Genomic DNA, 144,179 nt, shown 5'->3' on the forward strand with positions numbered 1-144,179 from the left:
CCTCCTGTGGCAGCCTATCTAGCTTGTGGTTATCACATGATGAACACAGTGGATTAATTTTGCTCCTCATGTTCTTCTGTCATGCTTAACCTCCCTGACTATGAACAGTTAAGTGTCCAGGTGTCTTGTACAGTGGGGTAAATACCTGCTTCGAGGTGTGTGATTACTGGCCAACCTGTGTGTGTCTGTGTATCCCAGTCCGTATGACTGATCTCCCACTGGTGTAATACCTGAGGAAGCACAAGGTACTAACAAATAAGGAGGGAAACAGAGCTGCCTGGCTGTACTGTACTCCTTGGGACAGAGGACACCAGAACCAGCATTCATCATCTTTACATGCCAACATGTTCACCTTAGTAAAATGATCCTACTGAAACACAGGATACTATCAAGCACCATGTGACTGTGATGACTAATTTAAAAGACAGCTCACTATAAAACGAGCATGTCTCATAATTTACACTTCACATCATACATTGTCATGAAGAGAATTATGTGTTATCCTAGACTTGTAACAGTGGGCTAAGCAAACAGTTGTTGGGCTATAACGGCAACACACATACTGAGCATTTAATTCAAAATACATCTCCACCTGCTTATTCAGTAGTTATCTAATGAGCCAATCATGCGGCAGCAATTTAATGTGTAATTTCCTGTAGCTCCAGGTGAGGAGATTTGGTTAATGAGGACAGATGTGACTCACTGACTGACTGTGACATGATTGTTGCTGTGCCGAGTTTCTGAAGCTGCTGGATTTTCACTCACAACAGTTTTTACTTAGAATGAAGAGAGCAGCAACTCTGTCTTAACCAGATGACTGAGGTCAGAGGAGATTGGACAGACTTGTTTGAACTCACAGGAAGACTACAGTCAGATAACCAGAAGTCTGTACCACTACGCTGGGGACGTAAGCTTCAACACATCCAATCTTTGAGTGGATTCACTTCAACAGAGACCACGTCAGGTTCCACTTCTCATCACCAAAACCAGAAACCTGAGGCAACAGTGGAAACGCGATGACCAAACCAGGACAGTTGAAGATACGGTTTGATGAATCTAGATTTCTGCTGAGACAGCAGATAAAGTCAGAAGTTCAGAGTCTGGTTCCATGGACCCAACCTTCTTGAGTCTTGAGTCAAAAGTCCAGACTGGTGGTAGTGTGGTGGTTTGGAGGATGTTTTCTTGGCTCACTTGGCGTCTCAATACCAAATGGTCCTGGTGATTATCCCGGTGACTGTTATTGTTGACCATGTTCACCCTTCATTGTCACACTTTAAGTCAAAGAGCAATGGTCATCATCATCAAATCAATGGTTTCAACATCTGGTCCAGGATCCAGAACAAAACGAACCGAGGAACTGCCTACAGTTAGTGTGCAGTTCCTAATAAAGACCTGACTGAGTCTCCAATGTTTTGAATGCCATACAAATATCACCAAACAGTACTGTTAAATGGAGTTGACATAATAATAATAATAATAATAATAATAATAATAATAATAATAATAATAATAATAATTAGTAGTATCTCATCATCTGATAGCTGTTTAATATGCAACCACTTCAGCACTGGCCCTATCAGGATTAGTTTTAAAATAATAAGTGCTTACAAATTAGAGCCAGATAAATAGCAGTGAGGAATGAGAGGGGATGTGTATCCCACACTCACAGGTTCTTTTTAAAAACCAATATAATGTGTAATCCATGAGGAATGAAACATGTGAGAATGAAGACCGAAGATGGTTTGGAAATAAATGTACCCAGATAAGCCATAATATGACCACCTGACTACTGTTGGGTAGGTGAGATTGGAGGAATCTGGAGGCAATTCAACATTCCTGAATCATTGTTGCAGTGGATACCCTGACTGGTATGCAGCTACACAGCCACTTACAAAACAAACTGTGATACTTTGTGTGTTCTGGCTCCTTTCTGTCAGAACCAGCATGAACATCTTCAACAGTTTGAGCTACAGCATTCCCTCTGTTGGATCAGACCACACAGTCAGATCTTCACTCTCCATAATTATGACTAATCAGTGCAAGTTGGCAACCTGGGTCACACGACTCCAGACTCTGCGGGAACTCAAGGTTTTTGTCAAGGTTAGTGTCTGCCAGCATATAGGCAAAAATTATTTTCAAACTCAGATCAGTGTCACCTCACCTGGCAGGTGTGCATCCAGTTCCACAGCTCTGCTGTCCAGATGCCGACTGTACAGGCAGCGTCTGGCAACTAGACCCTGTTGACTACCAGCAAGTAGGATGAGAAATAAACAGAAAAAATACAGAGAAGAGGAAAAAGGAAGAGAGGACGGCAGTGCGTGAGGGATGGACGTGCACGCCAGAAGACAGTTAGATGAGAAAAGCAGGAACAAAAGAAAAAAAAAAAAGCACATTATTATGAAACACAAAGAAAAACAAAACAGAAAGAATTTTACAGTGTGTTTCAATCAAATCAAACATGGCAAATAAAAAGCCAAATAATGGAGATAAGGTGCAGCCTTATCTTAACCCAAACTGTTTTGTTTGGTTAACGGTACTGTTTCTGCATGACATTCATGACAAAAGGAAGTCTTATATCTACAGTTTTGTATCACATATTTTAATGAATTCTTAAAAAAAAAAAAAAAAAGGCAAGCAGATAATACAGAGCTGTTGTCTTTTAAGCCTCTATTAAGCTCAGACACCACCCAGTCCTTTAATGTAAGAGTCAATGATGCCAGTTTGATGCCAGTTTGAGGCCTGTCAAGGGAAGCCTTGCTGAGCTCTATTGAGGGAACTACGTGGGCATTTGGTGTTAATAGTGAAATGAGGAGACAGAGAAATCATAACAGGAAGAGAGAAAGATCAATGGGGTGAACAGGTGAACAAAAATTGAAAGACAGTAAGAAAGAGAGAGAAAAGGAGAGAAGTGGTGCTTAGAAAGCTGTGGCTAAGCAGGACAAATAAGCAGAGACAAATAAGCGACTGATGAGAGGAACGTAGCATTCATCTGCCATATGGAGCGGACTTAATGCTGAGGACAGCCCTCTGCTATGCTGTGTGACCACTCGCCTCACTTAACGACCAATGTTAATGTGCCTGAACATGCACGCACGCACGCACGCCAGGGGCAATTAAGAGGCTACCACTGGGTGAATTAATTTGTTTGTCCCTCTAAACCCTGAACCTTCTGACTTCACCTGACTGCAATGGCTCAACAATGAGAACAGCACTGAGAAAGCACTTTGTGACATTTGACTTTGATGCAGCGGCAGGTTTGACACTTTTCATTTTTGCATGTTGCATTCCCTCCCTTTACACGTTTGTACATGTTGGATGAGAAATGATGAAAGCGGATTTTGAATTTATCATGGCATCAGACAAATAAGACACTTGTGGATGTAAATCTTCTAATATGCATGTATATTAGAGGCTTTTCATTATCCATACCGCTTATACATGTAGGGCTGCAGGAGGGTTGGAACCATTCCCTGCTGACATTGAGCAAGGGCAAGATGCATCCGGACAGGTGGACATAGACTTTGCATGCTCAGGATTTGATTCAGCCTTGGATAATGTAGGTAACTGTAAGATAGGTTTATGTCTTACAGCCAGAAGTAATTGTGCAGAATACTATGATGTCACACTTGCAATTTGATCATCTATTTAACCAAAAAAAAAATAAAAAAATAAAAAAATCACTCAAAATACATTAATTCTGGTACATTTTCATAATCAGAATAATCATTCATAGCTTCACAAATGACTTCAAAATGTCTAAGTCACGAACCGAGGAGCAATGTTTGGCTCTTTTAACCCTCTGTCGCAAGGCCAATTATTGTGTGATGTGGTTCAGTTTGATTTTTTGCCACAGTTGATTTACTTTAGAGCTTTATAGATGATTTTCCCATCATTACTGCTCAAAAGAATGAGCAGATCATGATAGAAACGTCAAATCAGCTCGAGAGCAACCCAAATACATGTGTGGAACTTTCTGTGTTCAACTTTTCTTTGGTTACCATGGTTTTCATTTATGTTCTACTGCTCATCTGTTTCTGGGTCATAGAGATGCTGGAGCCAATCCCAGCTCACATTGGGCAAGGGCAAGGTACACCCCACCACAAAGACAAGCACAAGGAAAACATGCAAACTTCACACAGGAACCAAACCTTCAACCTTCTTGCTGTGAGGCAACAGTCCTAATGACTATGCTGCCGTGCTACAGTTTTTTAGTGTTTTATTGAGAAAAATTCTATATCACATTTTTTTTCCTGTTGCTTTTTGCTAGTTTCCCATATTACAGTGAGAAGTCTTCACGGAGGTTCAGTCGATTCTGAATATGTGGAGATTTGATGACATTTTTAAAATAAAACATTTATAAAGGATAAACAAAGAGCTATACAGAAACAAAACATGTGGCTCTCAAGAGGTTAAATCATAAATATTTCACATAAGGGCACCATAAATGTTGCAAATAATAATTAGCATCACTTCATGTATAAAAGAGGAGAAAATAAACTAAACAACATCAATTGACTAAAGAATAGGGGGTTGAAGAAAAAGAGGAGGAAGTCCTCAGCTTGACCTTTATATGTTAAGTGTGAGAAGAGACATTCCACATTCCATGCGAACATGGATTATTATTATTATTTATTTAAGGTCATTTGACTGGTTTAACAAAAAAAAAAAAAAAAAACAACAACAATCCAGAAACAGATATGCAGTAGAAGATGAACAGAGGAATGAATGCGTCTTCTCTCTTAGCACAAATTAAACTGATTTAAGTATTTAATATTATACATGCCACATTTCCATAATTATTGTATTAATATTGTGAGCCTCAATTATTTTGGCTCAGGACAATCCTGACATGAAATTTAAAATCAATGTCAATTTTATCAGTGCTTTTTCTTGGAATCAAAAGTTCAACATTTGACCTTTAACAAAAAAAAAAAAAAAAAAAGCAAAGAAAGAAGAAGAAGGAACTCATCATTCAACCAGATACCCTAAGAAAACACCTTGTTCTCTCATCCCCTTCATCAGGTTCTATACACTGTTTCTCAACATGTAGAAACTTGCTTTGCCTTCCCCTCTTCACACAAAACAACACACAGAGCTTACCTCCATCTCACAAACACACCCAGAAGAATTTAACTGAGAGTGTGATACTAAAGAAGAACACTCTGCAGTACTTCGCCTACCTGATTTAAACCTTTTATATATGGCTAACAACTTGATGTTTGACATCAACATTTGCTCGGGCCATGAATCAAATCTTATTTTCAATTATGATTTTGTCCATTTCAAAACAAATTACATCCCCCTTAACATGTTTATGGCGTATGTTAGAATCATACCTAAGAGTGTGTCATCTTGATTAGAACACAGAGCGTACCACTGATGAATCTGTGAGGCTTGTCTGGACTCCGGCTTCAATGCTTTTAACGAAGGTTAGCATTATATACTTGGGCTCAAAGATCAAAACCTGACAATGATGTAATCCACTCACTCTCTTTGTCTGTAGCTGTTATTTAGACACTCCTTTAGCAATGCAAACACATGGAGACTATCATACACCCAAAACCAAAAAACAAACTGACGGATCCCAGACTTGCATGAGACTAATCACAGTGTGACCCCCTGGAGCCAGAAATACTGGATGTGACCTGGTTCCTACCTGGTGCGTCTTGCCCTGCAGCGCTCCGCGAGAGTGGACTGCGGGCTCTTGTCCCTGTTGTCCCTGAGGGCTCGAAGTGGTGCCCCGCTGGGGGATGAGCCCACACTCAAGGAGTGGGAGCACTGGGAGGATACCGACCGCTGGGGGGTGTGAGGAGGAGCAAATGGCCAGGGAAGGGCCCTCTGCTCCTGGCGTATCACTGCAGAGTAAACACACACATATTTAGTAACGGAATACATTCATCTGTCAAATTACACCCTGTATTATGAATAGATTTTTCCAGGCACTGAGCTGTTAATTTATGTCTCATTAAGACTCCACATAACTGACAAAATAGATAAAAGCCTGGATAATGTTACTGAGAAAAGAGTACTTCCTCTGGTAAAAGTACCTGACTTATGTCTGTTTGTGCAGCTCTTTACCTTCTCTCTCCATTAAAGAATAAGGTTTGATCTCTCCGTCTTGCTTTTTTAGGGGAACCTTTCTCAGCTGGGCAGCTGTGGAGGAGAACAAATTCAGCGCAGAACACAGACATAGAACTTTTCCTACACACTGTTTTCTACAAATAATATGTGAACATTATTTTGTCTGCATCATCTAGTGGTGAAGGCTAGAACCTGTGGTAAAGTTAAAACACCATTCACATAATAGTCTTTAAGGTCTTTAACAGCTCAGAGCAGATCTGTGAAACGATATCTCCTAGACCAGACCAGCTCCTGGTGTTTCAACCGGTTTTTAACCTATGGTTCAGATGGAGGTGTTTGAACCATAGACTGAAATAAAGATGGATGTAGCCTCCATTAAGTCATCCATAGGTTTAGGGTGGGCAGTTTGGCAGTGCCTGACTCCATCTATAACCTTCAGGTAATACAAAATTGGGGAAACAGAAATGGCACAGATGGGTGGAATTCACATTCTGACTTTTTACAACCCCTTAATGTCATTCACCCTGGTACCTAAATGAATTTGGGGTTAAAATGATTGGCAGCCACAGTCTCACACCAGCCATGTGTCATACATTTCCAACATGTCTCAAGCATTCGCCATTTTATGTTACACCCCATTTTATAATCTGTAATCTACCTCTGCACCTATCCAATTTAACATTCCTAGAGAATATCCAGATATCCATAAGCACCAATGGTATAGGAGGCCCTCACCAAGTACAGCAGCATGAAGTCACCTACAATGGAACCAAAGGGCCAATAAAAAGAGCAAGGAAAAAAACCCTCTAAGAGTTATTATTTGGGGATAGTGTAAATGTAAAAAAAAAAAAAAAAAGAAAGAAAGATTCACTACAGTGAGTCACTACATTGAAGTGAGTCAGTCCCCATAGAGTTATAGAAGAAATAATCGTGATTACAAGTCACAGCTCCACATGCCTAACATCTATGTCCATTTCGCATTCGCTTGGACCTGGTAGATTCAGACACTGAATGAAAGTGAAGGTGGCTGAACAGGTTGAACCAGTTCAAAAGATGAGACCAGTCTCAGGACTGCAGCTGGGGCAAAAATGGTTGTAACAATACTAGGAGAGATAGCGACAAACAAGAGGTGGTGGTTACCTCTGGCCTTGGACTGGCTCTGTTACAATTTCCTGACCAGTCTAATAGGGCTCTGTAGTCAATCCCAGCTGACATTAGAGGGTGGGAATGAAATGAAGAGGGCTTTCTTCTGGCCTTGGACTGGCTGTGTTCTGACAGATGCTGTGCGCTCTCCCTATTACCTGCAATCCAATTAAATGGATTGCAGCAAACACTGGTATAGAGGCTACCAATCTTCTTAACAATGGTTTTACTATGTAGAATGATTACAGCGATGTGGTTCACTGATGACAGAATGTCATACAAAGCACTTTTAATTGACTGTTAACAAAGTGACAGACATTTGGATGCAGTAGGGGTCAGGAAACAGGTACAGGCAGGTATTATCCTTCCTGTCAGGTGATAGGGGTTTTAGGTGGTCTAGAAGGTATGCCTTAATGTAGATATTCTGTCAGCTGGGATATTAAGTTTGAATATGTGATATGATGATGCATGGTACATATTTTATCTATATAGGTAGATAAATACATGTGATGGGACAGAGGAATTGAAACTGGCTGGAAAATTGTGAGAAGGAAAATAAGTGCATCATACATAGACCTAGTCATAGGGGAAAAGGAAGGGGTTCAAGATGCTGGGGTCATACGAGATATAAAAAGAGAAGAGTCCTTACAAATAGCTGCACATCCCCTGATCCATCAGAGGAGAGGAGGGCGAGCCTGGGAAAGTTTGGTGAAGAAAAGAATTTGGAATTGGAGTAAAAGCAGATCAGTACTGTTGGGTCAGCTCCCCTTCCTTTCGACTTATATCTGTCTAATGACGATGGTTTGATTGCCTCCACAACAAAAAGATGAATTTGTCATGATGAGATCTCTTTGAAACTGGGTCATGTAAAGCATATCACATCACTGATATAAGTACATATTTGCACATAAGTATATAGACTTGCTCTGGAAAACCAAAGTATGCAGCAGATAAACCAGATTTAGGGATGATGCAGTAACACTAAGGATATTGACCAATCACAGGTTCAGGAACCCACCAACCCACATCTATATCTCATGTAATCACAGAGAAGAAAATCATAGAAGCAGCAACAGAGTTGTGAAAAAGTTACCTGTTCTGTTTGGGAAGAAACCCTCGAACACTACAAAATTGTTGACCTGGTGAGAGTGCAATCAAAAGCAGGATGGAATTAATCAAAAGGTTTGTTAAAAAAGTTCAGTTCAACTGCATGTAATGTTATAGCATTGCCCAAAGTTCTGCCTTTTACCCATCTGCAGCAAACTTGAAACTTCATGCAGTTACTCTTAATGAGTTAATCATTTCCACTTAGGTAACAAAGATGTGATTTTCATGAACAGAATGAAAAACTGTCTTGATTTTATGGCTATTTAAAGATCAATAACTATTGTCCTTCCCAGTATGTTTACATGCTTCTCCTGATTGAACTGAATTTGTTTATTGGCCCTAAAAGCAGAAATGATCCATTTACATTGCATTCAGACCAAACTGACTTTTTTTTTTTAACTTATTACAAAGTTTTAACTAAAATTGCATATTGACAGAAGCATTTAAACACTCTTGAAGTTTAGCTCAGCTTACCCTGTATCACCTCTGATGTGTATACACCTGGGCTGGTTCATTAACAGCTCAAGAACTCAGTGACCTCCATCATTCTGACAAGGAATCTGGATCAATTAGACTGGTTTAGTCCTATCTGAACTAGGACTAACGAAGACATCAGGGAGAAGACTCTTTGTGAACTAAGAGACCAAAACTCTGATTGTCCCTGAGCTCCAGAGAGCTTGTGTGGAGATGTAGAATCTTTCACTTGTCAGTTTTTCATGGCAGCAAGATCACACCAATTGTTAGCCCACTGGTTTGGGAGCTGCTGTTTTGAAATCTACAGTTTGTGATTTGTCAGCCACTTTGAATTTTTGAAACCAGAAGAAACAATGTTTGGAAGAAAATGCTCACTGAGGTAATAAATCAAATGATAACAAGGGCAATTTCCATATAGCGTCAATACAATCTAATTTCATTTTACAAACAGAGTCACTCTGGGCCTCTCCTCACTTTCTTTCATATCTACTGTGCAGGTAATGTTGATATGTACATCTTGATGATTTAATCTTAAACACCCTATTAAAGAGCTATTTCCGAAATCAGACTCAATCAGAAGGAGGCCGTTGTGCCTAAATATAACTGGAATAAGTGGAGCAGTCCCACTTGACAATCACATGGAAGACCGTTTTCACTTAATAGATTAAAACATGCGTCGTTTTCTCTATGTCACCTTAGGAAAAGTCAAGACTTGTACCTGTGGGACACTTTGTGTCAAGCAGTAGTGCTTCGCCAGGAAAGAAAGGAATTTGATTGAGGGTCTGTCATAAGCCATCAGCACAGGCTCCAAGTTCTTGTGCTAAGATGGAGAGAGAGAGAGAGAAATAATGATAAGGATGGCAGGCTGTACACTACTGCTGCATGTTTCAGCAATTAAACTGTGAAATCCATTGTTGCAGACAAGCACGTTTCATGAAACCTCCATGCCTGTTCAGCATGGAGGTCAAAGATAACAGCTATCTCACCATCCAAGATTGGTGGGACATGACACTTGAGATGAAATATCACTAAAAAAGATTGTAACTTTCACAATTTCTCACAGTTGGTGAATTGCTGTGTGAATAGGTTTCATTGTTGCTAAAAGGATGGCCTAATTGATTCAAATTCAAGGCATGGGGCCTTTCTGTGTGGAGTTTGCATATTGTACCTGTATGGGTTACCTCCAGGTGCTTCCCCCTCCATCTTCTCCCACATTTCAATTACTTACACATCAGATTAAATGGTGACTCAATACTGCCTCTAGGTGTGAATGTTTGAGTCTCAGCCCTGTAATGAACTCGTCACCTGTCTAGGAAGTACTCCTCCCTCATTTAATGTCAGCTGTGACTGACAGATCTTACAGAGCCTTATTAAGAGTGGTCATGAAATTGTGGCTGACTGGCTTTCTTAAATGTTGTTTCAGCATTGGTCTCTACTAATTTGCGCCTGAGAGAAGAATGACTCACCTGCAACATGAAATCAAACAGCTCCAATCCGTAGCCATGCCGCTGCACGTTCTCTGCTATGTAGAAATCCAAAACACACAGTGGCTCTGCCTCTATGTGCACACCCTGCCGGTCCTGTGGAGGAAACACAAGGGCACCTGTACAGCTGATAAAAGAAGGTCAAACAGATATGACATCCGTGAAGCAAGTGGAATTACAACTGGCCTGAAAAAAGAAAATGTTAAAAAAAGAGAGAAGAGCATTATAAAATAGGTGACTCACAAGCAGAAATAACTTCTTGCAGCCAACCTTTAGAAATCCCACAACCACACCGTGTCCCCTGTATGTAAGAAAGAGAGGGTGAGGCAGAGGGTTTGGTTGGGATGGAGAGAGGTACAAAATAAATTACAGAGAGTAAGACTCTGTTCTCTGTGTGACTCATAATGAGTCATAAGCATTAAACACAGCATCTTAAATCTCTCAACACTACAGTACAGACACAACATTGGTGAGCCAAGCAGGTCAGTTCAAAACAAACAATGGGAAGTTTTGTGTGTGTGTCAGTATAATGAGTAAAAACTAAGAGAAGATTTTTATATGTACCCATTTCTCTCTCCATCCTTAAGCAGGTAGACCTGATGCCTCTGGGACTGCAGTTTGGAGGCACTGGTTATAGGTGCTGTGAGCTGTTGGGCCTGTGGAGAACAAGTTACCACACTGCTGATGACTAAGTAGGTTGAAAACAGTGCTACCACAGTTGGGGGTTACAATTGGGCATGGTTGAAACATTTCCAATACAAGGACAGTTACCAAAACAGTGTCTAATCAACACCATAATTAAACATCATTCTTTGTTGTCACTTTAGCAATTTAACAATTCACGAAATGTGAGAGATTTAAGAGACCTGAACTGTCTTTCCTTATGTGGGATTTTGATGTTGGTTGCGCTAAGGGATATTGACTGTGAAGCTTATCAGACCCTTTGAGACCTGTTGATGGAGGCATGTCAACCAGGAAGAGGCGCCTCCCATTAAAATAATGGCATATCATCACTCAGGACAACAGAGCCATTGGACTGCTTCACTGTAGAGGTCCAGCATCATTCTCCTGACCTTATCCACATCACCGCTTCTCCTTTCTGTGGTCACTGACTCAGTTATTAGAAACATTATATACACACAAGATCAGATAAACAAACCTCCAGCGAGACCTGCAGATACCCACCTTAGCTGAGGCTCTTCCGATTTCATCAATAACTGTGGTTATGAGGGCTTGAAGATCTGGCCTGCAAAGATGGAGCCAAACAGAAAGAAAAAAAGGAGTGGCTGAATTAGGCACCACTGTCAAAGAGAAGGGGCCAGAATATGGGAACACACACCCAGCAGAGGTTTCATCACAACAAAATGTAATTAGCATTTTGCCTTGTGTACATTTACATGGCAGTACTGTCTTCAATGCGCAAATATTTAAATGGAGTTTACCGTTTACTCTAAAAAGGGGATCCAGACAAGGTACTTTATGCTAATTGTTTCAATCTGACATTGCTAACAACACTAGCAGAAGGAATCTGATCTTTTTCCTTACCTCCCTGCTGATTTACGTCCTGCAACAAGAGTGTGGTCTAAAATGGTGACCCTCTCGGAGAACAACTGGTTAATATCAAAAGGGAACTCCATAGTAGCCGATCAGCTAAATGGCTACACGCTAATGTCCACGGGGCAAACCCAGCTGCAGGGCTTGAGCAAGTGCTCAAGGCAGCTAGTCGGCTTACTCTTTTGAGCTCAGCAGTTAGCGCAGAAACAACAGTTAGCTCGTTACTAACAGCCCGAAGACGACAACAACCCTACTGGACGAATCACAACAATGGACACCCGCTATCTACACTAGCACTGCGGCTTCATTGTGCCTAGTTGGATGTTTCATTCCCTGACAACACAAACCGTAATATATGATACAGCGGCACCAACACCACCGTTGCACCTACAATAATATTCATATATAATAATATTCAATTAATTATTCAATTGAAAGCCTTCCTAAAAAATTACCTGAAGTGAACAGTATTGGACAATAATCACGCCGCCAGCCAAAATTTCCTTCCTTATATGATAACTTTACATGAGTCGTTCGTGAGCATTTTATAGTAGTTTTACGGTAAAATTAATGCACTCAGTAAGAGGTTTAATGTTCAATTTTGTCAGGTGATTTAAACAATAAACTGCTAACATTCATCTAACTTCTGTTGTATTTCTATTTATTTACATTATATATGTCAAGATGAGTCAATAGAAAACTGTGTTGCATTTTATTATAGAATACAGGTGTACTGCTTTGGAGCATCAGTTGCCAATTGTTGTTGTTACCACATGATGGTGCTGAAGGTGAATATATGCTGACCCTTGACACTACGAAAGAGTTTCTTTCATATCATGGGACCCTGAAAGTGAAGAGTAATTTATATATTTTTAAAAGGCACAACAGCTCAGGTTGGTGTGAACTCCATAGGCTAGTCATAATCTCAATCCAACTAATCCAATGAAGTTTTAAGAGGTACATGTTAGACAATGGACTCCATTATCATCATCATCATCAGCAGCAGCAGTACACCAAGTTAGAGAATGTTTTCTGGAAGTAAAGTATGGGTCTCCATCCCTCCTATAGTGTTTCACCTAACTGCATGAGATGATGACAAAAATGGCTTAATGTATACTAGATATTAAGAATCTCAGTAACACACTTAAAGTTTACATGTCCTCTCATTTGTCTTCCATCTCATATTTTAATAGAAGCAGAGGCAAGCTCAGAGGCAGAACTAGCACTACAACTTATTAGGTTTGGCTCTTAATGCGCAATATAATTTTTAGTGCTTTGTTTTACGCTCAGACGCCAATGATAAAATATACAAGAAGAAGGTAAATGAATACCTGAGTTTTTTCTTTTTGGGTCTGAATCAACATTTCATTCATTTCATTCAACATGTTCATTCTGACTTATGATTTTGGTCTTGATGCCCATTAAGTTGGCAGGGTCAGAACTTGTGAGGTCAATGCCACAGAAAAACAATTTACTATTTCAGATGTACATCAGTTATCAAGAAGATTGGTTCAACCTCTTCTAAAAGGGGGCTGAATTGTTATGGTGGGACTGTGCTGCTGTAACAAAATGAGCCCAGTTATTGACCTGTCATTAGTTTTAGCACTAAGTTTTGTTAAGGAAGTAAATAGATTACCAAGTTAACCAAGCCACAGTTGATTTACATGAACAGTAACATTTAGTCTTTCATTTTAATTTTGTTTATAAAATGTTAACACAACTATCAAATAAAAAATTGTTTTCATGTTGGTGAAGCACCCAGAGTTACATTAGAGGTCACAGTTTTTCTCATAGGATTTATTCATTTTTTTATGTTTTTAGCTTTCTACTAAAAACCAACAATGTCATCCAATCATTCATTTTAGCAGTGACCTAATAAACACAAGGCAGATTACTGTGATGGGCCTCCCCTACCTTAATGTCGAAATTGTTTGAGTGTTGCAATGAACCTCATAACAGGAGAGAAACTCTTTGAGAAAAAGAAAAAGTTTCCTGTCCCCTTTTCTAAAAGGGGACAGGAAACCACTTGTTAGACAGTTTCATAACTCTTGCTATCTGATTTAATCTGTCTTTATAAGCTTCCACACCTTTCCTCTCTGTCATAAATCGTTCCTCCCTACTGATTTGTCCTGAGTAGTCACCAATCTATTCCAGTTCACAGGGAATCCTACACTGAATAAGTATTCAGCTGATGTTGCATTACCTTTCTGTAAAAAATATGCCACATTACCCCAAATTCATTTGGTCCCTGGTCACCATGTGACTGAAATAATTACTACTCCTCTAGCTTAGGCTTTATTCTGAAAAAATCAGCAGGCTCATTGCTTCAGTTTGGTTCAGGTCACTTCATCGTTACAGCTACAAGAAGAGTGAGAAATAAGGCTCAAGTCAATTAAAATCAAATTAATTAATATAGCCCAAAATCATAACAAAGTTACATCAAGGCACTTTACACATAGAGCAGGCCTACACCAAACTCTTTATGGAATTGCTAACAGACCCAACATGTCTGCAAGCACTTGACGAAAGTAGCAAAGAAAAACTTCCTTTAAGATGCAGAAACCTCAGGCAGAACCAGGCTCAAGGGGAGCAGCCATCTGCCTCGACCAGTTGGGTTGAGAGAGGGAGAAATATGGGGGGAAAAGGAAGTGAAGGAGAGACACAGTGTGAGCAAACATGAAAGCGAGGAGGGGGGGACTTGGTAGAGGGATGGAGACAACAAGAACAGGGGAGAAGAGGCCATGGAAAATACAGACAAAACATATAGTGATTGCAGCCTGGTAATTCTAAATGTGCACTGGTAAAAATTAGCAGTAGGGGAAAAGAAGAGGTTACAATAGAAAGTTAGTAGTAATGTGTAATGATAACTAAAGATAACTCTTGCAACAGCATGTACTGAGCAGGAACATGGAGCAGAGATGATTCAGTACCTTTAGGATGGGGACAGGAAGAGAAAGGACAGGAGGGACAAAGTTAGTGACATTATTTTAAAGACTTGATTTTTATCAAAACACTTAAATTACATGTTTCTCAAACATTCAGTGGCTTTCAAATAAAGTGCTTGTGCAAATCACACAAAAATAAATTATATAGCTAAAAATTGCACAAAATGCAGTTGATTGTTTTGAACACAGCAGATTATGTTCTTGCTGCACCGAATGGTTTTTTTAACCCTCTAAATCTCCTGCTTGTTTATAAAACCTGAATTGTTAAAAAATACTGGCCCTGAGATTTACCTGTAACACTGTCTCGGGCTGAATCAGGTGTATTGGAGCAGGAAACATCTAAAACATGCAGGACAGTGGCCCTCCAGGACCGGATTGGACACCTCTGATCAATGGTGTTGAATGCAGCACTAAGATCTAAGGGGAGAAGTATCGAGGTTGATCCATTGTATGAAACCATTAGACTGTTATTGGAGACTTTAACCAGCGCTGTTTCTGTGCTGTAATGGGCTCTAAATCCTGACTGAAACTCTTCAAGCAAGCCGTTCCTACGCAGATGGTCATGTAATTGGTTTGCTACTACTTTTTCAATGATTTTTGAAATTAACAGAAGGTTCGATAGGGGTCTATAATTAGCCAAAACATCTGGATCAAGATTTAGCTTTTTAAGCTGGGGTTTGATGACTGCAGTCTTGAGAGTCTGAGGTACATAACCCAAAGATAATGCCAAATTAATCAGATGATCAGATGAATCAGATAAATGAACAACTCAATTAAGTTGAAAATCTCTTTAAAGAGGCTAGACGGCACTGGGTCTAAAAGACGGTCTGGATGATGGGACTATAAAAGCTTGCTCTGGGAGATTAAGAGATGAGAATGATTCCAGATGTACAATAGGTGTTGCAGTTGATTCAGGAGTTGCTGTATTCAGTAGAAGATTATTGTGAGCTGATCAATTTGTTCTCTGTGAGAATTCTATCTGTAAAAAAGTCCATAAAATCGTTGCTGCTGAGAGCTGAGGGGATCACTGGTTCAACTGAACTATGACTCTCTGTCAGTCTGGCTGCAGTGCTGCAACCTGGGGTTGTTAGGGTTAGGGTTGTTTTCTTCTATTAGTGCTGAGTAATATGAGTTTATAGCACAGCTATGCTCCACGCCCACAGGCCCGACACTTCCACAGAACATCTGAAAGTGTACAACACCACACAGGAACATTACTGCAGGGTTGCTACATTGCCCCCCCCCACTAAGTCCCTCGCCCCAAGGGTTGCATAAAAAGTCCCTGAGATGGCCCAGGGTCTTGGAAGATCCTGCCAAAGAACAGGGGATGAGTTTGGGAGTGGGGAAGGGTGTGGGGAGTCAGTAGTGGATTACTGTATGACTGTACTTCACAAGAGCCCACCCATTGACAGTCAAACTTAAGGCATCGTCCCTTCTTCCTTCTTGGACTATGCACCTATACTAGGTCCGCAGCCTTGAAGTCCTTCCCTCTAGCCCTCATGTCATAGTTTCTTTTCTGTCTCATGCCTGCCTTCCGAAGCGGGCAAAGGCATGTGCTGACTCCATTCGATCCTGGAGTTTCCTGGTGTATTCCGGTCCCACTAGAACCGCCAGTGTGTCTGGGGGTCTACCAAAAGCCATTTCTGCCAGCGTCCACAGCTCTCGCCCCAACATGAACAAGGCCGGTGTGCATGAGGTGGAATCCTGCACAGCTGGCCGCTAAGCCCATTGGATGAGATGGAAGTGTGTGTCCCAATCACGCTGATGTTCCGCAGTGAGGATAGCAAGTTGTTTCGCTAGAGTCCTGTTGAACCGTTCCACTAGTCCGTCACTCTGTGGATGCAAAGGAGTAGTTCGCATCTTTTGCATGGCCAGCCGGTCACATATAGTAGCGAATAGTAGCAAAGATTCTTCCTTGGTCACTGTGGATGACCTCAGCCGCTTCAAATCTGGCAAACATGCCCTCCACCAGAGCATCTGCAATGGACACCGCCTCCTGGTCTGGTATGGCATACGCTTCCAGCCATTTTGTAAAATAGTCCATGGAGGCCAAAACTTCTCTATGCGTGGGAATGGGCCCATTATGTCCACTCCCACCCTCTCCATCTGGGCACCCACCACTAGTTGCTGAAGCTGGGCGCACAACTGATCAGTGGGGCCTTTGTGCGCTATACAGAGGTCACAGCGGGGGCGTCCCTCCTGAACTGACCCCAGTAAAAGCTCTAGCGGAGTTGATGCAAGGTTCAGCCTTGTTGAAGGTCTTGCTGAAATACGCCACCACCTTCTCCCCCTCTGGCCTCACCTGGCTCAACACCGCCCCCATCCCCATCCCCGCCTGTAGTAGGACGCCAGTCCAATGAAGCTCTTCAGCTCATGCAGATTGGTGGGGGCTGGCCAGTCCTTAACTGCCCGCATCTTCTCCTCCAACTTGCTGATGCCTTCTCCCCAACTCTGTGCCCCAGGAACTCCAACTCTCTCCTCATGAAGCAGTACATGTCGGGGTGGAGCTTCAGCCCCACTGCCGCTATCCTCTGTAGAATCTGCCACAAGACTCTCAAGGCCACCTGGAAGGAGCTCCCGTGGAGCTCCAGGTAGACCAGGCACTCCTGTCAGGGAATGCCAGCCAGCACTTTTTCCATCAGCCGTTTGAACGTGGCCGGGGCATTACACAGGCCAAAGCAGGGGACTCTAAACTGCCACAACCCTTTTCCGGTGCAAAAGCCTATCTTTGTTCTGGCTTTAGGACAAAGGGGCACCTGCCAATACCCGCTGCGCAGGTCTAAAATGGAGAACCAGGATGAACCAGACACAAATGATGCGGGGCAGTGGGTATGAGTCCTTCTTGGTCACACTGTTCAGCAGCCCATAATCCACACAGAACCTCACCTTTGGACTTCTTTTCTTATTGATCATCACAACCCCAAGGCCCAGGGGCTGTCAGAGGGCTCAATGATGCCAGCCGTCAATATCTCATAAATAGCACTGTCTGCAGCTGTCTGATGGGCCAGGGGAAGGCAGCAGGGGCTGTGTCTTTGTCTTTGGGGATAGCATTGGGGTTGGGGGGGGTGGTTGCGGGGGGCGGACTTGGAGCAGAGGGTGTGCTTCAGCCACTTTCGAGGTAGGTGGGTGTGGTGTCGTGGGTAGCATGGGGTGCACTATTTCAACTGTGGGACCCCCTGGAAAGGCTAGTGTGTTCCTCCCCAGGTCAAGCACACAGCGGGCAGCCCGCAGGAAGTCCAGTCCTAATATACAGGGGTCCTGTACTGCTGCAACCCACACCCTAGAGGTCACTGACAGCCCTCCCACTCGTATATCCACAACCCCTCTCCCAAGCATAGGGGTTGGCTCAGTCACTGTTTGCAGTTTCACAAGAGTGGGTGTCAACCGTGTCCCCGCTGGGACAACATCTGATCTCATCAGCGTTGCTGTTGAACCGGTGTCAACAAGGGCTTTACATGGGGGCCCTGCCATGGGGATATGGCAGAAATCCCCCACATGGGTCCAACCCACCACCCTCACAGACTCAGCGAAGTTGTCTGCTTCTGGGGGGAATAGAGCCCCGCTCCCCTGTCCGTGCGGCCGGGCTTCATCCACAGGAGATAAGGCAGGGACACAGGGGTGGGGGTATTTCCCTTAACACCAGCATGTTTGGGGCACCTCATGCAAATATGGCCATCCTGACTACACAGCCAACACCTGGGTCTTCCTGTATCATAGGAGATACATGTGGGCGTATGCCCATTGTGGCTCTTTGTGGCTCAACCAGCTGTCTCCCCCTGCTCGGCAGCTCTGAACGTAGCACACCAGGCTTGCTGCATTGCATCTTTGTATACATCCAGCACTGCGTCCATACCGGTGGAAGTTCCCTCGCTGGCACGTCCCTGTGCGCTCAGCGAGTCGAAGTCAGCAGCAGCTAGCTCTCTGGCTGTCTGTTTTAGGCAAGATAAACACTATGGAGCATGGTGAAGTTCACGCCAGACACTGTCCATCACCTCTTCCTTGACTTTCGGACGAGCTCTGAGCCGGTCCCGCTGTGCAGCCATCACGTTTACAAGCGACGAAGTGGAGTTAGCAGAGTCAGGATTAGCCCGAAAAACTCAGTTGTTTAACTTCTGACAGCAAATGTAATGTCCACCAGGACGTGTCGGAGGGACGAGAGAAGCGTTAACCAGTTTAACAGTTTATTACTGTTTGCGCATGTCAGCGCCACTGTTTGTTTCTGAAACTGGTTAATGTTGACAAATAATGTTAGCTGGCCCATAATTGTCTTTACTTACAGCAAGCTTTACTTACCTTAGCATACAAATATCAGTAGCAGCTGTCTGGAGTGGACTACTTTAATTGGACTTTGCATTAGCAAACTCAGTTCACCTTTTGGAAAGAAGCAGTCAACAGCTGCTTCCCCTCATTCTGCCTTCTTTCTTTCTCTTTCCCCTCTCTCTTTTTCTGCTCCCCCAATTTATGTATTTTGGGCAGCAATGATGATGATTAAAGTATAAGTGATGTTGAGGATGAGAAACCGAATATTCGCAAGACAGAAAAAGTATTGTGTCAACAGGAGAACTGAAGCTTTTTCATGTGTGCCATTGGGAGGGCTGTGGCAAATGTTTGGTGAGGCCACCAAAAAAGTTACCAAAAGTGGATTTGGGCTCAGGATGTGCACAGATTGCATTGATGGTCATGATTATATATGGAATTCTCAGCCTGTAGTTAGAGGGATGATGGAATGCAATGTTTCTGTCCCTGCTGCTGTATTTGTCACCGGAAATGAGTGCCATGATGATGCAAGACTATCCACGCAAAACATGGTCCAGTGAGGTCTCCTGACAGAAGATGGACTCTGGCGGCTCCCCAATGTCTTCCTCCTGTTCTACCAGTTGGTTAACTTGACATATGGGCTCAAACACATAAGCAATAGGACAGGGGGACTCCAAATGCCTGTCCAGCTCGTTGTCATTCATTTCCGAAAATGTTTTCTTTAAAACACATGCCTCCTTTGTGGTTCAGACTGACCTCGACATACAACCACAAACCAACCAACCAACCAACCCGGTGACATAACTTCTTACGTCACTCCAACATGACGACTCACATGCTAAATAACCAAGCTAAACTTAAAAAATACGTCTAAAATATCTAAGGTTTTACAGCTTTTTGAGAGCAAATTTTTTTCAGGTTTTTTTTTTTTTTTTTAATATAGCTGAGCACCAGCATTGCCAAGATTGTGCACGTTTCACTTCCCCTTTAAAACAGTGGCTGGTGCTAAAAATTTTTAGGAATGGGGATGCAATGTACCTTGGCATACATAGGGGTGTAACGGTACACAGAAGTCGCGATTCGGTACGAGCTTAGAACAATGGGTAAAAAAAGGTAGAAGGTAGAAAATAATATTTTGGTCCTTTTATTTTGAAAAATGTGAGCATCCAACTCACTCATTGGTCATAACTTTTAGTGAAGCAGTTCACTTATGCTGTAAATAACTGTTCATAAAGTCGGAGTGTAACATTTTAATAATACTGTTCGTTTATATTGTTTTTTTTTTTTTCTTCCTGGTTTGGGTTCAGTTTGTTTTACACATTAGAAGGAAGAATAACATGAACATTTCCATTGTTCCGTCTGAAATTTATATTATTTTCAAAGATAACGTTCCTTCTCCTCATATATTTCATAATATACAAAATCTGGGAATGAATTGTTGAATCACATTAGATAAAAAAAAAAAAAAAAAAAAAACACGGCACGATACTAATCGCTGATGCGTTTCGTGAAGAATCTAATTCAAACCAATTAAAAGAGAGTCTCAGGTCACAAGCTTATCACATGTTCGAGGGCTTACACAGGATTCTTTTTTACCAGCATCATTCACTTCAGAACGTCAATAAAATAAAATAAAAACCATTTTAGAGCGAAATAACTACACCATCGTTTAATATTTATTTGCATTTACAGCATATTTGTATTTTCGTTTGACTTTCGTTGCGAGTCGCCGGGGGTGGTGCCATTGTGCCCTCCACTGGTTTAAAAGCCCTAGAGAAGAGGAAGCCCACTCCTCCAAATACTGTGACTTAAAATGGCTTCCCCTTCCCACTCCATCCTCCATTCTGCCTCATCTGTAAAAGCACTGTTTCTTGTAAAAGAAAGACATTGCTCTGTTTTTTTAGCTGTTTCAAATATAAAAGCTATTTTTCTTGCTTCTCTCACTCCATTTACATTTTAAGAACCCATTTTAAAAACATCCATGATATGAGGGATGTGGAAAACTACAGAAAAAAATTATAATTTAATTAAAACACATATAGCTGCCTGTGGCAACGCATTATGTAATAACACCGCATTTTGTAAGAAGTTGTTACATATTGCGTTATTACAAAAAGCGGGTGATGCACTTTTTTTTATGAAGAAAATGTTATAATTTGGTGTATTATGTAATAAACCACCAAAATAGATGATTAGAAAAAAACTTAAACCATCAGAACAACACTGATTTTAAGCATACCAGCACGAATCATAAATAAGAATTAATAAAAAAAATTAGTAGGATGTTTCATTGGTCAAATCTAAATCAAATATAACATTATTCATTATAATACAGGAAACTCATAGAGACAAAAAACAACACAAAATGAGTGTTATTGAGATGAACATGGACATGCAATCTGGATTATGTTGTGCAAATAACTAACTATGAACTAACTATGTACAGACACTTCTAGACTGTCAGCCTGTCTTTCTTGTCACAATGATGTGCTATTTCTTCCAAAAACAGTCCTTTACAGCAAGATTTCCACAGCCCATGTGCCTCAAAACAACCCAAGCACTCATCCAATTGCTATTTTTCCCAAATAGCTCCTTAAGTCTCAGTGAGAGACCACTCCCACGCCCAACTAATTTGTATAGGCTCAATACTCATGACACTGTCGATGCGATGTTATAGCCAAAGGCTTAAGATTCCCTTATGTAAATTTGAGGGAAAAAATTAGATGTAAGGTTTCCGAAAAGACTTTGAAACCCTGTTAAAAAACCCCAAGCATTGATATGTTTGCATCTAACGTTAATTGGACATTGAAAATCTCAGCTACCCTTTCAAGTGTTATATGATCGCCATAGGTCCCACATTGTGACATGCTATCCAAGTATGCATCCCAGTCATTTCCATCAACATAGTGAGACAAAGGTGTTCCATTTATTGGAAAGGAGTTAGACCTGAGATTTTGGACTATTTCATCCCCAAATGGAGACATCCAGCTTAACACTTCCTTTGGGTCTTCATTTAGTACTCGGGAATATGATGGAAAATGTTTAACCCAATTAACACCTTTCCTCTGGCAATTCAAAAGGTCATACATTATCTTTTTCCTTAGTACTCTGTGGGTCCTCTCTACCTTTCCTTGGCTTTGGGGATGGTAGGGTGAACTCTCAATAATTCTCACGTTCATCCATTACATCAGCTTTCGTACTCCTCCTCTAAACTCTTTTCCTTGATCATGCTGCAGAACTCAGGGTGGCCCATGTTCAGTGCAGATATCACAAAGATGTTTTGCAATCTCTGAGCTATCTTTACTTTTTAATGGTTGTGTGGTGCCATGTGTATCAACTGAAGACATCAACTACCGTGAGGATATATTGATAGGTGAAACGACCATGTTTGAACTTCCACTTTCCCCTATCAGGGAGATCAATCTGATGCTGATCCTGTACTTCTTTAGCCTTGATGGGCCTCAGAGTGGGTATCTTTCCAAATCTGGCCTTGTGGAATTGGTAGTGTCTGGTGCTGTCCAGGGTTCTTTGAACCTTTCACTAATTCCAGAGTATTGCTCATTTAGTTGCTTGTGCAGCTTCCTTGCACCTGAACCCCTTGTGTCATCCAGACATCTTTTCACAATGCTGCCAAATTTAGACTTCAGAACCACTGGCTTCCAGTAAGCAAGCCAGTGGTTCTCCATCCTCACTCAGAGAGTAGAGATTTCTATTCCTCCACAGCCTCACCAGGCTGCCTCGGTTTGTTGTACTTTTGTACGTTCATTGACAGGAACATTGAACTCTCCCTTTAAATCTGTTCTTTGTCAATACCTTTCCACATGTTGCCTTTCAATTATCTTCCATCTGAAGAGTAGGCTACAGAGTACAACAACAAATGTTCCCCAAAACCAAAGCTAAAATGTTTAAATCTTCCCCTAGTGGCTGGCTGTGGTACATGCATACATTCTGCCAGGGCTCTAAATTACGGTTACACCGGCCAACTGGGTAGTTTGGCTGGTGATGAATGATGCAAATCCTATTATAATGCTAGCCGTATTCAGGAATCTAAATGTTTAATTTTAATTGTTAGTACAAAATTCGTTTATTACACAATGCACCAAATGTTTATGTTTTCATTATAAAATTTTTTGAAAGAACAACATACAATTATTCAAAGATGGAATTTAGTTTTTTTTTTTTTCTGTTCCATATTTGCTTTTGTCTGCTTTCTATCACGTATAATATTTGCACAACATAATCCAGATTGCTTGTCCGTGTTCATGGCAGTAACACTCATTTAGTACCGTTTTTGTCTCTATGAGCTTCCTGTATTATAATGAATAATGTTATATTTAGATTTGACCAATGGAACATCTTACTGGTTTTTGAAATGAATTCTTATTTATGATTTGTGCTGGTATGCTTAAAATCAATGTTGTTCTGATGGTTTAAGGTTTTTCCTAATTAAGACATCTATTTTGGTGGTTTATTACATGATGCACCAAATTATAACATTTTCTTCATAAAGAGTACGTCACCTGCATTTTGTAATAACTGACGCAATATGTAACAATTTATTATATTATTACAGATTATTACAAAATGTGGTGTTATTACATAATGAGATGAAAATGTATTACATTATTACATAATGTGTTGCTACACTGCCTTTCCCATCATTGCTCATTAGGTTTTGATATTTGCTTTAAGCTCAAGTTTCTTTAATCTAAACACCTCCTGATCTGTGAGTCCAGCCTCCTCCTTCTGACTCGTGAACTTTGGCTGAAGGATTAAAAAAACTTGAGTCTGGAAACTTTTTCCACCATGTTGGTTTTTTGTCCATTGTAAAGTCTTGTTTGCCACTGTTGTTGGATAGACACTCATCGCTGTCACTGTCTTGTGTTCACTTTACTTTCTTTCTCAGCCACTCTGCTGGTTTTTACATTACTTGTTTTGTTGGCTTTTCTCCTGCGCTTTGTGGCTACCTTTGGTTTCACAAACATTTCTGTTTCCCCCTCCACTTGCTCACTCCATGACACATTTTTGAACTGTTTCATCTTTCTTTTTCACTGTTGCCTCCTACTTCCTCTACCTGCCTGCATTTCCTCCTCCATCTGTTCTCTAGTTCAATCTTTTTCATTCACTTGTTCACTCACACCACTTTCAACTCCTTTTTTTGACCCTTCCTTTTTCCACCTCATTTTCTCCTTCTTTCCCACCATTCACACACCTAGTATATTTACAGTACTCACCCAGTGCTTGCAGCCTTCACTGGGCCAGGTGGAGCCGAGTCACTCCGTCTTGGACAGGACTTCAATGTGTGCCCCCCCTCCACAACTGAAGCACTTCATCACCAATGAAGTGGAAAAAAATCATTTAGCTCTAAGGGTTAGATACTACTAGTACTAATAGTCTAGAGGTAACAAATGCATGGAATAGTTTTTCTGCATCCTCTTGAGACAGGATGTTTCAGATCTTTGGAAAATTGCATTGGTGAAAGAAGCCTGTCCTAGAGATTTGTTTTATATGAGGGACAAAGGACATATCCTGATCAAAAATTACTCGATTGCAACTAGTGGAACTGGAGGCCAAAATAATGTCATCCAGAGTGGTTACATGATCAGATAATGCTTCTCTGAGGTGCTTAGGGCCAAGTACAATGACTTCAGTTTTGTCTGAGTTCAGAAGTAAAACATTTCAGGTCATCCAGGCCTGAGGTCTGATTAGCTGATTTGTTTCATTTGGCTATATTAATGGCCAATTAGTTGGTCTGCAATATGTATGAGACTGAGACATCAATTGAAGAACTTACAGACAAATGTGATTTTCATTGACTGATATTTTTTGGTGACATGATTTTCACTTTTCTGTGGTTAGAAACGGAATCATACCAAAGCGTTAGCGGGGAAACCCCATAGCTTCCCCTGCTTAATTATCCTTTAACGTCACTGAATCACCCACCTGAAGCCATCCTCCATAACCACCTTTTTATGTATGCGGCTGAGTGTGGTGTATGAATCATGTACATTAGTCGAATACTTTATTGCTGTAAAATGGAAATACAGCTCCTGTTCAAACTATTATGACCACAGCATTTTTTTCATTCATTAAGAAAAAAAAACAAAAAACAATATAAACAACATTCCCAGACTGACAACGGATTGACCACCAGGATTGATTGATCAAAGTTATCAATTAAAAAAACCCAAAAAAGCTGACAGTGCAAAAGTTTTTACATTTTGAAAAGCAAAATTGGAACCTACCCGTATCTGATGAAAACAGGCAAAAGTGAGAAAGTTGTTTAAAGCTTGTGAAAGATGTATGAAATCAGTGAACTTCAGAAAATTGTTCGACTCTACACTGTAAAAATAAAATAATAATAATAATGAAAAAAATAATAATTAAAAGCAGCAAAGTTTCCAAACGGATATACCACAAAATTACAGTAATTTTAGAACTACATACAATAACTGTAAAAATACAGAGCATATTTTTACAGTTAAAACCAATTAAAATACAGTATACTATAGTTGATAAATTTCCATTATACTGCAAAATAACATTCATATTATATAAAAAAACATTAAAATCAGATACCTTTCACATTAATCACAGTATACATTATTTATTTTAGGAAAGAACTAAGTCTATCTACAGTAATTTCATGTTAAAATACTTTTAATAACAAACTACATTCATAAAATTAAAAATAACAGAGTCATCCTCTATGTAAACCGCCTCCACTTTATGTCTCTGTTGTGTCCCAAGTTGGAAAGGAGATGCAGGACTGGATCTCTACCAGTCCTGAATCTTGACAACTGTGGCAACAGACAGACAGAAACACACAGAAACTGTGAGTTGTGTGTGAGCTAGAAAAGGCTTAACGTATGCAAATGTTACAATTAAATTGTTAATTTAGCACGGTAAAACTAAATTACAAAAAATAACAAAAATTCGTGCATTAAACAGGTATGCTTTCATTGCTTCCGTGTTTAAAGTTCAACAGGAAAAATAAATTACATGAGTAATTCTGTTTTTTTTTTTAATAAATTAAATAAGTAGGTTACCAAACTTAATATGGTAACCATAAAATGCATTTCACTACCTCAGGTTAACATTTAAATCCAAATGGACTAATACCACATTCAGAAGCCATCTCTATCATTTAGCAGCAACAACATGTACAGAGCAAATAGACCCAGAGGTTAACACGCAAAACCTCAAACAAACAAACAAACAAACATCAAAACGATAGCTATCTGCTAACAATAGCTTACGTGAGGCTAGCCATTTATCAGAGGGATGCTAACTGGAGGTGTGTAAATTAACTAGAAAATTCCTTGGCAGAAATTTCAAGAGTGACTCAGGGTGTGTGCTGTTGGGACTTTGACTTGGCGCAATTCCAGAAGTGTGTGCGCGTGTTTTATGTCTGTTTATGTCTCTTCTTGTGTTTCTGTGTGTAAATTTGTGTCAGTGGTTGTTGGTATATTTTTGTGTGTGTGTGTGCGTCTGCAAATTTGTCTGTGTGTGAGTCACTGTCTCCATGTGTCTCTCTGTATATGCGTGTGTTTGTGTCTGTGTATGTCTGTATGTACTTATGTATAGGGCTCTTTGTATATTTGTGTCTCTTTGCATGTGCCTGGCTGTTTTTTGTGTTGCGCAGGATAACAACAGTGACTCTGGGCGGAGCCCATGTCACTAATAATAATTAAAAAAGTGTTCAAATCAAATCCATTTTAAGCATCAGAAAAACACAGAAAGAAAAGCAACACTGGAGAAAAATTACAATTCCTCTTTAATTGCTCGCATACAAAAAGTTCACATTTTAGATTCATTGGACATACAGTGTGTGATTACATTGTGAATAATGTAATGTAACTTTGGAGCATGTAGGCACTGATAATAGGTTTTAATTTGTTATCTCATTTGAAGCACTTAATAGGGTCGTCGAGAGTCTTGTTGAACTGTACATTAGACAGCTCAACTTCTCCACCATGACAGGGGAGGTTCTGAAAAACACGGAGGTGAACATAGTCATCTCCTCCCACATGGACCTGCAAACAATTAAAGTACAGGTTAGGTTAGGGCCAATCTTATGAATGCCATTTCAAATAATCACTGTCCTTCTTCTAACTCTGTTTCTCCAACAACTCCTTATAAAAACAGATTGGAACCATCAAGTGGGTTTATGGACTTTGTTTATTTTGAAAGAGCTGCCTGCTGCATCCAAAATGTGTTTCCATTCAGCTGTTGTTTACATGCAAAAGGGTTGTGTATCAATAAGTGCAATCGCACCAGATTAGTGACTTCCTACTCTTTGAAAACACCAATCCATTTAGTTATTTATATTGTTTGATTTCAATGTGTGTTTGATATAATTAGATTTTCTTGTTTATGTTGCTTTTTTATTTGTCAGTGTTTGAAATAAACCTTTCAATCAATTCAATATGTCTTGTCAAGTCATGTCACGATTAAATGTCACCTCATATTGAAATATGAGTAACCGAAATATGACGACGTGTCAAACAGCAGGTCGAAAAAATATACACTTTCACGTACTGATATTTCAATTACTTTTTTTCTTCAAATTATTTAAAAAGGGGATCCCCATGCATCCTTAGAAAAGACTGTTTTTGTTTGCAAAACAACTCAAAAGTGATCACCTTTTAGCATTTCTAAGTCCAATAAATAACAATCACCTTTATGAAGTAGTTGGTTCCAGCCACAACCTGCGTCCTGTAGCTCTTGGCAGTGAACACATCGTAGGTCTTCCTTGTTTTTCTTTCGACATCAGGCTTCACCTGAGCAACAAAGAGGCGACAGGAACATCAACAAATTAATTACAGGCTTCATACATTGAAAGAGAACATGAATGGTGGCGAAGGGACAAGTCCAACCGATCCTTTTGCAGACTACTCACAATGTCGCAGATCTTCTGAACTTCCTCAGTTTAGTCCTCAACTTTAGTCTCACTGAGTCCTCCGCATTTCGTCTTGTCCATTTTCCGTGGATGGGACCAGATTAGTGACCCAAAACAGCGGATGTCCGTCTTTATAACACAGTAAGTGTGAGTCAGAGAAGCATGTGTCTGTTTGGCGCGAACCATCAACGGGGAAGAAGGGGTTTGGGGCAGTGTCTTTAAAACATGCTACAGTTCCATTTAAGCGTCTGGTTTTAGATAACCTTCCAAAAAGTATATTTTAAAATCTGTAACAAATGTTTAACGTAAAGTTAAGTACATCACTGTACAACAGTAAACTTTGAGAAAAATGGGAATATCGACTCGTGAGAACTTACACTATTCCCGATCGAGCCGCACGTTTTGATATAAATATTTTTGGGCTTTGCTCAACGCTGCGGCCCGCATCAATTGCCGAAAAATTGACGGAATAAGTAGTGCCTCGTGCTCTGCACAGAGTGCCTCTGAGCTAAAGCCCGTGACACTAAATAATAAACGCGCAGGATAACAATAGTGACTCTGGGCTCTGCCTCTATGGCTATAGAGGCAACAGTGACTCTGTGCGGAGCCCGAGTCACTAATTAAAATATCGTTCACATGCGTTATCTGGGACACTCACTGTTTGGTTGACATATCCGTTGTGGCTGTCTCATACATCCTCCTTGAAGATCATGAGTCCATGAGGGCACTTCTGTCCCCTGCATGACTGACTGGACGGATACTAGCTAATCTCAACTAACTCTCATTCTTCAGACTCAGTCGGTATGTCTTCGTTTTCATGGCCAGCAATCTCTAAATTAATACATCACATTCAATGTAAAGTTGCATTTGAATATGAAAACAATTTGTAAAATTACCTTTAAAAAACGAATGATATTGTAATATTATGTTATGGTTAATCACTTATAAATGATATTGTGATGTTCAAAAGGCATTTGTGAACTTGATAAAAGCTGTTCATTACTGCAGTTATCAGTAAGAGATTCTAGGTACCAACGTAATGGAGGCTGAGAAGAAAGAAGAAAGAAATTTGGTTGTTATTTTTTTTTTTTAAAGCAAGAGAAACCATATTTGGAGGAGAATGTGGAGCTGAGGAGGAGTGACGTCACGATCTGACCTGTTCAGTATCCCACCCTGATTGTTTGGCACAATTACTCGCATTTTCCTCTAAATGGGACCACCTCTTAAAAAAAAAAAGAACATAATTTGTATTGAACAAGACTTGAAACTAAGGACTGAAACTAGAAACTCATTAGGAAAACATTTACTGAGCTAATAAATCAAGAGCAAAATAGAATTGTTTTAGTGTATAATTTAATAAAATGACTGGTTTCACTGGCTGAGTCTGAGTGGGTACACCAATTTACACCAATGAAAAAAGGATCTGTAAAATGAAATCATTATGCTTCCTCAACTGGGGAAAATCTGATGGAAACTCATCTTCTGAAGGATTTCTCTTGTCTCTCCTATTGTTTTCTGATTTCAGCAGGCTTGCCCTTAAGTGAGCCAAATTCCCTAGAAATGTTATTTTAGAACCAATGGGGAATGAGATTGCCAATCAGTGCTTTTACACGTATTTATTTTCTTGGAGGCAGTGTTTTTAAGTTGAGCCGATGATCTCCCTCAGGCACGGCACATGGGAGTTTGATTGCGCTATTAACTTGAGATGAGGAAGCAGAATAGTTGCAAGTGATCTACAAAAACCCACTGTGTGTTTCTGTTGCGGTTCTGGGGAAAGTATCAAATCTATTTTTAGATGAAGGGAGTTTGTTTCTTGTGACAGATGAAGAGCAGATGATATAGCACAACGCAGAGGGGAATTTGTACAGATATTTTTTTTGTAAATGCAAAATTATATATAAAAGTGTAAGCGTACTCATGAGTGTGAAAACAGACTGTAGAACACAAAAGAGGTAATCTCTGGAAAAAAAAACCTTACATCCTGTTTTGTTGAAGGTGTGTATAATCCCCTTCTACTGAAGACTCCTTCATTGGAAAAACAAGTTTCGTCATTTTCACTGAATGATGTGTCAAGTTACAGCTAATAATACAGTAAACAAATTCCTCATTCATTTCATCTTCACTCTGTGAGTGATAAATTCTTTGATCCTTCTTCACATATACACGGTGACTTAAGAGGAGCTACACCCAGTACAGATATGTCATACACAGGATATCTCCTAGAAAGGCTTATGCTATTATCGCATGTACAGCTCCGGAGAAATTTAAGAAACCACTACAAGATTTTAGTGGTTAGTGCTATTGCACATGATTGGGGGTTCAATTCCTTTCTGTGTGGAATCTGCATGTTCACCCTATGCATGCATGGGTTTCCTCCCAGAATCCAAAGACATTCATGTTTAGGTTGATTGGTGACTCTAAAATGCTAGTTAGTCTGAGTGTGAGTGTGAGTGGCTGTCATGTCCTGACAGTGTTGTCTCATCTTTTCCTGTTTTATTTTGCAATTGTTTCTCTCCTCATGATTCAGCCTGATTGTCTTTCCCTGCCCTGATTGGGTTCAACTGTTCCCCAATACCTTGTGTATATATAGACGGCGTCTTCCTTTTTTGTCGTGCCATGCTGTAGAACACCACCATCACAGTTGAGTCTATGTCCTGTGCCTTTTCTAGTTTTTTTTTCCAAGCATTTGCTTGTGTCTTTTGTTGCTACTTTTGCTATTCATTTTGTAACAGTTTGTTTCCCTCAGGGGTGATTTTGAGTTCAATTTTGTAAATAAACATTTATTCATTTGTTACTTTGTCTCACGAGTTGTGCATTTTGGTTCAGATTTGTACCGTTCTGTCAGGGTGTACCCCATCCTCACCCAATGTTAGCTAGGATTGGTTCAAACAGCACCCTCCCAAGACCCAGAAATGGAAAAGGGGTAGAAGATGAGTATTTGCATCTCTACATGTATGACATGTATGCCATTCCATTCCAGTGTCTGTTGAATTCCAACACAGGCACACCTCATTCTACTTAATGAGGTACTAATTAGGTGATCACCTTAACCAAGGTTGTGTTGTTGTGGTGGCATTGAAAACAATAAAAGATGCAAAAGGCGCAAAAAAAAAAAAAAACAAAAACAAGAAAAAGTACAAACATCACTGCTGTGGTCATAAGTATCCTCTTTGCAGTAGGACCACCTGCATGACAATTACAGTGCTAGTAATACATGGAATAAAAGTAAGTGGAATCAAAAAATAACTGTCTATGCCAAAAAAGGAAGGATATCAATTTTTGCTTTACTGGCAGAGGGATACAATCAGCATTAGGGGTTGCACAGACTAGTCGACTCGTCGACTATACTGCTCCACAATGACGTCTTGAACTTGACGGCAACTAGTCGCTGATCACGTGATTTTGGTAGTACACAATATGGACACCTCAGAGAGAGCAGCAGGTGAGGAGGTTGGTACTAGCAGTGGCAAACAATCAAGTGTGTGGAAAAATTTCAGCAAAGATGAGACCACTAGTACAGTTGCTTGCAAAATGTGCAAATCTGTCCTCAACTACAACAAAAGTACAAGTGCTATGCACACCAATTTGAAAAGGCACCCGCTAACAGTACCTGAGGAACGGCCTAAATCATCGCAGTAGCAGCAGTCAATTAGTGACTTTGATGGTGAATTTGTGCATTCAACATTATCTGGCTGTCTAAGCCACCAACACACCGAGCGAGGGGATCTTTCCCTGGCTGGAAATACCAGCAGGCGACTCTTCATCCAGCCCACGTTGATGCCCTTGTGTTTTTACATGCAAACTATGACCAAAAACAAAAACTGTGAGCTCTCTGAGCAAGACTGTGATAATGAATAGGCTTACAGGCCCTTGCTGTGTGTTTGTTTCCTCCCTAATTGTTTAACTGACATTTCAGTTTTCTTTTGCACTTATATGGGAGATGAAGCCAAAGGTGTAACAGCTGACTTACAGCCTGTTGTTCATAAGCTCTGTTCTGTGTAATGTCTGTGTATAATAAGCTTACTGTTGTCAGTGAATAGACATTGTTGCAATGCAAAGCATTCCCTCCTCCTCCCATTAGTTTTTTTTATGACGGAAAAATATGAATGACGTCATCAGCGACTAGTTGACGCGACTTTCATCACATTAGGGTCAACTTTAAAAAATCTGAAGTCATGCAACCCCTAGTCAGCATCAGGTTGCTTCCATCCTTAAAAGTGGTTTATACGAACAGGGTCATGCAGCAGACATTGGGTTAAACAAAGCTACAGACTGGCAGAGGGCGGAAATGAGTTTCCTCAGAGGGGGGATGGCAGTCAACTCATTTGAATGTCACTTGGTAACTGTAGGATGACATCAAGTGACAGTACAGTAACAACAAATGGCAAGTAGCAGCTGGGAGAAATTGCGAGTACAGTTCAAAAGAGGTTCCTAGACACAGGGGTCAAGTCATGTAAAGCTAGAAAAGAGCCCTTTATCAATGAGAAGCAAAGAATCGCCAGGTTGAAGTTTGTAAAAGACCATAAGAGTTGGACCATAGAAGTCAAGAAGAGGGGGTCATCTTCTGAGTCCAGTTTTCAGCTTTGCTCAACACTGGGTCATCTAATAGTTATACCCAGACCTGGAAGGCCTACAAACTAGTGTCTCACACCCACTGTGAAATTTGGTGGAGGATCAGTGATCTGTGGATGCTTCAGCAAAGCTAAAATCAGGCAGATTTGTCTTTCAGAGTAATGTATGAATCATGCCAATATAAGGTCGTCCTGGGAGAAGACTTGCTTCCTTCTGCTCTGACAATGTTCCTCAACTCTGAGGATTTGTTTTCCCAGCAGGACAATAATACATTCACAACAGCTAAATCAATCAAGGTATGGCTAAAGGACCACCAGATCTTTTTACTCAAACACGTACCACACTATAAATAGTAAAATCGGAAAAACTGAAAATTTTGCAGTAGTCTCTTAATTTGGGCGGCATAGGTTAGTGTCTTACCTCACAACAAAGAGGTCGTTGATTAGGTTCCCGGGCCTGCGGCCTTTCTGTGTGGAGTCATGTTACATGCTCCCTGTATTTGCCTGGGTACTCCCATTTCCTCCTGCCGTTCAAAGGCATGCATGTTTAGGTTAACTGGTGATTATAAATTGGTCTGGGACTGCGGATGTTCTCTGGTGGTCCCTGTGTATTGTTTCTAAGACGGACTGGCAACCTGTCCAGGGTTGCCCAGTGTGAGCTGGGAATGGTTCCAGCACCACCTGCAACCTTGAAATAGATAAATGGTAGAGGATGAATGAATTACTGAATAGTCTCTTAATTTTTTCAAGAGCTGTAGTATATGAGTTCTTCAACATATATGAAGGTATAGTTTCAAACCATGCCTGAAATACCCCAAGTAAAAACATAGAAATGTATTCATAGTTTATAGGCTGCATTTATAGGCTTGGTAATTGTTTTCCTTTTTTGGTCTTGTTTGGATTTATAGTATTACTTTTATGGGAGGATATTTTGCTTCAATTATTAAGTATTTGTAGGGGGTGTTTGTGTACATTTAAATATTTTTATTCAGAAGAATAATCTGTTCAACAGTACTTGGACTGAAACTGTTTCTTCTCATGTTCAAAGTTTATTCTCTCACAAGGCATTGATATGGTTGGAATGGGGATATATGTCTTGGCAAGCTGGAACAGATGAGGGAATATAGCATTTTGTTGGTTCCAGTAATGTATTGAATTCTAAATGTATGTCACTACATTTAAAAGTACAACAATATGGCTTCTTTTACTGATGAACTGCATAATTTTGTCTTATTGTAAATAATAATAATTGTGTAAACTCACATGTGTACTAAAATACAATGAATAAATACCATGAACACAATGCTGGCTTTGGCTTGATTCAGCCCTCGGTTTTGTTGTGCTAGGAAGGCAGATGTGAGGATGTTTTGCCCCTAAGTGTCTCCACATCATTATACTGTTATTACAAAAGTGATCTGGGACGCTTTCTAACCCCATCCATTTCAATATGGTCTCAGACCCAAAAGCATACTCAGTATAAGAAACTTGCGAGAGAGGTAGGACTTTGCAAACAAACTGCTCCTGACGAGAGCTTTAAATTGTTTTCTGCATGTAGGCTGATAAATCAGCAGCCAATCAGGCAAGGATACTAGAAATTATATATATATATATATATATATATATATAATAATAATTTCTAGTAATTAGTAACTAGAAATTATATATATATATATATATATATATATATAATAATAATTTCTAGTATCCTTATACGTATATAACAACTGTAATGTCTCAAAACAGTTGGTGATGTAATGAAATGCAAAATGGAACATAGCATCTTCCTTTTGATACAGATGTCAGAACAATGCTTCAAAGCAAAAGTTCCACCAACATTTCACTAAGTACGGAAGCAGTGTTTTGCCATCTCTACTGATGGTTGATTTCAAAACGTAAGCTACAAAATGCCATTTTTTCAAACAAACGAGTGAAGTCACAAAGGGTTGAGAATTATGAGAAACAAATCAGGTAAATTCAAAGAGTCCTGGAGAATTGCTACCACTGATGAAAGCAGGGCAGTTTCTATAAATACACTTTGTCATATCTTTACATCCTCTGTTTATGTGAAGATGCAGGTTGATAACCTGAATTTTTAAAGATTGTAAATTTACAATTTTAAATATAATTTTAGTGTTTGTATGTTTTTTTTTTGTACAGTGTAACATGTAGCAACCACATGTTTTAAATAGGATACAATATGTATAAGAAGGGATCACATTTCTCCTATGTTAGCTGCTCTTCATTGGCTGTCAGCAAAATTCTGAATAGAATTTAAAATCCTTCTTTTAACATTGAAACTCTTAATGGCCAAGCTCTATCATAGCTCATAGTTCCTTACTGTCCCAGTAGGCCACTCCGCTTTCTGTATGGAGGTTCACTTGTGGTTTCCAGAGTCTCCAAGAGTAAATCGGGAGGCAGATCTTTCAGTTATCAGGCTCCTCTTCTATGGAACCAACTTCCAGTATTGGTCCAGGGGGCGGACTCCTGAACAATTTTCAAGACCAAGCTAAAACTTTTCTGTATGACAGAGCTTATAGTTAAAAAGTCAAAGTTCATTTACTCCTTTGCTATGCTGCTATAGGCCTAGGCTGCTGGGGGAAGGTCTCTCCCAGGTCCTGTCCTCATGCTACAGGTACAGGTGAATCATCGCTACCCTGTGTTCCTCCAACACCTCCTGTTCCCATATATCTATGAACTTCATACAGCATCATATGTTCCTGCTTGCAGCTGTGTTATATCCCCTCTTCCTGCTTTCATTCTCCCACTACTCTCCCCAACCGGTCGAGGCAGATGGCCGCCCCCCTAAGCCTGGTTCTGCCCTATGTTTTTGCCTCTTAAAGGAAGTTTTTCTTGCCACTGTCATCAAGTGCTTGCTCATCGGGGGATCTGTTTGGTCTCTTTAAATAATTTTATAAAGAGTTTGGTCTAGACCTGCTCCATATGTAAAGTGCCTTGATGTAACTTTGTTATGATAAATCTGATTTCATTTTCTTTGATTTATATGAGATAAATCATATATAATTATAAAAAATTTCTGTACATGCTGTTTTATTAAATCAACATACATTTAATATTTTATTTACCTTTATATCTTGACATCCTAGGAAATTGAGCTCCCTAGCCTACTGTATAGAGTACAGTAGGGGAGGGAGTGAGTTGAAGACAACTGGATGTCTTTCGGGAGGGTGTTTCACCTCTCATTCAAAAGGCTTATGAACTGAAGAAGCTTTCAGATGAGAGGCAAAATATTTAACAGAACATAAAATGAGTCCAGTTGCCTTCAACTCAAGCACTTCACAATGACTGAGAACCTGCAGACCGACTGTGTAATATCAGGTATACTGTACATACATTACATTTGTGCATGCTGTGCATGAAATGAAATGAAAAAAGTTACAGCTGAGTTACCACTGATAGTATTTTTGGTCATCATTAATATCACCATCATCATTAACTTCAACATATTCAGCTACTGTGTCAGTTTCCTCATGTTAATGAGTTTACAGTCACACTCCCAGCTGTGTGTGACTGTGTCATGTATTGTATAAGACCTTGCTCTTCCTCCTCATTCAACTGGCCTTCGACATCCAAATATTGTGTATGAAAGGAGGCAATAACATCTTAACTTAATGTCTTAATCAAAATTGGACTGATTTTTTTTTTTTTTTCATTATATTCACCTTTACAGATGGCAGCAGTGTGGCTGACAGCCAACAGGTGATGCAATGGCATCTGATAGGTGTGAGCGTGGACTGTTCTCTTGTAAGTCTGACCATCATAACCACTGTTTGTGTGGGATAAATTCAGCAATGTGACCAAACTGTAGTATCATTATTAGTCTTATCACACTGAAACAGCTGACAATGGCAATGCTGATGGTGACAATGATGATAATGATCTGCAGGAGTAGATCCTTTGACTATGGTGGAGAGTGACCACATGACCAAAGCAGCTGATGATAAAAATTCCAGCTGATCCTGTTTTATGATCAGGAGTTTCAGCAATATTTCCATTGCTGAGGTTTTACCCTGAACACACTGGGGGTTTTGGCTGTGTCTTCACTGTTTTCAGAGGCAAAGGTTAAAGGTTTTAGCTGCTAAAATAACAGGAAATAGTGGTTAGTAGTATGTAGGTCTTGCTGGTGTTACAAAATCGCTCAAGCATAATCAGGCCTAAGCACCTGGTATGAAATATGGCAGTGGCTATTACGAATATCAAATCACATTTCAGTCAAATTTCAAATGAATATAGCGCCAAATTGTAACAAAGTTACTTCAAGGCATATAGAGCAGGTCTAGATAAAATTCTTTCTCCAATTATTTAAAAAGAGCCAACATTAGCAAGTTTTTTTTGACAGTGGAAGAAAAAGCTTCCTTTAAGTAGCAGTAACTTCAGACAGAACCAGACCCAGCATGGTTGGACACATCTGCCTCCACTGATTGGGCTGAAAGAGAGAGAGAGAGAGAAAGAGAGAATGTTGATGCAAAAGTCCATTGACTAATAAAAGTACTTATACTTATTAATAAAAGTACTTTAGTAAATATCAACAGTAAGTTAAAATGAGAGAGGATGTCATAATTAGTACTGATAGATAGATACATAGATACTTTATTTATCCTGTCGGAAATTCAACATTCATCTGTTGCACACATACATACAACATTCACACAACACAAAAACAATATCAAAGTCTACAAGCATGAAAGGGCCACACCTTTGTTGCCTTTCAATTGGGACACAGCTTATTGTGTAGTGACTGACTGACCATTTTGTAGTAAATGCAGCTGAAGTCACAGTTGGGTCTTCCTTTTGAACCAGTGTGTCCACTGTTGTGAGATGTCATCCTGGTCATAAAATCAGGATTTTAGCCGTCTGAAGTCATGACTGATTATCATGTTTTATGAACGGAATGCAGATGGGTAATGGTTTCAAACAACTCTCATATTAGGAAGCTTCATTTGGAGGCAGTAACATCAGATCTAATGTGAAGTAGTTTTTTGAAGACAGTTTTTCTGCTGAATATTATCAGATAATTTGGGTCTATTTCACTTCACCTCTCCAAATACAATGGCTTTCTCTGGTTAACTTAAATACTTCACACAGATTACCTGACAGCTTTTATTTTGTCCTCGTGGACTTTTCTTGTCCAGGATTCATAGCCAACAAAATAAAGAACTGCTGAAGATAAGGTTACCTGACTAGGCAAACTCTGACCAATGAGCACTTGTTACACTGGCTTGGGCTCATCAGTTCTGTGATCTCATTCAGCAGCTTATACTTCCTCCTAATTATGAAAGAGTCACCCATTCATTAATTCATCTTCCACCACTTATCCGTTTCTGGGTCACAGGGGGTGCTGGAGCCAATCCCAGCTCACATTGGGCGAAGGCAAGGTACACCCTGGGCGGGTTGCCAGTCCATCAGGGGGGCCCCAGCATATATGTGGCTGAAATGAATTTGGTCTGAGGCTTGTATTAAACAACCTAAACTTCAGGAAATGAGACAATGAAACAGAATCATAATCTTGTTTTCTTGTTTGGTTTTCAGCCTTGCTTTGGGAGAGAAAAAAAAAAGAAATATGGCAGACCAGGGACCAGAGAAAGCCTTGGGTGCTGATCCAGATCTAGGATTTCTTCAAGCGATTACTATTTGTTACCTTCGTCATCCACCTGAAGTAGTTAAGAGAGAATAACCTGGCACTGTGTGTTTGTGTCATTAGGAGGTCTATCTCATTTCAGACTTAAGAGTTGACTTCAGTGTGACAATCAGTCTTTGTTGTGTGTTTGGTTTGTTTAACACAGTTTATGACAACAACTGTGGGAGTATGTTCCTGTTTCCAGGCTATGGGCTACCTGTGACAGTGGAAAGACCAGTTAGTTTCCTGTCAGATCCCATTAAAGGCATAAAATGCCCAAAAGGAAATTGTTAGTGTACATTCATTCATGTCCTAACAATCAGGGGAAAAAAAAACAAACAACAACAAAAAAAAAACAAAAACATTTGAACGTTTACAAGGAACATCTTGGAAAAAGTCCAGCTGTGTGCAAATGCCAGAGACGAGGCTGAAAGCTCAATAGAAATTACAGTGGACTATTTGTCAGAGTCCGAAACAGAAAAATATCACACATGAGCATTAAAACGAAACAACTCCATCTATTTTTAAACAAAAAGGAAGTGATACAACTGGTGTTATGGTGCATTTTTACTCTCAACTAGATGCGCCAGGGTGCACAGGGTGATATCCTGTACACTTTTCTTGTAATGTGGGTGAGCTGATGAATAACTGAGTGATGTGTCTGTGGCTTGTTACTCCATACTTGATGCTGCTTCTATTCATTTGACTCACATAGAGATGACCTGTGCATCACAATTCAAACAAACATAACATCTGAAATGATGTGGCAAAAATTTTAGCTTTACAATGGTGGACCAGGTGGCAGTCTGTAGTTTTTCTTTACAGCAGGATGTAAATGCGTGTGTGTCATTCCATGTGTATTCCTATCACTATATGGATTTTTGTATGTACCTGTGGATGTGTGTACACAGGTATAACAGGGGTTTCTACAACTGGGATATCATAGTTATGTGGCGGCTATGTGTGGGAGTCTGTGTTGGGTCTTTCTTCCTCATCAGATCTGACATCACTGGAGTTTCCCTCCAGGAGGAATGGCTTTTAAAGAGAGCTGGTCTCTGTGTCTCATTCACCAAACTGAAGAAGGCAGCAAAAGAAGAGAGTTCTCAGCTGAGCGTGACCTGAAGTGACAGAAGTAATTCAAAACGATGGAGGGTGAATGCAAAGTGCAGATGGATGTCACTGTCAACAGGGAGGCCAAAAAACCAGCCACGCAGAGTGTCAAGCCCAGCTCAAGGCTAACCACAGCCCTGCTGGCGTTCACACTCTGCCTGGCTGCAACTGCCGCAGCCATTCTCACCTTCAAAACAAACTTCAAGGTGGGAACAGATGCCTTACACTGTGAATGTATTAAGTGTCTCTCTCAGCCAGAGGCCTGATTCACCTGATTAGAGCCATTTTTAAAATCTTTTTATTCCTCTCCTTTTGTAACAGGGTCCAGGACAAGATGAACACAACTTTGGTGAGAACCTTGCCCTTAATTTTAGCTCCACAATGAATTCTAGTTTCGAGTCTGCTGGAGCATGATGATTAGTTCATTTAAACTCTTGTTGAGACTCTTATTTTTTGTACAATTATACCAGAAAGACATTGTGGGGCTGCTGGGGTCTGAATTGCTATCTTCTTTTCTTTCCAGCGCTTCATCACTCACTACGTCAAACTTCCAGTCTGAGAATTAGGAGGGCAGCCATTCATTTAGAAGGTAAAACTGGGAAATATGTTCAGTATCAAAGAATAAAACGGTCCTGTGAGTGTGTAAAACACAGTGCAATATAAGGAGAGTGATTGAAAATATATTTTCCGTTAAAGATAAAAGTTGGTTTTCTCACTGTAGTAGCTTTGCACCAAAGGTCTTTGAGGCAGTTAGGATCAGTTTTAGAGGTCCTTGAGTTCTAGGGGTTATTGCAGACATTGAAGACAGTCTCTTGGGTGGGTGCTATAAATGCTTGATGCAGTTGAAGGTAAATCTATCCTTGTCCAGTTGTCTAAAATTCATCCATTTTATCACCTTTCTCATCATCTTTTTGTACTGTTTACCAGGCAAATACAACAAGGCTATGAATACCTCAGTGGAATGGAAGAATAACGTGGACCAGTCCCATTCTCAAGATCTGAGACTTGAAAACAATGAGATACTGATTCCTGAGAGCGGCATCTACTTTGTTTATAGCCAGGCATCTTTCCAGGTCAACTGTGCGAGCAGTGACATCGACGGCGCTGCTTCGAGCCCTTTGGTCCATGTGAGCCACACTGTGAAACGCAAGTCCAAGTCGTATGGTAGTGACACCGAAGAAAGGACCATCCTGCACTCTGTCCGCACCACTTGCCAAAAGACAGTGGGTGATTACAGAAGTAACCAGGAGAACTGGTACACTGCTGTATATATGGGGGCTGTGTTCAACCTGAAGAAAGGGGACCGCCTGAAGACAGTGATGGAGAAGAAGATGCTGCTCAACCTAGAGGATGATTCAGGGAAGACATTCTTTGGGGTGTTTGCCTTGTAAAGGGGGCCAGGGCTTGCAGGTAAACTTGGACCTGCGGGCCTGGGTGCATCATACTGTTAAATATAATGATGAACGTATATACGTTGCACTAAAGAGTCAATGCAACTTTCAGCATAGACCAAAACCTATGTTTTATGTATATGTTAAATTATTATATATTCAAGTTTGTCACTTAACTAAATTATGTTAACTATAGAAATGGCTGTGAAATGGCACTGGCTGTGAAAAGATATATCATCACAGAGAAAACTGTGGCTTTGTAAAGTTATGTACTAAGTACAATCACCACATGGTCTTTACAGCACTCTAATGCTCATGAATATCTGTAATTTTATACATGATATAGTGTGATATGTTTATATCTATTAATTTCTTGTGTCACTACCGGTGGACAGGAGAGGATATATTTAATCCATATGATTTATTTATTTATTTATTTATTTATTATTTATAGGTATTTCTAATGAATATTTATTACTAATTTATTTGTTATTTATTGTCACAGACAATCAGTCTGATCCGCTCGTTGTGTTTGTGGTGGTCTGGCCCTGGGTGCTAAAGTTCGTGAATAAAAAAATCATTTTGAAAATAAAAAAGTAGCACTTTCATTCACTGTGGATATTATGTGACACCTCAAATGTTGACCCCCCTCCCAAAAAAAAGCTGAAAAAAACCAGACAATTGTGAAACTGAGCAGATCAAGGATATAATGATCTGCAGAAGGACAGACTCTCATACACAAACCTGATGCATCAGGTTGACTGAGGCCTGAGCAAAGGACACAGTGAGCATGAAGCTGGGTTCAATTTATTCAGTCCAAGTTTGAGTATTTGTGATATCCTCGAGATAAAAAGTGACCTGACCCTTTATCAGTTGAATATGTCAACTATGGTCAACTGAGACATGTAATGACCCTGTAATTTAGTTTTCCGCCACCTGTGTTTCAGCTTTTTGACACTCTTTTTTCAGTTTTAACTCTTGTGGCATTTGTCCATGGTGGTTAATTTCTAGTAGAGATCACCTTCACCTTGGTTGGGGCCCTAGCATCAACAATCCTAATAACTTTACCATTGATTTTATCCAACAGCTCATCAACTGAAGATGAAGGGAGGAAGGGTGATGAATGGAAGAACTGGATGAACATTTCACCAGTATTGCCACCTTTGTACCGATTCTTAATGACCCCTTCCCGGAGGCTTCTGTCGAGAATGATAGCACTCTCAAAGAAAACACAAAATTGGTCAGAGCAACATCAGCCACCATTACATTGGAGCTGTTCAGACCTTTGGACATAACTACGTCCCGACAGTGTCCTGCATTGTGTGTTTTTTTCCATCACATATTAAGTCATTTCAAAATTATTGAGAACAATACCCAGTTCTTTGGCCCATATGTCCTGATGGTTATCAACATGAATCACCAATCACCTGCGGTCCCGGAAAAACTTTTAATTGTCGACATAACAGAAAGTGTATGTGGTGCATACATTTGACAGCCTTTGACAGTCAGCTGAATCTCTGAAGGGCCACTAATAAACACTGCAGCATCCAAACAACGAATTGTGTTCACACTATCATTTGAGCCTACATGTAATATAAGGCTTTTCACAGTTGGATGGGCGGCCAAAATTTATGTGATCTTGTTTCTCACATTATATACCACATAATTGGGAAAGCACATTATTTTTGTATGTTTACCACACGTCTTAGATCTTCCACAGCACCATCACCAACAATCAGAGTTTCAGGCCCAGCCATTAGCTTTCCTTGTAGCTTTTTACTTTCTCAGTTTGCCCCCCCCCCCCAGTTTTATCTTGCTGTGTGAAGAGGCTTTATCCAGATCATCAGATGGAGATCCAGAGGCCTTTTGAATTGGTGCCAATTTGTTCTGTTGTGGCATGTTTGTTTGTTGAGGAGGAGGCTTGTTCTGGGGTTTTCCTTTGACAGTTGTCCACTTTGATGTCCTGCTAGTTTACCTAATATGATTGATTCTGCTGGCCTCATGTGCAAAGAGATGTGGACCACTATTGTGACCAAGGTGTGTAGCTGCCTAAAATGGAAGTGTCTGAACAAGGCAACTAGAGCACTGCTGGTTAATGTAGTAACCACATACCCCTTTGAGATGGTTTCAATAGACTTTCTCCATCTGGAAAGCTGTAAAGGAGGATAGGCATACATCCTGGTTGTGATATATTATTTCACATGCTTTATACAGGCATATGAACGTACCAATGAGTTAGCAAAAACTGCCACTGAAAAGATCTTTGGAGACTTTGTACTCAAGTTTGGGTTTCCAGCCAAATTGCATCAAGGCAAAGAATTAAACAATAAGCTGTTTTTCAAGCTGGAAGAATATGCACACATGCACAAAACCCTATCAGGCAGCTGGAAATGGTCAAGCCAAGAGATGCGAACACCCCTTTCCATGCTGGGAAACCTGACAGCGGAAGCCAAAGCAGTTTGGAAGGGCTCCTTGGCCAAGGTTTTACTTGCATATAACTGTACACACTTTGAAGCAACAGGTTATGCCCCGTATTAACTTCTCTATGGGAGAAACCCCCGGTTACATGTCGACATTATGTTAGGTTTGACCCCTAACAACGACCAGAGCACTTCTCACAGTGTGTATGCTGGTAAGTGGAGAAGGTGAATGATGCTAGCATAGAGGCTAGCACAGGAACCTGGTGCTGCCCTGTGACTTCCTGCTTGTTGACAAGAATAAGCCATCCAACCAAGTCACAAGCTAGCTGAGAGTGGAAGTAGAGGAATTCCAGCCACAAGCAGCTGACAGAGAGCTGGAGCCAAGTGGCAAGAAAGAACAGTGTCTGGAGGAGGACAGGGAAGGTATGATGGAGCCAGAGATGGAGAGCAGGGAGATGGCAGAAGCAGAGCAGGAGACGTCATCAGATTAGGCAGATGAGAGGGACCCTGAGCCACAGTCACTGCCCACAAGAAATTATCCTTTGAGATAAAGGAATCCACCCAGGCACACACAATATTTTACATCTGTGTTGTGCTGCACCAATCGTGTATTTCTTGCTCTTCGTTGCTTTTGTTTTGTTTTCCATGTCTCCTCAAGCTTGTGTGTTTGTTTCTGACATTTTGGTTCTTTGTATGTTTTTGGACTCTCTGTAACCCTGACTTGGACTGTAGTTCACCTGAGTTCAAATGCAGGTAAGCCTTTTTTGTGTGTGCATTTTATTTTATTATTATTATTATTATTATTGCAGATAAAAAATGGTTAAACATGAGAGGAGTGAAGCCATTCATTAGTATTTAATAATCTAGTACCACTGAGTACAGAAGTAATGATACATATAAAAACAAACAAACAAAACAAAAAACAATCAAATGCACCATTAATGATGACAGCTCAACATCCTGAAGATTTGCTTCTGATGGCCCTGACCCTGACAGATACTTGCGCCAATGGAGGTGTTTGTTGTTGTTGTTTAACTCAAATGGCCTGTAGGCCCCTCCTGAGAGCACATCATCAGTTACACCAGATCATTAAAGTCCCTGCATTGCATAAAATACCATGACTCTGTACGCCTACTCATCCACAGTCTACTTCAGATAAGGTAGTGAGAAAGTTTTCGACAGAGTAACAGTTCCTCAATAGCTATGCTGAGGGAAAGGAAGAAGGGGAAGTCCCTGGTAATATGGTAATCCCATTGTTTCCTCCCTCAGAATTGTGTGAGCGGCACCAAACTCCTGAAGAGTAAAGTGTCATCAACACAATGTTTATATTTTAAAACAGATTACTTCAATAGTGCATAATACCAAGACCTTGTTCAAGAGCTGATCTCCATTACACCTAGTTGTGAACATTTCTATTATGTGTAAGATGAGAGATGGGTATTTTAATTAATGTTCAGTGTTTGTGCTTATTTTTCTATGGCATTAAAAACATCACGAGAAGAAAAGAAGAGGAACATATAAAATCTTAAAAAAAAAAACCCCAAAATCAAACAGAGGAAGTAGACAAAAAAAAAAAAAAAGGATGGGGGGATGGGGGGGGGACTATTATGGTTAACACAGAGATAAAACCGTAGTAGAAACACTACACAAATGAAACAGTAACCCTAACCGTAGAGACAGTATAGATTATTTTGGGTTCATTTTAAAAATGTGTATGGGTGAACATGTGCTTTTAAAGCACTTATCATTACAAATAAAGTAATTAAATTTTTATGAGAAAAGCTGTCTCTCGTGTTATCTCAGATCTTTGCACTTTGTCTGGAGCTGAAACATTTTGAATTCACTGCACCAGAGTTTTTCACAGTACCTCAACAACGAATATTAAAAGAATCAGCACAAATTGGGAAGAATAATACTAAAGCCTGGTTTGTGGTCCTGTGTTAAATCAGCGCTGTACCTATGCTATTGCCGTGACGCTGTCGTGAACTTCTCCAATCACACCATTTCGTAGCAGTGCAATTCACCGCCACAGCAGGACGGGGCTGCACTCCTATCCTGAATGGTGGTCATCTCTAGTTGATTCTTTGTTTAGCTTCTGACTTGAGGAGTTGTAAAGGTGCTCATATTTTCTGACTTCCTCAATGAGTCGCTCTTGGACCTGATCCATGCTCCATCTGTGTAACAACAACAAGATTAAAAATGGCGGGGATGGCGCAATCTGGAAATACAGAACTGGAAATATGTTGCTACCAAGCAAACCAATCACAGCCCTCTTGGTCTGTGCTGGGTCTGCCTCACCTCGACATGTAGTTAAATTTTTTGGGAGGTGCACGTCAGGCTACGGTGAGCCTCCCTACCCTGTGATGTAGTCCCTGGCATTGATTTAACGCAGGACCATAAACCAGGCTTAACACTCCATCCAATATCACACCTTTATCTCACACCTTTTCAGAAGCTTAACTGGTATGCAGTGGAAAAACGAACATTTGTAAGATGCTGTTCACTTAAAGTGTTAGAATCAAGTAGTCCAGAGACCATGGAAAGAGGTGTATGTTGACCTAGGTATATTTTGTTCTTTTTTATTTAAACTGTATTGGCTTTTCTTGCTGTTCTTGTTCAGTTTTCTTTTGTGTGTCCGCTAGTGTTACTCTAGAGCACCACAACAGAAATAAGGCTCTATTGTTGTATGTCATCTCCTTTGAATCTTAATCTGAACTAATTAAGTTTAGTTCAATTTTATAGTACATCATGCAATTTTCTAATCATCCGATTCATTTATTTATCCGTGAAAGCTAACAAGCCAGTAAGATGGGATGGAAATTAATAACTAATCAAAGGTGGAAATACAAAATATATAAAGTGTGAAATACCTGAGCAGGGTGCTTGGCCTGTGGCCAGATGAATGTCTGCTCACCTCAGCTTCCTCACAGTAAGAGTGGGGCTCTCACAGGGAACCTATAAGACGGCCGATGCAAAAAACAATCCCAAAAAACCCAGTTCACTGAACAATATAAACCAAAGGAGAAACAATTGAAGAAAAGTAATTTGTGAATCCAAAGAAACAAACAAACAAAAAAGCAAATCAAAACAAAACAAACAGGAGTGAAATGGGGGATGGCACACAAGTGCACTTATATCATTACAAGTGAGACTTATGTCTCGTTGAGCTCCTCTGTTTTTTGTGTGTTTTGTCTTTAGTCTGTTTTTGGATTCTTTTTAATCCTGATTTGCACTGCAAATTTAAAAAGGATGAAAAATCAGTAGTCAGCTTTACCTGCAGTTCAACCACAGACAAGGCCAGACCCTGGAAGGAGCCACCCACCAGCTAGGAGGTCATGGCTAGGCAGTGGGATCTAACTAGGGTCCTGGACCAGAACCAAATCAAAATAAATGAAATAGACAAACAAATGAATAACTTCACAAGTTACAGCAGCACTGAGGCTCAGCAGCGACAGCAGCCTCCTATCAATGATGCAACTCAAATCCAAATAACAGATAACACTACACAGGGACAGTTCAGCAAAGTAAGCCGGACTCCTGGCAATCAGCTGCACTGAACGAATGGCCTCCTGCCAGGAGCACAACAGAACACAACAAAAATAAAATATTGAATTCACATGTAGGACACAATGATACACACAACCCAATCAATCGGTAACACACAAATCACATAACCTAACACATTCAATCATATATAACACAAGTCCGAGGTCAAGTGCTAAGTCGGTGATGCAAGTGGCCTATGATAAGGCTGGCGGTGAGACACCTGATTTGGTTGATAAATTCATTGTTTGCCATGTGAATGTATGTTCATGCTGGTAAAATGGACAAACTTATGTTTGAAAAGCTCCTGAATTCTAAAACAATATGGATGCTATCCGGTGGGCGTTTCAGAGGAGCAGAACTATGTCATTCACAGGCACTTCGCCTGTTTCCACATAAATGGTAAGCAATAGTAACATTATATGTCAAAAATAATGCCATAAATTTCTTAGTCTAGCACACTAACCAGTAAACCAGCAGCCCATTTCGAATCAAATAACTATTGTAAGTGATCCAGCAGTGACATTTACTTAACGTAGGCTACTCTCGGACAGGTAGGCTAGCAGGCATCCATTTACACAAAGATTGACAATGAATGGTCTAATAAATAAATTTTCCATTTATTGTTTTAAAGTAATCAGATCAAATCAAATCAAATCAGATTTATGATAACAAAGTTACATCAAGGCACTTTACATATAGAGCAGGCCTAGACCAAACTCTTTATAAAATTATTTAAAGAGACCCAACAGATCCCCCGAAATGTATGTATGTATGTATGTATGTGTAGGTTACTGATATATATTATAAATAACATATCAGTAACCTACGTATTGGTTTATCTCATTTCGCTTTCCTTACACCCAGCTGTGTTTCTATTTGTGTTTCTTCTTTAAGTACTATGGTAACATAGCTACTATGTACGGCTCATTCTTTAAATCAGCATAAGGGGGAACAGGAACTGATGGAACTGATATGTCTGACTAAGGTTGGAAGTACTGATTACATATAGCATGGAAATATTTCACTAGTTGAATATGGCCTATTGCTGGAAGTGGATTAAAAAATTGTCACTATTGTCAGTGAGATGCATTGTCTCTAGACATGAATGTCTGAACCGAAAACAGGAGTGGTAATAGGACAGTGAGAATGCGATGGAGTGATCTGCATTCAACATGAAGTAAATTTTGAGAAAAACAACACGTTTATTTTCATTCTGAAATCATCTCTGATGTCAACATTATAGAATGTAGAAATATAGTTTGATCACTGTACCACATGAAATACAGCCTGCAAATGTAAAACTGAATATCATCATTATTTACATCATTATTTACAGTTTGTGTATGCACTATCAGCATCACTGACATCTTGACTCTTCAGACTCAAAGGTTTCAATACGTTATGACTGACAGAACTACAGCAGATATTTATACATGGTCACAATGTTCACAGTTAATACATCTGTGTCTCACAATGTAGATATTGGTCAGGAAGTCAGGAAACACTGCTACCACACAGAGAGAACATAAGAGTTAAGACTGACTCGATATTTCAGCTGCAGAACACAATAATAATGTGTGATGGGTTTCAGATGGTGGGAACGGTACCTCTGAGCATGGATCATTGAGAAACATGACATGACTGAACCCTGAATGAAAACAGAGAGAAGCAGTCTTTTGTTAGTGCAGAGACACACTTGACACAGATCTTGTGCTGTTAATATCAGCTCACAAAACTACGCATGTAAACTCAGTGCTGCGTGTCGCTTACAGCTCAGACCTACTTGCACAGATCTAAGACTGAAATTTTTGCTTAGTCATGTAGAACAGTGACATTGTGGAGGGGAAAACCTTTAAAAGGATCAGCCCTCCACCCAAATCACAAAGATATTCTTTTTTTGATCTCTAGTTTTTATGACTATTCTCATAGGAAACAATTTTTTCACCCCATTGATTTTTCATGTTCTTTTCCACCAAAAAATTATGAAGTCACTTTGGTGAGCGAGTGAGTGATTACTGAACATGTCAGGACTATGTGGTATTTAAAGAGACTACAGCTTGTTTCCGGTTTCCTACTGAGTCAGATACTGTTTTCTTAAACTGTTGATGAACCAAACTGAAGTGAAGCAGACACATCGCTGAACACTAATATTTTTGTGATGGTAACAATCTCAATCTCTCTGATTTCCATCTTGGGTAATGTGGTGATACCATTGGTTGCCATTGGCACAAGCAAAACTATTAACTGAACAAATAAACACTTAAGAGGCTACATTGCCAAAACAGCAGGTGGTAGATCTGTTTACACAGCAGAAACATTAAGTTTAATGTGAAAGAACAGCAGAAGGAAATGTGGAGTTTGAAGAAGCAGAAACTTCATGATATGGTTGGAGAAGAATTTACACTGAAATTGCTTAAATCCATTACTTCTTGTCCATCTGAAACTCGTAGAGGTGTGGCGGGCTTCACTACTTCAGTGTACTATATGTGGTGCACTGTTGAACTTGACTGCTGGTTAACCTGGAGTAAAAAAATATGTCAAAACAAAAAGAAAGCAGTAGGTGGAAGGGAGGGATTGGGCCAGCTTTCATAATCCTGAAGGTTCAGGTGAATTGGATCAGGCTTGAAGAGGCGTGTATCAGAAAAACTTTATGACTAAAGCACTCTTGTCTGGAAGGACCAAGGCTGCAGTCAAACTCTCTCACTTAAGAAGGTGCCACTAGGCGAAATGACTTCCAATCCTCCTCCTTAAGCACATGATATATTGGATGATGTAATGCTGGCCCACAATTCCTTGCAGCATTTTTCATTGGTGGGTGCACTCGTAGAGCAGTAGGATTCACTTTGAACTGCTACTGTTGTTTCTTAAGTCCTTTTGAATTCTCTTTGACACTTAACCTCATGCTGTTTTTCATTGAGTTTTGGGAAAATTGTTTAGGAAGGGCCTTTGGATGCAATATTATTTTAATATTCTCTCTGTTTTCATTTTTTGTTATTTGACTGCAGCCTGAATTGCAATAACACTTCTTCCATCTGAGCAGTATTAAACACAAGATAAAGTACGCATGATTTACATGATACTCAGAAATCAAAAGTCCCATGATATTTTGTCTGTATGCACATTATTATTAGGTAAAAAGAAGTGTGGTTTCACTCTCAACCACAATCTTATTAAAATTGAATCAAGGCCTCTTCCAATTTGTCCACAAAATTTCCATGAAAAGCGCAGAAGAGAAGTGAAACAGTGCAGATGCAGAGTTTGGTTTTGATGTGGAGGAAAAGTGTGATGTGTTGGTACAAACTGAGCCTGTAAATTGAGTAATTTTGTTGGACATCAAGTAGGTATGGGCACAAATACCAAAAAACAGCATTTCAGATTGAGGGTCCCCGCCTGTGGGTCCATACATGGCTGCCTAAAAATGTACCCAAATATAGTCATAGATCATGTTTCCTCTCACTAACTATGGTCAGCTCTTGACTTCCTTTAATGAATGGATGTACTTGAAAAATCTCTTAAACAGACAGAGGCTGTGATGGTTCAGATTTGGAAACTGTAGTTTGAATTAGTGTGACTTTGTTTCACATTAGCTCCAAAAAATACTGCCACAGAAACAGAGGAAATGGATTTCAGATGTAAAACAGATATGTGAACCAACTCCTCAATCCAATCAATCTACATAAAAACATACTGAGCATAACCCATTTTCAAAACCTTACATGTAAATAGGAACTTAATTGAATTTAAAGTTTATGTATCAGCAAACTGCTCTGTACTGGAATGTTCTCTTTGTTCTTACAGTTTCAAATCCTTCTTGCACATGCAGTTTTGTGTGCTGATAATTTTGTACCATTATTAATTTAGACATAAAAATGCTTTTGAAAAGCAACTTCAGGACAAACCAACTAATTCTAAGCTTCATCATCTGACAACTGGACCACTGTATTGACATCTGCTGTTTATCTGTGTTGACCAGAGGAAAACTAGATATCCAGACATGATATATATAATGGTGATTCAATTAATGCCTTTAGCTATGTATAATTCACAGTCAATACCTGATGGATGACAGCAACTTATTTTTATCTTCAGCCCTGAATCCAAAGGACTGGGCTTTTCCACAGTGAGGAGATTTATTATTAACACGCACAACTATGTACAATGACCCTGCAGTCCCTTTGAACGGAGACCAGTAACAATGTAAAAACCACCATTAACAACTTGAGTACAGGACAAAGTCTATCATATGATGGGTACAGCCAGTTGGTAAATCATCAAACACTTGAGGAAATCTATTTGACTGTCCAGTCACTTAAAAACTAACTATTGTACTTGTTGTACAAGTACCAATACAAGAATTTAAATGCTGCCATAATATCTTATTCTCCAATGAGCCTTTGCTGATTGAAACAACGGGCCTTTGATTTCATTTTTGAGAAATCAAAATCAGCTTCTCACTTCTAGTTTATTTTAACAGTAAAAATGTGGCTAAGAGTGCAGATAATTAACACTGACACAGTGCTGATAGGCATTGGAGTTTTTCAATCTTTAATCTGCACTTGAAGGCTACATACATCATACTAAAAGATGAAAGCTAAAGATATGTAGAAATACTGTCTTGTTCATGTGTAGGAACTGGGAAGGGGTGTTATAGGATATTGGATGCACTTTGCTCTGTATTTTAAAAAATCCACATTGGGCGATTTTTATTATAATGAAGCTATGGGGCTCTGACCACTGCTGCTAGCTCTCTGGATGAATGGATGTAAAATACTCAGCCTTTATGTCCATATCTTCAACATGGATCCTTAGTTGCCGTGGATACTGTATCATGTGTGATGTAGCTCGAGGGTTTTCTAACATTATCAAGCACAGTATGTAGTCGTCTTGTGAATATCAAAGATCTTGGTCTAACTAACTCATGGATGGATGTTTAATATTGATCTGGTTAGGAAATAAATCATAGTAAATTTTGAGTACAGCAGCCAACAAAGCTTTGTTTGTCTTCTGTCGAAAAGTAAAGACTTTTTTGACCACAGACTCAGATAGTAAGCCTGCCACTATTGCAATAGAAAAGTTGACATCTTATACTCGTAGATAACCAAACAGCTGATTCTGAGCCATTTCCTTCTTTCACACTTTAAATGGCACATGATAAACCACTGGCTGATGACATTTGCAACATTTTCTAATAAACAAGATTATACAAATTTTTCGCTGAGAGAAAAGTAAAGTGGCATGGATCAAATCAGAAAGCCGGAAAGAGTTGGAGATGTAAACTCTAAATCATCCTCCAGCCTCTGGATCGGAATGAGTTTTGGAGTCAGCTCCTCTGTCAGAAAATGATCTGTTCTTCAAACTGGGCTGTGAATTTCATTTTCTCAATAATAATTGTTATTACTGTTCCCATCTCACTTATACAGCAGCTGTAGCCGACTAGTGTGGCAATTATTCCGGCTAATCTTGCTGTCTGGCTGGTAAAGACTGGACGAGTTGGCAAAGGATGGAGGGGCAGGATTGGACTCAGAGGTGGAGACGGGGTATCCTGGAGGGGGGGCCAGGGACCTGGAGTCGCTGTGGGGGATGACAATAGATGGAGGGCTGTGGGTCTGATTGGTGACAGTGGATGCTCGTCTCCTTGATCGCAGGGCCTGTCGCTCCGATAGCTGGTTTCTCAGCTCGGACACTCGCTCTTCTTTCTAATGAGAGAAAGGAAAGGAATGACTCATTGATCTCTTGGAATGGGTCATCTTTTACTTCATCTGATAGTTGACAGAAGCTGTCTAGAAATACTAAACTGTGAGGATGAATAAGAGCCCAGTCTTATGTGAGGTTAAACACTGCTCCACTGTATAAGTGTATTTGTCCCTAAGATAGCATAATTGAATCCAACCTTATACCATTTCTAGGGCAGTCAAGTGATAAAAATTTTTAATCAAAGAAAATTATTTTATGAACTTGATCTTTGAGATTTATAAAATATTAAAATAAAATATTAAAATTCTGCTTCACTGCTTTACTTGTATAATGAACCATGTTATAGTTTTGCACTATACTATAGTATAGCACTTGACGCCTTTGTTGGGTCTCCATCACAAGGTCAGACAAAGAAAGGCCTACGTGTAAACTCTGAGGCCTGACCACGAGGGCACCTCTGTCCCTTTGTTCTCTGGAGACAAAAGAATCCATCCACAGACTCCATTTCCCTTCATCAGCTGCAGTTCTCATCCAGATGTGAACTCCACAGGAGGTGGCAGGCTCTTGTCTCTGGTTGGCAGAGAGTGAACTACAATGCAGGGATCGAGACGTCACTCCCTCTTTAAATAACTTAACTTATCTCGTTCTCTTTCTGGTATTCTTGCTCAGGAGAATGTTTGCCTTTTTGACCAGCCAACGAAAGTGACCTATACACGCGTGCTTATTCCCCCTTTTGGAGTTTCACCCTTGCTGGACTAGAGGAGACCCCATCCGTATCTGCGAGAGTCAGCTGCTTGCAACCCACTGACCTCTCAACTATTACCTGCAGAAGGAAAAATTTGTTTCTTCACGGAGACGCGGATAACTTCTACTCCCAGTGTCCCAGTCTCCAGTAAGAAGGAAAATGCACCAGAGGACCCGCTACTGGAGCACACTGACAGACTTATACACATACCAGTTCGCTCAGGAGAGCTATACCAGTAAGAGGTTGTCTGGGCAGAGATGTTAGATTTGTGTGTTTCATGTGCTTAGTGCTCAGTTATTGCTGTGTCTTAATGGACCGCCGGGTCCGCATTCTGATGAGTAATTTTAAGTTGCTGCCTGTTCAGTTTGTGTTCACCACGCTAAACTGTTTTGTATTAACCCATTCGGGATATTTATTCATTTGTGTTTGTGCCACCGTGAGTGAAAGGCAAGTTGCTTTGTCAGTCTACAACCAGACAGCAGGCTACAGACTACCGTCCACACTCTCGCTCTCTGTAGTCAAGGCAACTGCTGCTCTCCTCTCATGGTCGCGGGAACGAGAGTCGGTCTCCCTTATTCTTGATTTCCTGTCTCTCTCTTACTAACACACACCTATTCAATCGCGCACGGTTCGGACCGCACATCAGACCGACTTATCCCTTCATTATCTACCATCGAATTTGTCCGTGTGCAGAAACGCATCCGGCCACCGGTTGGCGCTGTCTGCCATTGTTAACCGGAACCTTGCGGCAGCTCCGCGGGTTGTTTACGTGAGACGCAACTTCCCTCGGAAGACGCGCCATCTTGGACCATGTGGCTCGCCACGTGATCCAGGCCAGCCATCTTGACACACACACTGTATAATACCTGTTTTGTCTTTACACCGCTGCTATCATTATGTGTTTTGCTTAGCATGAGTAGAAAGTATAGTATTTATTAATTTAAGTAATTGTTGGCTTTGTTAATTACTGTTTAAGATAATAAATGCTTTGTTTTAAAGAAAAGTCCTCTCTTCATTGTTGTGCATATTTTATTGTGATAGGTAGCTGATTGAGAGTGTTAGAGCTCAGATTTCACACCTTCACCATTCACCTAGTGCTGCTGATATTTCAGATACTGGCTCCTCTAATTGAACTGTTTATGAAACAACGTTTGGTTATTGGTCCCGGTTTCCGGGTGGTGCCCCACATTATTAACTGAATTGACTAATTTCTGATTTTATAATCCCTAATTATCTCTGATAATTAGAAATATCTATCTAATATCTGATGACCAAAGACACCCTTTTCAAACCCAACACCTTTGTGGTCTGGTGTCTCTCAGAATATAAAACAGGGCTGACCTCCTGGATGATCTTCTGCAGCTCCTTATTCTCTCTCTCCAGCTGTCTGGACTTCTCCTCGTCATTGTTGTTGGTAGATGAGCCAGTCTTCATGGTCTCCTGGGCGTCTGACTGCCACTCGCCTCGAGTGATCAAACGTCGCATCTGTGGATCACAAACATGTTGGCCTCACAGCACTACCATAATACTAATTTTGAATTTTCCTGTCACAGTTTCACATATGTAACAGCATACATGCACACAGACACACACACACAAACGCACATACTGACTGGCTGACTGTCAATGATGTGCTGCTTGCTGTATGTAGGGGCTGAATTGTCATGAACTGTTTCTTTTTACAAGTAGTGAGTACGTAAAGTTCAGCCTGTGCTGAAGAGGCTTAAACTGGTATTCTACCTAATAACAATCAGAGGGTGACTGCAATGTAAAAAGGAACTAGAAAATTCCTTGGCAGAAATTTCGAGAGTGACTCAGGGGGGCTGCTGCCGGGACAGGGACTTTGACCTGGAGAAATTCCAGAAGCATGTGCGCCAGACTCGTCGGACCGAGGCTTTGGGAAAGGCGATGAAGCCTTTTGGATAAGAGACAAAACATCTTTGACAAAAGTCCTGAGTTCAGTTGCCTTCGATTCAATTATTGGCTGGATATTACTATGACTTGTGTGAATGAGAATATACACAGACAGAAGCATGTTTTTAGACACACGCCAATTTATTTCAGATTTCTATTTCACACATACACCCTGTGACACTCTTGTAAAAACTGACAAGTGCTGTCTGTCTGTTTTGTATGTGTGTGTCTGTGTCTGCGTGTGTATCTGTGTCTGTGTTTTCTTTTATGCGTGTGTGTGTCTGTATATCTGTTTCTGTATGTATGTATATATGTGCCTATGTATAGGGCTGTCTGTCAGTATATATGAGTCGCTTTGTATGTGTCCGGCTACGTTTTTGTGTGACTGTCTCTCTATATGTGTGTGTCTGTGTCTGTGTGTGTGCATATGCGTGTGTATATCTGTCTCTGTGTGTGTTCTGTAGTCTAACAGAAATGTCAGTAGTAACAGTTGATCAGCTGCTCTCATATCAGAGGAGTCAGAGATGAGTACATGGATTTGTCTGTCGCAGAAGAAATCATTCAAACTGATGGACGTAGTAATAGTGTTCGTCGCCTGTGTGTTTGTGTCTGTCTTTTTTTTGTGTGTCTGTATGTGCTTGTGTGTGTGCCAGCTGTGTGTGTTTGTGTATCTGTTTGGGTTTGTGTATCTCTTTGTGAAGAAATCATTCAAACTGATGGCCATAGTCATACCATACACCAGCTGTGTGTTTGTGTCTCTTTGTATCTGTATATGTGTTTCTGTATGCATGTGTTATGAATAGGGCTGTATAGTTCTGTCTTTCTGTATATTTGTGTGTCTGTATCTTTGAGTCTGTGTTCTTAAGTAAGTGTGTGTGTGTCTGTATATTTGTCTGGCTGTGTTGCTGCGTGCCCATCTGTCTGCATGTGTGTGTCTCTGTGTGTGTGTCTGTGTATGTCAGCATGTGTGTGTATGTATGTAGGTGAGTGAGTGCGTCTGTATATCAGTCTCTGTGTGTGTCCTGTAGTCTAACACAAATGTCAGTAGTAATAGTTGATCAGCTGCTCTCATATCAGAGGAGTCTGATGACATCATTGACTGCAGCTGTGTGTCTGAGCTTGGATTGCATCGTTCTTCTCAGAAAGCCCATTAGAAAACAGGCAAATTTCTTTTGGCGAGCCTCTCACTCTGAGGCAATTTGTGACAAAACGGTAACTCCTATCTGAAAACGGACGATGCTGAGCGCCACAAGAAGTCTCTGAAGCTATGTGTGTATTTTGGTGTTTTTAGGATGTAAAATGTGGACACGGGAGTAACTTAAAAACATATGAAAATGTGAACTCCTCTCCTTCCTGCCAGAGAAAAATACATGGGGAGAAATAGCAGAGACGAGGGGTGAGCATGTCCTTTAGAGGGGCACAGTTCAAATTTGGTTTATCTGACTATTAAAGTCAACACATTTTTCAAGAGAGGACAAAGATTTCTACAACTTTGGAGAAAACAACGTGTGTAACTCAAACTATGTGCCCATGAGGGTGATTTACAATTTTTTTTTCGATAATCATCACCTTTGTGTATTTGTCTATAAGTGTGTGTGTGTATCTGTATATGTCTGCAAATGCGTGTCTGTCTGTCTTGATGTGTATGCATCTGTATATCTGTCTCTGTGTGTGTTCTACAGTCTAACACAAATGTCAGTAGTAACGGTTGATCAGCTGCTCTCATATCAGTGGAGTCTGATGACATCATTGATTTGTCAGAGTTGGAGAAGAAATCATTCAAACCATAGTCATACCGTACATCAGCTGTGTGTTTGTGTCTCTGTTTGGGTTAGTGTGTGTCTCTTTGTGTCTGTAAATGTGATTCTGTATGTATGTGTGTTTTTATGAATAGGGCTATATAGTTCTGTCTTTCTTATATTTGTGTGTGTGTGTGTGTGTGTGTGTCTGTATATTTGTCTGTGTGTTTTTGTGTGCCCGTCTGTCTATGTATGTGTGTCTGTGTGTGTCAACTTGTCTGTATATTAGTCTCTGTGTCTGTATATGTGTGAGTGTGTCTGTGCGTGTCTGTCTATGTGTGTCAGTGCGTCTGTATATTTGTCTCTGTGTGTGTGTCTGTATATGTGTGAAAGAGCGACTTTATATCAGACTCTGTGTGTGTTGTGCAGTCTAACGCAAATGTCAGTAGTAGCAGCAGTTGATCAGCTGCTCTCATATCAGAGGAGTCTGGAATGAGTACGTTGATTTGTCAGTCGGAGAAAAAATCATTCAAACTGTTGGTCGTCATCGCGTTCGTCAGCTGTGTGTTTGTGTCTCTGTTTTGTGTCTGTGTGTTTATATGTGTGTGTTTGTGTACCTCTTTGGGTTTGTGTGTCATTTTGTGTCTGTATATATCTGCGACTGTATATACTACTTTATACTACTACTTTGGAGAAAATGACGCGTGTACCTCAAACTATGTGCCCGTGAGGGCGATTTTTTTTTGAGAATCATCAGCTCACCGACACACACTAACTGAAGATTCCTCCGCTCTAAGCCACCAACATTCCATGCAATACGCAAACATGGGAAACTGAAATTTGCAGCAGAAATGAGGTGAGACGAGCAGGACACTTTAACTTTGATTGTGTAATAAGCGTAGTAGTTATCATACAGCCTGTTGTCACCAACAGAGTTCAAAGTCTTGTGGCCCGTTTTAACTTTGAACCGCGTTTCTGTGACAAAGTATGACGAGTGTGGCTCCAAAGAGGGGTGGGTTTGATCCATGTCCAACAGCTTCACACAGAGCTGAGCTAAGGGACCTGTGGTCGCCATGGTGATTTGAGAACTGTTCTGTTCAGCGGTCAAACTCTCCCCAAAAGTCTCCCGAAAGTGGCTTCTGACCAGGTCCCGCTCTACTGCAAATTGTGAGCAAACTATAGCTCCTGTCTGAAAAGCAAAAACACTGCAGATTCTGACAGTCTTTATTTGAATCAAAACCTTAAAAGGAGCGAGTACATGCAGTGCGAAGACGGAATGGGATTGTTTTGAAAAAATCCTTGGATTACATTATGTTCAATTGGGACAGAAACAGGTGTTGCTGTCCATCTGGGCCCCCCATTTAAATTTTGTGAGGAGCTCACCTCTCAAATCACATTTTATGAATCCCAACACCTACGTCTACATTTTGCCAAAAAATAATTTGTCTCCTTTGTACGGTTTGGCCGTGAGCTTGAGTATGAAATGAAAATGATTGTAATTTTTTCATGCTTCTCTCACTCTAGTTAACGAGCAGCCCCACTCTAGCTTTGAGGAAAAAGTGATTTGGACTGCTCCTTGGAACGCTCGTAGTTTGAAAAGTTTACTTTTTATGAGAAAATGGTTTGGTGTTTTGGGAAAAGCACAAGTTTTCCTCCATTTTAAAGTTTGAATGACTTTTCTACGTGCAGGTATGAGGTGCCTGAGAAAAAAGGTGAATTTTTGTGGGGATTTTTTTTAGTTCCAATTAATTTACTAGGGAAAATTTTGGCCGTTTTTTTTGGGAATATCTTTGGGAAAAATCGGAATCGCAACACGAAAAGGCACACTATTCCCAATCGATCCGCACCTTTTGATATATGTATTGTTTGGCTTTTCTCTACGCTGCGGGCCGCATTAATTGCCGAAAAAGTGACGGAAAAAAAAGATTAAGTAGTGCCTCGTGCTTTGCACAGAGGCACTACTTCTACAGCTAGATGGTGGGGTTTGGGGGTGAATTCAAAGCCCTCCAACAAAATTTTTATGGAAGAGGAACAATAAGAAAAAGTAAGGGTAATAAACACACCGAGTCACTAATTAGAAAATTAAAATGTATGTGAAAATGTGCCTTATTCTCCCTTAATTCATTAGCTCAGCAAACATTTTTCTAATGGGTTTATGGTCTCAGTCTGTAGTTTAAAGTCTTCACTACAGCTAAATGTTCATTTTTAAATGATGAAATCATTTAGAAGAAAACAGACCATGAATCAGGGTGTGCATTATGATGAGACAGACGATACCACAGCTGTCAGACAATCACAGCATACATCACAGAGCTGGTTAGAGCCATCTCTTACTTCCTCTCAGCTCCACCATCTCAAATTCCAAACTGGAGGCTTCAAAACTGTAGTTTACAAACCAATATGTGACTTAACATACAGTACGTCACTTAGTTCAGTTTCTTATCTGCTGCTTTTTATGTTGTAAATAAAAACTTTTTGCCAGTCAGACAAAGATTGAGTCATAAACAGCTGTTTCTGAGTACTATCATTGAGACACACACACATCATAACTGCTATTGGTAATTTCACAGGGTGACAGCAAACTGTGGACATGACTGCCCAATGCATTGACTGATGGGAAATTTGATCCATTTACAGTAAACTGATTCAGCTGAGCTTTCCATCTCAATGAATACCATGAAACATTCAGAACTTAATTGATTAATTGATTACTAGAATTGTTCTGTTTCTCTGTTTCATATGACAGAGGAGAGATTCTCTGAACTCTTCTTATTGTTAATTATCTATCATCTTTGATTCTCCAGGCTGTAGCATGAATGTGATGAATCTGACTGAGATCATTTATGATGTGGTTGAGCAGTCACATAAAAATACCCTATCATATCTGGTCTGAGGTAAATAGTCTGGCTTCGTCCAAAGGTCAAAGGTTTAAAGTTTTGTAAGGTTTATAAATTATAAGCTGAAATGCTATCAGTAATCCAGACCGGATCAGTCCTGGTCTGGCTCCGGAGAAACAATGGATGTATAGTCTCTGTGTGGTGGCTGAGGAACATCTTAGTTTTCATTTCACATTAACAGATTGGAGCAGTCACACTGCCTGTGAGATATTTGGCATCCTGTCCATTTACTATGTGTGACAACACATACTTACTAGTTGCGTCTATATTACTATATTGATGATAAATTGTGACAGAGTAAAGATTAAGACTGAGACTGCTAATGTTGTTTTGAGATTGTACTACTGGCATTATATAAAACTACCACTGTCCACCATTGTCTATGCTAAAACTGATCTATGTGACTGACATGACAAAAGCGTGAATAAATATATTTTTAATCTTATTATTAGCTGCATGTGGTGACAGCCATGTTTTGGAGATGTTAACTGTAATATAAAACAAAGAGATATAGCAACAGCAACAACTATGGCTACAACAACAACTGCAGCTACACATGTCTATTGTGTCTCCTTAATTTGGCTGTTGACGCTGAATGAGACCTAAGCCCTGAATGGAGGCTTCAAAAATGTTTTTGTTTCAGAGTCTAAAACAAGAGAGTGAGAGAGTGAAGGCTGTCATAGCACTGCATCATTAACTGTAACCCTAAGTCTAAGAGTGTCCACATAATTTTGGCAAAGAATACTTCTCTCTGCAAAATATTAAACAATCAAGATGGTTTCAAAAGGAATGGATCAATATACACAGACACACACTCCAGTGCTGACAGAGCAGAACAGCCCTTTGAAAACCTGAGCAGAGATTAATGCTGACACAGCAGGGTACAGCCAATCTATAGGCTATTACACCAGCCTAGATGACTTAGATCACTGACGAAAGCCAATCCATTCCATCTGACACTTAAACTGCTGTTGTAATCTTCAGGAATTACATGAAGAGAGGAGCACAGTGCTCTAGCTTTACCTTGGGTACGAACAGAACCACCAGTGTGATGTAGACCGAAAAGACAATGGCCAGGGAGGCGAAGGCGAAGGAGGCATCCTGCTGGGAGGACAGGATCATGGTGACTGGGGCTGTGATCATACAAAGCACCTGAGGGAAATAGTGGACACAAAAGTTTGACTCCAGACCGAAAATTCACACAGGCCAAATCCATGAACCCCAGTAGACTTAAATCCAAGTGCGACAGGCAGCTGTCAAATACCGGAGTTTCTTGTTGTATTAGCGAACAACAGTTTGTTTATTCAGTGAGCTTTAGGTGGAAATGAAAAGTATTTGTGTCAGACAAAGAAGCTCTGTATGAGCCCCCTCTGTGTGACAGGTAGAGATACATGTATTTCGCACATTTTACCTCTCTCTTTATTCTTTCACTCTATATTTTTCTGTTCTCTGTTTCTCACTTTACCTCTCTGTCATTTTAACTCTGTCTCTAGTCTCTCTCTCTTTATTAGTTTCACTGTCCCTCTTATTGTGTCTATCATTATTACTGTTAATTGCTGCTGCTATCGTTGATGAAAATATTCCACCAGAATGTTTTATTGTCAGTATAATTATTAACAAGTGAGACACTGATAACAAAAGTTTATTGAGCTGGCTTCCTGGTCTCTCCCGCGCTCTCTCCTCATATAATGTCTGTAAAGAGGTTGTGATATATAAAGTTGGATTCTGTAATTTTAGGTTTCTGGTTAAGCTGAATATCTTTTGAGACTTGTGATGGGTTTGATCCAACTATTCATGGACCCGGAGAAAATAATGAGGTTGACTCAACAGTGATGAGTTGCTGATATCTGATCATTTGGCTGCTCCTGTGTGTTGACCTGACAAACATTATATGAAAGAGGTTACTGTGTCTTCCTTAAGTGAGAAAGCTAACAACCAAAACATTAACAGAATATCCCAGGATTTGGTTATTTGACATTAAAGTTTCAGATAAAATCATCTGTGAAACCAAATATCACTGTGACCTTCATCTGAATCATGCTGCCCCCTGGGGGTTCTTCTGGATGGGTCTAATTAACCATGGAACCAGTTCATATGTCCAGGTTTTCAAACATCTGAGATTTCTAAGTGTTAGAAGAGGCTAATGACATAGTCACAGAAACAAACAAGCAAACAAAAAAACAACAACAACAACATCAAATTCATTTGAATAGTATCCAGTATCAACCATCCAGGGAATAAAGTCACTGTTGACAGAAGTCAGTGAGACAGAACTGAAGGCCAGTCAGTCTCTGCTCTAGGTGCTGACTGAAACACTCAGCATCCTCTACACTGAGCTCACATTGAGGAGGGCATTTGACTTAATGAATTTAACAAAAAATTCAGCAGTGCATGTTTTTGGACTGCAACAGAAGAGTTAGCCCTATAACCACTCACTCACTGTGACCAACATACTCTGACTGAGTGATGGTCATTTTTCTCAGCTGCTATAGTGTCCTGGCTGCTCAGGAACTGCTGGGAAGGAAAACAGTGCTTCCCCTATACACTGAGCTATGCCTCCACTACAGCAAATAAACTACTTTTATTATTTGTACCTTTACTAATAAAGGAGGCCCATCTGACAAATCGAGCATGAGAAAGAGAAGGAGAGGGAAAGAGAAAGAGAGAGAAATCATTCATTCTAACTTTGTCTCTGAATAATGATTTTATTAATAAATAAAGGCCAAGCAGAAATCACAACTCAGCCTTTGTGGTTTCAAAGTCAGGACGTGACCATAAGTGATCCAGACATGCACTACGTTAGGAGGACCTAGTCTTGTTAATCATGTAGCTGAAACTAAACTTGTAGCAAAGTTCAATTTTTGACGTATATAGTAAAAGTGGACTAACAGGAGATTAAGTGGCATTGGTCAGACAAGAGGAAGAAGAAGTGAGGGAGATGATGCAGGGAGGATATGAATTAGATAGGGAGTCAGAGGATGGAGGAGTGAGGGACTGAGCATCAGATGAAACAGGAGAGAGGTGGAAGTGAAGACGGAAATTGATATACATTGATCGACAGTTGTCATCTCTGTGCAGAAACTGAAAAGTCTCAACCCTACTGGGAGGTAGAAACAGCAGCGTAGCTTGCGCTCTGTTGTGTCATTACTTACACACAGCGATGCCCAAAAAATCCTGTCACACACACAACCCCTCTAATTCATTTCAGCCACCTCAGTGGAACAAATTGCATTTTTGTGCACAGGGCTCTCCTGGGGGAGGGTGAATCACTGTCATTCAGCCAGAGACAGACTTTCCACACCACTGTTCATTTCATGAAGACATAAAAGAAAAAATTAACAATATTTTTCGCACTAAAAGCACATAAGCAGCCTGGAAAAATGAGGATTGTGATAAAATGTATTCAATTTTTCATCAACAAATTTTAATGAAACAATCATTAGCAAAACACTTTTTTCTGGTGTTCAGAAGACTTTAGTTGTTTGACCTGCTGCTTTGAACAGTGATCTACAATCCACTGAAACATTCAGGCCAGTGGGGGAGATCTGAATATTACCCTCAGTCAGAGAGAAAATTCTGGATTAATCTGTGTGCATCTAAACCATGGTTACCAGCCGTTTCTAGCTCATGGCCCGTAATTGGTCCCATTACAATGCAGAGGGCATGCCTTCTCCAAGCACTATTAATTTTAAGCATAACAATGACAGGCAGAGTGAGTGGAAAAGTACTGAATGGGAGCTGGGCAACAGAACCCCCCTCAAGAGACGGTTCCTGACTTCCCAAAAAGCTAACCAAGCAGATACACTTGGGTGCCAGTCCTCTCAGTCTGGCCAGTGGACTGGGTTGGTACCTGGAGGACAGGCTTGCTGAGGCCCCAATGACTGTACAGAATTCCCTCCATAACAAAGATGAGAATTGGAATACCTGATCAGATAACCATGTCAATGGGAAGATCATGAGGCAAAACACATGTTGGAGGACCAGTGTGGCTGTCTCTTTCACAGAGGGGAGCTCCATCAATAGAATAAAGTGAGCCATCTTGCCGAACTGGTCGACAACAGTCAGGATGGTAGTATGGCCCCGAAATGGTGGTAGGCCAGTGGGGATGTCTAGGGAGGTGTGGGACCAAGGCCTATAGGGCATCAGGAGAGGTTGCAGAGTCCAGCACAGTCTCGACCCTCTCCAGACTGTGTTGATGCTGTGTGCACTGAGTCCATGTTGTGGCCAGATTGTACTGTAACAGGCTTGTTTAAGAAACTAAGTGCAACACAAACAGCAATGGACAGTTGGTAATGACCTTTATTAGTGGCCACAGCAGATAAACAGGATAAGCAGGATCAGAAGGTCTTGGGGAATGCTCAGAGTTCATGGGGGAGTACAGAAGTCCGTTGATTAGGGGTGTAACCAGGGCAGGGGAGCAGAACAGAACAATAGATGCTGCCTTGAACTCAGTGGAGGGGAGGAGAAGGTAAAGTGTCCTCAGGAGCAGCCCACCAAGCAGTTCCACGAAGAAAGGTTCCAGAGACTCAGTTGCTGAAGTCATGGTTGGCAACAGGGAGCCAGTCCAGAAGTGAGTGCTGGAGAGTCACACATGAAAAGGCGAAGAACAGTCCGGCAAAGGAGTGATGTGGAGCTGGTGAATATATGCTGGACTGATAGCAGTAGATGAAGAGCAGCTGTGCTCACAGATGAGTACAGTTGGCTTAATGAGGGGCTGTGGCTTGGCAGGCAGAGCGAGTGGAAAAGTACTGAATGGGAGCTGGGTAACAGAACTGTGACAACAGCATTTCAAATCTTGTTATTAACTTGAGGGCCTGTTGAAAAATCTGAGGCTCAAATGTATTTACTTTGAGATTTCAACCAATTCAAGTCTGACAGCAGCAGGTGTCTGTGAATTTTGCATAGCAGTAGGCAGCAGCCCCCGGTTCACCACCAACCAGTTCACGTTTCCAACAGGTTCTCCCCATTAAGCAACACACCGACTCTAGTTATTGGTGAGGAATGTGAAGTTAGCGACACCAGCCGCCATAGTTTAGTGCATCCCAGGGGCCAGAGCGGGCGACATCCAGTCTTAAATGAAACTGCTGGCTAAGGACAAGTGCAAATTTGGTAAAGTGGTTTCATGTCAGTGTCAATTCATGTTAGCAGTAACGACACAAGACTACACCAGTCAGAGGTCACAAAGAATAATGTGAAGTTGGTGCGTAAGTCGGCTGGCAACACCTTAAAGATGTGATATAAGAAAACAGCCCAGTCCTGTGATAATTTTGGGTTAAAATTGGATATAAATACCATAATAAATTGTAGTTGTTCTGCTGGATCCACACTACCTCAATCTCCAGTTGTCTTTTTAAAATGAGCCTAAAAGTACAAAATTAGTGGGACAACTGCAAAACAGGAAAAGGAAAAAACAGAAAACCTGTGATTTTCAGTAATGAAAAATCAACCTTATGATGTGTTTGAAATGTCTGTCAGTATGGTTGTCTTAAGTTGTAATTAAGATATAAACTCCACTCATTTGGATAGATGAATGCTGGTGCTCTATCCATATTAGACTCCTGTGTCATAATCTGCACAACCCTATGCTGCTCCACCACACTGGAGCATGTAGAGCGTATAGTACACCTTTTTTTTTATGTCTGTTATGAGTGTGTGCTGGGGGAGGTTCTACTATGTTTGCAACTCATGCAGTCTGTTGTTGGCTTTGCTTGAGCGATGAATATGGCCAGAAATGCTCCTGGCTTTGGTGAGAAGGGATGTCACAGTCCTGTCCTGCCACGGTGCTTTGGTCATCACCAAGTGAAACGTATGGGACACGCATTGAATGTGCCCATATTCAGTCAAAGCGTTCACCATGTTGGCTGCATTATATGAAACAACAAACGTGATTGTAACAGACTTTCCAACAGACTCTTTCCATTCTCAAATTTTTTCCCTAAGGCAGCACAGAATGTTGTGTGATGTGTGCTCAATGTCCAGCACACTGACATTTAGCAGCCCTTTGTTCCTCTGTACTGAAGATTCCCCAACACATTCACACCAGTGCCAAATAAAACAGAGATACAGATAGGCGTTGTGGTTGCTGGTCCAGAAATCAGAAGTGAGGTTATTGATACCTCCCTCAGCTGGCTTAAGTGAGTGGACCAACTCCCCTCTTGTTGCCTCATACAGTTCAGGTGCTACAGTTCGGCTGAAATAGTGCCTCAATTGGATCTTATACTTGGGCTCTAAAAAGGCAACAAGTGAGTAAAACCTCTCCTCTCCACCACAGAGTAAGGCTCAAGATCAGTGCAGATAATTTTGTCAATCATCTCTGTCATTTGTTTAGGATGGTAGGCTGGTAATGGCTGCTTTGTTGCAAATGCAGCGAGTATTGGTGACAGTGAGCCTTTAGCAGCACCCAGCTGAACACCAGTGTTCTGGGAAGTGTAGCCAGAAGAAGTGGAGGTGGTGGCTGATTCAGTGCACTTTCTCATGTGATGAACATATATGAAATGGTTTTGTAGCGATGTTGTATTGTAATGCCTTGAATCCCTACCTATGCTGATTTTGGACTTGTAAAGCTTACAAATGGCTTTGGTGGGATTGTTTACACTGATCGTAAATGAGTCCCATACTGCAGAGGACTGGTCTTTTTTGGTGGAGGTTCTCCATGAACAGATGCAATATTGGGCAGAAGGTGAGTGCTGCTGCCACTGTTGTTTTTACTACTGTTTTTATCCTCATTGCCCTGTGAAGTACTCCCAGTCCTTATATCACTCATTGCCTCACTAAAAGACAGAGAGAGAAAAAGAGAGCAGAATGTGTCTGCGTGAGGGAGTGAGTGTGGGTGTGTGCACACTGCGCAGTTACATGTTGGTTATTTAAAGCCTAAAAAGCCTCAATATAAGGTAAGAACAGCGAAGTAGGAGCATGCTGAAGAAAACCTACAAGATATCAAAAAATACTTGTGTCGGAGAAAATGCAGACAGGCTGTCTGTGTGTTGTGTGGGGCTGCAGGGGGGCGCGATCTGTGACAAGCCTATCAGACACACACACGCACAACTCCCTGAGGAGGATTTTTCTTCAGTCTGAGCATGGATATTGACTCTTGTTACGAGTTGTGGTACTTGTAGTCGTCAAAATTGCTCTATCCGCATCTGCATCTTATACTCGTGTCATCTGAGTATCCAGCTCACTCCTAATAACGTTTCTGTATTCTTACGTGACTAGTGCATTGTTTCACGTCATGTTCTGTAGTGCATCCCTCAGGACCCAAATTTGGGGGCAAAGCAAGTTGTCTGCATATTATGGGACAAGTTTTTCAGAATCTATGGATTGCCAAAACTAAGCCACTCTGATCAATGTGCTAACTTTGAGTACAAGCTCATCAAGGATGTTTTTGAGTTGGCAGGTTCGCACAAGTCCCATACAACTCCATATCACCTCATGATAAGAACTATCCCCCCAAAGTACAAGTCTAAGTGGCAGCAGATGCTCCAAATGTTCGCCTTCTGATATAATTGCACAGTGCACGAGACCATGGGCTTTGCACCATTTTACTTGACGTTTGGACTTATCCCACGCTTGCCCACCAAAATCATGTTCCATCATGTCCAAGAGAATGATGGCATTGTCAGCTGCCATGAATTTGTGAACCACCTGAGGAAGGATCTCTCTGAGGCCACACATACTGCTCTGCAGCATGCCTATGGCGAGCAGAGTCGTCACGCCAAAATCTATAATCCCAAAGTCAAAGGGTTGCCGTTGATGGTCGGAGACCGTGTGCTGCTAGCCAATCAGGGTGAGAAAAGCAAGAAAAAGGTTGCATGCTGCTGGGATTCAACCACTTTCGATGTGGTGTCTGTGAGGTCTGGCATTAACGTGTACAGGATCCAAGACGGTGTTATGGGAAAGGAGACGGTTGTGCACAGAAACATACTGCTCCCAGTCAACTTTCTGATGTTCCCTGAGCAAGCTGGGTCCCAAGCAGTCTCTGGAGGGTCGCAGTCAGCTGTGTCATGTGGAGGTGGCCATAGCTCTGTCCTGGGTAATCAGGAGGATGCTCAATCTCCCACAGTGAATGGGCTCATGCAGTCATCTGTACAGCCTGAAGCTGGGAGTGAATGTATTTCAGAAGGGAGTAGCCTCAGTGACACCCCACTTGTGCTTGACTCTGAAATAGGCCAGTTAGAGAGGCTGCTGCACTGTGCTCCTGAGGACTTTGAGCTTGTCCACAGCTCTCATGCGCACCCTTACTCACCAGACTCAGTGCATGGCACAGAAGACTTTCCTGCTGATGCTCCTGTTGTCTTAAGCAACTCTCTCACTCCAGATGAGGTAGAGTTGGAAGAAGTGCATTGCACAAAACCGCAAACCACACAGGCCTCTTCAGTTTTCTAACGGTGTGGGAGAACCATTAGGCAACCGAATAGGCTTATTTGTGAAATGTTGGGCCAGAGATTGGTGGAGGATAACGAACCTATGTTGGGGTCTGTGTTTGGTGCCATTACAGCAAATATGAACATGCCAATTTGTGTGTAGAGCAACCAATGTGATTTTCATGACAAGAGGTAACTTGTTTTATGTTCTTTCATTTTACTGGTTTAGTTTGGCTTCTAAATTGAGTACATGCAATGCTCCATACCAATAGAGCAAAGACATGTACAAATTTATGAGATATAAATGGCATCTCTGTTGTCTGAATAGGTTTTGGTACCAACCTGTCCTTACACACTTATTAAGGAAGGATTTGTGACATTGACTTTTTCATGCATCAAATCAAATCATATCAAATCATAACAAAGTTACATCAAGGCACTTCACGTATAGAGCAGGTCTAGACCAAACTCTTTATAAAATGATTTAAAGAGATCCAACAGATCCCCCCATGAGCAAGCACTTGGCGACATTGGCAAGGAAAAACTTCCTTTATGAGGCAGAAATCCTGGGCAGAACCAGGCTTGGGGGGGGGCAGCCATCTGCCTTGACCGATTGGGGAGAGAACAAGAGAGAGAGAGAGACACAGCATCACTGCTCGAGATCCACAATTTAGTGGACGCTGCAGTGATTTTAGTCCAACATTTAAATTTTTTAATTTTTAATCCAGCAAGCTAAGGGAGCGGATGTGCAGGAGAGAAAGGGACCAGAAGTCAATTCACACCGATAACTGTCTTCTGTAGGTATGTTATTGTCTTTCAATATACAGTGTCAGTGTCTTTCATTCTTTTCCACAAGGTGAGATTGTTTATCTGTATATTGTGTTTCATAGTTAAATTCAAAAGTTTGAAAGAAAAATGTTTCCTGCATTTTAGTAGTTTTTGCTCAGGGATGTATTACCTGTTTAAATACTGTAATGTCAAATGAATGTACTGGCAAATAATTATGCACTCTACCAACTGGCACCGCTGAGGGGAGCGAATGTGCAGGACAGAAAGAGACCAGAAGTCAATTCATGTCGATAATTGTCTTCTGAAGGATGTCACTCTAAAATCTCCTAATCCTCCTGGTTGTAACTGTGGTCAGTGGAAGCAGCAGTAGCGTGGAACTGCCTTGGCAGTGATCTGTCACATATATATTTATTGTTCCCCTATAATTCATGCCTGAAGTGCTCCAAGTAAAATTAGACAGGAAAAAGACCTGCTGATGTTATACAGACTTCATATCACCAAAATTACATAAAACTGACACCTTTGACATCTCATAGTCATTTCCTCCTGTAGTTTCTTCCACCAAGAACAAAAAAAATGGTTATGCTCTATGTGAGTTACCATGATGAATGAAGAAAGGCACTCAAATGTGTTTTTGCTAAATATTATGATGTCAAAGTGAAGTTGATATATGACCCATTTGACTAAATGCCCTCACTTAATTTACATCTTTATCTGTTTACAGAATTATTTAAGGTGTCCCGTAATTAGTGTATAAATTGACCATGGCCAAACGCATGTTTTGTGAGGTCACAGTGACCTCTGACCTTTGACCAACATTCTTCAGATTTGACGAATTTCTTCTTTAAGGTGTTGCTGAGGTAAACATCATACATTGGACCCTGACTGTTTAGAGACATCTTCTGTCCAAAATAATAAAGGGAAATCACACATCCCAGCAGCTGTTGCTGAAGTACAATGTCAAGACAGAGGTGAGAGTAGCACAGATGGAGCTGCCACACGTACCACTCATACAGTGTGTAATGTGTAAGGTCTCCCTCAAGGCACAAGATGACTTCGCCTCCATCTGGAACAACCTCAGAGTCCTTAACTTTACATAAACTTAATGCTGTTAGTATCGATTATCAGTTTGGCATTGTTCTGGCATTTCTTCGTATGGTTCGTCAACCTTATCTTCACCTTTTGGGGCAATGATGTGGTCATAGGTATAGGACATCTAAGGTTTACAAGCTAATCATGTTTCTCTTAAACACAATCACCCACATAGACAAAAAACTAACTAAACTCACAGCAACATTGTAGATGGCCATGCCCACAGCACGGTGGTCATTGATCTTCTCTGTGGAGATGGACTTGGTCTCATATGCCAGGAAGATGCCGAGCAGCAGCAGCAGGCCTTTATAACCGTACACCACACCTGCAGGGGACCGGAGGAACAGGTTCTCTCTGCTGCTGTGGACTAAGCTTTCACATTGCTTGTGACATTAACGTGAGAGATTTCAGAAGCCTGTTGTATGTGACTGTTTTTTGAACATTTAATGTGATTTAGATGAATTGGTTAGATGAAACAAGTGGACACCCTGGACACTTGGTACAGACTCAGACCTTCTATCTGTCAGCCAGGTGTTTTTATGCCACTTCCTGTCATTACACAGTGACAGTACGAGATCTATGACATTGAAACAATCCTCTCTCTTATTTCTCACTATAGTTGTTTCACCATTTCCTCACATGTCTGCATTGCCAGTGGCTAAACCCAATTGCTATAAGGTATATAATTGATTGCATAATCGTTTTGTCATTATATCAGTTATAATGACATCATAATGCATGATGCAGTTTGATAGACAGTCACAAAGGTGGGACCTGTAATGACTGTCACACACATGAGAGAAACATTTCACCTAAAAGTTCAATTATTGTCATGTTGTTTAAAGATGACTGAATTCCATTGGAAGAAAGATGCATAGAAACTGTAGGTGCTCCACTCACCCAGCCAGGTGTTCATCTTCTCTGAGCTGCAGTGCTCCAGCAGAGGCTGAATCAGAACATCTAGGTCTCCTTTGGGGGCTTCTCTTGTGAATTTCTGCATTTAGGAGGAGAACAGTGATACAGTGCAACTTAAATAGCAAACATAAGAGATCGGGTCATTTGAAGGGTCTTCTGTCTTTCCAATCTTGATTGCAATTTACATAAGATATATTTATTGTTTCAAGTGTAGTTTTAAATTTACTCTCTCACACCTCACTCTGGAGCTCTATTAATAACAGGTGACTGAGCTAGTCAGAAGAGACAAGCTGGGTCTTCTAGAAGATTTCAGGTAATCAGATAGAAAAGAAACCAAACTCAATAAGGTTGGATGGGTTAGGGTCAACTACTGCTTGAGGCTGTAGTTGCCTTTTTGTGACATCACAAAGTTCCAGAAGGACTGATGTCTGGTTTTAAGGCTTAGTTTGTGAATATAAGCCGTGTTATAACTATAAAACCTATATCTGCTTTATAATTTTAGGAAATTGTAGGAAATATGTTATCAGTCTCTCTCGCTTTATCGAATATGGGACCCATTCATCTTCTATCTCTTATCCATTTCTGGGTCATGGGGGTGCTGGAGCCAATCCCAACTCACACTAGGTGAGGGCGGAGTTCACCCTGAACAGGTTGCCAGTTGATCACAGGGCCAACACACAGAGACAGAGAAAAACAACCACTCACACTCAGACCTACGGGCAATTCAGTCACCGATTAACCTAAACATGTATGTCTTTGGAGGGTGGGAGGAAACTGCAGCACCAAGAGGAAACCCATATAGAAGAAAAATTTAAAACTATGCACAGAAAGGGTCAGGAATGAAACCGTGACCTTCTGGTTGTGGGGCAAAAGCACTAACCACTCTGCTGCCGTGGTGCCCTGTCTGAAAATTTCTGACATGAAAATGAATGATGTATTAATTAGTTTAATCACAAAAAATAAATAAAAAGAAATCTGATAATCATTTGAATCATTGATAAAAAATTAAAGAAAATGTTGAAAATGCTGGGGCCAATACATAACTTAGACTGGGTGTATAAAGTGAGTGGATTTGGACCGAGTTGTAATACTGAATTTCAGTTTATTGATGTCGCATATTTTTACCAATCCCCTTGTCACTTTTATTGTTGTACATCATGCCCACAAAAATGTAAATTAACATTTTTTGATTAAAGGATTACATTTTTGTATTGACAACCTCAGGCCTTTTTCAGGCTGTCTTGTAATTGATTTATTTAAATTTTATGTTTCCACTCTGTTAATCTCATGATATTCGGATAATACACATATAGCAGATATAAAGTGCATCTTTTAAAAGGGATTCCAAGTGCTTATGTTCAAATGAACAGATAATCGTACCTCCACTGTGACATGCAGAGGATCCACAATCTGCCAGATCATGAGAGACAGGACATCAATGCAGAGCAGAACACCAACTGTGGCGTAAAGTTTCCATGGTTCCAGGTGCTGCTGAGAAACAGGAGGGTTTTGGTCATTACCAAGGCATGACGAGGGATCAGAAATTGGCACAAATCCTTTCCGTCTCTGTGATTTTGTGAGGGAGGTCATAAATAGACTAGACTAAGCTGGACAAAAAACAAACAAACAAACAAAAAAAACAATGATCCAGCACTAATTGAGGCCAATTTAATCTGCCCTCAGAGCACTGGGGAGTGACAGTGCACTGTTCATCCACATAATTGTAGCTATAGCAGTTAACCTCATCCTGTGGCTCATACCACGTCACTGCGTTAACAGAGCATTAGGAAATATCACTGACTTATTCTTGACTTTAAATAGTCTCTCTGTCCTACTTATCTCTACAGGATATTATGTAATTTACAAACTAGCTCATGCTCAATATGAAGCATGAGCTAGTTCAGAACTTCCAGAAATCATAGGAGCAGCATGTCCTTTATGGCTGTGATCAGTGTCAGATATCTGCGGTAAAGCAACAATCTCCTTCACCCTCAGACTGTATGATACCCCTAATCATACAACATTCCTGTCTGATTGTCTCTTTCCAGCTAATTTCCCATTTTGTATATAAGAATCAAGAAAGAAAGCAGGAGAAATCTTCTACTATTGGGACCGATTGCAGGAGATCACTGGCAAGGCAGCATGACAATTCAATGCTACACAGAACTCAGTGCAGAGGATAAATGCACAAAGTCATTTCCCTGCTACAGAGGTTGTCCCTCGAAGGGAAACAAGATGAAGTATGTCAATTCAGTACTGGTACTCTTACCTTCCTCTTGTCCTTCTTCTCATCCTTCTTGGTGAACACAGTGTGGACCCACCAGATCTTGGTGAACATGCTGCCATATGCGAGGCTGAAGCCCAGACCCAGCAGCCACAAGCGAAACTAGCAGAGAAGAAATGATATGAAGGGTTTGGTCATTAAACTGTGGTAATATAGCAAACATTAATCAGAGCAGCTCGTTAACCACCAGCCTTGTTGAATAGCCTGTCAAAAATGACATTCACATTACTCCTCCAAGGGCATGTGTCTCAACACGAGCGTAGATGAAAAGGCTTTTGAAGATGGAGGCTGATTCTAAAAGATTTTCGCAGCTGAAACCACCTGAGAATGTAAAATTAAAGAATATGTTTAAATCGAAATTCCCTTTGGACGGGATCAAGACAGAGTAGCTTCTATGCCAGAATAATTCACTCAATCCGTCATGTTATGGCCAAAACTAATAATTCTTCTTGCAACAAGTAAAATGTATTTTTTCTGACTCAGAAATCATCTGAATCGGTCCCTCACCTGACCAATCAGAGATTTGCTTGTGGTAGAAGGAATGTCATCAGGGTTAGGCTATGTAATGATTGTAGTCTATGAATAAACATTATTTTACCCAGTTAGCCTGCTAGCTATCTAGGTTAGCTAGCACATAGGTACATCTGTGAATGCTGGAAAGGGTATTCCTTCAGTAAAATACTTAGTATTAATACTAAGTATTGTTACACTTGACTTCAGTTAGTTTTACCCACAGGACAGTGGTCAGTGGTGCAATAACCACCATGAACCATGAACCAGCAAGGTGTGGTCATCTCCACCCAAGACCTTCATGCTCGTGCACAGTGGCTAAGGACTCCTCTCAACTTTACTGGACCAGTTCACCAAGACACACGAAGAGATCGGTTTATAAACATGAATATCTGAACTTAGCATCAAGACTTAACCCGGGCTAGCTCAGCTTACTTTATTTTGGCTCATTTTAGCCGAACACAGCACTTCAGAACAACCTACAATCCAAAGCTTCTAATTAAACAGTCTTCTGCCACTTGGATGCTGGTGGGTGGAAGGGTAGAGAACATCAAGCAGAGAGGGACATTGGGAGCTATTTCTCCTCCTTGTCACCTACGGTTGACATGAGTGTCATAATTATTGAGTATCAGCTATCATAATGATAAACGTCCTAGCATAATAAATGCTTAAAACATTAAATCACTTAAAACAGTCTATCACATACACATATACACACAGATACACACACAAACACACTTATAAACACAGTCATATTTTGAAACTCTTAAGTGATTTGTGGTTTAAGTTGGAACTTCTGCTCAGCTGTTGCTGTGTGTCCATGCGATATGTCCGTTGTTTGCAACAATTTAATTAAACAGCATGAAACCCAAACAGTGTATCAGAGCTTGACTCCTGAGTTTTACTGTCTCCCTCTCCTGTCTATTAGAACTACTTGATGAAGCTTTAAATACTCTTCGGACCTTCTTTAGTTTAATTAACACAAACAGCGCAGCCTTCACCATCTTGCAATGTGTATCGGTTGCTTTGATGATGGTGGATGTAGCCTGTCTGTTAGCTGACAGGCTACATCCACCTCTGAACAGGGTATTACTCCCCACCCCCTACACTCTGGATACCTTGTTGGAGGGGCTCACACCAGGCAATATTATGGGATGATAAGGGTCACAGTTGCATGATTGTCAACATCTTTACCTGTCTAATTGAGAAGTGTCTTTGTCAGATTGTGGAAATTACTATTGACAACAAACAAGGGTGCCACCCATAAAATCACAGATCTATCACCATAGCAACAGGGAAAGCCCCATCTGCTAATAAAGGTGGTATGTTTCAAGGGCCCAGTGAGATTGTTTTATACAAGTATTGGTGGTCTGTCGTTGTCTGAGCTGCCCTGCATAGGAACATGGGGTGGGTTTCACACTACTTTCACACTACTACTGGTCTGTAGTGTTGGTCCAGTCTTTAGCGCCCATAGATCAGTCTCATCGACACAAGACTGCTTTATTGAATGAACACAAAAACATTAGACCCTCAGGCCAACTCCAGTGGAACAACCAATGATACCATATTAGACTTTTTTGATTTTGAAATTGATTGCCCAGAGGTTATTGTATTTTTCAGCTTGAGATAGTCAAGAACTCAGCTGCTTTGTGCAACAAAATAATTCAGTTCCCCAGTTCAAGTCTGTTTCTGTGATACCAGCTCCAAATATTCTGTATTTAAGTGAGGGACTTAAATGCTGGACCTACTTGGCAGACCACAGGGAACTTCCTCCTGTGCACATGAAGGCCATCGATGCCCAGAGGGAAAACAGCAGCCAGAGCCATCATGCAGCCCACTGCGGTCATATTGTTAAGGTAGGGTTGAGAGTTCTGAATGTACCTGCAGCGGAAGCAAAAAACACACATTCTCAGGGTCCCATTGTGTGTCATAATAGACACTTGCATACTCACACTATTATGTTTAGGCAGGAATGTGACTGTCACGTGCTCTATTTCCCAATCTATGTACAAAGAGACCAACAAAAGCCCTTGCTGCCATCTTCCTGCTATCACTCTCAGGGTAAAATATCAAGAAATTTAAACTGACTCTGCCTCAACGTCTACTTCTCACACAAATTCTGTACCTCACATTGCTGTTGTAGATGTTGAAGGTGAGACAGATGACCCCCAGCAAGATTCCCAATCCAGCAAAGACTGACACAGACACAAAGAGCTTCTGGGACAGGTATCGAAACTCCTCTATAACCATTGTCTGGTCTGCAGGGGGTTCCAAGCCTGGAAAACATATAATAAGGAAATCTGAAATGCTTTGTCCAGCGGTCTCCACTTTAATTTTTGTTACCTACCAGAAAATGGCATTGGTATTACCTCACTGAAGTATTTTTGTTTTTGGCTACTTCAATATAAAAATGTCTTTTTGGGCTTCTAAACATATGTTACAATGGTTGAGACAGGATCTGCATATTAGGCATCTTCCGTAATATGGCATAATCTCACCCCCCAATGACCAAACCTCCCTCTGATGGCCCACTGATTTAGGGTACATTTTGCAATGACAACTCTGAACCACTTAAATGTCCCATAAAGACGCTGATGATGTGTGCTGTTGATCGTGTCTACCCCATTGCCTGCATTTGTTGCGCTTGGGTGTCACCTGTAAATTGTACCATTTTTTGTATTATGTATGCCAGAGTATGCCAAATAGTCCAATAGTGTGTCCGTACGGACGGCGGTAAGCGTGTCGCGTCATTTCTGGTCACTGGAGGTTGTGCTCTCTGCTGTGCTCTGTCATCTCGTGTGTTGTTTCCACTGTTCTTCTGCTATTATTTCCTAATTCATTCGATTAATCTGACAGAAAATTATTTTCACACCAACACTAGGTTTAGAAGTCAATATCTCCCCTTTCTCCAAAGGTTATAACCGGTTCTGCTCCTCCGCTAATCAAACTACCCGATTAGCAATGTCCTCTAGCTCTCTGTCTCCACTCTCTGTTCCTCCTTCTCCTCCTCCTCTCCTCTCCTGTTCTCTGTGCCTCATGTGTAGTTATTCTTCTGCCTCCTTTTATGATAGCACCTCTTGTCATAGATGTAGGATGATGGTAGAAATGGAGGCGAAAATTAATGAGTTAGAATCCCGGCTCCCCACTTTAGCTAGCCCAACCTATGCTAGTGTAGCTAGCCCCCCCGTAGCCGGTGTGGGCCAACTTAGACGAGCTCATACGACAGTTAAAATAGTTTCCTTCCCTGCAGTGGCTCCCGAGCAGCCGGGATCTAGTCAGGGTGGCTGGGTGACTGTCCGAGACAAGGGGCATAGTCGTAGGCAGCAGCCCCCGGTTCACCACCGACCAGTTCACGTTTCCAACAGGTTCTCCCCTCTCAGCGACACACCCGCTGAAAAGCCGACTCTAGTGATTGGTGATTCTATTCTGAGGAACGTGAAGTTAGCGACACCGGCGGCCATAGTGAAGTGTATCCCGGGGGCCAGAGCAGGCGACATCCAGTCTTATCTGAAACTGCTGGCTAAGGGTAAACGTAAATATGCTAATATTGTTATTCACGTCGGAAGTAACGACACCCAACTTCGCCAGTCGGAAGTCACAAAAATTTATGTGGAATCGGTGTGTACTTTTGCTAAAACGATGTCGGACACTGTAGTTTTCTCCGGCCCCCTCCCCAATCGGACCAGTGATGACATGTACAGCCGCATGTTGTCATTTAACCGCTGGCTGTCGAGGTGATGTCTCGAAAACAACGTGGGCTACATAGATAACTGGAAGTCTTTCTAGGGGAGACCTGGTCTAATTAGGAGAGATGGTGTCCATAACACGCTCCTCTGCGCCTCAGTCAGAGCTGTCGCCTGCCGAGAATAGAATAGAGTCTCTGTCTATGTTTATCTCTATAGAAACTGTCTGTTCCCCGACCACCTAAATTTAGAAAAGTTAATCAACCCAAATTTAACAGAAGAGGAGCTAAAAACAAAAACTTAACTGAAATGAAAACAGCCACAAAGTCAGTCTCAAATAACACTGCGATCAAATGTGGACTGTTGAACATTCGATCATTATCATCAAAATCTCTACTAGTTAAATCTCATAGCTGATCATCATATTGATTTATTTTGTATAACTGAAACGTGGCTGCAGCAGGATGAGTATGTTAGCATTAATGAAGCTACACCCCCAACTCATGTTAACTTTCATATCCCTCGTACCACAGGTCGAGGAGGTGGGGTGGCTGCAATATTTCAGTCAAGCCTATTAATCAACCCCAGACCAAAATCTGGCTGCAGGTCTTTTGAAAGCCTCACTCTTAGTCTTTCCCACTCAGACTGTAAAGGTGGAAAACCAGTTCTGCTAGTTACAGTATACCGTCCACCTGGTCTGTACTCAGAATTCCTATCAGAGTTTTCTGAGTTTATATCAGAATTAGTACTCAGTACAGATAAAATCATTATTCTGGGAGATTTCAATATACATGTTGATGTAGAAAGCGAAAGTCTTAGTTCTGGGTTTCTTTCCCTGCTAGACTCAATTGGCTTTTCCCAGCATGTGAATGAACCCACTCACTTCTACAATCATATCCTTGATCTTGTTCTAACATATGGCATTGAGATTGACAAGCTAACAATTCTTCCCCAAAATTCTCTCCTGTCTGACCATTACCTTATTACATTTGAGTTTACTTTAATGGGCTCCACAGCATTGAAGAATAACTTCAGCTATAGAAGGTGTTTATCTGAAGCAGCTGTGGCTAAATTTAAAGAGAACATTTGGTCATCATTCCCAACAATGCCATATCTAAATTCAAATGAGGATTTCTCCCATAAGCAGGTTGATGACCTTGTGACTAGCACTATGGCCACACTGCGTTCGAATATCGACAATGCAGCCCCTCTCAAAAAGAAAGTATTCAATCTGAGGAGGATGGCTCCCTGGTATAGTTACCAAATCTGTACCTTGAAGCAGACATCAAGGAAATTAGAAAGAAATTGGCGTTCCAGTAAGTCAGAAGAGTCTCACAGAGCCTAAAAACATATAAAAAAGCTCTCCGCAGTGCTAGAAGTTCATATTACTCAGCACTCATAGAAGAAAACAAGAAGAACCCCAAGTTTCTCTTCAGCACTGTAGCCAGGCTGACAGAGAGCCATAGCTCAGTTGAACCATTGATCCCCTTAGCTCTAAGCAGTGATGATTTTATTAACTTTTCTACAGACAAAATTCTCACGATCAGAGAAAGAATTTATCAGCTCTTGCCTACGTTAGATAAAAATCCCGTACTGAATATGTCAACTCCTGAATCAGCTGCGACGCCACTTTTACATCTGGAATCATTCTCACCTCTGAATCTCTCAGAGCTAGCTTCTATAGTTTCATCATCCAGACCGTCAACCTGTCTATTAGACCCAGTACCAACTAGCCTCTTTAAAGGGATCTTTTATTTAATTGAGCCGTTCATTTTATATTTGATTAATCTGACTTTATTTCTGGGTTATGTACCTCAGGCACTTAAGACTGCGGTTATCAAACCCCAGCTTAAAAAGCCTAATCTTGATCCAGATGTTTTGGCAAATTATAGACTCATATCGAACCTTCCATTTATTTCTAAAATCAGCTGTAGCTGTAGTAAAAACAACTACACAAGCATCTGGATGGGAACAGTTTGTTTGAAGAGTTTCAGTCAGGATTTAGAGCCCATCATAGCACAGAAACAGCGCTGGTTAAAGTCTCCAATGACATTCTAATGGCCTCAGAAAATGGATCAGCCTCCATACTTCTCCTTGTAGATCTTAGTGCTGCATTCGACACCATAGATCATAATATTTTGCTACAGAGACTGGAACATGAAATTGGAATTAAAGGAACTGCACTAAGGTGGTTCAAATCCTACTTATCAGACAGACATCAGTTTGTTCATGTTCACAACAGCTCCTCCTCATGTACTGTAGTCAGTCATGGAGTCCCGCAGGGTTCGGTACTTGGACCAATCCTCTTTACGCTTTTTCTGCTTCCTCGAGGCAACATTATCAGGAAAGACAGCATCAACTTCCACTGCTATGCAGACAACACTCAGCTGTACCTATCAATGAAGCCAAATGAAGTCACTCAGATAGTCAGACTGCAGGCATGTCTTGAAGACATAAAAGTCTGGATGACTGGAAATTTTTTACTTCTCAACTCTGACAAAACAGAAGTTATTGTACTCGGTCCTAAGCACCTCAGAAAAATACTATCTAATCATCTCATCAGTCTGGACGGCATCACTTTGGCTTCCAGCTCCACTGTAAGAAACCTTGGAGTAATTTCCAAGATGCAGTCTATAACCAAAAAAGGTTGGGGACCGCTGTGATAGACTGCATCACACAATGAGAATAGAGTCCAGAACTTGATCAAGGAGGGGCAATATTCATGATAATAAGTGCAGTGGTCTCCCACGATAGAAACCCGAGAAAAGACGTGTGTGGATGTATATATGCACACGCTATATGTATGAATGTGAACTTAGTGAGACACAGGAAGCATCACAAACACACCACCTCTAAATTTGCACAGCTGTATGAGTGAAATTCTGTACTGCATTGTCAGTTGTTGCACAACAGAGCAGGGTGATAAAACTAACACACACCAGTCTCTAGTAGCTTGGGCCTATAGTCCAGTAGCCAGTAGCTGGCGCTGACAACCAAAGAGGAGGAGCAGCTAGGACAACTGACTAAAATAACTTAATTGCCATCTCTTTTGAGCTGCATCCTGTGTATCAATAGTATAAGTATTTTCATGCCTTGTCCTGTTGAGTATGGACCTGCTGTCCATTCTGATAATTTTTGATAATTCTTTGCCAATTTTGCTGATGCAAATTCTTCTCCTGTGCAGTTGCATTACACACATTCTTGTGTCAATGGCATCACTTGTATTGTGTGGCAGACCTTTGGTGAAAACAGGGACAGGTTGGCATCCATCATTATCACACACACAGTTTCACACTTTCTGCTCCTCCAGGTCCCCAATGAGGAAAATGTCTGCTTCCCACTCACAGTATCCATGTGCAATGACATGTCTGTGTGTAACTGCAGCAGCAGGTGAAGCAGAGCTGCTATACAGACTCATCCTGTTACATTCACATGTATTAGAAAGGAGCATGCAGCAGTAGGCTGGAGCTTTCCGCACAGATACTGAGCCAATCTCATAAACTGGAACAGGAATATAAGGAGATTTGGCTTTCATTAAATTTACATTCCATTTAGGAAGTAGGCTCTGTGTGTCACTGCATTTGTAAGAGTAGAAGTGTGTGTGCTCACTGTTGCCTACTTAGCTGTGTTTTCAGAGCATCTGAAGCTTGAGCAGTGACAGAGAAGCCCTGGGCGATGCAGAGGGAGATCTGTGAGCTCTGGCATGTTTGAATGAGATGTTAATAACAGCCATGTTGCCAGGGAGTCAAGGTCAGAATATCAACAGGAGCTTCTTCTGCTTCACAGATTTGTTGCAATAGAGGCTGCTGGTTCATGTGCAGCTCAGGATGGTATGTGCCACATTTCAGAGGATGACTTTGAGAGTCATATTCAAAGATCACAGCAAAAAACACTGAGAGGCAGATGAAAAGAAGGTGATAAATATGATCCTTTACTGTCAAGCTTGGTGTTGTTATCATTAGTTATTATCTTTGCTGTCGCCATTTGAAACATTTACTACTGAACGGAATTTCTGTAAACTAAAAGGCAAGGCCATATTGGGGTATTTTTTCAAGTCAAAATTGAAGTGCCACTTATAAAGGATTTATGAATGATGTTTAGCTAAATTATTAATTAGTTTGCTAAAACATTACAAATGATCTAAAATCTACAAGTGACACACATTTATACATTGTTCAGCCTTGTATCGTTTTAGTTACTGAGGGGTCTTCTTTTCTTCCATCATGCAGGATTTCTCGCTTTCATTAAATATGTATTAAATTACTAATAATTATCCCCTGTCAGTCAGCATCTGAAAAGGAAATGTTTCATTTACCATCCAATTATTCAATCAATTTGTCTGATTCATTTTCTATTGTTTAACCTGATATGGTTTCACCAGCCATTTTCATTATAATCAAAGCTGTTGGTATGACATAAGTTATCAGATTGTTATGCAGAGTGGATATTAAAGTCACTGCAAAACTAAACTAGCCATCCTTGAAAATGGTTATGAAGTTGTTAAAATGTGGCAACAGAATTTGTATTTATCATCAAATAATGACAGACTAATGTGGTGTCATTGTGTGCATGTTAGAATGATAACATACAGGTCTTAGCCATCAGCTCACAACAAAGCTGGGCCTGAATGACGTCAGATTCCGTGTTCTTCTTCCTTCCAAGCTAAGGTAATAAAGGTGTTTACCTCACTCCTGTCATGTTGATTTTTAATGACAACCCTCTTTCTGAACTTGTTTAAAGCTATAACATCTATGGAAAAGTGCAGAGCCAGAGGCTGAAGGCATATACAGGGTAGATGTGAGCATGTGTAAGTGTGCGTGTGTCTGTAAGCGAGTGTCTTTTGGAGAAATGTGTTCTCTAACACTACCTCCATATACCTTTCCCTGCCCTTGATGGTGGAATTGGGAAAGTATGCTGCCATGGTGACTGGCCACATAATGGTTACCACAGCAATATGATAGAGTGAGAGAGAGAGAAAAGCAGTGATGCAGCAATATTAGTCAAAGAGATGAAAAGAACAAGACTAAAACGAGACAACTAAAAGTGAGAAGGTGAAAAGAAGAAACAAAAAAATGGAAAGTTTAAGAGGAAAAGAGGAATAGAAAAAGAAAGTAGAGATGGTAGAAAGAAGATAAAATGGCAGAATTCATTTGTCTGAACCCAGAGCTACGACACATCAGCCTTAAGGTTCTGTGATGTCATGGGCAGGAAGGCCGCTGCATTATGAGATGACATCTTCACAAATGCCTCTGGGTGATCAGCACACATATTAAACTACAGTATAACAACTCAGCTTGTCTACTGTCCAAAAGCATCTGTTGACTCGGTCCAAGTGGTTGCCAAAAGCCTTGCTGGAGGCAGCCGGACTGCAGAGTCAGACACCAAAACCACAGGAGGTTGCTGCATCCTACTGTCCTCCCTCAAGTCTATTCATACCAGAGCCAGAGACCACTTGGATGACCTTAGGTTTGTCTGCTTGGTGATGCACTCATTTCTGGCACACAGCCAGCAACATGTCTTCACAATAACACTAGTCAAGAGGGATGTCAAACACATGACAGTATGGGTTGGTGTTCTCTCCTCAGACTGTGGAAACCTGGTTCAAATCATTCCATGGAATTTAATAAAACTTTCAGGGAATAATTTGTACTAGAATCAGAAAATAATTCTTCTATGTTGTGTGAAAAGTGTTCTTTATTACTAAAAGTATTTATTTGGAATTGACAGTCAAATTACATCTGAGTCACACATAAAGACTATAAAATGATGTTACATGTAAGCATATGTGCTGATTAATTTCACATTGATTTTCATCATGTCTTCTCATTTTGAGAAAGTGGGCTCAGCCTTCTAGACTGTATCCCTGACAGGTTCTGGGAAGGACATATTTATGTACTGTAACACATTGGTCCCCAACCTTTTTTGCGCCACGGACCGGCACTCGTATGGAACTTTATTAGCAGCATCCTCGTAACATCGCGCCAACAACATAACATGAGTGACATCCTCTCTGCCCCCTAAGCCAGAACCTAAATGCAACTTTCTTTTACATGGAAGTTGCAGGCTCCTCATCTGTCTCCTCACTGGGCCTTTTCACCTTCACAAAGAAACTTTCCTTTTTTAATAATTTCGCTAGCTTGTGGGTTTAAGTTTAGTGGTAACGTATCATGTGACCGAGACAAGCATCTTGACATGCATCAAGAGTGACTCACAGACGGCTGTAACGGAGAGAATCCGGGCATTTTTCAAAATAAAACAGTTCAGATTCAGATAATAAATAAAGCATAAATAATAAAAGTTATTTATTCTTTCTGTGCGGCCCGGTTCAAAGACCCACGGACTGGTACTGGGGGTTGGGGGCCGCTGCCGTAACGTATGTCTATGGCACAAACATATGTAAATGTACATGTTTGTATGAGCTAGACATATATATTAATGTAAATTTTGTAATATATATTTGTCTATTTGTAATATATTTTATGTACACATGTTCCAGTATTGGAACATTTCCAATGTGCCTTACTAAAATATTATAATTTGTCAAAAAGGTGTTATATTCAAATGATGTCATCATGTGGTCCAGACTCACGTATCACTTGGCAGAGAACACATTCTCCTTTTATTGACAGACAGTTGAACAAACAATAAAACACAATAAACAAGTGAAGGTCAGTCTGTTTTCACCACCCCATCTCCACCATTGCAGCATTCTCCATTTCACAGAATTGCAACAGCCTCTGCAATTTTCAGAGGAAGCACCAGAGTTAGAGCTGCATCTCTTCAGAGCTTAGGGAGACAGAGGAGCACACAGGGCCCCTGAATGGGGAACACAATTTTGTTCCTCAATGTCAAGGTAATAGAGCCCAGTCTCATAATGCTACCATCCTGATTACTGTCTTCTGTTAGGCTTAGAGGGTTAGGGTTAGGTTGTCAACCATCATCTTCTGTTTATTGAAATGCTGAATTGCTGGCTTTGAACTAGTTCTCACATTCACCGCTTCACTGCTGTTTACGTGACTGCTGAGCTTTAGTTAGTAGAAGTGCTGCCATTCACCCATGCTAAATAAAACCCAACTGACTGACTGATGAACATTTGCAACCAACCCCATATGGAGAGAGTGAGAAGGAGGGGCCAAGAGAGAGAAGGGGGTGTGAGCAAAGAAGGAGGATTGCAGGAGAAAGAATCAGCGAAAACAGGAGTTTAGAAGGTAGAGGTAGAAAGTGACAAAGAGGAAAATTATAAAGGATACGTAAGATAAATGTCACTCACCTATCCACTTGTCATTTCCATACCAGGACAGATTGCCTTTAGTGCTATCGTAGTATCCAATCTTCTTATAGCTCCCTCCTGTGAGAGAGACAGATACAAGGAGAGAAAGAGACATAGAGGGTCACGATGGAGCCTGATTGATGTTGGTCCAAGTTGAGTGTCTGACTTTGACACCAAGTCAAATGTGACAATAGTAGGAAATGTCAGAACTGTCACATAGGTGAAGTCTAATTCTGAATTAGACACTGAGGAAGGAAAATATTACCTGGCTCTCAGTCCAGTCTTACATTCTCTTATACAGTATACTTGCCACCGAATCTTGAGCATCTTTGTGCAGATGATCTGAGCTTATCCTCTGCCCATTTCTGTAGAGGGAATTTATGTTAGGCGATTGGCGCCAATTCAACATTCACTTGTCATATGTTCGCTGGCGTAAGAGGGAGCTTGAACTTTTGGAGATCCACTACCATTTCCTTTGTCTTTGAGTTATTCAGTAGGAGGCAGCTTTTGTGACTCCAGTCACTGGAGGCTTTTATCAGATCTTGAACGAATCAGAGTGAAGCCAGATAGTTGTACTCAGGACTCTGAGATGTTTTGATACAGCTAGACTTCACATATGACTGCACTCTTATGTGCACCTTTTATATTCTTTATCTCAGACGTAACATAGTCATACATTCCAGATTTATTCAGTTTTACAGAAAAGCATCTTATGTAAAGTGTTCCGCCCACATATGTATCCATCAGCTGTTTTTTCAGAAAGGAAAAAAGAGCAAAAATAGAATGAAAAACTGTAGATTAAACTTTTACACTTAACTATTAAAGAAATCTGTGATTACCCTTTAATGCCATACTCACACAGCAACTTCTTCTGTAGACAAGTGTCAAGACATGGTCAGTACACAGGAGAAAAAAATACTGGTGGTGTAGAGACAAACTGCATATAATTACATTCACTGCTGTCTCACAACATGTGGGGCCTGGGTCCTTTCACCAGGGCCTGGGTTCTTTGTGTATGGAGTTTGTAACTCTTCCTGTTCCTGTGTGAGTTGCCCTCCAGGTTTTCAGCATCCTCCCATAGTTCAGAGACATGAATGTGGATTGGCAACTCTAGATTGCTGATTGGTGACTATTTGTCTGTGTCGATGGCTGAAGAGCAAAACCTCCTGCATGCAAAAAAAGAAAGGAGGTAGATCGGAGGTTTTGTGTTTTGGCCATCAATATCCTCCCCATGACAAAGTGAAAAATGTTCTCCACCAGTGTCAGCTTTGATTGGCTCCTGTACCCTGGTGAAACCCCCAAAGATAAGATAGATAGATAATAGATGCCTCTATAGATGCCTACAAAGAGCTGTGGTCGCTGCAATAATCACATAACTGAGACCACAATTTCTGGGAAAACTTTACATCTTCAGTTGAATAGATTTTTTAGATCCCCATTAGCTACAGCATGGCTAATGGAGGCTAATGGTGGTTCTCCACTAGTGTCAGCTTTGATTGGCTCCTGTACCCTGGTGAAACCCCCAAAGATAAGATAGATAGATAATAGATGCCTCTATAGATGCCTACAAAGAGCTGTGGTCTCTGCAATAATCACATAACTGAGACCACAATTTCTGGGAAAACTTTACATCTTCAGTTGAATAGATTTTTTAGATCTCCATTAGCTACAGCATGGCTAATGGAGAAGAAGGAGCATCATAGAAGATACATCAAATAAAGTAAGACAAAAACATTCCAGCCAAAAAAGACAATAACACATAAAATGAAAGCGATTAAGAAACAATTATCTGGCAACCAGATTTCAGGTACGAATCCCAAGCAGCTGGCGTTCAGCTTGTCCAATCTTGCAACACGTTAGGTAAGATCTTACATCTCAACCATGGGAAGAGTGAAGCGTTGCAAAGGAGGCCAGGGCCAACCTCCGAGTGAGGAGAGGTAATCCAATAGAAGCCTCAGAGGATCCAACCCAAGAAAGGATCCAGAAAGCAAGAGAGAGGAGCCCAAGAAAGTGTGAAAGAAGTAAGAGAAGAAAGCAAGAGGAGGAACAAACGGGCATTTTTGTAGACTCGAGTCACATCATACAGTCACCAGTAGCAGCTGGACCAGTTTGTGGTTGTCTTCTCACATACAGTAGGTGTGGAAAGATGAGCAGTGGAGGGGCCAAGTCCCTTTCTTGAATGGGCTGTGGCCCAACCACTGCTACAACTGGAGCTGCAGACCCTATAAAAGTTGCTTAATGTTTATGGTGAGAAGTGGCAAAAGGGTGGAATGAGCATTTTATTTCCATGTCTATCTTTCATTTTAGCTCAGACTCGACCAAAGAAATGCCCAGGGCCAACACAGCTCCAATTACCATCAAACAAACCGCAGCTCATTGCTGACCTCCATCTGTGGGTCGATGTAGGCCGACAATTGGCGAAACAAGGTAAATTTTTAATCAGTCCCAAGAACATAGAGCACTTCCAACAGTCACAGATTTCAGCACTGTTACAGGAACACAGACAGAGTGCAGACAGTGAACACAGACTCAGTGATCAAAAGGCAGGCAGTTCCGCACCACTACAAATAAAACTCACTGATGCAATAATCCAAAATGAGAGCTGCTAAGCCTGTAGGTATTCAGAGTAATAATATGATAACTCGAGAGAAGAGGCTGCTGTTTTCTTGTGGCTGAGCTTCACAGACATTGTCTGGGTTTCCTTCCACACACTTCCACATAATCCGAATGTATAATAAATCAGTTATATTAACCATTTCTGATGGCAGTGCCAGGTTATAGTGACTGTAAGTCATTATGACTGGATGTAACTGGTTATGCCGTGAATGAGTCAAGCATATTGAAGAGAACTGCATAAAAAGAAAAGAAAAGAAAAAAAAGCTGGAACCAATTTATTACATTAAATTTCTTTCTCTCTATATCAAGCACATTTGACCAGTTGGCTATGACTAATGGCCTATTGGTGAAGCCTGTATGATTTCATGCACGTTTATGGGTTTAGAAGCTCAGAGCAAGCCGCACCGCTGTTGCCATCATGGTAGCCATGCCCTCAATTTGAAGCCTTAATAAAATAAAATGTAAAATACTGAGTTACATAAAAATTCCCCTCTCATACAGTCGTATGAAATACAACCGTGTGGAATTAGCGACAGATACCAAATTGTTTTGGTACCAGGCTGTTAACATGTTGACTTCTGCTGTAAAGTTGAACCAGTCTGTGGGACTGGCATATGGTGGGTTTTGCAAATTGAGTGTCGGCCTCAGCTCTCAGCCTCAAGGTTCAGGACTGTTATCTTAACCAGTAGAAAGTAGGCCAGAAGCTAATTGAAGCCAAACGAGGTCCTAGAACTGACTGCGAGCTTGAGTTCGAGCTTTGTGTTCAGCTCACATGAAAGTTAATTGTCATGTTTTGAGTTAATTCTGGTGTTTAGTGTTCTGTCCATGTAACTTCCTGTTTTATTTTGTCGTCCTGGTTCCTTCGTGTTCCCCGTTATGTTACTTCCTGGTTGTGTCCCACGTTGATTGCCTTCCCTGCCCTAATGTGGATCACCTGTCTTGTTTAGCACTATTTATTTAAGTCCTATTTTCAGCCTAGTCCTTGTCGGATCATTGTCATTTTGTCGTTTGCCCTGTAATTTCGTCCTTGCCTTGTCCAAGCCCTGTCCATACCCTGCCTTGTTGTTTTGCCCATGCCCTGTCGTTTTGTTCCTGCCTTGTCCGATCGTTATTAAAGTGTTTTCTTCATCACCTACCTGGTTTTCCGGCTCCTGCATTTGGGTCCTCCCTGCAACGCGCTCGCACCGCGTTCACATTAAGTTTTTTTAATTAAACTCAATTCATTTCTGAAAAGGGTGTGAAGGAGGACAAAATGAGGCTGCTCAGGTAGTTGACAGTTGAAACCTCTAATATTGAATGCCTTGATGATCTTAATCTTCATAGAAAAGAAAACTAACTTTCCTAGATTTCTCCTTTATGACACACTTCAGGTAATGAATCTTTGCACAGCATTCTGGTGATTTCCCCTAAGCAATAGACTGTGATCGGTGTTGGCTGCAGTGTGTTAACTTCCAAGATTTTTTTATGTCACATGAAAAAAAATCCCACTGAGGCTACATGAAGTATAAAACAGTGTGTTATTTCTACTTATAAGCTCAGTCTGAACCATTTAAGGCAATTGATTGCAGAGTGCAGATTGTGCCTGATATGTTAAAGAAGCATGTGTTGCGGCCTACCTTGGAGCTGTTCAATCAGAGTCCAGGCCATCCGAGATCCCTGAGCATCAAATACAACGTGACCCTGCAAAAAAGAAAGAGTTTAAACATTTATTCCTCACACAGGGTCCCTCCTTTCTCTCACACAGGGCCCCTCTATTCATCATACAGGGCACTTCTATTCTTTACTCAGGGCCCCTCAATCATTTACAGTACACAGGCTCCACCACTTATAGCAGGCCACTCACTGAGACGCCTTCGAAGGAGCTGGTGTTCATAGCTCGGTAGATCTCTGCAGTGATATCTCGGTTGTTGTAGTTGAAATCTTCCAGTCGGTGACCCTTGGCCTTTAAGGGCCTGACAGTCTTGTTCAGAGCAAGGGCCAAAGCCCACACAGCATCATATGCCAGTGGGGCCTCCTGAAAACCACCTGTCTCCTCTGGGTTTTTGCCTCCAAGTTTGGACATGAGCTGGGCCAGAAACTCCTGGGAGGTCTGGGGAGGAGAGCACATGACCGGGAGGGAGTTTAGATAGGGATGATAAACAGCTGGATCAGCCGGCTGAATACGTCAACTGCGCATCCAAACCTTTAAATTTCTGACTATTATTAAATGGTGTATCACAGGTGTTCTCCTTATCCTTAAAACTACTGAAGTGAGCAAACATTACATCGAGTCCAACTGTTTCACTGCACGATGGACCAACAAACACACAGAGCAATTGTGTAAAAGTATGTACTTCTCTCGCAACAGCATTGCCAGAATTGTTAAAATGAAGGAAAATCAGAAGCTAAAATTACCTTCTTTTTTTCTTGGCAGAAAAAGTTTTATATGTTGGGCAGAAGTTTTGCATATCTTGGTTACATCATCAAGATGATCTTTGTGATGATGATGATGTGCAAACCATATGCACAAGACAATATGTTGCCATGATAAATTTCATATTAACTGATGATTTTAAAATGTCTTTTTAAAGCATATTTCAATGTACTATATACAGCTCGCTTGTGGTGCAACTATAACAAAGCAAAGCATAAGAAACTCCACATGGCTAATAAAGATGCTTTCCTAATCTTGCTTAGCTATGTATTCGAAACATGTAATAGCCCCACTGCAATGGCACATCCAGTGCTATGGGATTATATGTACGAATTCATGCATTGCCTGAATGTCTCTGACTCTGAAAATGAGATCATACTGGTGATTACTGACCATACCAGGAGAGATCTGTGGTACTCCTCGCGCTGTTGGAAGCTCTGGAGTGTTTTTTTCTTATTTGTGGCTTTATTGTATTTTATATTGTGTGCTTTTGTCTTTTGTATTGCTTTGTACTTATGGACAAAGACTTGCAATAAAAATACCAGCACTGTTGTGCAAGCTGCTAGTTATCAGGCTCACTGAGGCAGGCAGGATCCACAAAGCAGTGTCATACATGGGGAGTATAAGAGAGATTGTTTAATCAGTGCAAGGTCGACAACGGGCAATCAGTCAGTACAGGCAACGGTCTCCCTCTTTCTCTCTCCCTCCCTCCCTCTCGCTCGCTCTCCCTTCCTCCCGCCTTGCATGCGCTGATAAGAAAAAACACAATTTCACCTAGTTCCATGCATTTATACTGCTATACTATACAGTCTCTCTGTCTCTCCCAGTTCCTCTCCTCTCTCTCCCTGCCCTCATCCTGCAGGTGGTGACTCATCGCCATCCCATGTTCCTGCAACACCTGCTGGTCCCATATCTTCATGAATTCTGTACTACAGCTCAACTCCATGAACGTCATGCAGCAACATGTTCCTGCTTATACCCTCCCCCCCAATGCCTATCTCACTCACTCTCTCTCTCTCTCTCTCTCTCTCTCTCTCCCTCTCTCTCTCTCTCACTCTCTCTCTTTCTCTCTCTTTCTCTCTCTTTCTCTCTCTCTCTCTCTCTCTCAACCCAACCGGTCGAGGCAGATGGCCGCCCCCCCTGAGCCTGGTTCTGCTCGAGGTTTCTGCCTCTTGAAGGAAGTTTTTCCTTGCCACTGTCGCTGTGTGCAAGTGCTTGCTCATCGGAGGATCTGTTGGATCTCTTTAAATAATTTTGTTTTTTAATTGAGTTTGGTCTAGACCTGCTCTATATCTAAAGTGCCTTGATGTAACTTTGTTATGATTTGGCGCTATACAAATAAATCTGATTTGATTTGATTTACAGGTCCAAGAAACAAGGGGCAAAGCCAAAAATCCAAAACAGGTCAATACACAAAAACTCACTGGGGAAAAACATTTTACGCTTTCACTTTCTGGGAAACAGACAAGACGATCTGGCACAGGAGTAAAGAGGAACACAGTTTAAATACAACGGTGAGGGAGGCAACGAGACACGGGTGGATACAATCACAAATCACACAGGCTGGAACTAGACACAACATGTGGAGACAGACTTTCAAAATATAACAGGAAACACAACTAGACGAGACATCAGCCTCTGACACTAGAAAATCCAACAGCATGAACACAGCAAATTCTAAAAAGCATGAAACATGGTTATAGCAGGAGTTCTGTTTCAGATGGCTAAGGCAAAAAGGTGAGTTTTATGCAATGGAGGTGTTGCACATGAAATTTTGTTATGGATGATACTAGTTGCACTAAATGCTGCACAATCAGTTGAAATACAATCAAAATCAGGTTGTAAATCAAGTGTTGTATCAATTTCGCAGGAGCTGTCATTTTTTTGATAAAGGGAAAATGTGTCACAACAAAGTTGTCCCTCTTTAACATTGTGGTCCTGTGGAGATGCTGCTTCCTACAAATCATATTCTCCAAATGTAAAGAAACATGTTTGTTTGATAAAAGCCTGTTCAGGTTTGAGTGAATCATGGCTTAGATTTTGGACATTGACTGATATGAATCTGATATTTGATTGTCACCCTCTGTTATTTATCTGATTTGAATTTGAGTGTTTTGATATGATATTTGATAAGTCTGGTAATTTTTTTTCCAAAGCAGCTGAGAGTAAAAAAAAATGGACATCCCTAACATACAGTAAAAAAAACAAACAAGGCAAATGCATGCTATTTGTACTATACTAATAAGTTAACCTTAAAATACACAACAGTATCCAAAGCTATACAAGGCTTATTCAAATAAAAACTGAAATGCTGATATAAAATACTACAAGGCCTATTTAAATATAAAGTAGACATTGCACAACATCGCCAGCTGGTGCTCCCATGACTCATTTGCCTTTTTGCACTGAACCTACATTATGGGTTCATGAGTTCTGCCACCCGATTGCCTTAATTATCACAAATTAGATTTGTTAAACAATTGGGCTGAACGCCACAGGGTTATGGAAGGGCTTGCATTCATTCTGTGTAATGATGGCAGGCTTTTCACAAGGTGGAGGGGGATGAGTTGTTTTCAGAGTCACCTGTGGACGCTCCACATTCCCTGTGAAGGAGTCTCTGAGTGGCAACCTTTACATCACACCTTGACTATTTATTTTTGACTGCACTTTATCACCGGTAGCAGCTGTATACCATTGGCTGTGGATGTCACTCCGAAAAACACGGTGAAGTGCGTTGCAGGGTGAGGACCCAATTGCAGGAGCCAGAAACCAGGTAGGCGATGAAAAAAAAAAAAAAAAAAAAAGACTTTAATCTGAACTAAGTTTACAACATAAACTGAACAAGAAAACATGGACAGAGCACAGACAAATCTGACAGGGCATGGACAACGGACAAGCAACAGAATCTGACAAGGTACTGACAAGGACTAAACAGAGCATGGACAAGGATCTGACAGGGCATGGACAAACCAACAACGGACAAGCAACAAGGATCCGACAAGGACTAGACTGAAAACAGGACTTAAATATACAGTGCTAGACAAGACACAGGTGATCCACATTAGGGCAGGGAAGGCAATCAACATGGGATACAACCAGGAAGTAAAGTAACGGGAAACACGAAGGAATCAGGACTACAAAATAAAAAAGGAAGTTACAAGGACAGGACAGAATTAACTCAAATCCTGACAGCGGACATTGTGCTCTAAGTTTATTATTTGTGTTTTTACTTTCAAGGAGATGCTAAATTAAGTGGAGATTGTTAATTTGACTATAGCACTATACTATAGAAATTTGGGCATTTTGCTAATTTGCAACAACAGACCATAATGGTCAATTGTAATGAAAAAGTAATAAAACAGATTTTCTCATCTCAGGAGATGGAGATAGTGTCATTGATGCCACAAAATCGTTTTCAGTGTCCTGACTATATGATACCAACTATTATAATTATTTAATAGTCTAATTTCACCTCAATTTAAAATTTCAATTTGCATTTAGAACTTAAAATGAATGAATCATAACATTGACAGGAAACAAAACAGGTGCAAAGTGAATATGCACAAACCGGCATTGGGGGAATACACATGCTATCTCGGCTTCTTCCGAGATAATGGAAATGGTTTTTCACATTTGCGGCAGTCATTAAGGGGTTAAGCAACAGATGGCGTTGACTTCCTCATTCAGAGGATTCAGAAATCAAGGATCTGTGGTGTGGATAAGAAGCTCTGTCAGTAAAAGACATTTCAACATGAGTTTGGTGGGGAGATTACTGTTCCCTCCACAGTAAGAGGATAGCTCCTCCACCTGCCTACCAGACACGATAAAGACCAGGAGCTATCTGTGCAGGATTGTGGTGGGGATGGAGCTAATTTTAGCTGATATTGCATGAGGGTGTGGTTCACGTCAGACAGGCCTCTCACAGGGATCTCAGGATTTGTTCTTGTCTCAGCTGGTTTTAGTGTCGTGTCAGCTGTGAGTATAGTCTTAGATGGTTGTAGCTTGGTGTCAGCTGGTCTCAGTCTAGTCTCAGGTTTCATTTTGGTTGTACAATTATCAAATTGCTTGTAGTAGCCAGCCTGGTACACCATACACAGTGTCCCCTACACCAAGTTGTATACCTTTTCCTAGTCTACAAAACACATGTAAAGTGGGTTGTCAAACTCCCATGATCCCCCCAGCACTCAAGGGTAAAGAGCTAATCCAAAGTTCCACGGACTGGGCAGAAACCAAATTGCTCAACCTGTATCTGTGGTGCAGTCTCCTTTTTTCCACCTCAAAGTGGTGGTCTCCACTTTGAGAAGAAAGACACAATAACATATTTATGGTGTTCTTCTACTCACTTTTTGTCTCCAAAACCTTAGAGCATCCATTACAATTACACGCCTATGGTCAATAAATTATGCAAATTAAACGATGGCCTCATTTTGTGGCTTTTAGGGTTAGGGGTGGCCACCACCTCACTCTGCCACTCCAATGGCATTAATCCTGACTTCCATGCAGCATTAAAGATGTATGTCAACCATGGCAGCCCACCAATGTCCAAAGCCTTCAGCATCTAAGCGTATACCTTATCCACACCCAACATCTTGCCACTGATACAGTAGGCTTCTTGACAACCTCAGTAAACTTTGCCAGGCCGTCTTCCCTACCATCTGATCCAATTCATCCCCAGATGGTGATGAGTTGACAGTGTTACAGTGGCAAGAAGTAAGATGGTGTCTTCCCAGTGAAATTGCCAAAGAGAGCCCATCGGTCACACCTGCACTCTGCAACCCCATTGTGGACAATTTCAACCGCGGACAGAAGTCAGCCCATGACTCAGTGCCTCCACTTCCAACCAAAAAGCAGTGGCAGAGCCAGAAAATCTCCAGTGGGGTGGCCAGGATGGAGCTTGAAACAATCCGGGGGCAACGCAGAAATCACCACTGCACAAACACAAAAAAAGTTGAAAATACGGCACTATATGCTTACATTACAAGAACTGCAAGAACTGATAATTCTCCACACAATAAACACTCAGGGTGCCACAAGAGCGCTGCCTCTCTCTTCACCCATTTTGACCAAAATATAATAAGGCCAAATAAGGCCAAAAATTAGATCATTCATCTTCGGCCTAAGGTGATCTGGTATCAAATACACTCTGTATTCCACCTTGTATTCGAACATGGTGCTGGTTATGGCCAAATGGTGAGTAGCACAGAGGCCCAATAACACTCTACAGCCGATTTAGAGTCACCAATTAACCCAAACATGTCGTCTTTGGACAGTGGGAGGAAATCCACACAGGCACAGGGAGAACATACAAACTCTGCACAGAAAGGCCCAAGGCCCTGGAACCAAACCTGCAACCTTCTTGTCGTGGGGCAACAGTGCTAACCACTATGCCACTGTGCTGCCCACCAAGACTTTTATTTAGCATTTTGATTTTGAACAGGGGTGGTCCTTTTGTCACTTCAAGTTTATTTGATGAGTTGCTTCTTAATCAAAAGTCTTCAGTTCAAATCAATTCATTTACTGCATTATTTTAAAGTCAGACACAGACAGACAATGTGTACAGGAGACCTTGAGCTGTGACCGCTTTGAATAATTACGTATTACGTACGTTTTAAAAGCAAGTACTCCTGTGCTTTTACTAAAGTCATAGTTTAACTTAGCTACTTTCACTTTTATTGGAGTACCATTTGACCAGGAGGATCTGGATCTCTAGTACTCAAGTACTGGAGCTGTGTATGTTGTCCACCACCCAAGACAAAACCTGTCTTACCAGGTTAGAGGCTCCTCGCACCGTCTCTGGGTTAAGCATGACGATCTCAGTGGTCACATGACCCTCTACAGCTTCTGTCATCTGCTCCACGGTGCAGTTGATGGACGGGTCCTTGATCTTAAACCAGTTGTCTGCATACCAGCCGATGAGGAACCACACATACTTTTTTCCGTACAACTTGTCCTTGTAGACCTGGGGGAGACCAAGCAGAAGTTCATGAGGTGAAGACCTATCATGTCCCTTTACTCTGTCTGATTGGATAATGAGAATTCAGTGGAAGTTGTTGCCACATTGGATGAGTCTTGGTGTTATATCTACACAACTCAACACTGTCAATCTGTGCTCAGTGTGAACATTTGAGTGTGGTTAACTTACAGTGAAAACAGCCATTAAACTAGTATCAACACAGTGAGCCAATCATTACTTTCATCTTGGTTTCCTGACTGATCAGAGAACAATATCATCAGAATAAAAACATTACAACTTAACAATAGGTCATGCAACTTTGTTTGTTAGTCAGATTTTGAGTAAAATAAGCAAGTAGATGGAGAATCTTGCTTTATCTATAAAATGTCTTCGATTAAAGATGCATTACCTCGCAGAAAACTTTCCTGGCCTCTGTCTCGTAGAACAAGCCAACAATAATACGGGCATCTTGACGCTGGGAAGTAGAAAAGAAGAGGACAGAGTCAAAGAGGCGGTGGAGATGGGATAAAACGCCTGAGTTAAAGGTTCCACAGTGTAGATACAGGCATACTGGAGCCAATTCTCCTCCCAGCTCTGCACCACACAGCGGTGTACTTCCTCTCTGCTGGGTTAAATTCATGCTGTTACCTTGGTTTTTCTGGAGTGGCCAATTAATCTTGGAACACCAAAACTAGGCCAACATGCCAAGCAAGGTCATTGTGAAGAGTGCCTGTGTGACAGGAAGTAAGCAAAGTAAGGCTGACATGGGTGGAGGGAGGGGTGAGAAAAATAGGTGGAAGGCTGAGATATCCCTGTGCTTCCATTAAACACAAGGCGCACACATCAGAAGATGACCTAATGACAAATAAAAAAAAAAAAATGTTGTAGTTCAGCACACAATTTTTTCTCTGGCACCGGATCAACATATTGAGCCCAATTTATGGAGTCACATATCAAAGTAATTACAACTATTTACAGCATATAGCATGGAGCATATAGTGGCCGATGATGTGACAGGCCTAAAATGCCCATAGCTGGTCAGGTTCATACAAAGGTAACTGTTAAGACTAGACTGTTAATGAATAATTTTAAATGATTTGTAGTTCAGTATGATTTGTTTTGAATGAAAATCATGTTTCTCTTTAACTTCTGCAGCCAACACTTCCCTTGGACTCCTGAAGTTCATAGTGGGTTTGACTTGTTACCAGATGTGATTTGCACAAATGAAGTGATTCACGGGCAGGTTAATTACCTTGGACAGCTATGTACGACAACTCCACTTGGACAAAAAGGGCACCAGCCTCAATCACCATTTGTGACATAACCGCGAAAAAGGGAATAAGAAAAAGCAAAGTTTGCTTTGAAAAATTTCTCTTTCATTTTAGTTTGTTTTTCAAGAAAGCAAGCATTGAATCAAATCAGAAATTAAGTTTGGTGTCAAAAAATATGAGATTTGATTTATAAACCATAACACCCTGCTCAGTTGAGTCAAAATTGTGTTACTTCTTCTTGTTTTTCCTCACACTTGCTCTTTATGTCTCTGTCCTGCTACGTCAGCCCCTCCCCCACATGCTGAGAAGCTTCAGTCTCAGAGTCAGCACATTAAGATAGAAACTGTGGACATATGAATGCAGTAAGACTCCATTTGCATTTATAAATTTTTGCATTTGACGTTTCACATCAGATTAAATCTCACTGGTTTTACTTTATTTGTCGGCAACAAACCAAGTCTCAACTGAATGGGACACGTAGTCCCAGCAACATGATATCATCAGATTGGTGACTCATACGTTTCCTCTCAGAATAAGGTATTTAGGCTGTGGTTACCGTAGATTAACATAAAGGCGAAAAAATGGCCATCCTGCCTCCATCTCCAGTCTACCTCTGATTTACAGATCATCTTCATTTATTTGTGTGCAGCTTCCTGATGTCTTATTATGTGGTGACAGTTTTGTGCATTTACAGAGACGAAAACACTAGGAAGCACCAGGAGGATCATCACGTCCCTTAAAAGCAAGTCCTAACCTGTTCCCAGTTTGGCCAGGGGGGGGGGTCCTCGCTCTATACAGCGAGCCCTCACGGCCATGCGGCCACCAGTGAAGCTAGCCGCCAGCCATCGAGTGCACCTGTCCCGCTGGGCCGCCGCCGCAACCTTCGGGGTTTGAGGGGCTCCACCGGGACTACGTGGCGCAGCCGCCGCCGCCTCCGCCTCCTGTTCCTGCCTCGTCTGGGCCGCCGCCTAAGGAGCCCTGGCCTCCTCCTTCCGCATCCCCTGCGGCGTCACCGCCTCTGGAGCCTGTTGTCTACCTGTCATCCCTCCGTCTCAGTTTTTGTTTTCGTGCAGCTTTGGTGTTGTTAATAAAAGTATTCTTTTTCAACAACCTGGTTCCTGGCTCCTGCATTTGGGTCCTCATTCCCACACCACCACCCGCAACCACCATACCGTGACAAGGGGTATCACATGTAGGAGGTTCAACAAACTGAGTCTATTCCTGAACTCTGAGTTGACTTACTCTGAGATGAGGGAACTCTGAGTATCCTGTTCCAGAACAGCTGATCTGAGTTGGTTCAGTCAACTCTGAGTATGTTCACCTTGAGTTCCGCACGTGCACAACCTCTATAAAAAGCCATCATCAATGGAGCCCCGATACCACGAGTCACCATGACAACCGAGGGGGAAAAAAAGATCCAGTTATTTCAAACCAATGGAGTTGGAGGTCTTAAATGGAGAGTATGAACACATGTTTCGCCGTATATATAACACCACTAGAGCAGCGAAGGAGAAACAGCAAGAGAAATTAGAAAATTCCTTGGCAGAAATTTCGAGAGTGACTCGGGGGGCTGCTGCCGGGACGTCAACTTGGCAGATGCACAGATATGCTGAACCGCGTATAACTGTGTGCCAGAATGCATGCGTCAGACCGAGGCGTTGGGAACTAACGAAGCCCTTTGGATAAGAGGCAAAGCTTCTTTGACAAAACCCAAGTCCTGAGTTCAGTTGCTTTCCATTCAACTGTTGGACGGATATTACTATGATCTGTTTGAATGAGAACATACAGACAGACGTATGTCTTTAGACACACAACTATTTAATTGACACATACACTCTGTGACACTATTGTAAAAACTGACTGATGCTGTCTATCTGTTGTGTCTGTGTGTGTCACCTGTGTTTCTGTTTATCATTATGTGCGTTCCTGTGTGCGTGTGCATATTTTCCCTGTATGTGCGTCTGTATAATTGTCTGTGTGTATGTGTATGTGTGTGAATGCGTCTGTATATTTGTCTCTGTGTGTGTGAGTGCGTCTGTATATTTGTCGCTGTGTATTGCTGTAAATATGTGTGAGTGCATCTGTATATCAGTCTCTGTGTGTGTTCTGCAGTCTAACAAAATTGTCAGTAGTAACAGTTGATCAGCAGCTCTCATATCAGAGGAATCTGATGACATCATTGATTTGTCAGAGTCAGAAAAGAAATCCTTCAATCTGATGGCCGTAGTTATAGTGTTTGTCAGCTGTGTTTTTGTGTCTCTGATTTTTTGGTCTGTGTCTGTTTGTGTCTGGAATTGTGTTTCTGTATGTATTTGTGTGTCTGTGTCTGTGTGTGTGTGTGTGTGTGTGTGTGTGTGTATCTATGTCTTTGTATGTCTGTATGTATGTATGTATGTATGTATGTGCCTATGTATAGAGCTGTATGTCTGAATATTTGTGTCTCTTTGTATGTGCGTGGCTGCGTGTTTGGGTCCCCGTCTATCTATAAGTATGTGTATGTGTCTGCGTAGGTCTGTATATGGGTGGCTGTATGTGTCCTTATATCAGTCTCTGTGTGTTGTGCAGTCTAACACAAATGTCAGCAGTAACAGTTGATCAGCTGCTCTCATATCAGAAGAGTCAGGGATGAGTACATGGATTTGTCTGTTGCAGAAGAAATCCTTCAAACTGATGGCCATAGTCAGTGTTCGTCAGCTGTGTGTTTGTGTGTCTGCTTCTGTGTGTGTCTGCATGTATTTATGTGTGTGTCAGCTGTTTGTGTATCTCTTTGGGTTTGTCTGTGTCTGTTTGTATCTGTGTATGTTTCTGTATGTATAATTGTTCCTATGAATACAATTGTATATGACTGTCTTTTTGTGTATTTGTGTCTGTTTGTGTTTCTTTGTGTGTGTGAGTGCATCTGCATATTTGTCTGTGCCAGTCTGTGTGTGTGTCTGTGTATCAGTCTCTGTGTGTGTCTGCATATCAGTGTCTGTGTGGGTCTGTATATCAGTCTCTGTGTGTGTGTCTGTGTGTGTCCTGCAGTCTAACACAAATGTCAGTAGTAACAGCTGATCAGCAGTCTGATGACATCACTGACTGCAGCTGTCTGTGTGTCTGAGCTTGGATTGCATCATCCTTCTCAGAAAGCCCATTAGAACACAGGTTCATTTCTCTCGGCGAGCCTCTCACTCTGAGACAATTTGTGACAAAACGGTAACTCCTATCAGAAAACCGAACAGTGTGTATTTTGGTGTTTCTAGGATGTAAAGTGTGGACACTGGAGCGAGTTAAATACACATGAAAATGTGAACTCCTCTCCTTCCGGCCAGAGAAAAATACATGGGGAGTAATAGGAGAGAGGAGGGGTGAGCATGTCATTTAGAGGGGCACAGTTCAAATTTGGTTTGTCTGACAGTTAAAGTAAAGACATTTTTCCAAGAGAGGACAAGAATCTCTACTACTTTGGAGAAAATGAGGCATATACCTTAAACTATGTGCCCGTGAGGGCGATTTAAAAATAAATTTTTAGAGAATCCTCAGCTCACTGATGCACTCTAACTTAAGTGTCCTTCACTCTAAGCCATCAACAGTCCACGCAATACACACACGGGAAACAAAAATTTTCAGCAGAAATGAGGTGAAACGAGCATCACACTTGAACAATTGTTCGAAAAGTATAACAGCTATCACAAAGATGAAAACACGACCTGAAAGACAACAAGTTTTCCTCCTTTTTGAAGGTAAAATGGACTGTGTAGCTGGACGTATGCCAAAGTAGAGGTTTGAAAAAGTTGAAGATTTTTGAGGATTTTCGCCATCTCTCTTAGGAAATGAATGGAGTTTTTTGGCCACGTTTTTGCCGTTTACGGTGCCCAAAATATCGTATTCTACCCAGAAAACGGATAGCACACCGATCCCAGACAGGCCCGAGATGATGGGCTTTGGTCCGTAGGGCTGAATTCAAAGCCCTCCGATGAGAGGCGAACCAAAATTCTTACAGATGATGGTGGTGATGATGATGAAGAAGAAACGCTGTCTGCTGCCACAAGGAGAGCAGCAGAATGTATATCACTTAAAATAATAGAATATATGATTTCTAAATCAGTAACGTGGATTCCTGTTGAATTCCTCTTTGATGTTTCTTACAGGTTCGTGTCCCAGGAACTCTCCCATCATTGGGAACAGCCATTTCAGTGCAAGAGTTATTTTTCTCACAGCTCTACCTTTCCAAAATGCTCTGCATCACTGATGTTGTAATGAAAACTAACATTTACAAAAAAAAAAAAAAAAAACCCCAAAAAAAAAAAAACAACAACTTGGCGACAAGCATAAAATGCTGTGATGTGAGCACACGTCCACTGTATGTGAGGTTGGTTGGTGATGTATGGCCAGAGAATGTTATTGAGATAAATGACAGATACTCGTCTGGAAACACCACGTAAAGTATTTCAAATTACTTGGCTTTCGATATCATTTGGATTGGGAATGAATGGACAATCCACCAATTGATCATGACTTAAAGGGCAGCTGGAGGCTGGAGGCTAAACTCAGGGGCACCACCTATCAGATCACAATTGTTGTAGGAAAACCTTGTATGTTGATGTAAACAAAATGAAACACTGAAAATAAAGATGGAACAGGTGCCTGTGACGTTATCCACAGGTTTCTGAAGAGCAGTTGTGAAGCTCAGAGTGAGCTGCTCCAGTGTGGTCATTTTGGCAGTGTCTTTCTCCATCCCCTAATTCCTGGCTAATCCAAAAAAATGGGTAAGGATATGGGCCAACTGTCTATGGGAAAAAAGTTTTCATTGTAAAAAATAAAAAAGTTTAGATTGATAAATAAATATAAGAAAAGGTATGTACTATATGTATTGTTATGAAAAATTAGGTGAAAGAAGTTTGAAGATGTTTGTGTCAATTAAGACCACTGACGTTAAATTGTACAGTATTTGCAGCTATAGCTATCGTGAGTTTTAACAGCAGCTAGCTAGGAGAGTTTTGCACAACATGTACTGACCCCATTGTTTTCACCGGTATTTGCAGAGGTGGTTTCACTTTGTGAAACTCAAAGAGATAGAGTCTTGATGAACGACTCCACATGAAGTCCAGGATTGGACCAGTGGCCAGACAAACCCTAACTGATTGTTGTACGAGACTCGGGGGTGCTGGAATACGACACCTTGAGGTTCTTGACAGCCACCGCAGGGTCAGTGAGGAAGCTCTGACGAACGCTGATTTCGATCCCTGCCTCTTTCACCCTCTCTTCCAAGTCATCCAGAGTCTGTGAAACACACACACACACAATGATGAGCATGCACAAAATAAGAGAACAAGAGAGGCAGCAACCAAAACAGGAGTGAGGAGAGATAATGGAACAGTAAGTCACAAAAGATTTGAAGAACAGCAAAGAGCAATTAAAACAGCAGCATAGAAGTAAAGGGAAGGCGAATTGGTGGTTTGGACAGATGATTAGGGTGCATAAGAGATAAAACACTTGGTAACAAGAGAGGAACAAAGCAAAAGGAGATAGATGTAATGGAAGATGTGGGAGATGAGGGAGGAGAGAGACAGGAAATTAGAAGAGACAATTTTGTTTCTTACCATTGTCTTTAAGAGCCCGTAAATCAAACAAACAGTTCTTCTTAAATTAGAAAGGTGCTGTCATGTTATTTTCTGTGACATTCATCTGAGCTGAGTGAAGGAAAGCTGCCTCATCAGGATAATTAAGTCCTAATTAAGGCCAAAAATATTTGCACTATTACGCTTCTGTATTATAATGTACCACTTTTCCTGAAAATTCATCGCAGTTTCCAATGTTTTGGAATTCATATGTTCATTTGCTTTGTTTGCACTGACGTAACATAAAAAAAGCATATGAAAAAAAAAATCTACATTTGAACTCTGAAAAATGTACTAGACTAAAAATGATTTGGCAACCCAAACTTAATACTTAATAATACATTTAAATTGGGGAAGTAAAAATATTTGCGTTCTGTAACTATTCATTTGTTTCTCAATTTTCTCTGTTGTAATTTGGACTACTCATCTTTGCCAATTGCTCCATGTCTTTCAAATTCGAAGGGCGCCCTCTTCCAAGTGCTGTTTTGAGATCTCTCCACATTTCATTTCACTACCATGGAACATCTGCCAGAGCACATCTTCACATTTTTACACTCTGTATGCCCATATTTTGGAGCATTTTAAATTGCCATACATCAATACACCCTCTTATATTCCAAATTTTAATATTATGTATAGATTTATGTCCAATAAATTACTAAAAGGAGCAAAAAATGTACTCATTCATGTCCTACCACTATCTGTTTCTGAGTCAGTGAGTGCTGGAGCCAACTTCAGCGCTCACTGGGTGGGGTACACCCTGGACAGGTCACCACCAACAAAGACGCACACTCACACTCAGACAATTTACAGTCACCATTTTACCCAAACATGATGTCTTTGGACGGTGGGAGGAAACCCGAATACCCCATACAAACTCCACACAGATAGGCTCCAGGCCTAGGAACCAAACCTGCAACCTTCTTATTGTGAGGCAACAGTGCTAACCACTATGCCTGCTGCCTTTTTTACACATATTTTTTTAAATACATAAATATCATAGCTGTACAACCTGAAAACATTTCATCTCAGCTCAACGTGACGATGTGAAGATGGTATGATATGAACTATGTTTGTTTTGTGCGCTTTATACTGGATTTCAATAAACACATTAGTGAGAGGAAACAGTGTTTTGGGGCACGTTGAATGTGTGATAAAGTGTAACTCCTCTGGTTTTATATGCAAAAAGTATTATTGCTCTATTTAATTGCAGTTCTACTGGCACTGAAATATGCAAGTAGGATGGTTGATGGTGCCAATGTGTTCGCCAGGTCAATTTTTGGAGTTTGAAATAGATCAAATTTAGGTTGGTTTTTAAATAAAAGAAAGAAATGTGAATACCAAAACATTTGCAACTGCAGTTTTTTGGGAGGAGTGGCACATCATCTGACAGAAGTGTGAGGATGCCAATATTTTTGGCCGTGACTGCATGTCTACCACACTTATAGCATATGGCAGAAACGTTTTTTTTTTACTGAAAAATTTAAGCGGTCACACTACCACAACACTCTATAGTGAATATGAGCAACCTTTTTAAGAACACGGCAATGTCTGTGTGTGTCATTGTATCCTAATGGCCTTACAAATCCATATCCCCCTTCACCAGCTAAAATGTTTATTCATCACAGATACCTGAATGTCTAAATGAAATCTGGGTAGCAACATGCCAAGCCCACTGTTCTTTCTTTAATTATTCCTTCTCTAATGAATAATTATTATTAATGGTAGAAATGTGATCACTCATTCAGCCAGTCAGTGAGCTGTGGTCCAGCATAGTAGTTAGGAGGGCATGCTAATAACAGCAGCAGACAAATATGTTATTTCAATCTGCAACTTCTGCTTCTGAAAACAACAATTTGAATATAGTGTACAAGTTCTTTCGGTTCAACTCTTAATCACATCAGTGTGGTGCTGCAACATATTTGAAAGTACCTTTAAGTAACAGTTGAGGGGTTAACACTTTTATTGTAACACTTACTGATGTGAAGACTTCAGTCGTTTGCTGAATGGTGGCGATTTTGGTCCATTTCCACTTCTGGAAGAGCTGCACTCGGGTGGGGTTGTGCAGAGTGGCAGATGGATGAGTGCGGAAAAAAGTGGGGAAACGCTGGCGGTTTGAAAGAGCTGGAGAACTGGACCCGTAGGACAACTGAGACAGAGCGGACACATGTTAAAGCTGTCATACCGATGAACAGAAAGAAGTACACACTTTATTAGGAACACCTGTGTGTCTGCTTATTCATACAGCTAACCAATCACCATATCCTCTCAGCTACTTTCACAAACTAATGCTCTGCCACACACAAAGTCATCTTGGTGTTGTTTCATCAAAATGCCAGTGACTTCATTTCTGTCTGCTATAGACCACCATTTGGATGTGGCACAACAGGAGATTGGAGAAAAAAAAATTATGTGATGCAGTCAGGCCAACTTGGAGTAGATTCTCAGAGAAAAGTTAAACCATCGGTTGATCCAGGAAAAGAACTGAGGAACAGCCCACTGTTGGTGTGGGGCTCCTTATAAATTGAATGTAGGTAAAAAGCTCCTGTCAGAAATGAAGAGCTCATGAAGTATATTTCACTAGAGGAAATTCTTATAAATAATCACAGGACACGCCACCACAGTGCACACCACACTGTTCCTCAGTATGGACATTTAGCTTCTAACCTTCAGTCACCAGCTCACCCAACACCTGCTCCCGATCTCCAGGCCTCAGCACTTGCCATTGCCAGATGGCTTAATTTCTGCCATTGACCAGCCTGAGATTCTGTCTTCAGATCCCTGACATCCTACTTGCTCTGTCTCTCTGTCCTGTGAGCCTTTGTTCTTCTTGGTGTTTATATATCTGTGAACAGTAGCGGGTCTGCCTTCCTGCACCTGGGTCCTTTGTCCTGTGCTCAGCTGTGACAGTGTGCTGTTGACACTGATTTTAAAGACAGCTGATAAAATTTACCAAGTCTAGAGGTAAAAGACTTGATGATGAAGCAACTGTGCAATCTGTGCCTGACTTCTGTGGGACTGCTCTTCTGTTTTTCTCACCATGACATGAATATAAAATGCCACAGATCAATCACTGTGATCAAAGCAGAATCATGTCAGCCTCATCTGTCAACTCACTACGTTAGGTGGTATTCGGCCTTTGTTGTGTAATGCCGCAGTCTGCTCTCTTTTGCTAAACGTTCATGTAATCCAAAGCCTCATACTCAACGTCAATCAAGGATTATCAATCAATCAGTCAATCAACATTATCAAGGATTACTGACTGCACACAAAGAGCTTGAGGTACTGGACCCCCCAGGGACACCAATGCCTCAGGTTCACTGCTTCATCATGTCATTTTACTAAAAAAAAATGGTTAAAACTGCTTTTAACTATTCTTTAAGTGTCTTTTTGCTATGTGTAGCTGTAATGCAAAGACACTAAAACACAATGATATTGCATACATGAAAAAAAAAATTACATTAGTATAATCACAAAAAATTTACGTCACATCTCTTGAGAATGAAACTCAAATTGTAACACACAAACACTGCTAAACCTCACCACACACAGGATGTTATGTATCAATTCACAGGCTGCATCGTTTGGATTTGAAGACCGATTGTACCACAGTCTGTGTGACAAGACTGTCCCGTTCCAAGGTTCCAACATATAAGTCCTGGAAAGGATCCAACAAGCGGATCCACCTATCCCTGGATTTCACTGGTAATGAAAACAATATGGCAACAAATAACACCAACAGAACCTGAGGGTAAGACTTCTAAATTTAAGTATTGGTTTTTAGTTTAAGATGTTAGTATAACAATCAAGGAAGCCTTCTGTGAACAGACACAGGCAACAGGAGCAACACCTTTTGACAGAACAGTCAAGGAACTGCTGATGAGGCGAAGTAATACTTCTGAACACACTGTCTAATTTTAATTTGGCCTTCATGGTCACAATGGGCCACAAAATCCCACTACTTCATACACTAGGACCAAAGATGGGGCCCCTGAGCTGGTACACCTTTACTTTGTTCCAATTAAGGGGTCTACTAAGCTGTGAAGATCAAACTGAAACAAGGTTTTTACTTTGCCTCATTAGCTGTTCCTGCCTTTACCCTTATGTTACAAAGTGTAATTTCCTCTTGCCAAGCAACCTTGACACCTCAACTTTTTTTAACACAAACGTTGAGGTTTTAAGGCCCTTGGTTTTAAGTACTGTAGCATGAGTTGTTTAGTTGCTCTGAGGCATAGCACTTTTGTTTGTTGGAGATTGTTTACTGAAATAATTTTCATTATAGGCACACATTGAATCTTGGGATATTTCATATATCATGGGATATGTCATATTTGGGGCAACAAAGGATTCAGTTTTCAACCCCTGTACCAGCACCCTGACACCAAAGGCAAATTATTTACATATTTGTGAGGCAGAATGAGGTGGATCTGAAAAGAGCCGGAGGCCTTTCAGAGGAGTAATCCTGCAGCAGCTTGAATGTTTCATATTTACTTCTCTGTGACTGCAACGTTCCTCAGATCACAGTCGTGTCGATTTTTGACTGTTTGTCTTTGATGTCTTTCTGTAGTGCCATACCTCCTGAAGCTTCTACTAATGATTTTTAATTCTACATACAAATGTGCATACATTAACATTTTATGTCGCTGTAACTGCAGGCCAAGTGAAATATGTGTGTTTAATCCACAAACAGCTGCATGGGAGGTTAGGAGTCTTACCACTATCAGGTTCCACATACGAGCAGCCTCAGCCACCAGCGTGGACACAGAGCTGCAGCCCGGCATCAGCACAATCTTAATAGGCTCTGTGTACAGGAGGTCGTACAGCAGCTTGGTGGCCTCACCTGGGTCACACTGTGGATGCAGAGAGCAACACTAAGAAATTCACTGTAAGAAAACATCCCTGCAGCCTTAATCCAGCTCAACATTCAACAGATCAGAAAAAATGGCCAGGTCATTAATGCAATGTATTATGTTGCTGTATCAAAAGTTTTGCTGCCATGTATGTTGTTTATATTATTCATTTTATACACATCTGCATTGCTATTCTGGGGAAGTAGTCCCAGGCCTTTTGACCTTACTGTTGTCAGGACTGGGGGGGCAGAACGCGGTGAGCGTGTTGCGGGTAGGACCCAGATGCAGGAGCCGGAAACCAGGTAGGTGGAAAAAAAAAAAAAAAAAAGACTTAACTCAAGAAGCAAAAAATCTACAGGGCATGGGCAAGACAACTAGGCAGGGCATAGACAAGGCATGGACAAGGCCACAACATGGAGACCCGACAAAGACAACGACACAGCGAAACGACAGCGACAATGATCCAACAAGGACAAGACTGAAAACAGGACTTAAATACAGTGGTAAACAAGACACAGGTGATCCACATCAGGGGAGGGAAGACAATCAACATGGGACACAACCAGGAAGTAACATAGACAGACCACCAACACCAGCTTTAACCCAAAACCTGAAATTCCCCCCCCCTTAAAGGACGGCTACCAGACGTCCCAAAACCAAAAAACATCAAACATGGGATGGAGGGCCATCGGATGATGGGGGGAGGAGGAGGCCAGGGCTCAGGAACACGCGGCGGCGGCGGCCCAGCCGGAACTGGAGCGCAAGGCGGCTGCGGCGGCCCAGCCGGAACTGGAGCGCAAGGCGGCTGCGGCGGCCCAGCCGGAACTGGAGCGCAAGGCGGCTGCGGCGGCCCAGCCGGAACTGGAGCGCAAGGCGGCTGCGGCGGCCCAGCCGGAACTGGAGCGCAAGGCGGCTGCGGCGGCTCAGCCGGAACTGGAGCGCAAGGCGGCTGCGGCGGCTCAGCCGGAACTGGAGCGCAAGGCGGCTGCGGCGGCTCAGCCGGAACTGGAGCGCAAGGCGGCTGCGGCGGCTCAGCCGGAACTGGAGCGCAAGGCGGCTGCGGCGGCTCAGCCGGAACTGGAGCGCAAGGCGGCTGCGGCGGCTCAGCCGGAACTGGAGCGCAAGGCGGCTGCGGCGGCGGCGGCTCAGCCGGAACTGGAGCGCAAGGCGGCTGCGGCGGCGGCGGCTCAGCCGGAACTGGAGCGCAAGGCGGCTGCGGCGGCGGCGGCGCAGCCGGAACTGGAGCGCAAGGCGGCTGCGGCGGCGGCGGCTCAGCCGGAACTGGAGCGCAAGGCGGCTGCGGCGGCGGCGGCTCAGCCGGAACTGGAGCGCAAGGCGGCAGCGGCGGCGGCGGCTCAGCCGGAACTGGAGCGCAAGGCGGCTGCGGCGGCGGCGGCTCAGCCGGAACTGGAGCGCAAGGCGGCTGCGGCGGCGGCGGCTCAGCCGGAACTGGAGCGCAAGGCGGCTGCGGCGGCAGCCCAGCCGGGACCGGAACACATGATGGCCGTGGCGGAACGGGAGATGGCTGGGGCGGCAGCCCAGCCGGAACAGGGAACCAGGACTGCTGCGGCGGCAGCCCAGCCGGAACAGGGAACCAGGACTGCTGCGGCGGCAGCCCAGCCGGAACAGGGAACCAGGACTGCTGCGGTGGCAGCCCAGCCGAGACCGGAAGACATGATGGCCGTGGCGGAACAGGAGGTGGCTGCGGAGGCAGCCCAGCCGAAACTGGAGCACAAAGTGGCTGCGGCGGCAGCCCAGCCGGAACAGGAAAAAAGGACTGCTGCGACGGCAGCCCAGCCGGAACAGGGAACCAGGACTGCTGCGGTGGCAGCCCAGCCGAGACCGGAAGACATGATGGCAGCGGCGGCAGAACGGGAGCATGAGGTGGCTGCGGCGGCAGCCTGGAGGTCCGCCGGCGTTGTTCCTCCAGTAACTGCAGCGCGGATGACAGCCGATCCACTGCTGCCATACACGCCTCATGCATAGCCACCTGGCGGGAGAGCTTGGGATCCAAAAAGTCAAGTTCTGGGAGCTGGGGAACCGCAGGCTGAACGGACAGCCGCACGGTCCCCAGAGCAAGCACCGACTCTGCTGGGTCCATTGGCGGTTGGATCATTCTGTCAGGACAGGGCATGGGCAAGACAACTAGGCAGGGCATAGACAAGGCATGGACAAGGCCACAACATGGAGACCCGACAAAGACAACGACACAGCGAAACGACAGCGACAATGATCCAACAAGGACAAGACTGAAAACAGGACTTAAATACACAGTGGTAAACAAGACACAGGTGATCCACATCAGGGGAGGGAAGACAATCAACATGGGACACAACCAGGAAGTAACATAGACAGACCACCAACACCAGCTTTAACCCAAAACCTGACAACTGTGCAAGAACTAGCCACATATACTGGCAGGACATGGATATGTATTTGGGTGACATATATCTACAGCTTCAGCATACATACAGTATATATTTCATATTTTAAAATATTTCAATATCTGTTAATTTTATGAGCTTATACATGGACAGTCCTTGGTTGCATATGCATATCACCTTTGGAATAAAGATGGTATGTTTATGACAAAAATACAGGATCAAATGTACAGGACCCGAAACGAAAGCACTTGAGACAAGTTAATTACTGTGTGTTTATTTGAAATACATTACAATAATTCATAAAATAAATTAACCTAACTAAGAATAAGAAACCAACACAAAGATTAAAGGTATACGGTTCTACTGTAACAATCGGGCATGCAAATTATATTTTATGTATCCAGAAGGTATATGTTTGTGATAATAAGACATCCCCTTAAAACTGACATCAAAAGCAGCATCACTTAAAAATATGTTATATATTATGAATGACTATGAAAGCACTATGAGTTCATAAGTGTGGTTTGTGTTGCTTTAAGGAGTGATGTGCATTGCAGCATGTCTCCACTAAGGATGGGTGTTTCGGGGGACAATACACATTTCAAGGTCACCTCAACCTCAGTACTAACAGGTCCAGATGGGGAGGCAGACAAAGCATTCATCTGTGTAACACTAGGTAAACATTTACCCACTAGTCAAGCTTGGTTATCCTGATGTAAATGTTGTCCCCAGGTTTTCATTCACAGCCTATCATCAAAAAAAATCAATAAGCTATTCAAATGATAATGGCCAGTGCGTGGTGGCCATGAATTACTTAACAGAGATCTTTGGGTGACTGTGGTTTGTTTTTGTGTTATCATGTAATTGGTATTTGTCATGTTCAAGCACAGAGTGAGAGGTCCAGGTCCAGTGAGAGTAAAACAAAACACCTGAATCTCTGGACTTGAAAAAAGAATGTGTTATGAGACAGGTTCACAGCAAGGTTGATGCAAACACAATGCACATCACACACACATCAAATATCATATTGGTATATTGGTCTACTCTGTTTCTATAACATCATTTCCCACCAGTTTCATTGTTTTAAACTTCTAAGGTAGACTTTTCAACTAGCAGATGCCATTTGTTTTTTTTTTTTTGTTTTTTTTTGGGGGGGGGGGGGAATTGGTGTGCATAGACTATGCAGAACAAATTAGGTCTTAAACCTGCGTGAATGCGTTATAATTACTTACTATTTAAGCTTCATGACAGGGGGTACACTGTGGCTGTTGTCACAGATACATTTTTGCTTCCCTGATGCTGTGATAAGGCTTTAGAATAGTAGCTGTGATATCTGCTCAATATATCACAGTTAACAACCAATCAGATTACAGGATTTCGCCTTTCTGTTTTATAAATCTAAATAATTTGTCAAAGCAACAATTGATAGCTTTCTATTGCTCAGAGGGAACCAATATAATAAGGTTAAACACAACTATACTTGTTAACTGTCTGTGTTAAATTTCATTGTGTTGAAGCAGAGTGAATGTCAGGTGTCATTCTATCAAGACAGCCCCCACTAGTTTGTAAACTGCTGTTTTAAAGCCTCCATTTTCAAAATTGTACATCACCATTGTTTTATTTTTGAAAAAATAAGAAATTGAGACCTTGGAACTGAGGAGGAGTGAGGACTGAATCTGGCCTGCTGTATGATATCTCTGGCAGCTTTACTCTGTCACCGTCTGGCATTCACATTTTAAAACTTTATATTGTGCATCATTCAAGAGGACTTGAAGCTACTAAGACCATAATCACATAAGGAAAATCTGATACTGAGCTAATACATCAAGGGCTGTTTTTACAGACTTCAATATAGTCTGACCTCTTTATACATCTATGGTTTAAGGCTCTTCAGCACCAGCTTCACACCATAGACCCAGAGTCTATATCCAGTTCAATACGTTTCGTAGTGAATACCTGTATGTGGGTTGATATATTCATATGTCTAAACTGAATTATAGTATCTTTCTAAAACATGCGCTTCAACAAGATTGTATTTTTATCAATTGCTGATGGATATTTCTGTGGGGAGAGGAGTTCACCCAAGAGAAGAGCTTCTTTCATTGAAACTGGGCAAACCTGGAGGATATCACCTTATTCCAGCTGAGACAAAGGGGTGTTTTCGTGGTTGCCGTGCTGGTGCAAAGGTGAAGGCCAGGAAATGGCAATATAAGCCCTTTCTGCAATCATTTGTCATGGGAATGTCACGGTATGGTGTAGTGTTGCTGGTGATGGTGTGGGAATGGGAACCAGGTTGAGGTGAAAACTAAAAATACTTTTAATGAGAAAATCAAAATTACAAAATAACACAAGTGAACATGCTGGGGTACAGAAAGAAATAACAGACGGACAGACCAAACAAGACAAACACCACTAAGCAAACAAGGGACAAAGTGGCACAGGCAGCAGGCCACCATCACAAGACAAGTGACAAGGATCTCATGTGGACTCAACAGAAAACAGGACTTAAATACACAGTGACTAGACAAGATACAGGTGATCCACATTAGGGCAGGGAAAACAATCAACAGGGGATACAACCAGGAAGTAAAGTAACGGGGAACACAACAGAACCAGGATTTCAAAATAAAACAGGAAGTGACACAGACACTAAACACCAGACAGAGCCCAAAACATGACAGGGAAATGTTAACTCTCTGCCCAACTGACATGATGAGATAGAGATATTGGTGAAAACTCAGAAAGTATACCGTGAATGCAGCCTCGTGTTTTACTGAAACCTGGTTGAATCAAAACGTCTCTGATTCCTGAGTGGAACTACCTGGCTTCACTCTCATACGGATGGACGGAGACACTGAAGCTAGTGGAAAGGCCATGTGCTAGATTTCCTCTCCTAAACTGGTGACACTGAGTCAAGCAGCTAGACAAACATCTGCCTCTCCAGTCCCCATTCACATGGACAGGTTTATAAAGTGGGCCCACAGTAATCTGAAGCTGCATTCCTTGCAGCTGACTCCCTGATGAAGCCCTGCACTCAGGGGGGACCAACACATTCAAATGAGGCACTGTGGTCTTTTGGCCCCCTCCATCCCACCTTTTGCCTACTCTGAAATTTTGGGACTTGCTGGACAGACATTAATACATTTTTCACCAGATCATGGATGAGAAGCGTTCCGCTCCATTTGTCTCTATATGATGCCAGTGGCATTTAACAGAGATCAGCAGGAGGCCCATCAGAGGATGTTTACTGTGCTATGCAGCTGGCCTGGCAGAGCGGTTGGCTGTGATCAGTGTGACTTCTTACATTTGGCTAATTGCACTTCAATAGGGCTCCCTCACACGGGCCATCTTAAACCATGGAGCCATCCATCTGCTCTTGTTTGTGCAGTGACACCAGGTGTGTGATCTTGTGTTTTTCTAGGAGTGAAATCTGTGTTTGTTTGAACTGTAGTTGTCTTGGTTACTGTTGTCATGCCAACTTTTACTACCCCCCCCTCATCCACTCTTCCTCACCTCCGCTCTCTCTTTTTGAAGTGAGGATCCACGAGCCAATGAGAGTGATTCTTTTTCAAAACACTAACCTGTCACACTGCATTAAACTGTTTATATACTGTGCATGTGCACCGCGTGCTTGCACCTGTCTGTGTGTGTGTTTATCAGAACGACAGAGTGACACTGCTGGAAATACTAATCTGGCTGTGAAAGATTTGAAATCTTGGAACGCATCTTAAGTTCAGTATGAAAGATGACAGATGATCAACACTCCTCACAGTGACAAAGCAGATGAGCTCACACACAGAGAAAGTGAGGCTCTTTCCTGTGAGGAGACATCAAAAAAAGCTTAACCCTTTACTTGACTAATTGCAGGCAAGCAATAACAAACACTGTAATCCCTAATATGTATTGTTATTTCTAACCTGGAATCACCTCATGAAAGCACTTGTTTTTTCTTTGAAGTGAAGCAGCTTTGCAGCTCTAGCACATAGATGCATAGGTGTCCCTGTTGGGAAGGTTCAGTTTGTCAACAGCTGCTCCTTTTTGCCATGACTCATGTCTCACCCTACTGTGAAAGCGCATGTTATCAAAGAACCTATTTCCAGGCTCCTGTAATAGCTACAAAAGGTAATTGGCTGTTCAGTGGTTTCTACAGGCATCAAACCGCATCAGAGCCACCAATACAGGCTGTGAAATGAACACTGCTCTTCTAGTCACTGCTCTGACATCCACATGGCCCAAGAAACATGAACACAGAATTAGAGCCACTGACTAAATTACTTCTTGTGTTTATTATAATGTAGAGTCATGTTCAATATTTTGTTGTGATGATGTGTTTTCCATGTTGTTGAGATCTGTTCTACAGGTTGCTGAGTCATTATCTAAATTTAGCACAAAAACAAAGGAAATGTGTGTTTAGTAGATAATTTCTTTGTTGTACCAATGCTTCTTGGCAATAAATGCTATACCATTGAGAAGCATGTTTATTTCCCTTTTAAATTGTGCTAGCAGCAGAGGGGGTTGTGTCCATGAAGAATTTTCCAAATATTAGCCTGGTACTATTTCTCTCCATGGATATCTCGCCATGATATATTACACTAAAGCATTACATTTGTGGTGCATTCCCCCCAATACTAGTTCCACATGTTGTTGAGTTCTCTGCATTGTTGTATTCTATATATGGAGTTGTGTCCAATGTGTTGTTAAGGTGTCTTCTACATACTGTGAAAGTATGACCAACTTGCTGAGTTGTACCTGAGGTTTATTTATGTTCTGTGTGTTGTAGAGTGGTGTTTTATATGTTTTTGTCATATAAAGGAGCTATAATTACATTACTCAGGTCGATGTAGTTAGATGTAGTTTTGGGTTTAGAGCACCTCAATTTTCCAGACTATTTAATATAGATTGTCAGTGAACTTAATTTAAATTGCAATCAACACTTCCCCTGTAATGCATTAAGCAATGCAAAGCACTTGTATTTAGCACAGTTTGTGAAATGCAGCAGTAGTTCTTTTTGTTTTTGACAAATGTGCAGCAGATCATCATATAGATTCCTCAGTGACTGTAAATGGAGCCTTCATTTCTTTCCCCAATTCTACTCACTATGTCAGTGTTAGACTCTGTTCTGTTCATCATTGGGTTCCCTCCACCACAGTCCTGGCACCATGCTGCTTGAGCATGTGCAGATTTTGTAGCTGCTGTTTGTGTGCAAACACACACGGATGCAGGTATTACGCCATTGTGCAGCAGGTGAACATCTCTCCAGGGCTGCTGGAGCCTTAAGCTGCATTTTACAAGTCACAGGGGATTGTTGAGGGCCTGATCTGGTGGGGGACAGGCTGTGTGAACTTGAAAAATATGGACACTTCCATAGCATCAAAACCAATTTGTGATTTCATGTCACATGTCAAAGGATTGGTTTTCCCTTTCCCATTTTCCCTTTCCCAACTACTGGTTTTGTTTTGCAGATAAATTATCACTAAATCTTTTCAGATGATGTGTTCCAGAGTGATGAGTGTTTCCTGTTCATTCATAATAAAGAGATACACCTGAGCCTCACACCTTTTAATTGTATTTATGAACGAGTCAGAGAGGGTTTTAATCATTTTTTGTTTGTGAGATAATAAGTCCTCATGCCATTGACACTTTCAGTTCACCTTCACATGCATTCAATACAAAACAAAATCTCAAGCTAATGAAATGTTGGTCACTTTCCAAAGTCTGGTTCTTTTGTGTCATGTTGTTGGTGACGGGTTTGGATTTGTTGGTGTGACAAATCAAACAAGCTTGGATCAACATAAGTGAATTTGAAATTATGAATGGTCCATCAGGTACTCACCATACTGTCATAGTGGATCAGCTCTAGTTCATAGTCCGGCAGGATGTCAGTCCTCTTATTCACCAGGTCCAGGGCCATCTGAGCAGAGGGGAGGCAGGCTTGACCACCAGGCCAGCCTCCACTCATGGGGAATAGAGCTCCGATGTAGAGCTTCTTCTTTCCTAGAGCAGGGCAGCAGCAGGAGAGGAGCACAGAGAAGGTCAGGGTCAGAGAGTGGCGAAGGACAGACTTGCAGAGCAGCATCTGGCAGAGCCCAGCCATGGCTGGTTGACGCTGGAAGCTGAGCAGGGCTGAGTGATGTCAGTTTAGTCTTCTGGTGGTGTTCAGCTTTCAGTCTGCGGGTGCACTGTGCCCAGGTCAGGAGAAATCAATTTCCTCAGACATGAGAGCACAATCACCTCATTAATAAGCCCGAAGCAGACAAATAACATCTGACTATCAGGTGCAGAGTGTGTGACTGAGTCTTCAGCGCAGCTCTCCAGCGAAGGAGGTGGCAGTTACTCAACTTGGACGTCACCGAGATGAAGTCTCTTTGCGCTGTCCAAGGTTCTGCAACTATATCGGTACACTAAATCCGCATGTCCTTCTCTCCCTGTGAACATGAAGAGACATCCATCCACATCAAGCCGTGTGGATCGGTTCCGTCCTCTGATCCTCTCGTCGTGTATTTGCCCTTCTCCATCTACCCGCCTACGGACTGGCGGCTCCGACGTCGAAAGGCTCGGTTACTGCGCACACCCGTGTTGTCCCGGAGCTGCGAGGTAAGAAGGCAATGTGGAGCGTCGCAGCTAAGACAAGCCGGGGGAGCAGAGTGTCTGTCCAGTGGGGACAACGGCCCCTGGACTGTGGTGGATCCTCGTCGGGAGGAGAGAGGACTCGTCAGGGGCGCTGTAGAGCTCGCAGGTCTGAGGCTGACTGCAGCAGTGCGAGGGAGGAGGAGGAAGAGGAGGAGGGATGTTCAACCTCTCCGTTTCACAAACCACTTTGAATTTCAATCCCTTGACACAATCCCGCTCGTTTATCTCTCTTCTTTACATTTATCCGACTAGTCCTTCCTCCACGCCCGCACGTCAATGTTAATTACCTGTCAGTGACTACACCTCACAGGCTTCTAGTTTTCTTACTTTGCTCCTTTTCTTTCGTTGTTAAATCACAACTAGGACTCTTTCTGTTCTGTAGCGGCTGCATTTGTGTGTCATTAGCGCCATCATGAAGGCGCAAATAATTAATTCATTTATCTTCTACCGCTTATCAGTTTCCGGGTCGCGGGGGTTAGTCACGTTGGGCAAGGGCGGGTAACATCCTGGACAGGTGCCCGTCCATTGCAGGGCCAACATACAGAGACAGACAGAAATGACTAACCACTCACACTCAGACCTAGAGGCAGTTTTCACCAATTAACCCAAACAAGCATGTCTTTGGACTGTAAGATGTAAGGGGCACACCCGGAGGAAAACTGAAAGCCACCAGGCCCGGGAACTGAACCCACGACCTTCTTTTTGTGGGGCAACAGCACCAACCACTATTCAACCGCTACCCGCTCAAATAATTTACCCTTTTCAATTCAATCACACAGGGAATAGGGCCGACATAACACACTTTAGGGCCACATCAAAAATGAGTATCGAAGGCATCTCCATCCATCACTACCTCTAACACATAGATGATTATAGGTGTTACTACAGCCCCCTCACCACCACCACCCTGACCCCCACCATACCACCACCTTGTTTACTCTGTGTTACCCTGCTTTACTCCCCACCTCAACTCAACACTTTGTGGAAAATAACACCATGAATGAATGGTGTTATTGAATAATAACTAATAATTGAATAATAAAATAAAATCTAAATTGAAGGTTTCTCTGAGTTTTTTAACCTTAACCTTAGTCCTTGTCTGTGGCCAGAGTTTGCTCAGTTGTCCAGTGAACTTTCTTTTAGCAACCTCTTCAGTATTTGCACCTGCTCCCCTGACCCGTATCTTATCTGCAATTAACTTGCGATGAAAACAGTGTGGCATGTGCTCATAATGTATTTGTGAAATAAATCTCAGTCATGATGTGATTCTGTTTGTTTCTATGGTATAAACCTTTGATTGTTTGAAGTAGTCATCCAACCCAACCCTTTATCATTGTCTTCCTCATGAACCAAAAAAGTCTTTTAATGTAGAAATGTGCATTTCAGTGATGGTGCTGGGCTGTAGCCAATCATGCTCTGCCTCTCCCCCACTCATGCTCACATTTACATGTTTCTTCACTGCTGCCTCTTCCTGGAAGTAGCCATGCCTCTTTGTGTGTGTGTGTGTGTGTGTGTGTGTGTGTGTGTGTGCATTTGTGTATCTTTAATAATATATCTGCACAGTGATTGGCTGACACCGATCCCTCTTGCTTCCCTCTCATTATTTGCCCCTTTCACTCCTCTCTCCCTGTCTTTCCTTCCTTCCCTCCTGCTGCTGCAACCTGATGTCTATCACTTCTGTTTCCCACCTCAACTCTCTACCCAACTAGCTTTCACTTTCTTGGGTGGGTTGATGTGTATCTCTCTCTCTCCTATCACCTTCACTATCTCTCTGGGATTATCTGTGCTGCTGGAAAATAGAGACTTATATCATCCCTGAGCTGCAGCTCATTCTGTCAGCACACTACTGTTATTTAGCTCTGCTCACGCAACCTGTTCAACCTGTTTCCATGGGCATCAAACTGGGGGGCAACACGCAGCACAGTTATGCCTCATGATGTGTATGGCTTTCCCACCTGGGAATTTTTAACACCACTTTGAGTAGCACTGATAAGTGATTCCTTGGCTTTTTAAATAGCATTGTGTAAAACAGAGCACTCGTAATGAAGTGGGTGAAAGCAGGGCTGTTGGTGTTCAGTGAATACAATTAAAGAGCTTAGGATTGTTCACTCTGGTAATCCTGTTTTGTCTTCAGTGCTGCAAGAGTTTCTGTGCTGCAAACCATCCAAGGCATAATTAGCTAAAGGGTGAGGCCACTTTTACAAAAAGGGCCGCATTAAGAAATTAGAGATCACTGAGCGAAATGCAGCCATGGCTACCCCACCCCCACATATTTGTCAAGAGAACTTAATCAGTATGTGGTCACTTTATTATTGATTCGCTGTAACAACAGCCCGCCTCTACCCAGAAACTGGATTTGCCAGGAGCAGATGTACTGTACAGAAAAGAGAAGATCGGCTCTTATTAGGATCTGATGATTTGTCTAATACTAACGTTATTTTTCATCTTTATAATGAGAAAATATAACGAGAGTATAAAGGTAATCTTATTAAACATGGCTGTAAAATATTCACATCTGTATTTGGAAACTACAATGGGGGCCAACCTGGACAGGTTGCCAATCAAATCACGGGTCCAACATCTTGAGGCAAACAAAAATTCCCACTCATATTCATAAGTACAGGCAATGCACGTGTTTGGACTGTATGAGGAAGTTGTAGAACCTGAAGAGTATTCAGACATGAACAAGGACAGCAAGTTAACTCCGCATAGAAAGGGCCCAGACTTGGACTTCAGACTTCAGACTTTTATTGTGAGACAGTGCTGACTAAACCATGATCATGCCATTTTACCAATAGCCAGATAGTCTGATGAACTAGGTCTCCAGGGTGTGAGGCAGCAGAGTAGGCCGTAAGCCTGGTTTATACAGTCATCATACTGCTGTATCGGATGGTCAGATTTCTCTTTCTTACTGTGTGAATCTTTCACTCTCTCTCTTTTTATTCCTTTGCTCGGCCTAATCCTCTGAATTCTCTCTCTGTGTTTCACTGCTCTCTAACCAAATTTTCACGTCTGCCCTGCTCCAGATTCTTCTAGTGCAGATGTATAAATCTGTCTTCTATATCCTCTTGCTGTATAGTGCACAATATTTTTTATCAGCAGTTCAGCTGGATGTGGATTTGATTCCCTTGATGTGTGGAGTCGCATGTTTTCCCTGAGCCTGCGTGGGTTCCCTCCAAGTACCCAGCTTCCTTCCACAGTTCAAAGACATGCATGTTTAGGTCAGTTGGTATTTCAAAATTACCCATAGCTGTAATTGTGACTGTGAATGGTTGTTTGTCTCTATACGTTGGCCCTTTGACAGACTAGCATCCTATCCAGGGTGAACTCCTTTTCCCTATGTCATCTGGGATTGATACCAGCACCCCCTGCAATAGAGCATATATAGCTAATGGATGAAATGGGAAATATTTTCCTAATGCATTTATAGTCAGTATCTAGTTTCAAGTCTTTAACAAAAGACCAATTAGAAGGAAACAAACCATAAGAAAGAGTGGGCATTTGGGGACAGCGCATGTTTGATTCTCAGATTTTCACAGGGGACACCAACACCATTCTCCTATTTCATATTCCTGTGTTTTGTTGCTCTCCTGTCTGCTGATGATGATTGAAAGAAAATAAAAGACGTGTTTTGGAGGGTTATTGTCATTTTTCTACTGCCCCTGTCCCTCACTGTTATTCTTATCCCAGTTTAAACAGCCAATGAGTAGACTATAGTGAAACTGCTCATTGCTTGTTTTTCATCCGCAGAGTGAACTAGCCCCACCCCCTCCCTCCACCTGCCATCTCTCCACACTGATTCCAGTCAAGGTTGGCCACATGAAAACCACATTAGGATGCAGGTTTCAGCAGTGCTCAAGGGGAAAATGTCAGTAGCAGGGAGGACAGCTCAAAAACATAAAAGTAAAAGCTGCTGGGAGAGGAATTTACCTTGACCTTGACCTTGACCTTTAGTGGAGCTGACAGGCAGGGCACGCAGCTGCATGCTCACATCCACTGGTCAGGAGGAAGGTTCTCACTGTTAGAGTTTTACCCAGAGTATATATTTGCACAGTTACAAACACTTATTTATAATAAGACAGTTCACAGTTCTCACAGCATCACACTAACACATAGTCTGAGGTAACAATATCCCAGTGAGTGGTAAAGTAACAACGAGTAGCAGTTCATCAGACTGATCAGGTGACATGTTGTATGAGATCCACACATTAAACTAAATTACTCTTGTTACCAGGGGAGTGAAAGTAGGTGAAACCTTAATTAACAGATTGTGTTGGCTTCATGCCACAAAGTCTCAAAGACAAAGAGACCTTTTTTATCCCCTCAGCAGATCCACATGCCTGATGTATGCCTGCTTGACATCTGTTAATGACAGTAATGAAAACAGCTGAGCTTGTTCCAGCTCAGGATTTTAAACAGAGGCAGTTAGAGAGTGGCATCGGGGAATACAAGAGGAGGGATGTTTAAGTGGCGGCTTGGTATGATGGTCCTGATAGGACTCCATGAGCTGCAGGCTACATCTGATATTCATAGGCTCTCTCTCCCTGGATCAGCAGTGAGCCTTGAGGGTTGTACTAAAGATGAGAGAGAAACATCTAGAGCCTGGAGTTTCAATCCTTTTCAGATAACATAGCTTACTTTATTACTAATTTGAGCAAATGTTGTGAGCTCCGAAGGTGAGGCCGACCTGTGGTGCAGCTGCTCATTGTCAAAATACGGTGAAAGCGAAGTCCTAAAAAATATATTGCAATAAAGGTTTGGCTCTCATATGCTTGCAGAGTGAAAGTGACCAGTATCCTATAGTGAATTATTCTGAGGACTAGCAAGCCTCAATAACATTTCACACCATCTGCATCACATTAAAAGGAAAAAAAGGCTGATCTGGTCCAGAGACCTCTTTTCCTCCGGCAGCTGAATGGCACTACAGGCAGCTTTAGAAGGTGCCAAGCCTCGATTAATTTTTATCGTTTCTGTGATTGGCCCTGCACAGTGTCAGGTCACATGGGCTAGCTTTTTGGCTGTCCAGGTTGCTCAATCACCATAGGGTAGTGCAAATGTCTAAACAGGCTGCCAAAATCACTGCAGGGTGGAGGACAAACTGGTGGAGAGGAGCAAAAATGTCTCTCAGTTACAAATTTCTGTCCACAACAAAAAATCCTTTAAAAGCTTTAAAATGCACTTTTAAAAGATTTCCAAAAATGTGATATCGGAATAACTCTTCCACTACTGAAATTCACACAATAACACAAACCAACAAATCAATGAGTCCTTCTTGTGACTGCTTTTGTCTGGAGTCTGGTGGTTCTGAACAGAACAATATGATTATAGTTTGTGGCTTAGCCTACCATCTGTAATTTGGTTTTCGCTTTGTATTGGTAAACAAGAAAAAACATCCTTCCCCTACTTTATGGTCTGTTTTCTTCTAAATGAGATCATCCTTTGAAAAATTAACATCATGTTTGATTAAATTCCTAAAGCTAGAGAGTGACACCATAAACGTATTACAAAAACATTTATTGAGATAATAAATCAAGTGAGAAATACAGGCTTTTTCCCAAAGATTTAAATACAACCTGACCTATGAGAAAATGTGCAATGGTATTATGATCATCATTCATGTGACTGTTGCAGATTCCACAATAACACCACCACTTGAGAAAGCGTCTCTGCCACAATCTGTTCTGCTGAAGAAGTGGAGTGTGAAATATGAGCAGCCGCTGCTTTCTGACACACCTGCTGTTCAAACTGTCTGTCCCTCGCAATCCTGGCCAGTTCTTCCACACCCTCCCGCTCTGTGTTTTGTTGTCGCCACACCTTCATCTTTGCAATGTTTATAGATTGATGTAGATTGGGTTATATAATATAGAAATAACAACAATAATAATAATAACTTTCATCAGAAATTTTGAATCTCAAGAAGGACCATCCGGTCGTTGTTGCTCTGTGTGAATCTGCCTTTGGTGTCCTGAAGCTCAGCTCTCATCTGAATTGTCAAAAGATCTAAAATGGATGACAAACTGATACTAGAAAATTTCATGGAAATTTTGAGTGCCACAAGGACTCCTGCTGGGATGAGTACATGATTTATTTCCAGTGTTCAAAAGTCAGTGTGATCATACTCTGGTTTGGAGAAATATCTACTTACATTGTTACTGTACAGTGTTGCCAACTCCTCAGTAAGGAAAGTTGCTATTGGCTGTCTTAAAAGCCACAAAATGACGCCATCGTTTAATTTGCATAATTTATTGACCATAGGCGTGTAATTGTAATGGACGCTCTAAGGTTTTGGAGACAAAAAGTGAGTAGAAGAACACCATGAATATGTTATTGCGTCTTTCTTCTTATCACCATTGAAATAGGCCAACACTTCTCTAAATAACTTCATGACTTTAATGCTTTGTCAAGAGCCACATGAAAAAGGCAAAATCAATTTAGTCAATTTGATGGTAAAATTAAGGGTTATCTAACGTGCTTTCATGGGGAAACTTAGCATTCACATCCAGAGCGGGATGATTCATTAGCAGTTTGGACACTGATGGAAGGGTGAAGATCTCCTCTCACTCTGACTGCCTTTGGTACGGGGCTCATGCTGTTGCTGCACGTTGAGATTTGCAGAACTGTGCGCTCTCATGTCAGTCTACACCAGAAAAGTCTCCACTATCACCAGAGCCAAGATTTTGAAGTTTTTGGAAGATTGTCACTGCCATGAAGTGTCACATTTGACCCAAACCAACAGTTTGAACCTTTAGTGACTTGTAATGTTCTCTGCTTTAAAAGCACAGGGCAGTGCTGTCTGCTTGTTCAAAGTGCAGCCTTCGAGTTCCAGTTTCATGACACACTCTGTTGAAGACAATTAGAACTGTGGGGAAGTAGTAACAATCCACAAGGTTATCAAGATTTGAGTCCCAAAGTCCAGTCTACCTGTGATCAGGTAGATCTCTTTCTTTGTCTAAGGCCTTTTTAGGGAAAAAAGTGGTTTCTCCTGTAAGGGTGTATGTCTCCACAGGTAGGATTCAACCACACTGACATGCGCATGTGCATGTCCTGACAAGCACTTTAGGGCAAAGATTTTGTGTTAGAGCAGCAGTTCATGTCAAGGCTGATCAGATCTTTTTTTGTTTTTTTCTTCTTCATTTGGCCTTTTGCCGTCATGCAACCTTCCTCTTTTCCTTCACCCCGAACAATCTATGGCCTATACTGTCTTGGCACTGTGGTTACTTGTGTCTAATAATGGACCTGAGTGCATCTGTGCCCTTCATTTTCTGCTACGGGGTATATGACCACTGTCTGACCACTCTGCGGGATGACAGCCTTCTCTGCAGGTTCAGCCTCCTGAAAATGGACTCCAGTAATTTAGAACAGCGCAGAAACATAATATGAGTCCTTATATCCAGCTTTCTCAACATCTCTGATTCTCGTTTAACTTTTACTTTTCACCTCTATCTTGCTAAGCTTCCTCTTACTTTTTTCACACTCATACTACTGCCCTATTTCACTCGTCCATTTACTGTCTTGTTTGTCCTTTCACCCAGTGCATTTAACTACGATATTCGTCATGCCCTTATTTCTGATGAACAGAAAGTAATGGGCAGATGCCCATCTCGCGAGCGTACTGTCCAAAGTTGCATCTGCTGCTGCTGCACTCATCTCTTCTGCTCTGTATAGAAGATTAGAAGGGAAGTGAAATAATGTGCATGGACTTTTCTCCTCTGCTGATCTTGCTGTGATTTTAGCCATTTTGCATTGAAAAAAACCCCCACCACTTCAGTCTGGGTTAAAATGCATTGTAACACGTGTTACTGACATTTTGTACTGGATAAAATATTATCATCTTCTTTTGTAATGCCTTACATTGCCGCGTTACAGCAAAAAGCAATGCATTACAGTAATTAATTTTGCAACATGTTACTCCCAACACTGTCTGTTGAACAAAGGCGGATGTTGTCTTGCCACTCTCATAAATGGGCTGTCCCACAACAATACATGTAGTGTCACACCGTGGTGAGGTTGTCTTGTCTGGGCTCACTGTGTCTCGTCATTTCCTGTTTTATTTTGAAATGCCTAACTCTCCTCTCGTTCCTCTCGTTGGTATATGTCTACTTAGATGACATTCTTATCTACTCTCCAGATATAGACTCCCACCGAGTTATATGTTATATGTTAAGGCTTCTCCTTCTCCATCTCTTACAGGCCAGGGTCCCGGAACATTAAACCTGACGCCTTGTCACGCCTCTACGACTGAGCCGGTTGCCAAGGAACCCGAGCCTATCCTGCCACTGACCTGTGTGGTTGGAGCGGTGACTTGGCAGATAGAAAGTGAGGTTAAGCAAGCTAATGGTGAGGCTCCGTCACCTAGTGGGTGCCCCGAAAATCGATTGTTCATCCCGGTCAACCTACGCCCACAGGTGATTCATTGGGCCCACTCCTCACTGCTTTCCTGTCATCCGGGAGTCCGGCGGACAATGTTCGCCATCTCCCGGAGGTTCTGGTGGCCAGCCATGGAATCGGAGGTTCGGAGTACATCGAGGTGTGCCCGGTCTGTGCCAGGAATGAGGTGTCCTCCAGGTCACAAATGGGACTGCTGCAACCCTTGCCCATCCCTTCCAGACCTTGGTCGGACATCTCGATGGACTTCGTCACAGGGCTCCCGGTCTCATGAGGTAACACCACTATCCTTACGGTGGTGGATAGATTTTCCAAAATGGCCAGATTCATTGCTTTACCGAAGCTGCCTTCAGCCAAGGAGACGGCTGAAATAATGATAAACCAAGTGTTCAAGGTTTATGGTTTTCCCAAGGAGATTGTTTTGTGTTGTCCCCCTTTTTCCCTCGTGACTCCCCATTAAAGTTAATGTTTCATAGCCCTGTTTTCTTTATTCACTTGGTTCTGAGGTCATTGCTGCCGAGAATAAAGTCTGTGACTTACAAAGCCTCTGCTCCTGAGTCCTGTTTGAGTCCCGGCCTGACATGTAGAGATTTTTAAATATGCAGATAAATATCCACGTAATTATTTTGTATCCTTATAAATATCATGCTAAATATAGTGCAGCAACTAAAAATATTTATGATTCTTTTTGGCCATACAGCCCAGCCCTTTCTGTAAATGGCCACTATCGTGAATGCTTCTTCCATCAGACCTGCAGTCTGTACATCTCAAGTGTAAACAGGATAGGTCCTGGTCACTTGAATGCAGCTGGCATCAGAGCTGTCCTGTCCTCAGGCTAGGCACCTAACCTTGACTGTCCCACTAAAGTCTCCATGAGGAGAGAGGCATATGATAGGCCAATAAATCACAGCATTAGGAAGAACAACACCAGTATGGGACAAGAGGGATCACAGCCATATTAGCCTTTGCCTTTGATAGGCTGCTCCTACTTTGTTGTAATCATTCACCATTCACCTCTTCCCCTTGTCATCATCATTGTGTGATGTGACTGCAGACTAAGTGCAGTTACAGCTGTGTTAGAAGGCACCAGCTTCAGTGCTTATGGTGTCTCTGGATGATGCTCAGGATGAATAAACTAGTTAGCAGTGTGCTGCTGCACACTGCTGTGACCTCTGACCTCTCCTTTCAATAGTGCTCTGCCATAGCCACATAAATAATTTATGGAGCATTTTAAGTAAGCAAGGCGAGGCCACATTAATTATTTGTGTATTGATCACTTTCTTCTGTTCTTCTCTCTCAACCTCATTTATTTAATCATTTTCACTGGTGAGATTAAGACATTGTATGCAATATATCTTACACACAATAACACACATATAATGTAATCACACAATTTGTGCACACACACAAGCTCATCAATGTTGAAAGAGAGATATGAACAAAGGAACATATGTATGGGACAATATAATGATGTAATCATTCATTATGTACACTCACATATGCAGTTTGGCTCTCAAATGACTTTGGAATTAGCAGCACACTGAGCATCAACACACTGCTCCTCCATTAGCTATATGCTCACATCAGCTGATCTTCTTTTAAGATCTGCCTGGTTCAACCTTTAGACTGTAAAATAAAACAACATGCATGTGATGGAGCATGACCGTCTTCTGACATGTTAGCAAACAGTAGTCTGCATAGGTTCTCAATCATTCAAGTCATAGTTCTCTGAGAAAATTCAATCCAGGGCAACTGAACTTAGAGTTGTGCTCATACCTTGCCTAAATTTGGAAAGAGTGCACCATATTTTAGAGGAAACATGAGTCATGAAAAATATTTCATTTATTTTGAATGGGATTAAAATTAAATTATTAAGCATCACAATAGCACAATAACCTTTAAATAAAACATAACAATAAAGAAACTTGCATACCCTTATTTTTAAGGGTGTGTGGATTAGGCACTTTATTTTCTTAGTTGGTAAAGCTGCCCATTCTTTTTGGCAAAAAACCTCCAGGTCCTATAAATTCTTGGGCTATCTTGCATGAACTTCATATTTGCAAACTCCCTAAAGTGGCTCAATGATGGTGGAGACCTGCTCTATGTGTAAAATGCCATGATGTGATGTAAATAAATGTGATTTGATTATAATTTTAAAAGAGAACAATTGTGTGATAATAAAGGGCTTCCCCCGACCATGAACCATGAATGAAAAAAATGTTTTGCATGATCAATCATATTTTCTCAAAAATGCCAGCATTTATAAACTTATGAGCACAACTGTATGAACTTCAACAAGTCTTTGCTGGCAGAGAATATTTTTTTCACTCTTGCCTCTTTGATCCTGAATGAACAGAGAGTGCTCTAGTCATTCTGTCTATACTGTAGATGCAATGTTTACTACAAAGAGCATATCAGTTTTGTTTCTTTGTTTTTGTTTTGTTTTGTTTTTCTGCCAATGTTCAGTTCTGTGGTTTATAATAACTCATGTTTTACCACTTCACTTTTATAGGTTTAGTCTGGAGGAAAAACAGATGTCTCTTCTTCTGACTCCTCTATCTTTCCCACCCACACACAGTTGACCTTTACCTCACCAGGTTGGTCTCAGGTAGTAATTGGAGGCGTAATAGCTGAAAGCTCCTAATTAAAAGCTGTTAATGCATTCTGAGACCTTCTGGTTTCAGCCACAGCTCCAGGCCTCCACATGACAACACTTTTCAGACTAGGATTAATGCTCCCTCCAATTTTACAGCCTGAAATCAACTATACAGCAACACCATCATACAAATACCCACAGGACACAGTCACTGCCACAGTACATTATGCTGTACAAACCTTACACTGATAAACAACACAGTAAAAAAGGAACATTTGGATCCATAAATGGAAGCAGTGGTTCCAAGACTCTGACAAACTGCAATTATACCGTCATCAAAAACTGATTTCCTGCACTGCTACACACAGGGAGCAATAACACATCAGTAATACATTTTGTCCTTGGTTTACGGCTCAGGCCTGACTGACATGCCTGACTCACTAACCTTTGTGAAGAAAATTGAACATGTTCACTGTGGTGTTTCTTCATGATCTGCTCACTGTATGAAACACGTGTTGGCAGGACATTCTGCCAACAAGACCAGTGGATTATTTTTAGCTTGTTGTTGCGTCTCTTAACCATTTTGAAGCATTGTGCTTTTTGACAGCAGAGGTGACCATATTTGGAGAAGAAGGTGGAGCTGAGGAGGAGTGACGATTGCATTTGACCTGCTCTCTACTCTTTCCTGATTGTCTGTGGTACACTCTGTCAATTACACAGTAACCACACTTTCTTTTGGTTACTCTGCTTTATGGTCTGTACAGCTCTAAATGATCATCTAAACATTCATTCATTCCTCTTCTACCGCTTATCCATTTCTGGGTTGTGGGGGGATGCTAGAGCCAATCCAAGTTCACATTGGACAAGGGCGAGATACACCCTGGACGGGTGTGCTGCCCATCACCTAAACAACATCTAAAAAATCAAAAATCACAAATCATCATCTGAAAAATGTATGTTGTGTTGAAGAAGACTTCAAACTAGTAATTAAGGCCATAAACTCATGAAAATGTTTCCTGAGCTAATAGATCAAGTAAGATGCAGGACCATTTCGCAATGGACTTCAATGCAATCTAACTCTTTCTACAACTAGTGGAGTCACCTCTTGATTGCCATTCGATAAAAAGCATGTTTAAGTCATTTCACTTTCACTTTACAGACCAATGTCCAATTGTATAGAAAATCTAATGTCCATTTTTTGAGTTTGTAAGAATACAATCAAACATTAAAATACGCAACAGTTTACTTCAACCCAGTTACAAGCAATATAAAAAGCACATATGGTTCCATCCATCCATCCATCTTCTAACACTTTTTCTGTTTCCGGGTCGTGGGGCTGCTGGAGTCAATTCCAGCTCACATCAAGCGAGGGGTGGGCTGCACCCTGGACAGATCGCCAGTCCATCACAGGGCCAACACACAAAGACAAACAGAGAGGAACAACCACTTGCGCTCGCATTCACACCTATGCTCAATTTGGAGTCACCAGTTAACCTAGACATGCATGTCTTTGGATGGTGGGAAGAAATCAGAGTACCCAGAGGAAACCCACACATATGTGGTTCATATTTGCAATTTTACCTTTGTTAGATCAGTTTTGTGAATTAAAGTGCTACTCAGTTTTACGGTCTCTTTGTTTTTTAATAATATGAAATAAAAAAGAAAATTCAGTTATAATCAAATTGAGTGGACAAAATTGTCCACTCAATTTTTTAATTCTTAAATTACAGCCACATTAGCTCCACAAATAAGACACATTTTGTACACTATTGAAAACACCCACAGTTACCTGATTGGTGTGTAGTCAGGGAAGCTGAAATTAGGATTCTTGCAGGTAGCAAGGGCACATTATACAGCCGAGCCATTAAAAATTCAACCATTGAAATTATCTTACAGGCCGGATATGATTGTATCCCAGGCTGGATTTGTCCCATGGGCCTTGAGTTTGACATACTGTATATGCCTTAGAACAGTAAGCTGAAGCAATAGCCTGTACAATCCAATGAGAGAACTGGTGCTTTGTCACTGTTTTCCCAAAATGCTTCTTTGCTCAAGACACAAAAAGCTGGTCACTTCTGCTGCAGCTCTTAGTTCTGTCTGTGTAACACCTGTTACTGCATGACACTTGCACTGGACACAACATATTTAACCACAGATTTTCACCTGAAGAGAGTGACGTGAGATAGATGGAGACCATGAAGCTAACTTGATTTTTTTACTGATGCAAGAGAGAGCAAGAAAGCTGTCTTCCGAGCCAACATTTTCAAATTCTTGTTCTAGAGTAGCAAAAGATTGGACAAATAGGGCATCCAACACAGCAGTGCCAGAATGAAATTATTGCTTTTGAAACTGGGAGTGTACAGCATGCGCTCCTTGTGAAATCCCAAAGCCTTCTCCTCAAAAGTAATAAGGCAAACAGAAATAGCTGAATGTATACCTTGATGGTAGAGAAAGCTATCCCTGTCCACCATATCCTGTGAAAAAACACAACATCACAGCTACAGAACACTGAAAGGAAACTTCCTGTCTGTGTACCACTTCACAAAAAATTTGCTTGCATGTTTAGGTTAATTAGTGAATCTAAATTGCCCGTAGGTCTGAGTGTGAGTTTGTATACCCTTGTGAGATGAAGGAATGAACTAGTATTTGCTCTTATGAAGGGACCTGATCAAGGGGCTCTAGCATTTTGGAAGGTCTGATTTATGCCCAAAGGGAGGTCCATGCTCCTAATATTGAACAATATTAGAAGAAACATTAACCACTCAAGTTCAATGACCCCAACCTCCACAGGGATTCTAGAAAAGCTCCCCTGGAGGTGGGAGTTGTGGGTCTGTTGGACAGAGGTCTCCTTGAGACGTTCCCAGTTCACCCACGCTACATGTTTGGGCTTGCCAGGTCTGTCCTGAGTCTTCCACCGCCACCTAACCCAACTCACCCCTGGGTGATGATCAGTTGACAGCTCCGCCCCGCGTGTCCAACACATGCGGCCTCAGATCAGATGACATGATCACAAAATCGATTATTGACTTATTATTGACCTAAGGTGCTCTGGTACCAAGTACACTTATGAGCATCCTTATGCTTGAACATGGTGTTCATTATGGACAGTCCATGGGTAGCACAGAAGTCCAACAACAAACCACCGCTTCGGTTCAGTTTAAGAAGGCCGTTCCTCCTAATCACACCCCTCCAGGTGTCTCACATGCACCATGCACGTTGTCCCCCAATAGGACTATGGAGTCCCCTTCTGACCCGATTCAGGGTCTCCAAGAAGGCCGATGCATACACAAACCCCCCCCCCCTTACAACCCTGGGGATAGGGATAGGGAAGTGACCCTCACATCCACCAGGGTAAACTGTAACGTAGTGGCACGCAGCTGGGGGCTTGTGAGCATCCCCACACCCACCTGGCGCCTCACCCCATGAGCAACTCCAGAGAAGAATAGAGTCCAACCCCTCTCCAGGAGTAGGGATCCAGAACCAAGGCTGCGCATAGAAGTAAGCCCCACCAGATTCAGCTGGTAGCACTCCACCTCCCACACAAGCTCCAGCTCCTTCCCCCCCAGCGAGGTGATATTCCATGTCCCCAGAGCCAGCCTCTGCTGCCCAGGTCTGGGTCGTTGAGGCCGCCCGCCTTCACTGCCACCCAACTGGCAGCGCACCCGACCCCATCAGTTATCCTTGCAGGTGGTGAGCCCACGGGGTGAAGAAAGTGCCATGTTGCTTTTTCGGGCTATGCCTGGCCGGGCTCATGTGGCATGCCCAACCACCAGGCACTTGCTGATGGGCCCTCCTTCTAGGCCTGGCTCCAGAAAGGGGCTTCCTCCGGGCAGGGTCACGCTTTTCTCCCCTCGTTGTTCTATGGGCTCTTTTGAACCACTCTTTGTCTGGCCCCTCACCTGGGACCAATTTGTCCCGGGAGACCCTACCAGGGGTACTTGGCCCCAGGCAACACAGCCCCCAGGTTCACAGGGGCACACAAACCTCCCCACCACGATAAGGTGATGGTTCTCCGGGGAGGTGATATGCATGTTTGGGTTAACTGGTGACTCTAAATTGTCTGTAGGTCTCAGTGTGAGGGTGAGTGGTTGTTTGTCTCTGTCTGTCTCTGTGTGTGTTGGTCCTGTGATGGACTGGTGACCTGTACAGGGTGTATTCCGCCCTCACCCAGTGTGAGCTGGGGTTGGCTCCAGCAACCCCTGCAACCTTAAAATGTTTAAATAAAGATAATAAATAAAGAAATAAAGAAAAGATAAATGAATGAACTAGTATTGGCCAGCATCACTGTCAAATCCCCTAATTCTAATTCTGTTCTCTGCATCTATTTCTCTTATTCCATCCTTTCTGTTCTATTCGATCCTTATTCAAATGCAGTCATTCACATGGCTGCACAGTCACTCTGTTATCTAAGGCTGGAGGAGAGGCAGGCTGTTCATCAGGATTAAGAGACAGGAGGACAGCATGTCCCCAGAGCCTGGGAGCAGAGAGAACTCAGCTGGAGTCAGTGGGAATGTAATCAAAGGGCAGAGATCTTTCTCCTGCCTCATTCAAAACATCCACACAAAACCATTTACTAAGTAGATAAGAGACATAAATCTTTTTTTAGCCGCAATTTCATTCAGCTCACCATCTTTACTTCACCCTGTTTTAACAATACCAACACAGCTCCTCTCCTCAACCCTGTGTCTCCAACACTCACCCTCTTTGTCCTCTTTGTTTCTGCCCCCCTTCCATAAGTATTCTCTTTTTATCTTTTTATCTGTTATATTAATTTTTCCATGCTCATTGGGCAAAGTCAGGGTAAACCCTGGACAGGTCATCAGTCCATTGCAGGGCCAAAATACAGAGATAGAAAGAAGTGAACAGCCACTCACACTCACGCTCATTACTACAGGCAATTTAGAGTCACCAATCAACCTGGACGTGCATGTCTTTGGACTGTGGGAAGAAACCGAAGAAAACCCATGTAAGCACAGGGAGTAGATGAAAACACCGACAGAAAGGCCGCAAAGCCTGGGAATCGAACCCTTGACCTTTGCTGTGAAGCAACAGCACTAACCACTATTCCACCATGCTGCCACAATCCATTTGACTCTGAATTCACATTGTGCTGGTGCTGTTGTTATGTGTATTAAATGTCTACTTGTACCTGTCTCAGAATCTAAATCTTGGCTGAAAGGTTTCTTTTTGATGTGCCAACAGCTTAAATCTTGTATATTTACACTCTTTTCTCCTCATAGATTTTCTACCAATGCAAAACTCATGTTTTAGTTATTGTTGGTACTGACTGTTTTCATACAATCCAAAGCAGGTATTTGCATGATTTACTGACCTGACCTTAGAAATCCTTTTATTCACAACAGCTGTTGACAAGATAGTAGAAATATCACGGAGGAGGAATGGCAGCTTAATCAACTCCGAATAAAGTCCTGTGGCTCACAGGTTAAACAGCTCTGTCATTTTATCAGTGGCTCAATGTTGCCACCATGAGGTAGAAAGGCAGTATCAGTTAAGATTGACCCCTCCTTAGTTACTCTCTGGTATCTCTGGTATCCTCTTGTCAGACTCCCTGACCTACTCCAATTAGAACAGCCTGGTTTTAATTTGAGCCGATACATGAGATTTTATCAGTTGATTTTCTGCAGATTTATAAAGAACAGTTGTCATCCTACAATGCATCTGTAGACACTGTTAGTAATTTTTTTATGCCACAACGTCATCACTAAAAAACATGATTTACTGATTGTCACAGAATTTGTCAAGAATTGAGATGTATTATTTAAAATGACAATATGAATAATAAATTCGTCCTCCACAGTTAGCCAAGACTGTCAATTGTGGTTTGCTGTGTTCTGTGCCTCCTAGTACTCCGGACATGCACATTTAGGTTAATTGGTGGCACGAAATTGACCTTAGGTCTGAGTGTGAGTGGTTGTTGGTCTCTGTCTCTGTAGCCCTGTGATGCACTGGTGACCTGTCCAAGGTGTACCCTGCCCTTACCCAGAGTGAGCTGGGATTGGCTCCAGCATCCCCGCAACCCAGAAACAGATAAGTGGAAGAAGACAAATGAAGGTATGAATGAATGAAGGACCTGCTCAACAAATACATCCCATCTATAGACATGCAACAGATTCAGTTATGAGACATGGGACATGACGACATGGTTTATTCAATATTAAAAGACACCAAAATAAGAAGATCTGATCGCAATTAACTTTTCAGTGAAGTAAAACATTCCTACCTTTGTAGTGCCGATCATCTAGGAGAACAGAAAAGAGAAAATGACAATGAATTAGATTTTACAGCTGAGAAGAGAAAGTATGAAGTATCATACAACTGTTAATCACTAACTAACAAGCAAATACCATGCTCAGGCTCCTTCAGTGACTTTGACTGTGGGATCTTCACAGTTAACACTGGAGGTTTGCAGTTTGAACATGCTGAGTCATGCAGTGACTGAGTGCAAAGTGTTGGAGGACTCACAATGGCACACTGGTTTGGGTGTGTCCCACTTGCCCATCTTATTGCACTGTGATGAGCTTTGCCCCATGAGGATGAAGCCAGGCAGACAACTGTAGTGGAGCACTGTCCCTTCCACTGGAGGTCCCAGAGGCCAAGAAGACACGCGCCCATTTTCCAGCGATGTCCACACTCGAGGACACAACAGCACTGGAACACAAAGAGAGAGAAGTTATTTTTTGTCTGTTCTCATGATCTAATGCAACTTAACTGTAGTAACAGCAGTCAGCAATGGTAAACAGCTGTATACACAGTGGTTTTTGATACAGGATAGTGGAAGGGGATGGCTGAAAAAACCATCTCAGTGTCGTTTTTCAGGCTTCTTTCTGTAGCTCTAGGAACAAGAGGTCTTTGTCTCACTAGGTGACAACAGAGAGAGAAGAGGTGGGTGGTGAGACAGGAAGGGATGAACAACTTCAAGACACTGACAAGTCTGCAAAGCAAGGCAGGGTACATGGCCAATAGTTTTAAGTAAGATTTAACCCAGAACATGCCTTTTAAATATTAATGTTTAGATATTAAAGGAATAGTTCATTAATTCATTCATCTTCATCTTCTGGGTGAGGGCGGGGTACACCCTGGACAGGTCACCAGTCCATCACAGGGCCAACAGACAGAGACAGAGAGACCAACAGCCACTCACACTCACACTCAGAGCTACAGACAATTTAGAGTCACCAGTTAACCCAAACTTAAAAGTCTTTGGATGGTCCATAAAGCCCCTTCTACTTCGGTCAGAGAGAGTGATATCATGAAATTTAATTTCAGTAGCCAGAGATTCCCCAAAAATGCTCTGTGGATAAAATCAAGTCTCCATAGGCCCAAGCAGTGAAGTGAATTCTGCTAAAACTTCTCAATGGTGAGCCTGGACTGTGTGGGGCCCCTGGCAAAGACTACCGACTTTAAAGCAAATCAGAGAGCCCACCACCACACCATCTTCTCACCCAAACCCCTAAAGGCAGACTATTGCCAGACTGTACTATCTACAACTGTCCCCAAAACCTTGTATGCAAGCCATGAGGAGAAGCTAGCTATGGCATTTATCATACACGTAGCCCACTTAGGGGACTTTGGGGCAGTAGTAGTGTACTGAATATTTCCTTTAAGGGAGGTTTAAGATGTTTATAGTTATCATTTTAAAATGTGGGGTTTGGTGTGGTGTAGGCAGCTTTAGTAAATAGTGTTAGCATTAGATTGTCAGAGTAACAGTAAGAAAGTGTCTAGCTACAGTGATCATGATGTACAATTGAATTAATGGAGTTGGATATTAAAAACGCACAACTATAAATGAGCCAATTCGTTTGGCGAAAGACATCTGAGTCTGCACATACAACCTTCATCTCACTTTCCACCAATGGTTCATCAGTGAGCATTTGTAAATGAGATTCAGTGCCTCATTCTAGCCCCATCCACAACTTAATCCTCTGAGGACGCACACTCCTCAACCCAATCAAATAAATGGATGAGGTCTAAGGGAGTCATAGAATGGTGTATGATGTGTGGTTGTGTGAGGTAATAATATATAGACAGTTTATTTCTTGCTGTAGGTTCAGATTAGCTGCTGGACAGCGGTATTCCTATCTACATACACTGCATTTGTGCCACAATAATTCACGTGTAGAAAATTATTTCCAAGTTAAAGCAGTTTTTTGTGTCTTATATATAGGTTCGTGTTGAATATGTTTCCACGCCACTTAGAATTCGGAATATAGTGATATTCAACACCAGTGCTAGAATAAAACAGTGGTGGTAGTAAGAAGTCACTAGGTGTCACTGCAAGAGCAATGAATACTCAGGGAACATTGCAGGGAAGTGCCATACGTGAATTTCTGCAGACACAGAGATGGTAGATGGGTATCCTGAGAAAAGACAATGTACACACTGTACGTCTACAGGCTGTGCCAATTTATGTGAAGTTTTTATTAGAGACATATGAAACAGCAAAACTTTTGCCATTTTGCAGCTGATGTAAGTTAACATTGTCATTGCTGTAGTTGAAGTGCTGGCAGTAGTCTTGATGATGAACACAGAGAGATTGTTCTGTTCACTGTTTTGTGACTCAATAGTTATGGTTATTGAATAAATACGGGGTTGAGCTGAATTATTTTTTAACAGGTTATAGGCATAGACGATACAAAAGTGGCTATAGTTCAAAGGTTTTTCCTCCTAAATTATTCGCTCAATAAACGTTATACAAATGAGTTTATGGCCTCACTCTCTAGTTTAAAATCTTCAATACAACATGATATTAGTGTTTTAAATGGCAGTCTCATTTAGAGCAAAATAGACCATAAAGCAGGGGATGCATTATGGTACCTGGTTACTTTGTGATTGATGGACTGTACCACCCAATCAGGATAGTACATCACAGGACATGTCAGATCCAGCCCTCTCTCCTCCTCAAAGCCACCATCTCCACCAAATTTCATCCATTCATTCATTCAACTTCTACTGTTTATCCATTTCTGGGTCGCGGGGGGTTCTGGAGCCAATCTCAGCTCACTCTGGGTACACCCCAGACAGGTCACCAGTCCATCACAGGACCAACACACAGAGATAAACAGAGACAAACAACTACTCACACTCACACTCAGACCTACGGACTGACCAAGCAACAATCAATCAATCAAGAAATGCATGACTTTGGACAGCGAGAGCTAACTGGAGTACCTGGAGGAAACCCATGCAGGCACAGGGAGAGCATGCAAACTCTGCACAAAAAGGCCCCAGGCCTGGGAATCGAACCCACAAACTTCTTGTTGTGGGGCAGCACGGTAACCACGGCATGCCCATCTCTTCCAAATATGGTTTAAAAAACAAAGATGGCAGATGGCCAAATTTCAAAAAGGAAACTTTTTGAAACAGCAGTTCACTTCATACAGTCATGATATTTTGTTGCTGTTTTGTGTGTTTTATCTCCCAGTAGTGGTTGTGAATGCCAAGTGATATGCCTGGAGGATGCAGAACAATGTAAAGGGATTTATAAAAACTCAGAGCTGTGACTTAGCACCCTTTTTTGTGTGTGACTCTCTGCTATGTAGTATGTCTTCTTTAAGACCTCTCGATATTGTAATGAAATCATCACTGTCTTATAAATCTATTATGGTTAAACAGTTTGTGTGCAAAATAAACTTGAAAGTCAGGGTTGTACTGAAACGTACTTAAGCTGCAAATCCACTCAAGGCAAAAAACTTGCCTGCCTCATAAAAGCTGTGCAGATTTGGATTATTTACCCTTTCATGAGATAAAGGTGTATAGGTGTAATAAACAGTACTGTCCAGAAGTCTGCGGCCACTACAGGCTTTGTTGATTCAGCCACATTTTAATGACCATTGTTTTTTTGTTGTTGTTGTTGGTTTTTTTTTTTTCTGTACTGAGATATAACCAGAACCTACAGAAAATGTGTACACAACATAAAACAACACAATTCCCAAGACAAAAAGTCAGTATTTAGCGTGATCCCCCTTGGCACTAAGCACCTCTTGAACTGTTTTGGGGAAACTGCATGTTCTGACACAATCTTCTAGTATATTAGGCGTTTTTCAGCACTTCCCAGAGTTCTTCCTTAGATTTAGTTCTTATTTCTTTCTCTGTACAGGTGACCCCATACTACCTCTATAATATTCAGTTCTGGACTCTGTGGAGGCCAGACCATGGCTGTGTTTTATCAGCTGTTTTTCTATCCAAAAATAATTTCAGTGCATTAGCAGTATGCTTGGGATCATTCGTTGACTGAAAAGATCTTTTTCACAGTATATAATTGGACAAATATAGCTTCTTGCAATGACAATAACTACAGTAGGGCTCCATTTCAATTAGTTTTGAGAGAGCCAGGTTCCTCCTATTGCTAAATTGTAGGAAGAGGTCACACTAAATGCTTTTTCTGTTTTTTAATACTTCATACACATTTCCTATATCAATTTGTATTCTGTTAAAATCATTTTTTTATTGTATTTCTTGTTTAAATATATTTAAACATCTTTTATTTTATACTGCCATCATGTTTGAAATAAAGACTTTTGAACTGAATTAAAAAGTATTCTAATAAACTAACTAAGAAATAATTATGCATGGTCATCAGAGACCACACTCCCAGGAAAAATGATAGCCAGAGACAGCACCAGTAAAGTTGATCTGGTCAGCATGGTGCCTGCAAACATAATCAAGGCCATTAACGATCTCAAAAGTGACCTAAAAGGCGATAACAAAACTTTGCGACAAGATATCACTCATCTTAGACAAGAAATCAACGGTAAACTTGATATGCTGGGCAGAAGTACGCAACCTAACCAACCGAGTGGAAGAAGCAGAGTCGAGGGTGGAGACGGTTGCGAGATGGGCAACTGAAGCAAACGAGGTACTGAGCTCCTGCCTGAAACAGCAAAAAGCCATGCAACATAAATTGAATGACATGGAATCACACTCCAGAATCAATAACATTTGCATTTTTGGAGTGGCAGAAGGCGAGGAGGGAGAAGACTCGGTCTCTGAGTTTATCGAGTCGCTCATTTGGAGCAAGCTACTGGTTCCGGACAGCATGGAGCTAAATATACGAGTAAACAGACCCAGACCTCAGAGGCCTGCATCAGATAAACCCCCGAGAGCATTCATAATCAGCTTCCAGGAATTCACAACCAAAGAGTGGGTCTTAATGGAGGCGTCGAAGAAAACAAAAGAGGAAAGGATTCAGCTCAATAACAAAACTCTTTATTTTGACCATGATTACACTGCCAAGGTGGTCAAGAAACGCAAAGAAGACACTGGGATCAAAAAGGCTCTGAAAGCGAAAGGTGTCCGCTTCCAAACACCGTATGTAAACATACGCATCCACTGGGAGACAGGAGCCCAACTTTACTACAGCGCTGAGGAGGCAAGAGAGGAGCTGAGGAGATGTGGAATCACAGTGGAGGAGGCAACATCGGCTGAGGGAGAGACTAACTGGGGAGCACGTTTAGGAGAGCTGCTGGGCTCCTGACAAAAGGTAACAGGGCATCAGGAGGCGGAGGACGACGTCATCCAGAGAGCACGGTATAAACTCCAGAGTTTTCAGGGCAACCATACTGCCCACAGAGATGATCACATGCGCAAGGGAGGTAAAATGAAGAATCAAAACTTAACATAGACTGGTAAGAGTAATGCGATCACGAGGCTGAAAAGCAATAACTGAGCTGGACTAATATTAGGCTTAATTGTCAATAAATGTCTGGGAGTGACGACTTAATTTTCAGTAAGTTACGTTGGACTTTAGGATGGTAGGGCTAGTTCCTTCAAATAGCCTAGCCACCCTATGCACAGGGCCCTGTCTTAGTGATAGGCCTTTCCCATTGTTCGTGTTCTACTGTGTTATTTGGGGGAAAACACTACTACAAAGCCATTTACAGTTTTCTATGCTTGAGTGTTAATGTCACATAACCTGAAAATAGCTTCTATGAATATCAATGGCCTGAGCAACCAGGTCAAGAGGAGTAGAGTCCTAGCGAAAATTAGGAAACTTAAGTTCAATGTGGTATTTTTACGAGGGACACATGTCAAAACCTAAACATGAGAAACTAAGAAAGTTTGGATACATATGGTTCATGTAAAAATAGCAGAAAGAGAGGGGTGGTGGTAATTATATCTAATTCATTAAACTTTGATTAAAGAAAAAAGAGACAATGAAGGTAGATATATACTAATCCAGGGCAGGATGGATAATGTTCTGGTCACATTTGTGAATGTCTATGCCCCTCCAGAGAGTGACAGATCTTTTTTCAAAAGACTATTCGACTTGATTACTTCTGAGAGTGAGGGAACCCTTGTATGCTCAGGAGATTGGAACACAATTTTGGAACACAACTACAAACTAGATACAACAACCACAAGCAGATACAGTTCCCCAAAATCAAAAGACTTAAATATTCTGATAAGAGAGGCAGGTTTATTATTTGATGTATGGAGAAGTGTCTATTTAAGGGAAAAGGAATCCACCCTAATCCATAGTGGAAGAAATTAAAAAAGAAATTGATGACTGTATAAATGATAATAAGGATGACCCAGAAGAAATTCAAAGAATCTTTAAAAGCTATTACGAAACCTTATATTCACAGCCTGGGAAGGCTGACGAAGAGAAAATAAAACAGTTTCTGACTTCTCTGGACCCCCCGTCAATAGGTTCAGAGCAAAATAGTTATTGGAATAACTTGAGGCATACCGCCCAATATTAATCCTAAATGTAAATTATAAACTATTCACATCTATTGTCACTAAAAGACTGGAGCATTTTCTACCTGACCTGATACACAACGACCAGACAGGGTTTGTAAAAGGACCCCAAACACCGGATAATATCATGCGTACCCTTTATATTATAGATCATGTCAGTCAATGCCAAACAAACGCTACCCTAATCAGCTTAGACGCTGAAAAGGAGTTTAACTGGGTCAGCTGGGGCTTTTTGTATAAAGTACTAGAGAGGATGGGATTTAATGATAAATGCATTAAATGCATAAAGGCATTCTATACCGACCCATCAGCTAGAATTAAAATTAATGGGCACCTGACAGATAATTTTAAACTGTACAGAGGGACATGACAAGGTTGTTAGGATTAGACAAGAGTGTGAGTTGACAGGAATCATGATAGCAACAGATGAACACAAGGTAAGACTGTTTGCTGATGATATAATTACCTTCCTCCAAGACCCAAATACAATGTTTACAAAATTAGTAACGATAATGGAAGAATATGGATTGATGTCAGACTATAAATTGAATTTGTGAAAAACTCAGGTCTTAACTTTTAATTGCAAACCAAATAAAGAAATTAGAAAGAGATATAATTTAAATTGGTATTATAAGTCAATAAAATATTTAGGAGTAATAATAACTCAGGAATCCGACAAAATTTATACATTTATAAAGTTAATACATTATAAATGTATTGAATGTTGTTGTTGAATGTTATGTATATGAATCTCCTGCCTAGGGTATTATACCTCTTTTTTTCACTCTCAGTTAAAGTACCAGATTCACAATTCTTAGCATGGGACAAACTAATATCCAGGTTCATCTGGGTGGGAGCCAGGCATAGGTAAGACTGAAGACCCTTCAGTTAGACAAAGAAAACCGAAGATTGGCGTTGCCGAACCTTAGAGAATACTACTATGCTGCACAGTTAAGACCATGTATAAGACCCAACACACATCAACAAGCTCTAAAAGATGGAGAGAGTTCGGTTGGAAAAATCTAACACATTTTTTTTATTACTCCAAACATTTAAAATAAACAATTGGGCCAACAACAATACTGTTGGAGGCAATTTGGGCAACTGAACGCCAATCACTCCCATATTTTTTGGTCATATACGAAAATACGGGCATTTTGGGATGGGGTTCTGAAAGCCATGGGGGAAAGTTTTGGATGAAGCATTCCTAACCACCCTCGGTGTATATATTTGCGACTGATATCGGATGGTGTAATAGGTAAACAAGATCCTTCCTCTTGCAGCTAAGAAAGTCATTACAAGGAGTTGGCTAAAGTCTGACCCACCTGGACTGAGCCACTGGCTGGACATTGTAGAAGAAATCCAATTAATGGAACAAATGACTTACAGTCTATAAATTAATATGGAGCTATATACTGCAAAATGGTCAAAATGGCACCTGTATGTGATTAGTATGTGAGTAGTTTCCTCCCCCCTATGCTTTTGTGTTGTTGTATTTGTGTACTTCTGTGCTTTTTTTATTTTTTTGTACTGATTGAAAAATAAAAAATAAAGTTTAAAAAAAACAAAACAAACAAAAAAAAAACCCAAAACATATTGTACAGTGTAAAAGCATGGTTGTCATGGTTATAGTAATAAACATGGAGTGTAACCAGTATGGCTGGTCGTAGTGTAGGAAATATTTCAACATTATACAATCTCAATCTCAAGGTTGTGATAACATACAGTACAGGCCAAAAGTTTGGACACAACTTTTCATTCAAATGAATAGAAAAGTGTGTCCAAACTTTTGGCCTGTACTGTAGCTATTTAACTCTAATGGATAATAAAAACAACATAAACTGAACCCTAACTCTTCCCTTCCTAAGGGAAGAAACACCAGACCAAGGCGGCTCCATCAGATAAAAGCCCACTATTACAGTAAGGGATTGGAAAATCCACGTCGACTTAAACCAGAGACTCACCTTCCCTCCAGAGATTGCAGTGACAAAGTTACGCCCAGACCTCATTCTTTGGTCCAACCCCTACCGTCATGTCTTCATCGTTAAGCCGATGGTCCCTTGGGAAGATGCCATCGATGTGGCATATGAACGGAAAATGCTGCACTATGCCAACCTGGCAGCTGAAGCAGAGGAATGGGGCTGGAGTGTGAAGGTGTGCCCAGTGGAGTTGGGCTGCACCTCAAGTCTCAGCAAAGCAAGGTTCCTGAAGGAACTTGGTATCAGAGGGCAGACCCAGAGGAAGGCCATCTGTGGTGGGCCACTCTCACCGAAGAGTCTCTTGTGATAAATGGCCAAAAGGAAGCAGAGGTACACAACTGAAGATGTGTTACATGGGTGATAAGGAGTTCAGCCTTGGAGAACAACAGCTATATTTGGGTGTCATCAGAATAGCAGTTTTAGGAGAAGCCATGCAAGAGGATAATTGGACCCAGGTAGGTGATGTATATTGCAAATAGAAGGGGTCCCAGGGTCAACCCTTGGTGCACTCCAATTATGGGCTTCGGGCATATTGTCCTGTCCTGGAACTCTGTGTTGGCTTGTGTCAATGTTCATCATCTCCTGTTTCATTTTGCAATTCTTAATCTCCTTGTGTTTGAGTTTGCTTGTCCTTCCTCTTGTGCCAGCCTGATGGTCTTTCCCTGCACTGACTGTGTTCACCTGTTCCCCATTACCTTGTATATATATACTCTGCATCTCTTTTGCCCTGTGCCAGTTTGTTGTGCCTTGTGTTGTAGCACAAAGTCATCTCAGAGTTAAGTCCATGTCCTTTGCCTTGTCTACTTTCCTGAATTATGTTGATACTTTGACCATTTGTGTCAAGCTTAGCCTTGTGATTTGTGTTAACACTTTGTCTAGTTTTCTCCAAGCATTGTCTTGTGGGTTTTGTTTCTAATTCTATAGTCACTTCCCAGCATTTGCTGTTGTCTTTTGTTGCTACTTTTGCTATTCATTTCATACAGTCTTGTTTCTTTGAAAAGTTGATTTTTGAGTTGAACTTTGTAAATAAACATTTATTAATTTGCTACTTTGTCTCGCGAGTTGTATGTTTGGGTTCAGATATATTGGTTCTGTCACAGATGCCCTTGCCACAGTGAAGGGGCAGTAAGGCAAGACTAAAACTAAGAGATGTTGTCCCACGATGTGCATGGGTACCAGGATGTAGTGGTTCACTGGATAAAAGGCAGCTGAGAGGTCCAGCAAGATACAAACTCAGGTCTGCAGTCACAGACAACAGAACGCCTTCAGTGAAGTGGCAACTTCTAAAACCTGAATGATTTAGATCTTTCTATCCTGTGAAGACATAGAGGTGACGTAAACACAAATTACTGTCACCATTTGTATTTATTCATGTCATAAGCAGGAGATGATGGATGGATGAGTAAACAGATAGATGGACTTTGCCTTTTTCAATGACAATACATTTTTTTTTCATCACAAACATTTCCCTTTTTTTGGTTATAGCCCCATGAATGAGCCGCTTGTATCAACAGCCGAGTGGAAGGATTTAAATGACTTCCTTTGTGTTCCTTCTCTTCAGTTGTTTTAATGACAACGGAATAAACTAATGAAAGACAAAACCAAGGTGGTGTGTGTAAACTGGAGACATCCCTGTACTGAAACTTACAGAAAGGAGGGGAATGACTGGCTGAGTGATGGACAGACTTGATGACAGATTGGTCACTCACAGCATCTGCTTTCCTGGCTAAGGTCAGTCCAGGTGCCGTTAGGCAAACATTTCCTGACCTTGGGTCCCACAATCATCCTGTTGCCCCTGCAGATATACTCTATCTCGTAGTCTACTGGGAGAACCTGCACACTGCGGATCTAAACACACACAAACACACACACAATCAATGACATTGTTTTTGCAGGCAGTAAATAAATTTGTTATGGGCAGTGGTCTCTATATGTGATACAATATAGACATTACCCAATACATTTTTAGATGGATGTATCTATAGCTGTCATTCCTCACCTGCTGCTGTGTAAGACCTCTGTACCTTATCCCTCCATCTCTGGGAGGACGGATGATGCCACAACCTGAAAGAGAGGCAAATCGTAATGGGGAGCAGAAAAACAGCCAGCCATCCATCCAGCTCCTGTTTAGGCAAGGAAAGGCAAAGCAAGTGTATTTCTATAGCGTATTTCATACACAACAGCAATTCAACGTGCTTTCCATAGATACAGAGAAGAGAAAAAATAATTACATTAAAATTATTAAAATAATATGCAGCTTGGTTAAGAAA

General features: G+C 41.5%; 3 protein-coding genes and 1 pseudogene across 8 annotated transcripts in view; 1 reads left to right on the top strand and 3 right to left on the bottom strand.

Annotated features, from left to right (window-relative positions):
- The window catches only part of atat1 (alpha tubulin acetyltransferase 1), a 15,048-nt gene extending 2,883 nt beyond the window's left edge, over positions 1-12,165 (bottom strand). For 2 of the 6 annotated variants that reach the window (XR_003841250.1, XM_029514206.1), the window contains exons 1-11: positions 11,835-12,165; positions 11,475-11,535; positions 10,854-10,945; positions 10,533-10,590; positions 10,272-10,385; positions 9,524-9,625; positions 8,318-8,363; positions 6,079-6,153; positions 5,657-5,855; positions 2,162-2,244; positions 146-230 (exon numbers count right to left, since the gene is read on the bottom strand). Coding sequence is in view for 5 of the 6 variants with exons in the window: in XM_029514206.1 (XP_029370066.1) it covers positions 146-230; positions 2,162-2,244; positions 5,657-5,855; positions 6,079-6,153; positions 8,318-8,363; positions 9,524-9,625; positions 10,272-10,385; positions 10,533-10,590; positions 10,854-10,945; positions 11,475-11,535; positions 11,835-11,926 (1,007 nt within the window). In the remaining variant the exon portion in view is untranslated. Of the gene's footprint in view, positions 231-2,161; positions 2,245-2,637; positions 2,777-5,656; positions 5,856-6,078; positions 6,154-7,873; positions 7,920-8,317; positions 8,364-9,523; positions 9,626-10,271; positions 10,386-10,532; positions 10,591-10,853; positions 10,946-11,474; positions 11,536-11,834 lie in introns of those variants that run through there. The other 4 variants (XM_029514208.1, XM_029514209.1, XM_029514207.1 and 1 more) reach the window with 4 other exon arrangements.
- A 14,750-nt stretch (positions 12,166-26,915) lies between these two features.
- Positions 26,916-28,028, bottom strand: LOC115051175 (cystatin-B-like; annotated as a pseudogene).
- An 11,263-nt stretch (positions 28,029-39,291) lies between these two features.
- On the top strand, positions 39,292-41,188 carry tnfa (tumor necrosis factor a (TNF superfamily, member 2)). The gene is made up of 4 exons (XM_029514366.1): positions 39,292-39,469; positions 39,585-39,612; positions 39,787-39,852; positions 40,191-41,188. Exons 1-4 carry the CDS (start codon positions 39,299-39,301, stop codon positions 40,652-40,654), a joined length of 729 nt encoding a protein of 242 aa, XP_029370226.1. The 5' UTR covers positions 39,292-39,298; the 3' UTR covers positions 40,655-41,188.
- A 10,752-nt stretch (positions 41,189-51,940) lies between these two features.
- On the bottom strand, positions 51,941-115,862 carry gabbr1b (gamma-aminobutyric acid (GABA) B receptor, 1b). The gene is made up of 18 exons (XM_029514416.1): positions 115,433-115,862; positions 107,081-107,215; positions 104,344-104,514; positions 101,926-102,027; positions 95,904-95,969; positions 95,309-95,500; positions 88,972-89,217; positions 88,745-88,808; positions 84,513-84,590; positions 75,685-75,835; positions 75,308-75,440; positions 73,035-73,151; positions 72,146-72,253; positions 70,751-70,844; positions 70,048-70,175; positions 60,633-60,761; positions 54,401-54,544; positions 51,941-52,316 (listed from the first exon to the last, which is right to left on the bottom strand). Exons 1-18 carry the CDS (start codon positions 115,691-115,693, stop codon positions 52,029-52,031), a joined length of 2,607 nt encoding a protein of 868 aa, XP_029370276.1. The 5' UTR covers positions 115,694-115,862; the 3' UTR covers positions 51,941-52,028.
- Between the last annotated feature and the right edge of the window lie 28,317 nt (positions 115,863-144,179).

This window comes from Echeneis naucrates, chromosome 11, assembly GCF_900963305.1.
Source record: "Echeneis naucrates chromosome 11, fEcheNa1.1, whole genome shotgun sequence".
NCBI lineage: Eukaryota > Metazoa > Chordata > Actinopteri > Carangiformes > Echeneidae > Echeneis > Echeneis naucrates.

Coding starts and splice junctions, on each gene's coding strand:
- tnfa (XM_029514366.1), top strand. CDS start 39,299: ATGGAGGGTGAATGCAAAGTGCAGATGGATGTCACTGTCAACAGGGAG. Junction 39,613..39,786: donor ACAAGATGAACACAACTTTG/GTGAGAACCTTG, acceptor TTTTCTTTCCAG/CGCTTCATCACTCACTACGT. Junction 39,853..40,190: donor GGCAGCCATTCATTTAGAAG/GTAAAACTGGGA, acceptor ACTGTTTACCAG/GCAAATACAACAAGGCTATG.
- gabbr1b (XM_029514416.1), bottom strand. CDS start 115,693: ATGGCTGGGCTCTGCCAGATGCTGCTCTGCAAGTCTGTCCTTCGCCAC. Junction 75,441..75,684: donor ATCTACAACAGCAATGTGAG/GTACAGAATTTG, acceptor CTTCCGCTGCAG/GTACATTCAGAACTCTCAAC. Junction 70,845..72,145: donor CTCTGCATGTCACAGTGGAG/GTACGATTATCT, acceptor TCCTAAATGCAG/AAATTCACAAGAGAAGCCCC.